Genomic DNA, 133,005 nt, shown 5'->3' with positions numbered 1-133,005 from the left:
CTTCCCTCCTGCTCCTGCAAAATCAGTCCTATCTACAGAATTTGCTTCCAGCCTGCTTTGTTTGGTTCCTGAAAGCGGCAGCCGAATGGGATTAGATGTCTCTAAGCGATAGTTCGGAGTACGCAAGGTTGAAAATGAAGCCGTATCGGTGGGATGGCGCAAGGGTCATCTTGGCCTTTTATTCTGAAGGCAATGCTTTGCAGAGGAAAATGGTTTGATCCTTTCTACCATCGGGCTGCTCATTTTAACTAACTGGCCTTTGTGTCAACGTGCGTGTGGAGGGGATGCTTGCTGGCTCTGTCACGTCTGGGAAGCTGCTTTTGTGTTTAAAGCAGAACCAAGCAGCCCTAGGCCAGGGTGAGGATCTCCCTGCTAGAGGCTGTATGTTCAACAGTGTCTGTAGCAGCGGTAGGGCTGGCGGCGTGGACCGCAGAGCATCGTAGGTCCCTGGGCAGCCTGAGCTCCTGCCTCCCTGCTCGGGCTCTTACTGGTGTGAAGAGCACACCAGTTAGAGCACAAGGCTGATGGGGAGTGGCTGAGGAACTGGGGTTGTTCAGCCTGGAGAAAAGGAGGCTGAGGGGAGACCTCATCGCTCTCTACAACTGCCTGAAAGGAGGGTGTAGAGAGGTGGGGTCGGTCTCTTCTCCCAGGTAACAAGCCATAGGACGAGAGGAAATGGCCTCAAGTTGCGCCAGGGGAGGTTTAGGTTGGATATGAGGAAATTTTACTTCCCTGAAAGGGTTATCAAGCACTGGAACAGGCTGCCCAGGGCAGTGGTGGAGTCACCGTGCCTGGGGGTATTTAACAGCCGTTTGGATGAGGTGCTTAGGGACATGGTGTAGTGGTGGAATTGGCAGTGTTAGGTTTACGGTTGGACTTGATGATCTTAAAGGTCTTTTCCAACCTATATGATTCTGTGATTCTGTGATATACATTTCTGTGAACCTGTTGCGGTGCGTGCAATGTTTCTGCACTGTACCTGGCAGGAGAGGGAAAGCCCTGGAAAGGAAGGACGACTTACACAGATGTTGTTTGGGTTGCTAACGATGAGCACGTTTAGCAGCTGTCAGTTGTTTGAAAAGCTCCTTAATACAAATAACAAACACAAATGCAAACCACTGCAGTGCTTCTCAGCACTTCAGCCATGTACTTAATTGTTTTCCCCCTTCATCTTTATCAGAAACAGTACAATCTTCTGTTATTTTTGCCCAGAAACTACTAAAACCTGTGTAAGATTATGAAAATCTGACTTTAGGACCTTGTCGTAGGAGGATCGGTTACCTCCTGCAAAGCTTTTGCTTGAAAAGAAAGTGTAATGAGGTCAGCTGGGCCTGGAGAGGTGGACCATGATGCCTGCGGAGGTGAGAGATGGCCAGCCCCGTTTCCCGCTGTGGTCCCCGAAAGGAAAGGGGTGACGGAGGGAGCAGCAGAATTGCTGAATGCCGTTCAGAGGCTGGTGTGTTAGCTGCCTCCCAAAGGAGATGAAGGAGGAGTGAGCTGCCAGGGGACTCCGGCAAGGGAGAGCATGAGGCTGCTGTGCTGCCGTGATGTGGAACGTGCCAATTCTGGATGAAAACGAAGAGTCTCCAGCAGCTGTGGTCGGTAACTCATCCCTTCGTCAGGGTCCCGCGTGCCGTGCCAGGATATGTTTGTCTGTGGAAGTGGATCTGGGACATGGGAGATGATGGGTGTAGGAACAGATGCCCTCTGAGACCCACGTCGCGTGATGGGGACTGGACCCATGAGCCAGTGTCAGCGTGGACAGGGAGTGACGCACAGGGGCCTTGAAATAGAGGGTAGCTTAGAAACCCCAAGAGGAGGAGTTGGACCTGAAGGGCAAAGCTAAGAAAGGATTTATGAAGGCCTTAAAATATCAGAGCCCCCAAAGTATTACTCTAGATACGTTGGCCCAGATTTATTGAGGGCAAAATGCTTTTGATGCCACGCTGCTGAGAAATGTCGTCTGCACCTACATCCAGCCTCTGGGAGCTGCACCAAAGCCAGGACATGCAGTGGAGGCACAGGTTACACTGCAATTTGTGTAAAAAAATTTCGGATAGTCCCAGCTGGGTCTTCTCTGGTGATTTCCAGGTCACAGGCAGCGTACAAGAGGAAGTGGAGAAGGGCAAGGATGGGGGCTGAGAGCTGCGTTTGGAGTTGGGAACGTCCCTGGATCTACCCAGCGTTCATTTATTTTTCAAGATGGTTTTTATCTGAAGTGTAGCTGCGTTAGCCAAATATATTGTGTGAGGAATGCAGAGGTGGAAAGAGACATTTTCTTGGCTTTAAGGCCTGGACTTAGAAGGGAGAGGCTAAGAGGAGCTCCAGCTGGCCAGCTAGGGTGGACCTCAGGCTGCTAGAGACCACCAGACCATGGCCATGGGTGAAGATAAGGTCAAATGCGGCTGAAGCTATTTCTTCTGTCTACCCCTAGGTATAGACACAAAAGAAAATAGCAGGCAGTTTTCAGCAGGACCTGAATAACTTTGTAATTAGGTATCCTAATTAGCACTCTCTTAGTGCATTTGTTTCCTTCCGTGAGAAGCAGCCTGCATCTACTGCAACAAGTCACTGCAGCGCTGTAAAGCAGAAAGCAGGGACTGTGCCGTGAAGAAATGGGGGGAGGGAAGGGATGGCCCGAAAGAAGGGAAGCCACATCTGGAAGCTCTGCTGTGCGAGCCGTCTGTGCCCAGAGGCAGCTGGGAGCAGAGGGTTGGTATCTCAGAGGTCTTTGTGGGACAGACCCCGGTCAAAGCCAGCAGGAAAGATGTATTTGGCCAGGAACCTCGTGTTGGCGTCAGCACGGACGTCAGACCTTGCGAGACCTCCTTGTCTTGACTCGTTTGCATCCCCTACAATTTGGGGTTGTCGTTCCTTTTTCTCGTAGCGATGGGCAATTTGAAATACGCTCAGTATTTTGAAAGCATCAGGTCTGCAGCAGCGTCTTTGCAGGTCGTGGGGACTCCGCATGTTCGGGGGGCTGTTGCAGGTGGAAAGGCTCATCTCAGCAGCACATCTCTGCATCATGGATGGTCCCTCAGCAGCGAAACCCCTGTGGCTGTAATCGGGGCACCATCAAGTTACCATGTGTTTTTCAAGTCCGAGCCACACCTCTAGGTCCCCCTTCCCCGTAACCTGGACAAGCCGAGGTAAAAGACATCAGCGCCAAAAGATTGATCTGTTACAAAACCCCTCCGCATCCCTTCGCTTCCACCCTCGTACCAGCAAACCCTCAGCTCCTCCCCGGCAAGGGCGCAGCGAATTGCATCACGTGGTGGTGATGGGGAAAAAGTGTTATTCTTGGCAATCCTTTCCAAGTTATCTCTCTTTTTTTTTTAATGTTAAACTGTTCATTTTCAGATTTTGAGTCACAATATTTCTCCAAGTGAAAGGCCACGAGTCTGGAAAAAATCCAGTTTATTCCTTCAAAATTCTTTGCCATCGCTTCAGCATAAAAAAGCCAAACCACGCTGGTACCTGCTGCTGACGTGGATGGAGGAACGGCCTTGACACCTCCGTGCCCCTGCGCCAAGGGCACTCGCACCCTTCAAAGCCTCCCGCCAGGCGCTTGGGGTGTCCCCCGAAACGTGGGGACAAGTGCAGGGTAGTGAGGATCAGAGAGCGAGTATTCAGGCCTGGAAGAGGCATTAAAGGATGTGTGAAGACAGAGCAAAATGGAAATATTTTCTTTAACTTAGCCCTAAGGTCCAGTTAGGCAAAGAGTTGAATGGAGATTTTACCCTTATTTGCCTGGTTTCTCATGGGTGGTATAAAACTGAAGATAAACCTAGGTTTGAATTTTTGGAGCCTCTCGGTTTCTTTAGCCTGAGACCCGGCAGAAAGGCCAAGCTTTGGTTTTGCCAAAGTTTCCCATTCGTCCCCCAACAGGAGGAGGTTACTGGATTTGGGAAAACCAGTTTCTCCGCACTGTTCCTCCACAGTTTGAGCCAAGTGCTTCAACAGCAATGACGCGGGGACGGAAGGATTCCCATGAGAGCTGGCAACCGCATTATCTCCTTCTAGAAATATCTTCCAACAAAACATAAAACCTCTCCGAAATAACCCATCTGAAAGAACGGGATCCAATTTCGGGCTCTCCGAAGGCTGCAGCTCAGCTCTCGGCTGCAGCACGGGCCATGGGTCACAGCTAAAGGGCAGTAATTAGAGCGGTGCCGCCTTCGGTCCCCGGGAGAGGCATCCTTCCTTGAAGCAACGCTGGCAACGAGATGAGCTTCGAGAAACCCGCTGTGTTAAAAGGGCTCTGCTGGGAGGGAGTGCAAACGAGAGCATCCTCTGCAGCACTGTCTGTAGGTGCGAGCGATGGGGGGAACAGGAAGGGAAAAATAGGAGGTTGGCAGGAAGGTGCTTGACTTTTTGTTGTGGTTGTGTCCTTGCAGAGCAGCCGTGGTTACGAGCATCTCGGTGACTCCCACCACCCCGGCCGTGGCTCCGAGCATCCTTGCGCTGGGAGGAGCTGCGGGCTGCCTGGCCTGACTGGCAGGTGGCTCACGCATCTCTCCTCGAGCGCTGTCAAAGTTTAGTCCGCTCTCTGGGACTGCAAAGTGGCTCCTGAAGTTGGTTTGTTGGGTTTTTTTTTCTTCCCAGGGAGGAAAAAAAATAAATTCACTTCCCCCTCCTCCTTCCCCGAGCGTGTTTAATCATTTGCCAGTTAGTCATACTCCTAAGAAAAGCAAACGTTGCGTGATGGTGAGTGACAGCTCCTGAAGAACTGGCACTAATTATATCTTGGCACTGAAAAAAATAACACATCAGGCTGGCGAATCTTGCTGGGAGGGAGCTGGCTCTCCTCCGAGTGCTCGTGCGAGCGGCTAGGATGCCCCAAAATCACCGACCAGCCGCTCTCCTGGCCCGCAGACGCCTTCTCCATCTCTCCGCTGTGGGTTTAGGGACGATTAACGCCGCCTTGCTTTGGGTTTCATCCCATCCATTTCCACCCTGCTTTTCCTCCAAGCCTGGTGGGAAGCGTTTAGGGAGGTCTCCCTTCAACTTGTACGTCTTTGATGGATTCAAACTGCCGCTCGCCCCCTCGGCAGCCAACGCTCCCCGAGTCGGCGCTGTCAGCTGCTGCCTTCCCCGGCGCTGCTCAAGCGGCATCACCTCTTCCTCGGGTGCCGGGAGAAGCCGGGCATTTTCTTTTTCTGCCCTCGCTGTAACGTTACTCGAGGCTCTCTCAAAAGCTGTCGGCAGTACCCCGATGAGTCAGGAGCAGTAGATGGAGGGATGAGCTGGATGGTCTGGCTGGGGGATGTCCAGCCGGCTCTTGTTGTGTATTAACTCTCTTTTATTTATCCTGCTGAGGGGGTTGCACTGCCCAGACACAGCTCTGCTCCCCTGCCAGGGTTTTGTCCCTTGCCAGAGCATCTGGGGTAGCCAAAACCCCCTGTTTTGGAGACATTTCTCCTAAGACGCTCCCTCCTGTCCCCCATGGCTGGGCAGCGGGGGCCAGGGGCCAGCACCCATCCCACTGCAGGACATTGGGAAGGTGAGGACTTGGCACCGGGACTGTGTCACACTCCATGTGCTGCTGTGGGCACCAGGGTCACGTTCGCCTTGAAAGGTTTCGAGGATGAAAATACTATAATTCGGGGGTAAAAAAATGCCCCTGGTTTTGCCTGGTCGTGTAAGTGCAGTGGCAGGGAGAAAGGTGCTCATGGGCAGCTTCACAGCTTGGGGTGCCTCTGCCGTGGCTGCCAGAGTGGCACGGGGACAGGCCCAAGCTGCCGGGCGGGTGTCCAGCCCACGAGGAACAGCTCCAAATCCGAAACAGCCCCAAAGGGCCGAGCCAGGCTGCTGCGGTGGGGCTCCTGCCGTGCCCTGGGTTCACGGGGCAGCCTTGGCCCCACCTTTCATGGGTGCTTGGCAGACAAACCCTCGCTGCCGTCTGCTTCCCCTCCTCTTCCGCACTCACTCACGGTTTTAGCTGAGGCACCAGTTAATGCCGCAGCATCCATCTAGCACCAGACTGTGCACCGAGTAGCAGCTCTGACCCTGGTCAGAGCGTTCACCTCCCTATTTCCAGTTAAACAGAGACAGGCAATCCAAAGAGTCTGTGCCTTGGGGTGAAATCCCCTATATTTCTCTAAATTTGCAGTGAGCAGGGGCTGGGGGTCCAGTCCCCAACCCCAACGCAGTGCCTGCGAGCGCAGGAGGGTGCGGGGATGCTCCCTGGAGGGCACGGGCTCCTCCCAGGGACCGGGATCGGGGCTGGGTTTATTTTTCCCAGTGTATCAGCGGTGTTTTTCCTGGATGGGATTTTGTTTTCTTAAAAAGCCAAGTGGCTAAAAATAGCCCTCTGCTCGCTCGCCCGCGGTATCCCGGCGTGAAGCCGGTGCAGGCTGTGTGCGGGGCCGACCTTCAGAGCCGCAGCTCCGGCAGCGGGAGCACAGCTGCCTCCTGCTCCCACCTCTGCAAGCTGCCTCTTGGCTTGGCTATTTAAAGAACCTGTTTTGCCTCTTGTGTGTCTCAAGAAACACCTGATGGGGAAGCGGGGGGTGGGGGTGGGGATTTTTTTTTTTTTCCTGTGCTGAAATAGCCACCTGGCCACAGATGGTCCCAAGTTCGGGGGATTTTGGATCAGATTTAACTACGCACTGGGCTTTAATGATCATTTAGTTGCCATATAGCATCTCCCCCTCCCCACAGGACAGAGGGGATGTGGGCATGGCTGTCCCCTCTGGGGTGTGGGCCTTGGGGTGCAGGGACCCAGCGAGGCAGGATTTGAGGGTCAGGGACTCACTGAGGCAGGATCTGGGGGGCGGGGACTCAACGAGGGGGGATTTGGGGGGCAGAGACTCACTGAGGCAGGATTTGGGATGCAGGGACCCAACAGGGCAGGATTTGGGGGATTCAGGCACGGAGTGAGGCAGATTTGGGGACAGACACCCATGAAGCAGACGGGGAAGTGCCTATCCCTTCCCAAAGGACAGAGTTTTGGGCTCTCCGGGGCAGTTTCAGCCGCAGCAGCCCCTGGCCCTGGGGACAGTGGGGTCTGCAGAGGAGGAGGATGGATGCAGGAGTGGCAACACACTGGGCTGAGTTAAGGGGATTCACCCGCTTCCTCCTCCCCGAGGTGTCTGAAAACATTGCGGGGGGGTTGTGTGTGGCACTAAGGTACATACAGTGCATAAAACATAAAAATGACCTTGACAATCATTTCTGCAGTTGGGACAGCAGGTAGCTGCTCTGGCACGTGGCCACCCGGCGATGCCCGGTATGGGTTTCACGAGGACAAACCCCACTGGGGCTGCTGGCACTGGGTGCTGGGTGCTGCAGGGTGCCCAGCGCTGCTGCCTGCGGCTCGGCAGCTCGCCCCTAGCCCTTGCTCTCTGCTTGCATCTCCGCAGCAATTTTCACCCGCGTAAACTGTGCCTGGAAATAAATCGTGGGCTGCAGAGCTGTGATGCCGGTTGAGCTTCTTCCTGCCTCCTTAGTACCTCCCGGTTGTCTCGGCTGGGTCAGAGGCAGCAAGTGTGGGAGGAAAGGAGTGTCTCCCCAGCAGAGGGGATGCCCCAGGTTTGCCCCTCGTACCCCCATCGCTTGGTGCGGCTGGGACGGGTGTCCCCCCATGCGGGGCGGTCATGCCCGGGCTGGGCATTGCGGGCAGGGACGGCCAGACCCAGCTTCCCGCTGAGCCCCAGAGGGAGCGGAACAGCACCCATCCCTGCTCCCAGGCGCTGGCAGCCGTATCGCACCAGCAGCATCACCGGGTCCCCGAGCCGCCGAGCCACGCGTGAGTCATGCCGCAGCTCAGCACATGCTGCCATCCCCGGCAGCCTGTTTGCAAACAAACAGAGAGGCTGAGAGCTGCCGTTTGGGAAGCGGCACAGCGGGACCCGGTGAAGGTAGGGGCCCCAGCAAGCCCCTGCAGCGGCTGCGCAGGGTTTGGGGTCTCTGCCCAAAGCCGCAGCCAGCACCACCACGGACCAACATGCCAAGGACGACAGCAAAATATGGGTGCCTGCACTGGTCCCCGTGTTGCACCGGGGGTGAGATGGGTTGGGCAGACAGGGCTGGAGTGCTCGAAGCGCAGAGCCACGTCACTGCGCCCGTGGGGCCATCGCTTTACCAAATGCATTTTTTTTCCCCATTGCATCTCCTCTGGTGACAGCCGCTGCCCCCGACATCCCTGTCCCCGGAGCTGCTCCAGGACTAGCTGTGTTAGAGGTTTTCTCGCGTGGAGAAAAGCCGTGGGACCCACAAGGCTTGTGCCAAGCAGCCGATGGAGCAGAGAGGGTGACGGCCCGGTAATTCCCCCTCCAAGGGCAAGGCATTGCCAGCATGAATAATTCCCAAAATGCTTGGGGAGCTTGCGAGTTGGGCTTGATGGGGCCATGGATACTTGGAGAGCACAGAGACGGTGGGAGAGAGCCTTCCCCAGGGCTGTTGATGCAACCGTGGCATCAGAGCACCCAAAAATGTGCTCTCCGGCAATGCCTCGAGCGCTGCCCACCAAAGAGGCGACAGGCCAGCCGGTACCCAGGAGGTTTGAGTCTCCCGCGGTGCCATCCTCCTTTTATTTTTCCCACCTTTTATTTTTCACGGTGGGATTTGTGAAGGGGAAAGGATGCTCCTGTCTGAAACCCAGCGCTGCTGGGAGCCCATTAAGGAGCTCTTCAAACCCCGCTCATGCGGGAGAGAACAAGTATGAACCTTTTTGGAGAGCACGGCTGAAGGCTGGAGGTTTCTCCCCTCTCTTCTCCCCACCATCAAGAGGCACCAAATTCTCCTGATCTGGAGGAAAAAGTGCAAGCGGGCAAGCTGCATTCCCGGCAGGAGCAGCGGAGCTAAATATAGCCCGTTTACACAAAACGAGAGCGTTGCGGTGAAACAGCATTGATGAACACTATGGTGGTAATTAGCGGTTCCCTAATGAAGAGCTGGGAAAGCAGGGGGTGTCCCGGGGGGGAGCGGCACCTCTGCCGAACATCGTGCAGATGGTGGGGGGTTTCCGACGGCAGTGGAGGTCTGCAGGAATGGACCTGGCAGGATTCACCCCCCGTGTCCCCTGTAGAAGTGGCCAGGAGCCTCCTCTGGGACCAAATCGGGGAATAAATCCCCCAGTCTGGCACAGGAGAGAAGAAGGTGAAGCAAAGAGCGAAGGGACCGAGCGGGCACCCCTGGGAGGTGCCTGACTGCGGGGCAGGGATGCCCCATGGCGATGAAACCCAGCGGGGAGAACGGCTGGCAAACACCGAGCCGGGAGGAGATGGGTCCCGGCGACCTCGGCGGCCGGCCTCGGTGACCCAGTGACCTCATTTCCAAAGGTGACAAACAGCCGCAGCCCTGCCGGCACTGCCAGCACCTCACCTTTGCCAATCAGGGCACCGGCCGCCTTGCGAAGGGATCAGCCCTAGCACTCCCAGGAGCCACAGTTTTTCCTAGGATATAGAGAAACAGCTTAAGGAGGGATGGGTATTTAAGGAACTGCTGGCGGGGAGCTTATCGGTGTCCCCTTCCGTCACCCCAAAGCCACGGCAGCCCCTGCAGCTCCCAGTTTCCCCATGGTACCCAAGCCCGACATCGAGCACCGCACTTATCCGTACCCCTCCCCGGTCCCCGCCACCTCCCAGCCCTGTGATGTCCCCAGACTCCAGCTTGTCCCACGCTCAGGGACCTGCCCAGGCATCCCTGCAGCCCCACAGCTGGGGAAAGAGCCCAGCATATCAAACTGGCAAAAAGTTACGATGAAAGGGAGTTTGGCCTGGACTTGTTTGGGGTTGTGTTTTCTCCGTCACAAGCAGTGATCAGGGTAATGAAGGGATCCTCTCCCCTCTGCTGCCATCCCTATAGCAACCAGCAGCCTCTTCCCGTTAAACAAGTGACTCATCAAACACGATTACAATGATATCAGGGAAGACGATCGTGACTTCCAGCTCTGACAAGAGAGCTGACCTTTCGGGAGAAAAAACAATTAAAAAAGTAAGGGAAATAGCTCACAACTGGATGGGAAGGTGCAGTCCCGTGTCATCCTCCCCATCCGTCCCACCACCCTCGCCCTGCTTGGCGACTCCCAGGTGGTAAATAAAGGCAGATCAGATGCAAACAGTCTGCGCTGCGAAGTGTAAATCCCCTGTGGCTCTGTGCCGGCAGTGGCAGGCAGGATCCACAGCGGGCAGCCGGCCAGCGCCAGTGCCAGGGCTCCCTGCGGCGTGTGGGACCCATGGCTCGGTCCTGGCTGAGCATGGGGTGACGCGTCCCTGGGGCCAGGCATGACCTGTGCCGTGCACCCTGCTTCTGTCCATGCCGTGCATCGTGTTTCTGTCCGTGCTGTGCATCGTTCTTCTGCACACGCCAGGGAAACTGCTGCTCTGCTCCCAGGAACTCCCACCGAGACCTCCCCAATCCCTTCAAATCTGGCAGGTTTAAAGTATTTGGAGGGTCTTTCCCCACTGCTAGTTTTCTACTTTCTCAGTCCTTCTGCCAAGTGCCTTTCTGCCATACATCTGGCCGTGGGAGTCTCAGGGGGATGATGTTTCTCAGCCAAGCGACCTCCAGCATCGCTGCGGGGGGAGGCATGGCACAGCTCTGGGGTCAAGTCCCCAGGGTAGAGGGAAATCCTTGGGCAATAGAGGACTTCCCTGGTTGGAAGCCCAGCCTGGAGGAGGGAGAAGGCAGGTTCCTGGTACATTTAGCAGCTCTCCACTCCGGCTGGGTGTTTGCGCTCCTGGAAATGTCTCTTTTACCCTGGGGAAATTCCCCCTACTGAGATGCAGCTCTGGGCAGTGGTGCTGAAGGAGAAAACCCAATGCCCAGAGGGGGAAAAATCCCTCCATACACCCAAAATCCAGGTGCGTACGGCTCAGGCTGAAGGTTAGGATGAGACCCAGGTTGCTGGCAAGCCCGGTGCCCGCAGCAGCCGTGGCCTGCAGCGATGCTGCCTGCAAACGCTGCCCCATGCCCGGGGAAAGTCAGGAAGCTTTCACCGCTCCTACTGAAATATCCATAGGCAGAAATAGCATCGCCTGCTTATTGATGGGGCGCGGAGTTCATGCCTGTGCCCTGAGCTGAGGGAGCAACCGAACCTGCCGTGTGCAGGGGGCTGAAGTCTGCCTTTTCCGTGTTGTTTCTGTTATGAAGAATTTTGGGGGCAGCTGGGCATTTTTAGCTCCTTTTGGGCCTCATCCTGCTGGGCTGGGCAGGACTCTGGCTCAGGCATGCAGGCAGCGGGAGGCAGCATCTGACGTGAGCCCATGGGGCTGCTCCTGTTGGCTCCCAGCACTTGGGTTTACCTGGTTATAACTCTCCCTAACCCAAGCTGATTTTTTTCCAAGCCAAGCGCTTGCTTTACACAAGTTATTTCACTTACCAGCAAGCAGCCGTGGCCTTTTTCTGACGAAGTCCTAGCCCACCCCACATTTCAGACCAGTGCTCTGGATCCAGGCAATGAGGTCTCCAGCCTAACTCCAGGGATTGTGCCGGTGCTCAGGAGATGCTCAGAGGGGAGCCCAGCGCCGTGACTCCACGTAGGATCCTGTTTAAATGTCAGAAGCCAGAGTTAAAATCAATAAATAGAGAGGACCGGCTGTGCTTGGGCGAGGGGGTGTCAGAGCTGCCTTTTGCTCGACTTCAAAGCTGAGAATTTGTTCCCCGGGTTTTATGAAACCCGACGTCCTTCCTGCCCAGCGGGAAAGGAACTGGGGAGGCTGGAGATCCTTTGAGCGCTGCCGCGGGGGGCTTTTCCCCGCTGGGTGGGTTGCCTAACACGGCCCCGTGCCGGCGTGTCGGGAGGGATCAGCATGGGGGTTTAGCGCTTGCAATGGAGCAACAAATCCATCCCCGCCAGCACGCGGTGGCTGCAGATTTCTTTCGACGCTGATGTATCTCCAGCTCCAGGGCAGCCGATGGCTTTTCTGCATGGACCTGGGACCTTCCTGGTCCTCAGACCCGGGTCCTTGCCGGCGCTCAGGGGTTATGGTGGTCCCAGCGCGGGCACAGCAACCGAGCTCTTCCGGAGCGGCTCGCTCCAAGCCTGGCTTTGGAAATGTCACGCTGGTGGCAGCAGGTGGCCGGGAGACCAGCAGGGAGGGAAGGCTGCCCTGCACTCAGCTGCAAAAAGACTCCAGATTTTTTTTTTTTTTTTAAGAATCTTTCTTATTTTGCCCCTTCCAAAACCACAGACAACCTTCCTTAGCTCTGTGCCACGTCAGGTAAATTAGGTGATTGTTAATTAATAATTATCACAACCATTTGCCCTAATATTTTGCCTTGCGTCCTGCACGCTCCCAGTGTTCCCTACGGCTTGATGAATTGTGGCGTAGGGGAAATACAGTCGTTCCTGATGAGGTAGCCAGCCAGAGCACCAAATACAGCCTGGCAGAAGGAGGAAAACACAGTGCAAAAGCCCTTTATTTCAGAAAAACCACCTTGCCCCAGAAGCCTGCTCGCCAGAGCTGAGCTGCCATATGGTGACACGGTGCGTGCCAGCAAAGGTGCTTCAAAACGTGTTCGTCTGGCTCAGGAAAGCGGTGGAGCTTAAGGACTTGGAGCAAAATCATTCAGGTGGGAACGATACCACTGAAGGAAGGAGGAAAAATCCTCCCCCTGGTTTGGCCCGAGTGTTCGGTGGGAAGCGGGAGGAGAAGTCAGAGCAAGCCTTCAAATCACGCAGGGCTGCTCCTTCCCTCCTGGCACAGCTTGGCTTTGCCCCCGCTCATCCGCCCTGGGGGGCTCGTCCCCGTGCACATGCCATTTGGGGCCTGTCCCCGTGCTTGCACCAGCAGGGTCCTGTCCCCACGCAGGCGTCAGTGGCACCCCGTCCCTGCGCGTGTGCCGGTTGAGACCTGTCCTTGTGCACGCACCAGTGGGGTCCTGTCCCCGGGCACATGGCAATAGGGTCCTGTCCCTGTGCAGGTGCCAGCGGGACGCAGGGGTGCAGGCTGTCCTCGAGCAGGGGTGGCCCTGGGAGCCCGGACCTGCCACCAGAGCGTGGCTGAGCCCAGCCCCAACGACGGGAACCCCAACAGCCTGCCGGGCCAAACCTGCTGACGCAGAGGTTTTGTGCGAGCCGGGGTGCAGCGCACTCCGCGTCCCTGCTGTGAATCGCCCCGTGTCCCCTTGATGCCCGCACCCCTCCGAGGCTGCCGCTAAATGAGCGAGTATTCGCAGCAGCGGGATGTCTAATTGCAACCATGCAGCGAGACACCGTGTCCCCAGTGTGGTGAGAAAGTCCGTGTTACGTCTCACCGTGAGACTCCGTGTCCCCACCGTCCACACACTGGACAACCCGGAGATATCTCCTTTTGGGGAGGGAAGGGCTCGCTCATCTCTGCAGCGCGGGGCAGGCTGGGACCTGTGTTCCTCGGTGCTGCAAAAGCCAACCATCCATCCATAGCTCTCCAAGAGGTAAAAGTAGGGTTGCAACGGTGCAGGCAGGATGGCAGAGGTCTTCTGCAAGCTGGGCCCTTGAACGGGTCCATTCCAGCTACCTGTGAGAGAGGTTTTTTCAGCCAAATCAACTGTTTTTCAACAGAGATGGATGATTTTATAAGCCGGACTCCTGCCCGCCTGCCTCCACCTCCTCCGCTGCCTGGGTTTGAGATCAGCACCTCAACCCCCAAACCCAGCACGGAGCCCTGGTACTTCGGTACCTGCCTGGTACACGGAGGCTGGAGCCCAGCAGCCGAAGCAGCGCCGGGAGAAGTCCCCGCTCTCCGGTGGCAGCAGCGGAGATTAAATGGCCTCATTTCCACCCCATAGCCGCAAAGATTATGCAAAGCCTTTGAATGTAGGACTTCACGCGCTCTCCAGCGGCGTGCGGCCCCCGACAGCCCCGTTTTGGGGAGGCTGGCAGGCACGGCGTGCTTGTTTGCCACCTTGATTAGTCAGCACCGCTAATTATAGCTGCGCTTTTCCTTCTTATAGCTCTTCAAGCACCGTTGGAGTAATAGGGAACAACAGAGGCGCTGAAATAAGGCTGCGGCCGCTCGCTGCAGAAAAGATGCCGGTATAAATACCGGGATGAATTTCCAGTGGTGCAGCTTTGCACGCCCGTCTTGGGGGGCTTCAAGGCAACGCGCTCAGGGGTTTGCTGGCTCGGCCATAGGATGCTCTGGCAGGAGCAGGAGCCAGGGTGGGAAAAGCTCATGTGATGCAGGGAAGTAACAATGTTTCCCCAAGGAAAATAAATAAAGCCGATTTTAATGCTTTTAGAGAAAAAAATGATGGAGAATTGCATTGCGGCTATTTTATCAAATGTGTCTTAGGTATGGTTTTATTACAGCCAGCGGTGGATAGCGGAGGATGCATAGACGGGCTCCCCACACGGCGGCGGAGCCGGGGCAGCGCCTGCGAAGCCTCACGGCATTACCAAGCCCTCGGCGATGGGGCAGGGCTCGCCACGTAGCCCAGGGGAACTAAACCCAGCTGCCTGCTGGCTCGGTTGCCTGTGGTTTTGAGGGCATTTCGGTTGCTGTTTGCAAAACCAACGCACAGCGGCAAAAATGCTGCCAGTCCGTCCGCTTTTGCAGATTACTGGCATCGTAGTTATTCCTCTTGGTGAGCTCTGTACCACCCGTTAGGTCTGTTAAACAGCAGCGCTTGTGGAAACTTTGGTTACTAGTGGGCTCTGCCTTGGATGGCCAGGTCATTAGTGCTTGCCACCCCGTAACCCACCCAGGCGTTCGTTAGCTCCCTCTTAGGGCCACCTAATCCCCACGAAGACCTGGCTATAGAAATAGCTGCAGTGAAGCAAGTCAGAGACAGGGAGAGAGATTCAGCGGCTCCCAAGTTCATCTCCTGCCCACCAGGCAGCCACGTTGCCAGCCACTTGGTTTTTAACCAAAAAAGCCCAGTTTCTAAGGCAGGATGAGACCCAGGTCAAGCCCTGCTGCGGGTTGGCAGCACCCCGCACCCCCACGAGGCAGTGCCGGGGGAGGACCGTGCATGGTGTTTAGCACTGAGCTTCCTCCCAAGGGCCAAAAGCCAAGGAGGAAGATGAGAAATGAAGATGGGAAATGACAAGGGAAATCCTTCTCCTTGCCGAATGGCGTTCCCGGGTGAGGCTGGTGGCCTCTCGCCGTGTAATTACAGTGTCAGGCTTTTGCTGGTATCTTTGATTAGCTTTGATTTTTACTCCTCGCTATTGAGTCTGTAATTTGAATATAGATAAAGCATACTTAATATATTGTCAAAACGTTCTTGCAGATACCCAGGGAGCCCAGAACATTATATGCAACTATAAAAGGCAGATGCTCAAATATTACAAATATGATGTGCAGTAGCGCATCCTCACAGATGCAACGCCGCTTGCACTCGGGGCAGCTTTGAGGCGGTGTGCCTTGTTTAAAAATGGGCAGGTAATGTCAGTTTTGTCACCGGTTCCTTAAGGAAACTATGACACTGCTGCCCTGGTGCAGACAATTTCCCCTTTCAGACAGATGGACAGACAGACGTGTTGGCCCCTGTGCAGCTGCCAAATCCTGGCAGCCCCTCTGCTGCCGCTCAGTACCCGGCGCAGGCACCAGCACCACCGAGAGGGTCTAGGAGCATCCTAAAATGACTCCCGGCTAATAGCGAAATAATCGGCTACCCAGTCGTGTGGCCGGCACGTCGGATGGTCCACGTCCTCCTCGGTATGGGACCAAAGGGAGAGGAGGCTGGAGATGTGTTGGCACAGCCCTGAGACCTCTTTCAGCCCGTGTTGCCACCCGGAGCAGAGACCCTTCCTGGGGACGCCGTCTCCACCGGCCAGGCCCGGGGCCGCAATACCCCGGTGTGGGGCTGCTTTGTGCAGTGGGGCAGCAGCAGCAGCAGTTTCACTTGCTGGGGTTTGGCTGGCTGCAGGATCCACGCAGAGGCCTGGCTGGGAGAAGAGGAAAAGAGGAAAGAGGAAAAGAGGGAGAAGAGGAAAAGCTTCAGGTTTCTGCCAGTGCTTCCCGGCGTGCCTCCAGCCCGGCGCACCCCCTTGCAGAGGGGGGAGCACAGCCAGGTGGTGAAACCCCAAAAGGCCTCATTGGAGATGTGGAGCCGCTCCTCCCCGGGCTGTCGCAGGAGGGCAAGCAGCCCCGATTGCTGGGCGAGAAGCCCATTGCGATGAGTGCAAGGAAAGGGGGCACCTATCGAGTGGGGGGGGATAATACCTGTGGGGTCTGGTACTCGCTGCGGGAAGTGGGGAAAGCATCCCGGGATTGTGCCAAACTTGCGGTGGGACGTTGAGGAGAGGAACGGAAGGTGGGGAAGGGAGGCAGCAGGGTGGTTTGGGACTACCAGGGCCACCGTGGGGCCTGGGGATCAACCGAAAGACCCGGGTGTTTGAGGGTGTCCCAGCGAATGAGATTGCAGGAGGGGTTGGATGCTGGAGGGAGCGGGAGGTCCAAGCCAACTGCTGGCGAGCCCATGGGGTTTGGGGTCACCTGAGACCCCTTGGGGTGTGCGTGTCTGTGCAAGAGGCAGCTGCAGATGAGAGGATCCAAGGGCCAGACTGGGGCAACTGGGTGTCTGAGGGCACTTACTGGAAGGACGCACGGCGCGGCTGCGCGTGCCCATCCCTGCTCAGCCTCACTGCCGGCTGGACCTGGGGGCCCGGAGCTGCAGCAGCCTCCCCTCTGCCGCGTAGGGGATTCGGCAGCCCCCGGTAGATCCGGTGGTGACAGCAGGGCCGTCCCTGCTCAGACCTGCGGCTGCCCGTGGCCCGTCAGCCTGGCTGGGCTGAGGCCTCCCGCACTCATCTCAGCCTGGGGACCCTGGGTGGGCCGTGTCCCTGCGGAGCGCCTCGCACGGCTGTCACATCCCCTCTGCCGCAACAGCTCAGTCCAAGCCCGTCTCCTGCACCCACCTCCTGGCAGAGGCAGCTGCCGAAGGGAGTCAATCAAAGCTCCTCACCCGCCTCCCCTTTCCCAGGCAGTGCGTAATTACTGGGAGCGGGAGCGAATTCATTCAGCTCTTCGCTCAGATTTCCTCCGCCCCTTTTCATGCTGCTCATGTCACTCGGCACACAACGGCGCTCAGTCACGCGGCTGGCGGCCCCAGGTAGATGACGATTCAAGTCCCCTGGGACAGGGCTTGGCCTCATTAAGAACCCAGATGCTCCTAACTGGGGCGATTGGGTTCAGCCCAAACCATCGATATTCACCTAAATATCTTTGCACATCAGGAGCTGGAAATCCTTCCCGGCATCGAGCTCGCTGCACTGCATAGCTACAGCCTGGAAGAGAGAGGGGGATGAAGGAGTAAAGCTGGAGTGTTATGAAACCAGTAGGAAAGGGGGGAGAAGGTGTAGCCGAAATATTGCCGATCTGGGAGCTGAGCATCCCTGCTTTGAAGATCCTGCTCCCTCTCTGAATCATGGAGCCATTTGTGGCTGGAAAAATAATCATCTTTGCGATTTGCTGCTTTCCAGGCAGATCCTTTCCCAAATAGCGGGGAAGGAAGCCTTGGGGGTGGGTGGGCGCTGCGGTGCTGGCAGGGGGACAGACCCCCCGCACCCACCGGCCTCGGGCAGGTCTCCCCGCGCAGGAGGGCGGGTGCCGGGCTGGGCAGCCCAGACGAAGCTCCCAGGTGTTGATCCTCCTCATCCCAGCTTTTACGCTGGCTGGAGGGGAGCCCGTGCGGGGTGAAGGCTCTGGGGTGCGATGTCTTCCCCGCGGGGGGGATGCATCTGCCCCAGCCTGGTTGCACGGGGCCCCCCGAGGACCCCCCGCTGCCGGCTCCTGGGGGTGCAGGAGGACCGGTGCTGCTGTCCCTGGGCGTTGGCCTTGAAGAGCGGGGCAGCCAAGCCACGCCACGCGGGATCAGCCCCCCCTCCCTTCAGATCCCCGCGTCCCTCGGCACAAGCGGTAAAAATAAACCTTGCCCGGCCGCCTTTGCGAGCCGCCGCGGCCTGGCTGGCACCCAAGCTGCATCCGCAAAACGCAGGTGCGGAGGGCCCCGACCTTGGGGAGGTGCGTCGGGGTGGCGGGATTGCTCATGAATGAACGGCGGGGCGGGTGCGTGCATGGGTGCGTGCGGGTGCGTGCGGGTGCGCGCACCCCCTCGTGCCTGCGGGTGTGGATGTGGATGTGGAGCAGGGAGCCAGCCTTGTTGTTATTCTGATCACAGCGGCTCTGATTCACAGACTTGGATCATGAATATAAGTGAAGACTTTGACGTCAGAGTTGAGATTTATCAGCAGATCCAATGGGGCAGGAATATTAAGTGCAAGTCGATGCCAGCTATCTGCCAACGTTATTAGCAATGCTCACCGAGGAATGAGGCTTAACACCAAGGACTGGAAGGACTGGGAAGGAAAAAAATAAAAACGGGGGGAAGCAAGCTGATCCTCGAGCATTAAAGCCAGGTAAAACAACAACCCCCGGCGGTCGCGGCTGCCCCCCGGGCTGGGCTGCATGCGGGAAGGGGCTGCGGCGGGCTGCGGGCAGAGCCCCCTCCGACCTTCACACCTCGGCTGCCCGGCCCGGGGGGGGATTTACCCTGCGAGGGGGCCGCGCCGAGCAGGGCAGGGTCTGGCAGCTGTTTGCAGCTGGCTGGGAGCATCTTGCAGCAGGCTTTTCCAGAGGAGGGGAAGGGGGGGAGAAAGGAGAAAGTTAACGCAGGCTGTCCCTTGCCGCTGCCTTCCCGTTTCATCAGCGGCTCCGCATACATGCGAGGGCTGGCTTATGAACAGTATTTATTTTTACTCGCTGCACGCAAAAAAGAAAGGGGTTGGGGGGACGGGGACGGGGACGGGGTCGCTTTGCGCTATAAATAGGCGGCAAAAGGTAGCCGTGCCCCGGGGAAGGGAGGAGGACGGGGCAGCCGGCACCGTGCATCCCCGGCGGCGGGTGCGCAGCGCCTGCGGGTCCTGCGCGGGTCCTGCGCGGGTCCTGCGCGGGGCCGGGCGCGGGGGGGCGGCGGCGGCGGGGCGCCTGTGGGGAGGAGCGGGAGCTGAGGGCGAGGCTTCCCCCGGGCGAGGGGTGCGTGTGGGGCGGGGGATAACGGCGTATCCCGGGCCGGGGGGCCCTTCCCGGGGAAGCTGCAGCCGGGCTGGGGGAGGAGGAGGGGATGCGCCCTGCGGCGGGCGGGGGCGGCCCGGGGCGGGGTGTCCCGGGGCTCGGTGCGGGGCTCGGTGCGGGGTGTCCCGGGGCCCGGTGCGGGGTGTCCGCGGAAGCCGGTGCGGGGCTCGGTGCGGGGTGTCCCGGGGCCCGGTGCGGGGTGTCCGCGGAAGCCGGTGCGGGGCTCGGTGCGGGGCGTCCCCGGAAGCCGGTGCGGGGCTCGGTGCGGGGCTCCAGCGGAGCCGGCGCGGGGCTCCCCGGGCTCGGCGCGGGTGGCGGCGAGGGGCTCCCCGGGGCCGGCGCGGGGCTCGGCGCCTCTCCCCGCTGCCGGTGCCCGGGTCCGGCGCCGGCGCCCCTCACCGCAGCCCTCTCCCTCTCTCCCCAGCGATGCTGCACGGCCCCGCCGCCATGGGGGAGCCGTGGCAGCCGCAGCCGCAGCAGCAGCGGCTCCCGGGGCTCGGCAACGCCTCGGAGCCCAGCGCCTGGCCCTCGGCGGCGGGCGGGCCGGGGACGGCGGCGCCGGGCGGCGGCGGCGGCGGCGGGGCCGGGCCCGGGCCCGGGGCCGGGGCCGGGGCCGGCGGGGCCGTCAGCCCCTGGGACATCGCGCTGTGCGCCACGGGGACGGCGGTGGCGGGGGAGAACGCGCTGGTGCTGGCCGTGCTGTTCTACACGCCGAGCCTGCGGGCGCCCATGTTCCTGCTGATCGGCAGCCTGGCCCTGGCCGACCTGCTGGCCGGGCTGGGGCTGGTGGCCAACTTCGCCGTGCGGTACCTGCTGCGGCCGCCCAGCGAGGCGGCGGAGCTGGGGGCGGCGGGGCTGCTGCTGGCCGCCTTCTCCGCCTCCGTCTGCAGCCTGCTGGCCATCACCGTGGACCGCTACCTGTCGCTGTACAACGCGCTCACCTACCACAGCGAGCGCACGCTGGGCTTCACCTGCGCCATGGTGCTGCTGATGTGGCTGCTGTGCCTGGGCGTGGGGCTGCTGCCCCTCCTGGGCTGGAACTGCCTGCGGGACCAGAGCGCCTGCAGCATCCTGCGGCCCGTCACCAAGGACAACGCGGCGGTGCTGGCCGTCACCTTCCTCCTCCTCTTCGCCCTCATGATGCAGCTCTACCTGCAGATCTGCAAGATCGCCTTCCGGCACGCCCAGCAGATCGCCGTCCAGCACCAGTTCATCGCCACGGCGCAGGCCACCTCCACCCGCAAAGGGCTCTCCACCCTCTCGCTCATCCTCGGCACCTTCGCCCTGTGCTGGATCCCCTTCGCCATCTACTCCCTGGTGGCCGATTCCACCTACCCCGCGGTCTACACCTACTCCCTGGCGCTGCCCGCCACCTGCAACTCCCTCATCAACCCCATCATCTACGCCTTCAGGAACCCAGACATCCAGAAGTCGCTGTGGCTGGCCTGCTGCGGCTGCGTCCCCGCCACCTTCTCCTCCAGACCAAGGACATCCAGCGATGTGTGAGGACTGGGCGCGGAGCGAGACGCGCTCCCTCGCTCTCCTCCTCCTCCTCCTCTTTTTCCCCTCCGTCCTTATTGTTTCCTACCGGGAGGAAGCCCCCGGCCAGCCCATCTCGTTCCATGGAAAGATGGCCGAAAAGAGAGAAAAAGGCAAAGGGAAAAAGAAGGGGGAAAGGAAGAGAGAGCAGAATGATAATGGTTTCCTTTAGAAATGTTATTTTCTTACACATTTTATTTTTTATTTAAAAACACAAAACACCAAAAAAAAAAAAAAGAAAAGAAAAAAAAAGCATCTCCGTACGATGGCGTTTCTCTCCTCTCGGGGTAAGGAGCCAGGGGAGCAGCGGGCTTGCCAGCCCTGGCCGGGTGGCTTCCACCCCCCGGGGGCACGTCCCACGAGTGGCAGCCGCCGGGAAGGCCACAGGAGCCGGGGGGGTGTGTCGAGTCCCCCACGGCGGGGCTGGTCCCCACGCGTGGGGCGGTTGTGCGGGGCGGGCACCCCTTGTCCCCCCCCTCCGTCCCCCCCAAATCAGGTCTTGCAATGCTATGCAATAACGGGGGGGCGGCCAGCTCCGGCGCGGCGGGGCGGGGGGCCGGAGGAGCGCAGGGAGCCGGGGGGCTGGGGCGGAGGGGACCGGGGGCGGGGAACGATGCCTGTCTGTTTCTATGTGGTTTGCGAAGCACTTTGAGAACCTGCGGGTAAAGGCACTTTAGGGAATGGCCGTCGTCTCGGGCTGTCGCAGGGATGGGGGTACCCGGGGAACCCATTCCCCACCCCCCCAAAAAAAAAAAAAGGTGACGGCGGGCAGGGTGGGGGCTCTCGGGGTGGCGAGGGCAGCCGGGGTGCCCCGCACCCCAAGGCGCTGGGAGGCCGAGGAAGGGCTCTCCTGCCCGGTGTGGGGCCGTGGGGTGATGCCCCCCCCCGGCTGCTCCCCGCCACACTGCTCGTTTACACGGGGTGGGATTTTCATCCAAAGACGGGTCCGGGCTTGCTGGGGTCCCCTAGAGGGAAGCCTCTGTAATCACACGTGTTATTCCGGATGCTACCAGTTTAACTGGCTTCATTAGAGAAGCTACGCTACCCTCATATTCCTCTACATGTGCTTTGTGGTGTTAGTGAGACCATGATGAAGTGTCCTTTATCTTGTGCTTTCTTTTGGCCGAGAGTGGAATAGTTAAAATTCGTTCACTTAAAAAAGCAAGCAAGAAACCAAGCGACCTTCAGAGAGATGGCAGGGCTTGGGGCGAAACGCCTAGGGTGGCTCGGGGTGAAACACCCAGGGTAGCTTGGGGCGAAACGCCTAGGGTGGCTCGGGGTGAAACACCCAGGGTAGCTTGGGGCGAAACGCCTAGGGTGGCTCGGGGTGAAAGAGGTGGTGGATGCTGCTGGGGCCCGGCGTGGGAACAGCTCCCTGGTTGCAGCAGGAGACCCCCCACCAGCTGAGCCTGCTGTCCCAAACACGTTGCTCTCCTTTAGAGACAAGCACTGCCATCTCCAGCATCCAAAACGCCCCTCTTCAAAGCAGGAGCTAGGTTCTGCTGCACCACGGGCAAAACGGACGCAGGTTCCTATCAACGCAATCCAACGGCACCAAACCATAGCACGTGTACACCGTAGTTTCGTGGAAAACAGAAATGTTCTTGCTGTGTGAGGCCGCAGTGGGTACGAAGCCACTTTCTGGCTGGATACAGGCACAACTGTATTTTCTCTCTGGATCTGTGCAACGAATTTCTCGCTCCTCAGAGCTAAGTGCACATGAGAAAGCTGTGAATCTCCAAAGTGTGCCTGGGGCTTGGGCTTATTGTCTCCCTTGGAAAGGTGGCCAGTGTCTCTTTGGTTTTTTTCATTTCCTTTCTCTTTTGAATACCCTGGGCAATGGGCAGTAGGCACAATTGACTCAGCATACATTTAAAAGTAAATATACATATAAGAAAAAGTTATATATATATATATATATATAAGCACTTTTCTCTGCTCATTTTATTTCTTCTGGTTCCTGTAAGTGCAGCCAGGTCCCTGCAGTTCCTCAGTGTGAAAACTCAAGACAGAGTTAGTTTAAACCATTTTTGAAATTTTGTGAACATTTTGAAATGTTTTTATACAACCCGATCTAGAAGACAGTATTTATTTCTCTGGGCAGCTCATTTTGTGTCTTTAAATGAAAGGCAGATTAACTAATCAGCTCTAGAGAAACCTTGACATGAAAAAAGTTGCATTTTCTTGGCTTTCCTGTCATTTCCCTGCTGTTGAAGATTCTGATTTTAACAATATTCTTTTTAGAGCTTAATTGTATACCTGAAGCTTGTCTCCGTTCGAGGGATCCGTTGATCAGCTTTGACAAAGGCATACAAGGGTCAATGGAAAATAATTTTCCCCTCTGGCCCTCCACAACCACAGGAGAAAGATTTGGGATGTGAGGAGCTAAAGCTGAGGATCCAGTCCCTACCAGACAGCTGAGTGAGAGGGGAGGTGGCGATGGCCTCGCCGAAATGCTTGGTACTCGCCCAAACACACTTACAGCAACTTTGTCAAAGGCAAAATCTGCTGCCTAAATTCTGGTCCTTGCACTAAGGAGACTTTTATTCTGCTGCACTAATCCAGCTCGCAGTCAGTATCAAGATGTGGCGCAAGTATATTGCATGCTCAGATTTAGTGTGAAATGCCGACCTAATTTTTTTTCCAAGTGATTGTCCAGGACCTCTCCCTTGGAGACCATTAAAGGCGGCCATGGAAGTTGTTAAAAACGCTTGATAGGCTCCAAAAAAAGTCTCAAGAAATCTCGTCTAAAGAACATTTTGATAAATTGGAATTTTTGCCGTCTTTCCACAAAATGAAATTAAATGCATTTTCTAGGTGTTTTTTCCTTTGCTGTTTTCCCTTTTCTTTCTTATAGTGGAAAGAGGGGAAAACAAGGAGAAGTGAGGAAGAAGATAAACAGGTATGAGTTCACCTGCCACGCATTGCGTTGTGGAAATCTCTGACCATTTTACCGCACCTTTGCTTTGGTGATTTTTTTTTTTTTCCTAAAGAAAATCTTTCACTGGAAGAAGTTTTCAGTGACAATGTTGGACATCAGTGATGACGTTGGATGTTGGAGCCTCCTTATGTTGGAGATCAGGAGAGCTAACTTAAAAAAACTTTAAAATACTTACCAAGTTAGTAATGCTGTGTGCAGGGGGGGAATGCCCTGGTGTCCTTCAGTGCTGGCTTTGGGGCATGTTTAGTACAGAATACAGGGCCTGGTTTTGGATGAGGTCATGTTGCCATAAACAAGGAGCAGCTCCTGTGAATGTAGTGGTATCACATGTGGATGGGGCACCAACTATAAGAGGAGCACTGGAATACAGAAAGGGTTTTCCAGCACAGTGAATCCTCTGTGGACTCAAAACATCTGGAAACATGGTGAAAAGAGCCAAGCGGCCCCTGTCTAGCTCCTGGGCATCATGAGAAGGACACAGAGCAACCAGGGCATGGCCCATCGTTCTCCATTTTCTGGTATTGAATGTATTGGTAAGCCTCCTCCAGCTGGGATTCCTATGTCACAAGTCATTAGAAAAGTTGAGGTCTATAAAAGCCCTTGATGTAATTATTGTGCTTCTCAGATGAGATACAAGGGGACAGTGGTAGTTCTGCAAAGCACAAGGTCTTTAGCTGGTGGAAATTTGCAGATGTCCGTTGATTTCCACAGAGCCTCTGTGGCCACTCCAGGTGGAAACTGGACCTGCTTGGAGAGGGCTGGTGGGCATTTAGTTGGGAAGACCTCCGTGTCCTCACCCTGGCGAACAACCCAGGTCTTGCCATTGTACCTTCGGAAACTGAGCTTTGCAAATAGCTTTTGATAAAAGATGAAGGGGCCAGACCCTGGCCCCGCTTACACTCACATCACTTCTGGACCCTACAGGAGCTGGTCTAGACTTGCAGCAGCAGAAACAAGCAGCACATCGGTCTTGAGCAATTACACGAGGTATCTAAGCTTATGGCAGAGATCAACGTAGCCAGGGAAATGAATCCGCTGCTTCTTTGGTTGATTTATTTACAGGTTTCTACTTGACTTTGGCTTTTCTACCAAGAGTTGGGAGCAAGCAGAATGGAGATATGAAATGCTTTCTGTGTTGGTGGTCGGCTGTTTTAGTTGAGGGGATGAGGAAAGGGCAAGGAGGAGAAAGAAAAACATTCCTCCGATACACTGTGAAAAGGCCAGGGACACCGTTGGATGGGACGTAACCACAGCTGCACGAACGCCCTGAGTTTCGTGGAGATGTGCTAGGGGTGGGTGTGAGCTTGTGCATTTACAACAAGCCCTTGTCCCTGTCCCAGCGTGTTTCAACTGAGAAATTAAAAAAAAAAAGCTAATAAAATGTACAGATTCTACCAACGAAGTTGCTTAGGTTTTTTTCCCTTTCCATTTTGTTCAGTTTGGGACCTTGAGCAGTGAAAACGTCTCTTTTTAGCCAACTTCCTTTCAGTAACCAGCAGTAAATATCTCAAGGATCTCGGTCCTGATGTGGCAGCCACAATTTGTTCACCTCAAACAAAGAGTTTTAATTGAACTTTGAATAAAAACCCAAGAAACCATTACTGTTCTCAGTAGGTGATGAAGTACCTCTTTCTCGTAGAAGCATCAAATTTGGGGTGGGGAGGTCTTTAAAAAGCCATGGATCTTGGTAATCACTTGTGTTGATGTGTATTGACCAGCATCGACAACTCACTTGATTGTTAACAATTAATTAACAGTTCACTTTTAATTGTCAGGAATAATTGTTCAATGCACGTGGTATTTCCTTGTAACTCCTTTCATTCACGCGCAACCTTTTCTCTCGGTGTGGCGGTCGTGCTGCCCTACAGCCGACAGCTTCGCTTGTACCGTTTGTTCCTTTTCTGTTAACAATGCAGTTACCCACTGCAAACCCCCCGAGAGCCGCCCTTCCTGCTGTCCCTGCAGCCCGGGAATTAAGCTGTCCCATTCCCATTGGAAAACTCTGCAATACAGAGCATTACAGAGATAAAATGGATTTTCAGTAGAGAAGACCCAAATCAGAACGGATGATCCAAAGCTCTTTTGTCCCTGACTTTGAGGGATGTGAATAAATTGTCTCCACCTCCAGGGGTAATAGTTGCCTTCACAAATTCTGCTCCATGTCAAGCGTAATTGTGTCTAAACCAAGGTTATTCCTTCACAATTTGAGCACGCTGCAGTGGGCAGGACGCTGGATGTCTGACAGCACATCGTATCGATAGCCACTGAAATCACAAGCACAGGTTTACGACCTTATTGCAGGATCTGGAAGTTGGAAAACATCTGGCTCGTCCCAGGAAAAGCTCTTTTCCAACTGGGCAGTATCTGGCTAAGGATGAGAGGTAGTGCTGGCCACTGCTGGCAAAGCAGGCGTCCTTCCGCGTCTCCTGCAGCCTGGCCTCTTGGGGCTGCCTTGCCTTTCCTCTACACCACGTAGAGAGTGACAAGGACTGGGCTCGTTTCTGGTGTCTCTTTGAGTAGGTCAGAATCAGGCCCCAGGCAGGATAAAGAGCGTCCTCCCTAGCGAGCGAATCCTCTAGCTCGGAGGGAGGGATGAGCTTCTGGTGGCAAAACTGAGCAAGAGACTCAGCCGGACTGGGGTGGCCCAGGGCCAGATCCTGCTCTGTGGTCACCAGCGCGGCCCTGCAGTCGCCCTCCTGAGGCTCTGAAACCCAGATCAGCGGGGCCAGGCTTCGGGCAGTGTCTGTCGGAGTCGCCTTCAGCAACGCAGAGGGACAGAGCGGGAGTCGGTTGTCCCCATTCCCAATCCTGCCTCCCGTCCTGTCTGCTTCCCCAGGATCGAGGCCATTTCACAGCAATCAGGACAGCAACTTGTTTTGATGTAAGTGTTTTCATTAGCTTTTTTAACTTGACCGGGAAAGTTTATCTCAAAAATGTACAGTTATCATTCAGTTATGGTTGAATCAAGCCCCTTCGATGAAGCACTTTATGAACGAGTGAAAACAAATCAATGCTGTTATTGCACTGTATCTCTATTGTGTATAATATTATACATTCATCTGTAAGAGTAATTTATTTTTATTACTGTAAATAAAACTGTTCAAGTGATTTGTCAAGAGGATATCAAAAAATGGGGGGGGAGGGTTAAAATTAAAACATTTGAAGATCTGGGCTCCTGTCCCAGGTATGTGCCATACTGTGCGTGTCTGTGTTTTTATTTCAGCTGAAGCGAGTCTAGTACAGGTTTCTCCTTTCCCTCACCCGGGGCCTGTGTTTCCACTTGGATCGCAATGAGCTGGTTGAGGATAAGAACTGCTCGCGACATGGATTGTACGGGTTGGGAAGGAACGGCTCCTGCTGCTCGGAGCCTCCACGCAAAAGGATGGAGACTTTTCCATCAGCAAGCCATCCTCTGCCCTCTGATTACCCAGGCGGTCAGGGATTAAATACCCATGGGAATGAATTGATCTTTGAGAGCTGATTTCTCCAAATGAAGGGTTATAGAGATATCACAGCTTTCTGCTGCTGCTTCTGTGCCCTGCCTCTAATAGAGAAGGGAGCATCACAGGGCTGATAACTCAGCAAAGGGACCCAGCGAGGGCAAGCCAACAAAAAGCCGAACCCAAATCTACTTTAACCTCTTAAAATCTTTATTTTTTTTTTTTAATTAGCACATGCATAAAGTGTCAACAGTTTGGGATTAAGATGACATTTTTTTGAACAAATGTAGTTACAAGCGGTGCTTCAGATTGTTCCAGGTTTCCTCTCTACACTGTACAGAAGAAAGCTCGTGTTGCGACCGACGTAGTCCCTACCTTTCCATCATCGTGTCACGACAGGCAGAACCCACAACACTGGGGAGAAATACACTTGTTCACATGTAGCAACTGGGTACGGTAGATAGATACAAGCAGCAACGTCTACTCACCTATTGACTAAGTGCACATGGTTAAAAGACCCCATTAGACAGTGAACATCTCCTTCTTTTTAAATGTCAACTATATAATAATGGAAATCAAATTATGGCCTGTAGCGGGTGACACTCCCATGGGAGAGATGCCCATCTCCCGCCAGCTGCTTCTATCAAACGGCAAGTTGAAGGAAATACGGGTAACGCTTCTGCCGGTATTAAAAAAAAGAGCCTTTCGCAGGAGCGTCGGGGTAGCCCCACCGACGCTGAGCACCCCAGAAAGCCAACCGCAAGGTGCCACCGGGCTGGCACCTCCCTGTCCCTGCCGTGCCACCCCTGCAGAGCTGGAGCCAACCTCCGTAAAGACCGGCCCCAGCCCTGGCTCCAGGTTGTACGTATGAACGACCGGTGCCAAAAGGGGAGAAAACTGCTTTAAAAATGCTCAGCTCAAGTTGGCCTCTCACAGATGCTCTGTTTTAAGAGTATTGGTTGCCCCAGTGCTCCGGGAGGTCTCCCTAGCTTGTAGCTGCTGAGTTTGGGTAGTGCAGAGAGGGTTTTGGGGTGTCTGAGGTGCTCCCAGCCTGGGCTAGCCTTGATCCCCGGGCTGCGGGCACAGGCAATGATCCTCACCTGCCTTCAATGCCCCCCAAAATAACGCTCCCGCAGCGCCTGGCCTCATCCAGAGGTGCTTGTGCTCCTACTCACTCTGAAGGCGACGGAAACCCAGCAGCGAGGTGGCTCCTGTCCTGCCGCAGCAGCTGGCATCGCCCCAACGGCTGGGGCTGGGGCAGGAGGAGGAGGAGGAGGAAGGCTCTCCAGCCTGAATGCTTGTCCCACAGTGGCAGCAATGCACGTACCCTGGAGCAAACCCACCAGCACGTGCACGTCCCACAGCAAAGTGGTGACAGGGTTTGTTCCCTCCCTGCGTGCCCACCACGGCCTCTCAGGGACTGTCCCCGAGCCGAAGGCGCAACGTTCGTGCATGCACCCGGAGACGTGTGGTTACCGGAGCAGGTTTTGCTTGGGTTGGCCAAGATCGGGATAAAAGCTGCTCCCAAAAGTACCCCTGCGCAGCTGCGGGGGTAACAGCCCGTGCGCAAGGAAGGAGGAATCCCAGTGGATACCTCGGGGTCTGGGCAGGTCCAGGTTTGCACCCAAGTGAGCATCAGAAATGCTTGGAAATGCTCTGCCCTTCCCCAGCTGGGCGAGCCCACCCACCCTGTGAAGCCCTGCGCTCCTCGGCAATACAACGGGGACCTCCAGAAAAGGCACTTGGGTCAGTAAGGGGCTGCCACGCTGCTCTCCTGACGGGAACACCGGCCCGGAGCCCTGTGCGGGACACAGCACAGCCGAAAGCGGAGGGGAGGAAAGCGCCAGCAATGCTTCAGCATCAACCCAAACCCACGCCGGGGATATCCTGTTTCAGATTCCCCCGGACAAGTCAAGCGGCCCCAAACCGAAGGAAGTCTATTAAGATAGGGAGCCATCAGCCCCAAAAATGCATTTCGGAGAAAAAGGTTTCTTTTTGGTGGGGATTTTCGTTCTTTTTCCTAATCTGCTTTGATCTGAGATGAAAGGCACCACAAAGAGAGGCCCCATTTGTGGAAAACCAGCCAGAACTAAAGGTAGACCTGAAACATCTCAGAATAAAAATAACTTTGGTGGTGGTGGTGGTGAGGGGGGGTGTTGATGCTCATAACAGTACAATTTTTGGAGACCTGGCAGGACTGCGCCAAAGATGCGCCTGCTGCCAGCAGGAAATCAACAGCTCCTCAACGTGCATCACAGCAACATCATCAGGCTGAAAGTCTACTTCGTTCCTAATGCAAGACTTCTATGGTTGGTTTTTTGATGGCAAGGGGTGACTTTCTATGGAGTAAGTGTTCCCGGCTGAGGCATCAGGCATACGCAAGCACTGGTAACAGGTGAAAATCAATGGGATTTGAAACACTTGAGCTGGGGTGGGGCCTTCAGGGACAAAAGCACCTCCTACAGTAGCAGGAGACCCATCTCCTAGTTGTGCTGTGGGCTGATGTGCTGCCTGTGCTTTTCAAACACTGGTTTCTCAGGAACTGATTTTTGACAGTGGTTATGGTGACAACTGCTCCAATTTTTGGTGGCTAGCTGGGTCTGACTTTCCCTCAAGGTCCAGGAGAAGGAGACAGAACAGATTTTCTTTCTGGAAATCACATGTAAGTTGTCCACCTTAATGCACCAGCACGGTTCACACACTGCAGCCTGTGGATCATGAATGGTCTGGAGGAGCAGGTTGCTGGAGCTGCTGCCTTCTAACCATTGAAATACAGCAGTAACAGCTGGGCATCCTGGTTTTCTGCAGTCAGTTCACATCCTTCCCTCTCAGGTGTTTATTCTGCAGTACATTTTATCTTTATTGTATTTGAGGGTCAATGCCAAAATTGGAAAAGGGGCAACAAAGCTAAGGGAGAACACAAGCAGGCTGCCCTGGCTGATGGGTGATGCTTTGGGGCTGTAACCTGCTGGGACAGATCTGCACATAGCGGTGCTGCAAGCCTGAAGGAAGGGATAAGGGAGAACTACAAACATGCCAAGTTGGAAGAGACACCCTGTGGGCACCTCCACCGTCCCCTGGCCCAACACAGGGTCACGGACAGTGCTCCTCTGTGGTGCTTGCCTACGGGTGTCTCAAAGCCCTCCCATGGTAGAGCCTCTGTGACCCGTTTCAGAGTTTCTCTCTCCTTACCTTGAGAAAAGCTTTCCCTGAGATCTGATTCAACTCCTTTCTGCCACAACTCAATCCCATGCCCTGCACTTTAGTCTGACACACGTGTGGAGCACAGGTTTATTCTCCCCACTGCCCTTTGCGGCTTTGCACAGGGTTTTACCTACCTGAGGTTTTTCTTGTACAGAGTGGTGGGAGCATAACCAACCTAAAACGCCAGGCTGTTTTCTTTCTATTTTGTTTCCTCCTCTCTGCACTCTTAATACTTTCTACTCTACTAAGTGCTAGAACTACCATTGGGCTGAAAGTCCCCCAGGGCCAACCTGGTCCCCTGGCATTGCCACCGTGGGAGACGTGTGGAGGGAAAGACTCAGTTCACACACACTTGGGCTCACAAGCCCCCAAACACAATGACCAACAACAGATTTAAGCCTGTTAGTAAGACTACAGAGGGACCTCTGGCTGCTGCTCTGGAAGGTGGCACCTGGGGCACCTAATATCCATTAGGAGAGATGCCCATGGGAGGGCGAAGCATCAGTGATCTACCATCATGTAGTGCTATGGAGATGTCTGTGGCCTGAGGGCCTTGTACCAACGTAAGACGGACATTAATATTGATAATGTCACAAGGTAATGAATTGCCTTCAGGGGACACCGTGGCCAAGCGTGTCCCATCCAGGTCTTGCCTGGGGATTTCCCGCAGCAAGAGCCCATCCCTTGCTGGAGGGTCTGCCTCAGCCTAGTGACAACACCAGGATGGTGTCCTCCTTTGGGAACATCCCAGTGTCCTCCTCCCACCCTGCCTGAGGGCACGGTACTGAAGGCTTTGGGGCAAACCCCTCACTGAAGTTCTTGACTGTGGGGTTTTTTTTCCTTCCCTCCCCCAGCAAAATGCAGGCACAATTCTCCCCTGGAGAAAGTGGAACTTGAGAGAGTGATCCTAGCAAGCCTGGGGTTTGTTAAGGGAAGATCAGATTCACAAAAAAACCCCCCTTTGACTCTCAAAAAGATTGAAATACTCCAAAGTCTAGGCTGGGGTATAAGTGCCTGAAGGAGGACACTTCCTTTGAGCTTAGAGGCCATCACATGAATTGCATGGGCAGCTCTACGTTGGCAGGTAGCTGCAACGGTGCACGGGGGCATGTCTCCTATCGCACGCATGGCCATCCCAGAGGAGCACAGCGGTGTGGGGACTGGGAAAGGCCCACCCCGAGGGCATGGCGACCCATTCAGAGACAAAACCAGCATGTCTTGGCACTCCCGTACTTCGCTCAGGCACTTCTGCGTGGGGATAGTGGAGGGGCAGGAGAGCCCCACCGCTGCCATCAGCGGGGGGATGTGGTCGTGGTGCTGGTTGTGGGGTCACCTAAGGAAGGGACAACAGTCCTCAAGGTGCTGCTGCCCAGTTGAGGGTAAATTCATGGGTGAGTGAGCATCTGAGGCTTCTAAAGTGCAGTGCAGGTTATATGGTCTTTGCTGTAAACTGTAAACTCCTCAGGACAGAGTCCTTACTCTTACTTTTATTTTTTTATCGGTAAAGTGACATGCCAGCCGAGAAAACCTTGCCCCTAAATAACAACTACTACTACAAGAAAACAGGAATAATGGAGAAAGGAACAGACTCTGCTCCCCTTGCCAGCATCCCATGATGGGGAGCGCTTCCCATGGTCCGTCCACAAGGGAACGGCATGGTACTCCTGCTGGCCATGCACCTCCGGAAAGCACCCTCCAAAATACCACCTCCAGTGCTACAACCTGCCTCCCTCCAAGCGAAACTGCCATTTATCGTTACAGCTGAGGTGTTAATCCAGGCTCTGTTCCCAGGGGAGTCTGCAAAGCTTCTGTTCAGCCTGTTCAGGCTGAAAGGGAGATAGAGATGGAAAAATTGCTGGGAGGAAATTTGAGGGCTCTTACGTGAAGGGAGCTCTCTGGAGAAGCTGCGTTCAAGCCTTACGTTTGTCACCAGAATAAAACCTTCCTGCAAAAGCAGGAGCTCTCATAGGATGTGATGCTCGCTTCTCCCTAGGTCTCTGCCCAGGGTGGAAAGTTAGAAGCTACCCAATCCCTTCTTCCTTCAGGACACTAATCCTCTGAGAGCCACCAGCAGCAACAGCCTGCTCCAATGGTCACTCAAAACCAAGGAGACGCTGAGGGTGCAATGCCAAGACATGAACACTGCTAGACTTCCACCAACCTTCATGAAACTTGAGCAAGACCAGACTTCACACCTGATGTAGCTTTCACAGGCAATGACTGGCGTACCATGGGCACGTTGGTCCCCATAATGTTCCTTTTCAGATAAATCAGAAGTGTCTAAGACGTTCCTGATGGACCTCAAGGACTATAGCCTTCCATTAATATCCCTAAGCAGAACCAAACTGGCTTATTTACTCTTCTGCTGACTCAAATTTGTTTGTATGCATGCAGAATATACTTTCCCCTCTTGACAGTCATATTTGTTATTTTTAATCTGTGCCCATAAATTGGCAAGTAGGAAAAATCAGATAAAATGGGAAGAGGAACTCTTGGGAGATCGGTTGGGCTCATTAAATATTTGTCGCTCTGTGATTATCTGTTGGCAATGAAATGCCGCTGCTATATTTTAACATGGAACATGATACCTTAATGTACAGGAGAATCTCCTCAGCCCACTTCTGGTACACTTGAGAGAGGAGGAATTCAATCATCTGTGACCTGGATTGTATTTTTAATGGCTGCCAAGCCAGATAAAATATTTAAATATTCACTTTTATATCAGCCCACGTGAGGATTTGAGCATTTCAGGTTGTGTAACGCAGCATGGCCTACTTTTGGAAGAGTATACGGAAATAGGCACATATGTACAAAATATTGAGTACGCAGCATATGGGTCAGCCAGCCAGTGTTAATTAGTATGGCACAACCAATTCCAGCAGAGCTAACCCAGCCCAGACCAACCAAGGAGTCGGTGTCACTCGTGGTGGATTTCATAGGTCACCTGGGCAAAAAATAGATGAATGCACCTAAAATAAAGATGGTCATCTTCAAACGTGGCTGAGTCCATCAAGCAAAGGCACTGAGGATGATGGCCTGCCAGCAGAGCTGGCCTTGCAGGAATGGCTGTATCATGAGACTGGGGCTCTCAGTGCCACCATGTGCTTGTCTGCCTCGCGGCACTGCCAGGAGAGAGTTGGGAAGAGCAAGGTGAGCCATGATCTGACTAAAGATGGGTGTCCACAGCCCACACTGACTATACAGGTTACTTCTCTACCAGCTACACAAGAAACCTGAGCAATGAGCTCCAATGTAGCTCATCGGGGAGCTGGGGGAGAGGCTACCTGTGGATCAGGCCCATCCCTGGTAGCAAGATAGCTTCAGTGGAGCTGAGGCAGTTCAGATCCCTGGAAGAGCCGGATCATGATGTCTTCAAGCAATGGGCAATGCCAGGAGGTCATGGTCCTGTTGACTTGCTTTGGAGTTGAGCATGTGAAATGGGCTTGTGATATCAGGGGCTGGGAATTTCCTTAAGCAGAATACAAACAGAGAGGACGTGCTGGGGTGTCCGAAGAGGAGAGGATGGTGTAAGAATGTAAAAACAAAAGAAAACGAGGGTGAGCCTTGCTCCCTGCACCCCTGAGGCTCCCAGCTGTGCATCTGCTCTGCAGATTTGACCTGTGCACGGGGCAGGCAAGGCTTGAATTACGTGATTGTCAAGCGCTTTGCCATGCAACGGCATTGACCCTGATAGTAGCACGGGTTGACTGACTGCTGCCAATCCCAAGCATAGCAAAGTTGCTGCGAGGTGACAGGGAAGTGGGAAGCTACAGGGACAATCCTGACCCACCACATGCCAATGGAGTCCTACCAGAATTATCACAGTTTCATGTGACACACATAATGCAACCAGTGCATGAAAAGAAGGGATCCAGTCTTTTAGGGGCACTCGGCTCCTCTCCAGTTCCCAACAGGATCAGCTCAGCTTCCCAGAACTGGGGCAGTCACAGACCCGAGGGACGAGCCAGCCCCACACGTCCCAGAGCCCCTTCCCTGCCTTCACGTGCTGGTGGGACTCCCCTGGGTCCCTGCAGCCAACTCTGCAGCCCTTTGACCACCGTAACAGGTAACGGCAGCTCCGACAGCCCTCTGCTATTCTCTCTCACAAAGGGTTGTTACTCTTTCTAAATTATCGTGACATAAACGCAATTTCTCTTCACATACAAACAGTATCACAATTGCATCTATATTAATACCACTCCACAATAAATACTAGCGGGTGACTCTTAAATGTTACTCTGAATTTTTACAAGATTTTCTTCTGAACTTGTCCCAGGTCAAGCCCCAGCTGCCTTGCCTAGGAAAGCCCATCGGGGGCATCGCAGGGGCTCTCTGCCTGGGCGGAGATGCCAAGCTTTGGCCGAAACCTTTTGCAGCCAGTTCTCTGCATCTCAGAGGGTCAACATCAGAGGTGAAAGCTCCCAGTGAACACCGAGCATCAGGAATTTCCTGGAGGACACCATGCCTCCCCGCCTCCTTCGGTCAATCCTGTTTCCTTGGGTTTTGCAAATGAGCTATTCCGTGCGTCCTATTGCTCTGCTGCTTCTTGCCTGCCCTGCCTGCTCTGCCCTGCCTGCCCACAGCAGGAGCTCGGTAAAACGGGAGGCACGAAGCCTCCCTGCCAGCCTCCCGGGAGGCTGACGTGGGAACTGGGATCGATCCGTGCAGCTCATCCCATACTGCCGGGTCTTCCTCGCGCTGGGACAGGCTGCCCCTCCGCAGGCGGAGCGGGACGAGTGCCCAAGCAGCTTAAACGGCATCAGCGTTGCCGAGATGGGGAATTCTGGGGTTAAATCCAAGGATTTTATTTGCAGTTCCTGCTTCGACAATTAGCCCTCCTGAAGTCAAGGGGAGTTTCCCTAAGGAAAGGGGGGCCAAACCCGGGGATGTGGCCCACGGCAGGGCACCAGCCCCTAAACCCTTCCCCACATCCACGCTGCTCCTCCATTCGAGCCCCCCACTCAGCACCACAGCTCGCAGCCCGGGTGCGGAGATGCGGGAGATGTCACATCCAAGGGACGAGAGATCATTTTGTGTCAGTCAAGAGAAGGGAGGGCTCCTGGGGATATTTCTCAGCAGCTGGGCAAGGGGTTCATCGCATCTCGCCATGAAGGGTTTCTCACCAGGAGGAAAACGAGCAGATACTCGGGGCATCATTCAACATCAGCATTTCTCAGGGTGAGTTTAAGCATCAGCCTTTGAGCCTTTTGGATCCCAGCCATATCCTCCCACCAACTTTACAGGTCTCGTCACTCCTAGATAGTCAAAATACTACTTTTGTAGCCATCATATACATGGCTACTGGGAGAGCTGGGGAGGTGGGCTCGGAGCCCAGCTTCTCCCCAGAAGAGATGCAACGTGGGGGCTCAGTCTTCCCCCATTCCGGGGCTTGTGGTATATGGGAACACAAGAGAGGACCTCGGGACACCGTATCGGGCAAATCCATGGCTGGTCCTGGCCAATTTTCTGCTGGTGGGGAACCTCTCCCAGTTCTCTGCAGGCTCTTACTCCTGACTGTGATATTTTCAGTATTCCCCACCCCTTCGCTCTGCCTTCCCGTGCCTCCTCCCTTCATAGCTGCGTGAAAAGCCTTTGATGAATCACACGCTATTTTGACGAGCAAACTGGTGTCTTCAGCGCTGTGGCGGGGGCCCAGCTCTCCGGGCTCCCCCGTCAGTGCCCGCCTGTGGGGTAAGGGAAGGGGCAGGATCAGGCCGGGGGGATTAGTGCCTGGGTCCGAGTTGATCTCAATTGTACAGGTGCAGTTTGTGGGGCTGCAAAGTGCAAGTTGAGAGTTTACCTAAAAGCAGCATTTTGTGTAATTACTGGTTTTTTTTTTCAAATAACACTGAAATGGCGTAGCGCTAAGGCCAAGGAGAGTTGGGCTTGGGGAAGCTGCTTGGACACCTCTGCTCCCTTACTGGCAGCCCCTTTCCCCCCGAGGACAGCACACATAGCACCTTTTAAAGCCCGGACAAGCGTTGTGTCTCCCTGCCAGCTGCACAACCCTTGCCTTCACACTTTTCTCCCAGAAAACTGGTCCTAAGGATGGAAACGGGCTCAGGTCACCAATGCCTTGGTCTTCTCCAAGGAGCGACAGCATGATGGTGACCGTCCCTACGCAACTGCCGCAAAACAGAGTGCATCGCTCTATGGGGAAGGAGGCTCCGGCCCACACGCAGCCTTTGGAGCTGCCCAATCCTACAAATGCAGGCAGCAGAGCATCCCCAAACCCAGTGCACCGTCATCCCTGTGTGCCCATGGTGACACCAGCTGTGCAATCAGGCTTCTTCTCCAGGAGCTTCTCGTTAACACACTTAACGTCTAGCTGGAAAAGCACTGCTGCCTCTGGCTTTCCCTTCTCTAGCAAAGCACACTCAGGGCCAGTCTCTGGTCTTGCTCCAGGTGTAAATCTGGAGTAATCCTATTAACCTGCCTTCAGAGAATTTTTGAAGTCATTAAATGTGAAGGTGCTGCTAATTTCTGCCTTCAAGGTGTATCCTACCAGTGCTGCTGCTGCCTGAAGGGTTTTCAACATGGTGTAAAAGCAAAGCTCCTGAATGAGTGGGGCTGCCCGCGTTTGTTGGTATCGACGTTGGGGAAGGCGCCTATACACACCTGGTACGGAGCCGGGGAGCTCCGTGCCAGCCCAGCCCCGGGGCCCCTCAGTCCGACCACTCGTTATCGTCCAGCTCGGAGTCGTCGTCGGACTCGCTGTACTCCACCGCGATCCGGCGGGACAGGATCGTCGCCACGTCGTTGCCCACAGGCTCTTTTTTGGCCTCTTGTTCCCATTGCTCCTGGACTTTCCGGAGTTGGATTCCTGTGGTAGGACGGCAGGGGAGGCTTTAGGGGCAACCTGCCCAGCACCCATGGGTGCACTCAATGTGCAGCACCCCACCCCAGTTAAAAGTATTGGCTGAAACGGGGTGGCTGCAGCCCCCTTGCAGGAGGATGCACACAATTATAAAGCTATATGAGATAATAATGCGATGCATGCGATTATAAAGCTATATAATAGAATAAAGCTCCTCCTCTGCTTCCACTCGACCTGAAGAGGTTGAACCTTCTTGAAGGTTCTTCAAATCTACCATTCGACCTGAAGATTCGCAGGAAGGGGAAATGGGAGAAGCCTTGGAGCACATCATCAGCTACAGCCTGGAAGGAGGCTACGCGCACAAGAGCTGCCGGTCATCCCTGTGGGGCTCCATCCCACCTCTGGCCATGGGTTTCCCCCACCTCCCTCCAACCTCCTGCATTGCACTTCTTTCCCTCCCCAGGTCCCACCCGGGTGCCACCATCTTCACCCATCACCTGGGGCTTGTCTTGCACTCAACAAAGCCAACGCCACCCAACTCTACGCCAAGAGGTATTTTGCCACCATGGTGGCAGCGCTGGGGACCTGTCCCCCACCTTCCCGCTCCCACCACACCCGCCGCTCACCCCTGCGGATGGCTGCCAGCAGGTCGCTCCGGGCATCGCTCATGGGCATCAGTGGGATCTGCGGCTTCCGGGGCTCCACAGCAGGGGCCGGCGGTGATGCCGAGTGCGCTGGCGAGGCGGCTATGGCGGGGGGCCCCGGCGGCGGCGGTGGCGGTGCCACCGGGGGTCCCATGGGGCCGGCCTGTGGCGGGGAAGCGGAGTAGGGGCCGGGGGGTGCGGGCGGCGGCGAGGGCGCGTAGGAGGGTGGGGCGGCCGAGCCAGGGGCCAGCGCGGGGGGAGCTGAGATGGGGCTGTCGAAGGCGGTCTGTGCGGAGGGGATGACGGGCGGTGGGGGCGGCGGGGCGGGCGGCACGAAGTACTCTGCCATTGGCACTGGCTGCGGGCTGCAACGGGAGGGCAAAGCCGCGTCAGCAGCATGAGGAAGGACGGCACCCACCACCCATCCCGGGCACCCACCACCCATCGCAGGCACCGACCGGCTGATCTGTGGCTTGGTTTGCTCTGGGCCCCCGCGTAAGCTCTGTCCCCAGGGAGGTGGGGGGGGTCTGCCAGCGGGATGGGCTATGGGGCATGCAGTGGTGGGAAGGCAGCCAACATCCAGGGGAAAACGGTCCCCTCCATCCACCTTGTCCCCTTGTCTGGGATGAGGTTACCCCAAAAGTGCTCCTGACTGATTCAGCCTCGGGTCTCACCAGCAGTTTTGGACCCCTGCGGCTGCAGGGGAGGGCTCTCCCCGCTACCACAGCACCACCGTCAGCCCAGAAATGGGCCCCTGGCTCAGGCAAGCCCCCCACCAAGCCCCCCTCCCCCTGGGCATCTCTCCACCGGGAGAGAAGAGGCAGGCTGAAGCCCTACCTGTAATCCTTGACTAAGTGAGGTCTCGGCCCGTTGAGGATAGCCTCGGGGGGCTGCGGCACATGGGGCTGCTGGAGGCGGTTGAGGCTGTTCTGCCGGCTGCCCGGCGCCGGCGCCGGGCGGTAGACATGCTCCTGGGGGGGTGCGGCCGCCAGCACCCCCTCCTTGTGCTCCGCCGGGGCCAGGTGGGACGCCGGGGCCAGCAGCTGTGCAGGGTGGTTGGGGCTTGCCGGGTACGAGTGGTCGGCCACGTCTGACGCGTAAGATCTACGGCACAGGAAAACCCAACGGTCGCACTCCTGGGAGGGGGGTCGGCTGGGCAGGGGAGTCAGGGGGACGTGGGTTTGGGGGTATTTTGGGGTTGAGACAACAAACCAAGAAATGGCCACAAAAATACAGATGTGCAAGAAAGCAGAGGGATAGCGGAGGGGAGGTGGACGCCAACAGAGCTGAGCCAGTCTCTTCCCTTAGCTGCTAAATGGAAAGTGCTCTGACTTTATCCCAACACCAAGGCTGCTCCTGAGGTCCAGGATGCGACCGCAGGGCCACCAGCTGTCCATGAAGCTACCATGGGTTTACTGCTCATCACCCCGACCCTGCTGCGGGCAGCACATCCCCCAAAGACAGAGAAGAAAAGAAAAGCAGAGGAGAGCCAGCGAGCTAAACACGTAGTAGGTGAAACCTGCCTATTATCTGGGGACAGTGATCCTTCCGATGACGCCATGTGATAGGGGGATGGTGAGAACCTGTTATCCGGTCGGAACTCTTTATCATACGCCATCATGTTCCACTCCAGGCGCCGATTGCGGGCCTTCCTCACTTTCTTCACCTCCCGGGTGGAGTCCTCCACCAGCCGCTGCTCCTGAGGGCACACACAAGCTGCGGCTCCATCTCCAGCCCGGCTCCTCCGGACTGTGAGCGGTACCCAGGGAGCATTGAGATGCACCCACAAAGGTGGGGGGGGCACATGGGATGCACCGGGAAGGCGACCATCCCCCAGGTCCCGGGCAGCCCCAGCTCCAGCCCCCACAGTGTCCCGCGCCTGCCCGTTACCTTCTGCCGGCGCTTCTCCTTTCTCTTATCTTCTGTCGCCTGCAACATTTTCTCCTTCCATAAGTTGAAGAAGTAGGAGGGGTCGGTGTAGAACTTGAGGCCGTCCTTTTTGTCATCCCTGGAAGGTTGGGGAAGGAGGAGAGGGGGTTATCAGTCACAGGAGAGGACCCCGCTTCCCCTGAGCAGAGGGGTTCGGTATGATCACGGTCATAAGCTGTTACCCCACCATGAACAAGTCCAACACAGTGGTCACTGCCTGCAGTACCACTGCGTGGGGGCACTCGTCCCAAGCGCCCTATGCAATGGGGATGGTGGCACAGCAACTGGAGAGAAGAGCCTCTCAGCCCTCGCCAAGCAGCAAACGGGGTGCACTCCCCGATGCCTCTCCTAGAAAGGGCCCCCCAGGACCCCCTTGGTCCCCCCAAGGAGCAATGCACCACCCGCCCTACCTGTAGGGCGTGAGGATGTTGAGCGGCGGGGGCTTGTCGCAGCGCTGGTACATCTCCATCACCGGGTTGGGGATGGAGTTGCGAGACACAACCTGCTGGTTCTGCACCGTGGAGCTCTTGAAGGCTTTCCGCATGTTGATGTCCTGCAGCGAAACTGGGGGCACGGAAAGGAGAGGGGATGCAGGGGGGGCCTCAGACCCCCAGACCGGGCATGGCGGGTGGTCCGGCCCCGAGCACACGTCCCTCCTGCTCGCGCCCGGCCGTCACCCTGAAACAGCCCCAGCCCCTCACCTTCCTCCACGGTGGAGTCCAGCTGCGTCACCTTGATGACCAGCAGGTCCACCCTCTCCTGCAGCGAGTTCATCCGCATGTAGAAACTGTTGGCTTCGTTGAACAGCTCGCCGAAGATGTCCTCCGCGTGCCTGCCTGGCAGGGGCAACAGGCGCCCGTCACGGGCAATGGCGGCAGGCAGGCAGCCCTCTCCCAGCCCATCCCCTGGACTGCATGCCTCCCCGCCGGCTCCATGGGGGTCTCTCCCCAGCCTTGTTTTTTTGGGAGCTCCTCTCCCAGTCCTGGCAAAGCACTGCACGGAGGGAGGGGAGCACAAGCCACCTGCCCTTCGCCGCACACGAGCATCCTTTTCAGCAAGAGCGGTACCCGTGGGAGGCACCAAACCATGGCGGTGCTCATCCTAAAAAGCCTTTGGATCTACCAGGGCAGACGCAGCCAAAAAATTGCCATCACCCCCGGCCATGCAGCATCACCTGCAGAAACCCAGCCCCAAAGGTGGAAAACTGAGAGCAGGGCAGCAGGGAGAGTGCTACCGCAGGGAGAAGCCGTGAATTTTTTCACTTTAGTAGTTATTTTCCTGCAGCACTCAGTGCATCGCTACGATAGCTCTTTATTAGGGCTGTTATTATCAGAGGTCTGAGCAGGGTGCCTGGCAGAGCATTGCTGACACCTGCAGGCTACAGCACCCACCCCAGCCCAGCACCCACCCCAGCCCAGCACCCACCTCCTCGGGGTTTCCTCCAAAACCACATACCAAATGCCTCCTGAGATCAAGGCGCTTTTGATATCTGCTCAGCCTGTCACCCGACTCGGCCATTTGTATTTGATTTCCTTTTCCCCTGGACAAGGTAGCCGTGGCTTGAGCACCCACGGGTGCTGCTCATGCGAGCCACCGCACTGCCAGCAGCTCCCTAAATACAGGGTTTATTTTTCTGGGAGTATTTTAGAGAAGAATCTAGTTCTGGAGGGTGGAAAAAGAGGGAGAGCCCTGAAGAGCCTGTGCTTCTCTTCTCTATTTTAAGTCGATATTCAGCAGTGAAATAGGTTGCCCCTATTAAACCTTCACACTGGCATGTGCGTGCTCTCATCCTCCCCTTTTCTGCTGAAATCAGTCCCAGGGCAGGAAGACAGCCGAGGATTTAGACCTTTTATATAGACCTCTCTTTCACATAAAGCTCTAAGATTAAAAAGAACAGGTTGGGTTTTTTAAATCTTCGCCTGACCTTCCTATTTCTGCCCAAGCCGAGAAGCAAGGGGCTCACGAAGGCTTTCTCTCCCCCACTGCACAGACAGGCTATGGGAGGAAAACAGGTCTTAAAAATGTCACCAAGTCCCCACTTTGGGCTTGACCCTGAGCATCCTCCTTTTTTTAATTAGCTGGATAATTCCCCCTGAATCAGGAGTGGCTGCAGCCTGCCTGGCTCTCACATAGCCCTCGTTTCTCTGTGACTGGAACCGGAGCAAGTGACCACGGCGTCCCACCAGCATCCCACCAGCATCCCACCAGCATCCCACCATCATCCCACCAGCATCCCACCAGCATCCCACCAGCATCCCGCCACCCCATCCCCGTCCCACGCCAGGGTCGCTGTGCCGTGACTTACTGAGGCTGCCCAGCTGCTTGATGATGGCAGCCAGCGTGCTGTTGGTGACACACTCCAGCTCACTCGTCACCCCCTCGGGAAGAGCCCCCCGGCACAGGTGCCGCGGCTCGATATTCCTCTTCACCAGCGGCATGCTGCCGGCGAGCCCTCACGCCTCTCCTGGGCAAAGGAGAAAGAAAAAAAAAAGAAAATACACAGCTTTTGCCATTTGCCTGTTTTTTCCCCCCATTCCCTCTGCTCTCTGCCCAGGGCACTCATCCTGCCCACGCCGGGACACGGCGGGTGCGGCTCGCACGGCAACAGCAGGGCTTTTCCAAGCAGGGGATGCTCCGTGGGTGCGAAACTCCGGATGCCGGCGAGCGCGTGGATGCCAGGATGGAGCCGAGGACCACACCAGGCCCTGTCCCCACCCCTGTGCTTCGCTGACAAGCCACCGCACCAAGGGAGACTCTCCCACTTACCTGCCCGGAGCTGCGCTCAAACCAGGAGCAAACCCCCAGGTGCTGCGGCCCTTCAGCCAGCCCCGAAAAGCCTCACCCGACCCAAAGAGCAGCCAGAAGCATGCAAGCGCTTGTAATGCCATTATTTCCAGCTCGGTGCAAAGCTCTCCGGGGTTTTATTTGTGCACGCGCTACACCGAGGCAAGCTGCCGCAGCCAGCTCGCCCCTGCTCTCCGCAGCATCCCTGCGTGGTCCCCGCTCTGCCGCCGTCCCCAACCTGAACCAGGGATGGTTCATTTTCTACGGGGCTCAAGGAGATGTAGGGAGATGGCTGCACCCAACGGCCTCATCTCCAGTGAGCTGGCGAGGAAGGAGGAAGGACGGGCACAGTGGGGTGAAACAGGCTGAGAAAGGAGAAAAAAAGGAGCATTTATTAACCACGGTGGTGTCTCCTGGGGTGCTGCAGCTTGGGACTGGGACACGGACAGGCACAAAGCAGGTGGTGACTCCGCAGGATTGCCCAAGGGGGTCTTACGTGACACGAGTGCATTGGGCCTCAGCTCCACTCCCAATGCCAAGGCAAACTGACAGCTTTAGCATTGAAATCACTGCAAATTGGATCCCGGGCTGATAAGGACCGGAGAGAACAAACAGCCTTCCCAGATCCCAAATGCAGTGAGCTGAACCCCCCCGTTTCACATCCTGGGCACCCCTCATCCACCCCATCTTTCACAAAACCCCGCTCTGCTTTGGCAGCGAAGGAAAACCAGCTTCCGAGCAGAGCCATTAATAGCTGGGAGCGGAGCAGCCGGGCACCGACAACGGAGCCAGCAATTCTGACCATGAACGGAGCCAGAAATCTGCAGAGTCCACATTTTTTGGCCCCGGCAGCGTTAGACAGAACAGTTTCCTATTGATAGCACCCGGCCAGTGCTCCCGTACCCCCGCCAGCTCCTCCGGAGTTTTCAAATGCAAATGCAAGCTCCCTCCATGAAAGAGTCCCAAAATTGTTTCTAAATCATTAATATTGAGCTTCCCAAAGGGCTGATTGTGCTCCCAGATCTGTACGTATGGGGGGTGAACGGCTGGGCTCCGCTCTGCCCCGGGGCAATCGGGGCACCGTGGGAAGGACCCCAGCCCCGAACCCTCCTTAGGGTCATGCGATGCTTCGCGTGTCCTCCGGCACTTCCCAAATTCACTGCACACGGATGGCGAGGCTGGTACCGTCCTTGGCTCCCAAACCAAGAGGCTTCTGCCAGCTCGTTATTTTTCGGCTGAGGAAACTGTGACGGAGTTTGCAGGGGAGGCTCTGGATACCTGCTGATGGACGTCTGCTCTGGCCACGTACAACCTCCCTTTCTGGGCACCCCCTGACCCCCCCCCAGGCTGCGTAAAGAGATGAGCAACACTGGCAGCTTCACCCCAAGCTGACTTTGAGCCAGTTTTATGTGTCACCCCAAAATCTGCACACAGAGGCTGAGCCCCGGCACGTCCCCGCAGGGGGTTTCTCCCTGAGCGGCGGCTGCAGGGACGGGAGGGCACGGGCAGAGCGGCTAACGGGCAGAGCGGCTAACGAGCTGCTTGGGCCCAGCAATTAGAAACAGGGAACAAAGAGCCATTCTCAGCACCCGCCTGGGACGCGGCCACCGGCACCCGGGGCTTTTTGTCCCCACGCAGGGGGGGCCCAGGAGGAATCAGGGCCACCCGCACCTCCATCCCCCGTGGGGACCCCAGAGGGGGATGAAGGAAAAAAAGGATTCAAGGTCTGAAACTTCCCAGCAGGGATGGACTTGAAGAGGGGCAGAAGGTGGGTATGTGGTCTGATAACAGCATTTGAGACCCTGCCATGGGAGAGCATGCCCGGAGAAGAAAGATCCCTTTAATCTCCCCCCAAAAAGCCCTAACAAGACTCAGAGCTTGCAGCAGAAGAAACCAAGGAGGAGTTAGGCACACATTTTTAGGCCATGGTAGCCAGGACAGGCAACTTTGGCCGAGCCACAGGAGAAGCTGCTTTTTAACCTCTCCAATTAATGGCTGCTAACAGGAACACAGGGATTAGAAACCCCTGCCATCCCCTCCCGCGACAAGTGCCATCAACCTGCTGTAACAGCATCCCTCATGCACCAGCGGCACCAAACCTCTGGCTTCGGGGTTGAAAACCCAACTTCTGCCCTAAAACCCGCGATCTGGAGGCCTGTCCTGACTCAGGGGACCGAAACGCTTTGGGTGGGGATGGGCTATATGCGACACCAACTTAATTTCTGTCCTTGCAGGCGTGTCCTGCTCACACCCACAAGAGGCTGGGCACAAATCCTGAGTGCTGGCGGCTTGGCCCGAGCCCCAGCGAAGGGATGCTCAGTTATGCCCAGCGCTGCTCGGGCTGATATTTCGGGTAATTTCCAAGCCTTCGAGGGGCTGATTTTGGTGGCAGGTCCTCAGACCTTCAGGAAAGGGCTCCCAGGAGCAGGGATCCGCCGGGCGTGGAGGTGACTCCCTGGTGCAAGGGAGAGGAGCCTGAACATGGACAGAGTTAGGCCAAGAACAATTCATGATTTCTTCCACACATATGGCCATAGTGGACCCCACCTCAGTGCTCAGCACCACGGGCCATCGCCAACGCACAGCGTGCACCAGGCTCAGCAGCGACCGCTGTGACACCCCCAGTACAGCCCAGCTGGGCATTGCGTGCAACCAGTGAAGCCACATCTGGGCAGCTGCAGGGCCAAACTGCCACCTTCCCATGGGCACTACTAGCTCTTGATGGCTCTGAGCAGCCTCACCTGGGACCCACACCCCCACCCATGGGCCCAGGAGGTTATTTAAGCTCAGCTGGGGGTGCTAGTCCTGCCCTGAAGGATGCTGCTGGTCCTCAGCCCTGCTCCTGGCCATGCCCTGCTGGACCTCACCCCTGCAAGCAGCTCCTGCCCCAGGTGGGTCCCTCGGGTGGGTGCTGGCACCCAGGGCAAGCCATGGGTTTGGCATGGTCTTCAGGGAGGGCATTGGACCTGTGTCACGGCCTTGTCTTTGTCCCTGTCCCCTTTGGCTCCTGCCTCCTGGTCACTTGATTCTGCGTGCATCTGGGGTTGTCAGCAGACCCTGCTGCCTGCTCTGCCTGCTGTTTGCTGGCCCTGGGGGGTGTGATGGAGAGCTCCTGTGCTAGGGTCATCCTGGGCTCCCACTTGCCTTCCCCCCATGGCCACTGGCCCCGCTGTGCCCTGGCAAGGGCAGAGGCGGTGAGGCTGGGGCAGTGCCTTGCTCGCAGCGCTCGCTTAATGTGTGCTGCCGTGACCTTGTCCTTGGGCTGCAGGAGCACAGCCGGGGGTTACATCAGTGCTGCTGGGGGGTGAGACTTGATCCAGGGCAGGCGGGATGTCTGGCCTCGGTGTCCATGCTTGGGTTGGACATTGGGAAGGGTTTTCTACCTTGCCAGGCTGCACCAGGCTTGGTGCAAGGTGTCTGGTCCTGCCCAGGCAGTCCTGGGCTGGGGTCTGCTGCGAAATGCCTGCTCTGGCGTGGAGGGGGTGAAAAGGAATTCCTGAAGCCCTCCCTGGGGATGCATGTGTCTATCCTCGCTGGCGATGGATGCTTGTAGGCGGGGATGAGCTCTTCCCCTCCTGCCCTGCTCCTGCCCTCCTCTCCGACTGCAGCTCAGGAAACGTGCCAGCCCTTGGGGGTTCGGGTCTTTCTCTCCTCTCTAGCTGAGAGTGCATTGGGAGACGCAGCTGATGGCTCTGAGGCCACGGGGAGACCCCAGCCACGGCCCCTCCGATCCCACCCTTCAGCTGCTTTGGGGTAACGGTGCAAGCCCCGGTGATGCTTCATCTTCAAAGCCCCACTCGGGTTTAGGTGGTTATATGGGCTTTTCCAACCACCCTCAGCAAGGTTTTGCTTCTCTTATTTATTTCTTATGCGATGGTCCCAGTTTCTTTAGGCGCTGGCTGCTCCCTGCGTGCGGGTACTCAAAGGCACAACCTCAACCAGCCAAACCTTCTTGCGATGACCTGAGCCTTCACGTTTCTCTGCACATTTACGGGGCGTGTTTGTAGGGTGAGCATCTCTTCTGCTGGGTCCGGGAACATTGGTATCGCTTACATGGACTAAAATGCACGAGGTTTTATTGTCTCCTGAGTGGAAGCAAGGAGCCATCAGTGGGATAATGCCAGTGCCAGGCTGCAGGAGGAGGAAAACGGGAGCCACAAACTCAGCAGGAATTCCCTGGAGGTGGAAGGCAGGAGGAGTGGGACCGGCAGGGGCTTCCTGGGAGCCACTGCCATGGTACAGGCACACTGGGGGGGCTCTTCCATCACTCCCCTTCTCTCCCGACTGCTGAAAGAGTAGATAACTCTATATCTTGCTGTATTGGGAAATGCCACAGGTGAAAGGCAGCGGTGACAGCTCAGCTGATGGTAACTCGCTGATGGTAACCGGAAAGCGCACGCTTCTCCACCATGCGTAGCTGCTTCCTGGGGCAGCACATTGCACTTTCCATAACAGACCTGTCAAACCTCCTCGGCATCTCGCCAGGGCAGCGGCACTGACCTCCCCGAGCTGCCTGTGCTCTGGGAGATGCATCGGGCTGCTCAGCCTCGCTGCCCGCTGCCGCTCTGTCTAACAGGGGGCAGCTCACGGCAGCCAGCGCACGGGACCACGGGCCGGCGCGCAGCCTTCTCCAGCTTGCAATGAGCCTCGGTGTCCCCCACGGCCGCAAATCCACCCCAGCGTCTGCTGTATCCTACCCAAGCTGGGCATCAGCTTGCAGAGGTGCAGCCTCCCACCTGCTTTCCAAACCAAGCAAAGGAGCTTGGAAGGGAAGAGCATCCAGCTCACCACTGCCCGAGCAAAGATCAGCTGAGATGTCCAGGCAGAGGTGATGAGACCAGAAACGAGCTTTATCTTCTGCCCTAAGGAGCTGATTTCTCCCAAGGAACAATCAGCAAATTGACTGCAGCATCCCAAACTCCGGAGCTGCTGGTGCTGCTGAAGAGCAGGCCCTGCTTTCCCAGACCACGCAGGAGAAGAGCGCAGGAGGGCTGGAGAATAAGCGCTGCCCCAGACCATGACTGCCAGTCCCCCGTCCCTGCAGACCAGCCGGGCACTGCGATTTGCAGATGCTGGCTCACAGATGAAACCTTCCAGATGTCATCCTTCATCTCAGCAGCCATCACATCTGGCAGCTTAAGTCCTTGGGGTCAGAAAGCAGCTCTCGTTTTGTAAAAGTGTCCAAAAAAAAATGGAGTTTCATGTCCAGCCATTGCTCCTTATATTCTTTGCAATAGCTTTTCACGAATGTAACTCTCTCCTGACCTCCACTGTGCTCCCAAACCCACTTTCCCTCTCCCACTGGGCAGGGGATTGAGCTGTGACTTGCAAAGCCAAGCTGGCTTCCTGCGGTGGGGTCCAAAGTGGCCTGAAGGATCGTGCATGGTCTGGATGGCCCTGCAAGCAGGGACAGGTTGGGTGACAACATGTTTCTCAGGTGCTGGCTGTTCCTCAAGACAGATGTTTGGTTTGATAAGTGCCTGATACTTGCAGTCTCAGCCCCGGTGCCCTGCTTTGTATTGCATGAGAGAGGAGAGGGAAGTCCCCCTGCTGTCACCCTCCTTCACTGGGCCAAGGTGGGCCAGAAGGCAATTTTGGGGTTTGCTTTCCATGGCTGGGTGCTCCCTGCTGGAGAAAGCTGGATTGGGAGTGGAGCCATGGCAGAGACAAGCAGAGCTGGGCTGGGAAGGATGTCCATGTTGCACACCGCTGGCTTGCAAAACCAAATTGGCCATCAGGGGATCTTCAATACCTTGTGTGACGGTATTGAAGCACGGCACCCAACTGGCTGGATGGCATGTGACCCAGCAGCTGAGCTTGTACAAGGCGGCCAAGGGAAACCTAATTCACTGTGTGTCAGACGGCCAAGCCCTGAGCTTGGATTTGGGGAGAACGTGGGTAAGTGTGCAGTGAGCACAGCCACGCCAAACCCCTAAAGACTGGGAGTTTGGGTCAGCCCCACAGCTAAACTCAGTTCTGGGCCAAGTTTTGGGGGCAGTCCATTTGCTTTGCCCTTGCAATCACAGCTCTTACCCGAATTGGGCTCCCCAGGGTGCTGCTGAGCCCTGAGGACCAGACGCTGCCAGGAACTGGAGGCTTTTGCAAGGAAGCAAAAGCTTTGGTCGGATGCCAGGAGCCAGAGTAGTGCAAAAAACCAAAGTGGTATATTGAAAATCTATTATCCTTGAACAAAAGTTACAAAAAAGTTCACAAATGAATATCAAAAGAACAAGAATCTCGCAATGCCTGCTCAGGACCCGTGTTTTAGTGCAGGTACCCTGGGAAGGGCGAGGTGGGGAAAGGCTGTGGGGGCAGGAGGGAGAAGGAGACACAAGGCAGTCCTGAAATATTGCAAGGAGCACAAAAAAAAAAGCTGACTCTGGAGTCGGGAAAAGGACAAGAGGCAGAGGTAACACTCAGCTGGGCTTGTAGGTGCCTGAAGGAACTTGTCCTGTGGTGTTTGGCAGGACAGACTGTGTGCAGGAGAGGGCTGGGAAGGATCCCCGGGGTGTGCTATGTTTCTGAGCAGACAGAAATAAGTGGTAGCTGCAAAAGCAGCAGGCTTTCGAGCTGTTGATTTGTGGAGCTCTGCCACAGGGTGTGCTGGGCATCGGTGCAGAAGGGTTCAAGGAGCAACAGGACAAATCTGCAGAGCACAGACAGGGCCACCAGCAGCTACCTAATGGCTGAGGGACAACCTCTGGCTCAGGTGGCCCTAAACTCCTGCTGCTCAACCTCAGATGTTTGGCTGATGTAGGCCATGAACAAGCCTCGGGAGGGAGAGCAGAGCCTATAGCCTACAGGGGCTGAAGCTTTGGTGTCTCAGAAAAAAAAAATCAACCAGCAAAAACTGTGCGGGCGACTCTTTGCAATGCGGAGAAACCTGCTCGCTAGAGCTGGACCAGATCTGCTGATGTACTTCACACAAAATGGAGTGTGATCCGCACCGTGAGGACGCGTTGCTCTAATTTACAAAATGCATCTGCAACCACTTTTTAATTTGTTGCTAGCCCAAATGTCTATGAACACTACCGGTACAACAAATGTCATTGCTTTGTGTGAAGCTGATAATCACTCCAGAGCTATTGTCCAAAGGTTAATTAAATATATTAAAACCAGCTGGATCTCAAGCATTCCCCTTGCTTAAAATAAACCAGAGGGCAGATCTTCAGTGAGACTGAATTCTCATGATCGCACTGAGGCTGATGGGCGTGGGAGAAGCAATGCCTGCCCCTTCCTCGAGACCTGCATCCAGAAGGAGTCTGGCTTTACAAATGTCTGCTGACGGTCTGGGGCCACGGAAAGCATCCCAGCCCCATCCCGAGCAAGAAGGGGTAGCACATCTCGTGGCAAAGCATCGGGTAGCAAAACGCCTTGGGGACTGAAAAGCCCCAGGATGTGGGATGCTGTTTCTGGTCCCCCATCTGCAGGCTATCGGCACGGGGGAGGCTGGAAGCCAGAGCTGTGGACCCGCTGCTCCTGCAGCACATGTGAAATGAGTTGAGAGGTCTCAGCCCCGATCCTGAGTGGCATGGAGGAATATTTGCTGTTGGCGAAGAACGGATTGGGGCTGAGCTGCAACTACAGGGAAAGGGTCAGGCCTTCCAGCCAAAGGGAGGAGGGAGCTGGAGGTCTGGCTGCCCCTGGGGCAGAGCCGCATTGCTCCCTGGCTCGGGGCTGAATCGGTGACCTGTGCCCCGGCGGGAAGGCACATCGCCCGCCCCAGCTGGGACCGCTGCCCGCACCTCTCCTCCGGTCCATCTGCAGCTCTCCTCCTCTGCTAACTCAGCCAAAGGCAGCTCTACCACAGCTAACAACTGCCAGGAGGCTTCAGCAAATGAGCACTTCACAGCAAAGTGCAACATAACGTTAAATCACAGCTAAAAATATTCCTCAAGAGTTTTATTAGTAAATGCCACACTATTTCCACCCCCCCCCTCCCTTCTACTGCAAAATGTTTCAGCTCTAGGAACAGCACTTGACTAAATTGCCTCTAAATCACAAACGCCTCTGAAGGCTGGGCTCCGCAACACCAACCTTCGCCAAAAAGCCTGCTTAGGAGGATGCCATAAACGCAACAGCCTCGCTACCCTGGGGTTAGTATAAAAAGCTCGTCCTGCTGTGCGTCTGGTTTAAAACAAACAGGCTCCTTAATGCTTTTATCTAAATGATGTTTCTTTACAGGTATGCAACTAGCAAACACTGTAAATTGGCAAGTGGGTTTTCAGGCAGTTGTTTGCCTTGGGTTTTAGGTGATGTGGGTTTTGGGTTCTGTCGTTTGATTTGTCAGAAATGGGGAGCCCTCATTGCCCCCTGGTGCTGGTCACGGAGCTGAGGGCCACTTCATCGCGTCCTTCCCATTCCACAAAGGCTGCTGCCAGCCCCCGGACAGACCCGGCACCGCCACCACCTTTGGGCTTCATCTCTGCTTCAGATACGGACTAAATCCGTGCAAACACAACACCCTGATACTCTAATGCTGAAGGGAGAAAGGGGTGTAAGAAAGGTGCAGATGGAACTACGTGTGATCCTCCTCTGTCATCCTTCGGCTGCTCCGTGCGTAGCTCCTGTGCTAGGACCACCTGGAGCAGCGATGCCAGCCTTGGTCTTCAGAGGAGTCAGGGGATGAGGCTGTGGGAACAGCAGCACAGATCCCGGCTCTGTTTTGGCTGGAAAAGATCCCCGCTGGCCCAGGAATCATGTGTTGTTTTTAATGACTCTTATCACCAAAGGAAAATCTTCAATGACGTTTTTTTCCCCTTTTGTGCTCAGCTCATTAACAGAAGGATCTCTCTCGCTCGCTGGCGGTTTGTGCGAGCAGGACGCTGCTGAACAAACCAGCCTTATTCTCGCCGATATAGAAGGCGCTTTGATAAACCCAGGCAACCCTCGGCGAACAGCAAGGGCCCTTCTGGAAACCCGGCGCTCGCTGCCTTTGGGAACGGCAGCAGGACCGACATCTCCAGCCACAGAGCACTCCCAGCCAGCTCAAACGCCTTTCCCCGCCGGGGCTGTGCCGTGTGCCCGGGCTGACAGCGCTGCTTCGCCCGCCGGTGCCGTACCTGCAGCCCCGCAAAAATCCCAGTGGGATCTGGGGGAGCGGGGACGGCTCCGGCCGCGGAGCCGGTTGCATCCCCTCCGCTCAGAGACGTGCGGAATGCTGCGCCTCTTGTCCATGGGGTGCAGCTCAGAGGGTGGCTTTTTGGATGAGCAGCTCTGCAAAAAACGTTCTTGCTGCTTTTTTTTTTTTTAATTTTAACACTTTTGGCTTGAGGGCTGTTGTTCGTAACTTGTCAAGATCTTGGCATCCACAGCTGATTTGTCATCCACCATAAAATGGAGGATGAGCATCTTTGGTTCAGAACTGGGCCAAGGGAGATGACAGCTCAAAGCAAAATATGCTTCATCTCGAGTTTTTCGAGGCTTCAGCTCCTCGGGAAAGGAGCAGACATTTGGGGTCTAAGTTGCATCACAGGCATGATGTGTAAGAGCCCTTAGCCTGCTCTCCGTTCCCAACAGAAAAGCACGGTGCACGTTAACCTTCTAGCTGCCAGATGAAGTTTTGCTGGACCGATGCTGTCTTCAACCGCCCCTAATCACCGAGCTGTTCAACCTGTCATAGGGGATGCTGCTGAGATACAGAGATGCCAGCAAAATACCTTTTTTTTTTTTTAAAAAAAATAAAATAAAAGAAACTAGCAACCTCTCTAAAATCCAGGCAAGGAGATGCAGCAAATGAGGGGTGTGCCTTGGCACGCTGAAGTTTTGAAGATGAATTATTTATTCTGCCATTGCCAATCTGCCCATACATCCAGGTCCTACGCTCCCTTCCTCTGGCTTGTATCCGGCAGCTGGCTGCTGCGTGCCCGGCAGCCGCAGACAAAGCGGCCACAAACTACACTAAAAAGCATCTTAATCCATAGGTATTTTATCACGCTGACACCACGACGAGGCAGCAAGAGCTCGAGTTTGAAGCGATAAAATTAAAGCTCCCTGCAAGTAGCTGAATCACCGAGCATGGAGGCCCAGGCTCTGCACCCTTGAGGGGGTGCAGCCTACCGGCGGGGGTGCCCTGGGCTGGGGGGTGGCCGGGGGGGCTCCAAACTCCGGGGAGGGCCCTGGCTTGGGTGGGGGGGCCACGCGTGGCAGGTACCACCAGGCTTCTGCCCTGCTTGGCCCTGTCCCCTCTGCTTCCCCAGCCTCACACCAGGCTGCAGCACGCCAGCCCCCCCATACCCCCCCACGTTGCCCAGTCGGGGGGTGATGAGCCCTGCCCTACGCTGGCTATAGGTGCCTCTCCCTGCACAGGCGGCCGCGGGCCCAGCTTATCCTCCACAATGATGTAAAAATGAAAAGCAGTGGTGGACCCTCCCCCCGCAAGATGCAAGGATGTAAAGTGATGGCCCCCCTCCCCAATGCAAGGGTGCAAAGCAGCCAGGTACCCCCCCTCTCCATGCAGGAACGCAAAGTGACAGCACCCCCCTTGCCGTGCAAGGGTGCAAAGAGGCCTGACCCCCCCCTCCTCCCTTGCAAGGCTGTAAAGCTGCTATACGATTCCCTCATACAAGATGCAAAGCAACGCCCCCCAACCCCCATGCAAGGATGCAAAGGGACCCAGAGCACCGTGATGCAAAGGGGCTCAGTGGTTTGGGGTTCCCTCCCCCCCCATGAAAAGGTGCAAAGCGGCCTGACTCCCTCCCCTCCATGCAAAGGTGTAAAACGGTGCAGGACCCCCCCCCCCGTGATGAATAGGTGCAAAGGGATGAGGGACCCCCCTCCCCAGGGATGCGAAGCAGCTCGGACAACCCCCTCCCAATGCAAGGATGCAAAGTGACAGGCACCCCCCGGGGATGCAAAGCTATGGGGGACACCCCTGCAACACAGGGGTGCAAAGCGGCCCGGCCCCCCCATGCAAGGATGCAAAGCGGTGGAGACACCCCCCCATGCAAGGATGCAAAGCGACCCCCCAAGGATGCAGAGCGGTGGGGGATCCCCTCCATGCGAGGATGCCCCCCAAAGGATGCAAAGCCGGGGGACCCCAATCAAAAGGCTGCAAAGCGCCTCCCCGATGCCCCCCAGCTCACACATGGGTGGGGGGGACCCCCCACCTTCCCGTGCCGCCTCAACCCCGCACCCCCCCGCTCACCTCCGCCGGTTTTTTTGGGGGGGGGGTGTCTCTCCGCGGCGGCCCCGCGGGGCTGTGCAGGGCTGCGGCGGCCGCCGCGGTCCCCGCTCCGCGCCGCTCCGCGCCTCTCCGCGCCGCTCCGCAGTGCGCGCACGGCGCATGTGCCCCCTCCGCCACCGCCTCCGCCCCGCTCCGCCCCGCTCCGCCCGGCCGTGCGGACCCCAGCTCCCTCCCTGATAACTTTGGGGGGCTTTTGTGATAAATACCTAATTTTCCAAGCTGCACTTGCCATACGCTGAGGGTTTCGACCTTCCAGGTGGAAACCCTTCAGCTGGCAAGATTGAGGATGCTCAATCTGAAAAGGATGCTCCGGTACGAAGCATCTGAAAGCTGAATCTGAAAACTGAAAGGGTGCTCCGGTACGAGGGGGAGCAGTTTGTGCCTCGTCTTCTCCGGTTTGGGCATGGCCACCGTCCCCCTGCTTCTTCTGCGCCCTGCGATGTCCTCGGGCCTCCCCGCGGAGCCGCCCGGCTCGCAGGCAGGACCACGCAAGGGTGAGGACCTGGCCGGTAGCTGAGCCCAAGAACCGAAGCAAGCAAACCCTCGTCCTCCCCAGTTCCCCACCGTTACCAACTGCTGCTGCCCGAGGATTTTCGGTCCTCTCCTTGGTCATGCCCCACAGCCGGCGCTGGGCCATGCCGAGACGCCGTTTGGTGCGAACGCTTGCAAGGGCTTCATCTCATCGTTTGGGGGTGTCTGGCAGTGGGGCTGGAGGTCTGATGCCGCTACCTCCAAAAGAGCCCCCCCTCTTTCCATGCCCCATGGGTGCTGCTTGGTCTCAGACCAGGTCAAAGCCTTCAGCTGGAGCTAACAGAACCCAAGCCTGGGCATCCAGAAATGACCCCACCTCAGGGCTCTGCCCTTCTCGGGCCACTCCAGCCCGTGCAAACCCCTTGCCCGGGCTCTGTCCACGCTCCAGCCCCGGTGATCGGCAGGGATTTTCCAGGTTGGCCAAGGAAGGACACGAATGACTCGCTCGGGGGCTGGGACTGCGGGAAAACCATACAGCTCTGCCCATGCTGGCTGCGCGTCCGTGCCAGGGATGCCGGCGGAGCAGGGCAGGCTCTGGTGACCCCCTAGCCCCCTCCTCAAACCCCTGGCCATGCCCCTGCCCAGCCGGGGCAGCCAAGGGGCAGCTCTGGGCTGGAGGCTGGCGGTGCAGGGAGCAAAGCACCGCACAGAAATAGCACATTGCTGTAAATCCAGCCGCTACTAGAGGGCAGAGTGAGCCAGGCGAGCCAGGTTTTTTAGCTGTGTGAGGAGCTGGCATGTGGGAAACTGTTTGCTTTCCCTTTCCCCTTCCACTGAGGCATGTGGGGGAAGAGGGAGAACTTCAGCAGAGCCAGGGTTGATCTGTGACATGGTTTGAGGTTTGGAGTGGGATGACTCACACTTTGATTTTTTTTTTTTACGGAGCGCTCCAGGGCTGGATTAAGCTGTGTTTGTAAGGAAGGCACCGCAGCGAGCACCGTGGAGGCAGCGGGGCTAAGCTCCCTGTTCCCCAGCATATCGGGCTGCTGCACCCCCAGCCCTGGGCACTGCTGCAACCGCTCCCGGTCCTCCTCAAGAAGAGAACAAGAACGGTTGCGTGGCAAGTGCATCCCAAAAGGGATGGCTGCTATCTCCTCCTAAATCGCTAAGCTGGACCTAGGGGTCTGGCATGAGGCTACGTCCCGTCCCAGCGCCCATCTCTTTTGCAGGCAGTGGCATAAGGGCAGCTTTGACGGTCCCGGGGTGCTCGGGCAGCCCCGGCTGCTGCGCCCTCGCACCAACCCCACCTGCACATGTCCCCAGGGTCCTTCCTCGAGCGGCTGGGGCAGCTTGGCCACTCAGGCCGGCTGCCTTGGATTCAGTCTGGACCTCCTTGGCCGGCTGTGCTGTCCCTGTGCTGCTGCATGAGCTGGTGCTGCCGGAGGTGTTTTCATCTCAAAAAATGAAATAAAGGTTTTACATGACCCTAACACAGCCAGAAGTGCAGCCGGTCAGGGTGAGACAGGTTGATGCTCCTCCCAGGACCGGCACAGCCTGCGTCGGCACCACCTCATCGCAGGGACAGGGATTCGGAGGACTCACCTTCAGGCAGGAGGTGTGAGCAGCCCCTCTGCCATGGCCCGTTCTGTCCGAGCTGAGAGCTGCCCGACCCTGCCTGGAGCTGTTGATCACATCCAGCCCTTGCTTGGAGCAGCTCCGGGGCTCTTTGTGCTGCCAGGGCTGGCAGGAGCAGGTCAGGACGTCGTGAACCCGCAAACCGCCAGGAGCAAATCCAATGGGTGTCACAACCACCTCGGGCCTCAGCCCCAGGGCGAGCATGCTCGCAGCCCCTGCGCACGCCTGAGCTTGGAGAGCGCAGGCAGCGAGCAGGCAGCGTGCCCGGGGTGCCCCATGCAGCTTGGCCATCTGGTCCGTGCTGCAGGGACGGGCAGAGAAAGGCAGCACGCTGCTCCTGTCGCGGATAGATGGAGAGCCAGGGAGCATCAGCTCCGCTCCTGCGCGCGGGGGACCTTTGCTGTCTCACCGCAGCCTCAGGTGGTGGCCAGGCCACACGCTAGGGGACATCTTGGCAGACGGTCTGTCGACAGGAGGTCCTTGCAGATCTTCTGTGCCTCTTTATCAGCTCTACAGATTAGGAACTTCTCTTTCTGTGCCCACCCTGGAGCTGTGGGAGGGGATGCTTTGTGCCCGGTGTCTCTGCCGGTGCCGGGGGTGCTGCCACACCGTTCGGGCAGGGTGCAGGCAGGCAGCAGCACCTGCGGAGCTGAGCAGCACCCTCAGCCCAGGGCCAGCCTCTGCCCAAGCTCTTCCCAGCCCTGTGCGCAGCAGGCGTGGGGTTTTCACCCAAGATTTTTTTCTGTCCCACTTGCAGGCTGGGTCTTAGACCAGCGGTGCCCTCCTGCTCAAGCTCAGCTGCATGAATGAGCTGCACTGATGCTCCTCTCCTCCCAGAGCGGCTCGCCCTGGAGATGTTTGCGCTGGCTTTGCTCTGGGCCATGGGGAAGAAGCAGGCAGCCTTCCTGGCCACGCAGCTCGTGGAGATGCTTCGGGCTCGCCACAAACAGCGTGGGACCAACCTCGTGCCATGGTGGAGCTGGGTGTGCCCCCCAGCCTCCAAACCGAGGAGCTGATGGGGAATTCACTCTGTCCCCAGATAAACCATGCAATTATCAGTTACAACCATTAATTAACGAATCATGGGAACAACTTATCCTGGGGCACATCCACAAACTTCTCTGCTAGCAATGCCCTGAACACCTACTTGGAGTCAACAATGGCTCCCACATCAGTGGCACTGGGGACAAACAGGCACGCGCTGGCACAGCGGTGCCGGGGTAAGCACCCAGCCAAAAACCCCACGACTCCAACCCTCCGTCACACTCAACTCAGCAAGCCAAGCGCCGTGCATCCGGAGTCAGATGCCAGGAGGCTGCCAAAACCCGGCTGCTCTTCGATTTGGGTCGCAGACCCCCAGCCGGCGCAGGAGGAGGTGCCGGGTGCCGTGCCGCCGCACGCGCTCGCCTCCCGCGCAGGCTGCTGCAAGGGGTGAGGTAATCCTGGGTAATTCCTGACTTCCATGGAAATGCCTCCAGGCCGCGATGATTATCGCTGTAATTAGCTTCTCTGATTTTTCTTGGTGTTCTATAAAATATTAATTTACAGCTGGATCCTTGCCTCCTTTGTGCGCCGGCTTGAGCTGTTCCCGTCAGCAGAGCATCTCTGGCACCTCTCGCCGAGGTCCTGCGGGGTTACGTGGCAGAGCCGGGGCAACCGCTGGCAGCTGGACGGTGGTTGGGGTTGGTGGCTCTGGCCAGGAGCTTCCACTTCCCCGCAGGAACATGCCCTTGTAGCTCCTATTTCAAAGGAAAGACACAAAACCAGGGAAGCACTCGCAGAAAGCACCCTTCACACCTCTTCACCTGGATGGTGAAGGCGAGCGGGCAGCGAAACCGCTCCAGAAGCCCTTTAATACGACACAGAGCCATCCCGTTGCTCTGTTTGGGCCAGAAATAGCGGTTTTGCTCAACTGCATGGTAAATCAGACAGGACAGCGGCTGTGGCTGAGCCAGACCATGTTCCCCACCCAGCCTGCAGCCGCTGGAGCGAACACGGTGCTGCGATTTCCACCACCAAAACGAAGCCAAACGCGGAGCTCGATGGCACATCATGCCCCAAAAACCCACGGCTCGCACCAGCACTTTTAAGTTGCCTCATTTTTCAGCCATACGAAGTCAGATCAACTTTAATCTCGCTAACGAGGCAGAAAATGCCACCTCTAATATTTTGATCCTGAACATTGGGAAGGTCAGGCAGAGAAAGAATGCTAGGGCGTGTGTTTTGCCTTGGCTGGGTATAACAGGCGGCAGCCCCGCAGTGCTGCCTGCGGCCCGGCTGCCTGCCGTCGGGATTGCTTTCCTCTGAAGGCAGCACCGGCAGCGTTGCGAGCCCTGGTATTCTCGCTGCCTTCTCACCATGACAAGCCTTGGGCACCAGACCCTGTGTCCCAGCATCCCTGCCAGTGGGTGACTGCTGCCACGTCCCTTCAGGGTGCCCCCGAGTTGTTTATTCCTCTGGGATAATGTATTTGCTGTCTTTGTCAGGCCAGATGTAACGGCTGTCTTAACTATGGCTGAAATCTAAAGAGAAAAGCATCGCTAATGACGAGCGTGTGGGGAAGGGGTCGTGCCCAGCATACGAATGTCTCTGCTGGGAGCTGCTCACTGCCGGACCTGTTTTCCCGGCGCTTTCGGCCAAGCACCAGACACTGTCAGCGATGTTTTGCCCTCAAGGCTTGCTCAGGACAGCCCTACGTGTCCCCGCGCCAGGCCGTGCCACCGTGCAATGCCGGCCGAAACAAAGCCAGGTTGCAAAGCCACCAGGAATTTGTATTCTCCTCTGAGGCCACATCCCGCCACAACACTTCCGAGGTGTTTGTATGAGATACTTCCATTCGGTCCCTCTTCCCCCGCTGCAAAACCAAACATACACATTTTGTAGCTGCCAATTCCTTTGGCAGAGGCTCTGGCACCACGATTCGGAGACAAGCAACAAACTGCTGACAGCAACACTTTGCCCGGGCAACCAGAGGCCCGTCGGCCGCGACACGAGGCACTGCCTGCCAGCTCTCCGGGGACATCGGATGCGGGTCTCGGAGGGCCCGGCTTGGCTGCAGCCCTCCAGCACATCCCTTCCCAAGCCAGCAGCCTGGGGGCTTTGAGGAAAGCCGTGCCACGGACACAGAAGGGCATTTTATCATCGAGCGCAAGCAGGGAAGAGCAGCTTTATCTTTGGTTTTTCTCTCGGTGTTTCACTCAGCTTGTGGTTACAGAGCTGCAAACACTGGGTGTGATGCTCCAACCTAAATAATGGGGTTGGATGCACCAGCGAGCAGAGCCATCTCTGCCCAACACTGCCAGAACTTTCCAGGCCGCAGCTCCCTCCTGGTTGAAGCCTCCGCCAGCGGAACCAGCCCAGCCCTTTAACCCTCCCTTCATTCAACCTCCCCAGGCGATTTCATCCCCGGCTCCCCAGCGTCGTCCAGCCCAGCCCAGAAAGCTGCAGCGATGCCTGGCACAGCTGGCACCAGAAAATGCTCCGTCGAGGCGCGTGTAGCCAACATCCAGGAGAGATGCTGCTCCGTGGGGTTTGTGTCTGGCTCAAGGTCCACAGTAATATTAACCCCCCCGCTTTCCACTCTGCAAGAGCCTTCTGCAGCTCCGGAGGGGAGAAGTCTCCGTGAGATGGTGCGTGCTACGGCAAAAGGCTCTCCCACCTCTCTCTCCGCTGTTTTTAATCCAGCCCCAGCTTTGCTGCTGCGGGGAATTAGCATTTTTGGGGGCAGCTCCCCTGCGCACAACCCGGGATGCCCCAAACCCCTTCCCTCTCAGATTGCTGGGGTTTAACAAAATAAAATCAGCAGGCCAGCAACCTCAGCCAGCCTTATGGCGAAATGGTTATTAAAATTCAGCGTGGCGGCTCCTCGTGTCGGCAGAGGGCAGTGGAAGATGCTCCCAAACCTCCCAAGCTTCCCCTGGCCGCGCTGCGGAGATGGGGATCCGGGGAGGAGACTCCACCAGAGAGGAAGAGAAATAAAAATGCAGTTCCTCCAGCAGCGAGGCTGACCTGAGCGCAGCGTTACCACCGAGCCCTCCGCCGGGTCGGGGGGATTTGGGCTCGTCGATCGGCGCGGCTGCGAAGCGGGAAGGCGAGGGGAGGAGGCCGCGTCTCCCACCGTCGCGGCCCTCCGGCTCGGGTCTCGCCAACGCACACGCAGGCTGCTGGGAGCCAGGGAGAACCACCGCTCGTCCCTTGGGTGGGAGGAAGCGGATGGCGATGGAGTAGTCCCAGAGCTGGCAGCGATTTGCAGTCAGGAGCAGGCAGGCAGGCAGGCCGAGGAGAGGTTGTCCTGGCTGTAGCAATGTCCCAGAGGGTCTTCGCAAAGCCCAGCAAGCCGCAGCACGTAGGCAAACGTGTTCCCACCCCGCAGCCCGCCTGCCCGCGGCTGGGTGCTGCTCTCCGGCAGCGGGAGAAGCGGGGAGACGGTGCTGGCAGTGCGGCCCTGCCTGCCGCCTCCCTGCCGGCTCCGCACCCTGCCCGCCTGCCTCGCCAGGCGTTTGTAATTAATACCCCTGGAGGTAAAGAAAGAGCAGCGTGAGGTTGGGATGTATTATTTTACTCTGATAGGAATCTGACACTGACACAGCCATTAGGGTAAAGAAAGAATAATAACTTAGACTTGGCATATATTGAAGTGTAAATACCTTCAGCGTGTGAAAAGACAGGCTTTAATATATCGGTGGGTTTGTAATTATTTATTGAAAGAAGAGAAAAGGCAGAGCTTATTGCAAGACAAGACAGAGGCGAGAGAGCAGCTCCCCGCCGGGTTTGTATCGCCACCCTCCCGTCCCGCTTGGCGAACCCCAGTGCCGAGGCGCCGTGGGGTGACCCTGGGGAACATCCCGCTGCGGGGCCTAAGTCGCGGGCTCCTCGCCCCGCAGCTTGCGTGGCTCTGGCTTGGCGCTGCGAAAGCGCTCTCAGAACCCTTCGGGGCGGGGGATGCCGGCGAGCCCAGCATCCCGCCGGCGAGCCCAGCATCCCGCCGGCGAGCCCGGCATGACATGAAATAAATCCCCTCGCCGGGGCTGCGTTGGCCGCCCGCTCGGCCTGCGCCCGGTGCTTCGATTACCTCGGCCGGGGCGGAGAGCGGAGCAGCAGCAGCAGCAGCCCGCCGCGGCCATCCAGAGCCCCCCCGTCGCTCCCCCCGGCGCAGCCTCCCCCCGCGGGATGCTCCCGCGGCCGGGGCCCGCGGCGCGGGGCCGGGATCCTCCCGGGCCCGGGGGCAGCGGCGGCTCCCGCGCCCCGGCCGGGCCCCGCGGGGGCGGTGCTGGCGGCGGCCCGCCCCGGGGCTGCGCCCGCCGCAGGATGCGGCGGCGGCGGGGGCGGCGCGGCGGGCGACGCGGGGCCGCGGCCGGGCCCGGGGCCGCCTCTGAGCCCGGCGGGCAGGCGACGAGCGCGGCCGACGGCGGGGAAGCGGCGCCCGGGGCCGGCCGGGCCCAGGCGGGGGGCGCGGCGGCGGCGGCGGCGGCGGCGGCGGCGGCGGGGGCGGGCGCCCCCCGCCGCAGGTAGGGAGCCGGGGAGCGAGCGGCGCGATGGAGGAGGAGGAGGAGGATGGAGGCGGCGGAGGGGAGGCGGGGAGTGAGGCTGCGGCAGGAGGGGGCGGGCGGGGGGGCCGGCCGGGGGGGGCGGCGGGCATGTGGGACCGGCTGCGGGGCAGTCGGGCGGCGGGCGGCGGCCGGAGCGCGGCCGCGATGGCGCAGCGCGGCGAGAAGGGGCCGGCGGCGGGCGAGGGCGAGGGCGAGGGCGAGCCGCGGGCCGGGAGCGGGGCCGGGGCCGGGGCCGAGGCCGAGCGGGGGCCGAGCGGGACCGCCGCGCCCTTCCAGCCCCCCGAGGGCGGCTTCGGCTGGGTGGTGGTCTTCGCCGCCGCCTGGTGCAACGGCTCCATCTTCGGCATCCACAACTCCTTCGGGATCCTCTACATGATGCTGCAGAGCGACCTGGGCGAGGGGGAGAAGGACCCCGCGCTGGAGTTCAAAACAGGTACGGGCTCCCCGGCCCCTTTTCCCGGGCCGCCGCTCGGGGCTCGCAGGGGCGGAGCTGTCAGCCCCGCGGAGCCGCCCGGGCCGGGGGAGCGGCGGGGCGGCGGGGCCGGAGCGGCGGCTCGGCCGGCGCTGCCTCCCGGAGCGCGGCGAGGAGGTGGCGGGGCTGGGAGCTCCTTCTCGGATGCGTTGAACCGCGGTTGCTCCCTGCCCCCTCCGTCCTCGCAGTCGTGGCTATATTTATCTCCAACGGCATCGTGTGTTCTAAGCTCCTATGTACTCAATTAAAAGTAATTAATCTGAAAAGCATGCCCTTAGCTTGTCCTGCCTGGTGTGTTTTGGAGTAAGGAGAGCAACGCTGGTGAATCAGCTGGTGTGTGCCAGCCACCCCCTCTATTTTTTATTACTCTCGTTGTTTTGTTACGGGTATTTCAAGCTGTATGTCTGTCTGCCTTATCTGCCGGATCGCGCTCAGGGCTGGCTGCGGGAGAGCATCTGCCTCGCCGACACGCTTCCTCCAAGTTGTATCCATCCAGCGGGAAAGCCTGCGTAGGGCAGGTCTGGCAGCGCCCGCACGGTCGCACCGAGGGCGGTGCGGGGTCTTGAGTAGTTAACATCTTTAGTGGCAAGACCCACAAACCGCACCCGGTTGTGTGTTTTGGTAGGACCTACAGGCTCAGCCAGGATCGAGGCCGCGTTGTGTTAACACGGAGAAGGGACGTTGCTTGCTGCAAAGACCCCGCTGTTTAAGTAGACTTGGCGAGGGACGCCGGCTTGCCAGGCTGGCGGTCCCAGCAGGTCTGTGACAGACACCAGCGTCGGGAGGCCCAGCCTTGTCCCAGGTCTCGGTATCCTCCCCGAGAAGGTCCTACCCATCCCCACGATGGACGCCCATGGCCCACCTTGCTTTTATCTGGCGGGTAGAGACAAGCACTTGGCATTGAGGGAAGCTGCTTGTGGTGGTGTCCTGACTCTGGGTGGGACGTGGGCAGCGGTCAGAGACCGAAGTGGGGGTGTGCTGCGGAGAGAGGCAGTGCTGGGGGGCGCGTGAGGACCCGAAAGTCTTATTTTGGGGACCAGCGTTGCCCGCATTCCCTCCACTCAGCTGACGCATGACTGGTGATCGTGGCAATGAGCGCGCCAGGATGAAATCCATTACGAGATACGCTGCATCTACAGACCACGAATTAACTCCGCGATACTGTTACCGGAGAAACGATGCGATCGTGTAATTATGGGCAGTAACAGAGTGCCGCAGAGAGCTGTAGACGTGTGGCCGGTTGTAATTAGGGTGATTGATGGGCTCTGGGAGCGAGCGTGTGTGCGTGTGTGATCCCCAGGAAGCTCATCGCGTAGCTCTCTGTTTCCTGCTCCCTGTGATCATATCTAGAAAGCCTAAGGCAGAGCTCTAAAGGTAGAAGCGGTAACAAAAGAAATTAAATGCTGCGAGTTCTGGTGGTTTAAAGGCTCCATGCCCAAGACGGAGGTTATAGGAGTCAGCATCTGCCTCTTGCTCCTGAGATCTATTTATTTACGGCTATGACCGCACGGAGGCCTCCAAAAAGAAAGGCGAGTGTGTGTGCGAGGTGAACCCCGGCTCGGTAATTAAATTGGGTGACGGATATATGCATTGTGGTCTGGGTGATTAACGAAGAGGCCATTAACGACCCCTGCGCTGTGCGACGTGCCGGCTGAGTGCCGCCTCTGCGCTCAGAGGTTGCGGAGCAGGGGCTCCGGCGGCGGCGGGGAGAGGTGGCAGCGATGGAGCCCGTCTGCCGCGGGGGAGCGCGGTACCTCGGGGGCTGCAGCTGCACTGTCTGGGGCCGAGGGCAGTGGGGTGCAGCGTGGGGCCCCCCTCCAGCCCTTCCTCCCTCGCTCCCACCCCTCCCCGCTCAGGGTTGCATAATTTCCCCACGGCGCTCGTTTGCGTGCAAACATAATCAGGAAAATATTGTAGCTCCTTTCCAAGCGCTAAGTGATATGGCTTTCCTGAAAAGACCAGTGCTGTCTGTTTGTCCTCTGACGTCGGTCTGCTCCTGCCGGCTGCAAGCAACACCCGGACCCCAGGGTCCCCCTCGTCCCCCGCCAACCGGGAGCAGCTTGGGGGGACGAGGACCTGCTCCCCCCTCCAACACCGGTGTTCGGCACGGCCGTGGGCACATCGCTTAGCCTTTTGGCTCTGCTCTTAAATCTCCTCTCTGTTCTCGGGCAGGTGGGTTTGTATCAAAGAGGGGGTTTGGAGGCAAAATGAGGAGTAATGTTGTAAGCTGGTCAGGCATCCCTTTAAAAATAGGGTTATGTTTATGCTAAAGCGGGTACTAGTCTGCACTAAACAATAGCTGCCCTAGCACACGGCTATAATTATCAAGGTTTATTTCTTGTTTGCATTGGTCACGTTTTCTCGCGTTTGATCTTGAGAAACGCAGGATCCGCGGAGTTCAGATTTGGGGTCAGGCTTTGAAAACAAACCCTCTCGCAACAATGCATTGAATGCATAGGCTCCTTTGTTTAAAGAAATATACTGCGCCGTGTATGTCAACAAGCAGCAGCCGGGCTGAGGCAGGCTGGCTGCCGGGACCACCGCGTGCCCCTTCGCGGCGGGAAGCCAGAGCCGGGACTTTTGCAAGGCACACTCTGTGCTTTTGGGTTTGTTTTCTTTCGGGGGGAGCGGAGGGCCGGGGGGGATCGCTGAGACTGGAATAAAAAAAAAATAATATACTTGTGAGCACTCAGCCAGGGGAAAAAATATCGCTCTCCTCTGCTGGAGAGGTGTTGAGTGATGCTTGAAAGCATTTGCTGGGAGATGAATGGTGGCGTTTCCCTCTGGTCGTACAACACTTGCTCCGGTGCCGAGGGATCCGCGGGGCACGGCCGCTCCGGTGCCAGCCCCGCCAGGCGTGGGCTGCTGCTGAGCCGAGGGACAGATGAGCCATCCTGGCGTGCTCGTCTTTGCCAGCTCCAAAAGCCAATTTGAGTGGCAGAGCAGTCCTGGTAAGTATTAACTGAGTGTTGACCCTCTTAAATCGATGTCTGCTCTGCCGCTGCTTGGATGACCTCCCAACCTCGGGAGAGGTGAGCGCAAGGGGAGCCTGTCCCCGGCCAGGGCTCTGCCCTCAGCCGAAGAGGTCCCGCTTGCCCCCAGGCCACCCGAGGGTCCTGGCGGGGTGCTCCGGCTACCTGGGGAGAGCCGGGAGGGTGGCACTTCTCGGTGCATCTTGTCCCTCCAAACACATCCTTGGAGGAGGCTGCCGGAGCGCCCCGTGCCTGGGGAAACCGGGCGGGTGCACGGACCGTAGCCCTGGGCTTATCCTATCTCCTTGTGCCCGTGAGGCCAAGGCATAGCTGATGTCAGCCAGGGCATAGCTGATGTCATCTTTATACCTGAATTCCCATCTGTTTTGGTGGGGAATTTCTTTGTGAGCACTGATTTCACAGCCGTAGGACAGGTGAGCTTAGCTGGAAAAGGCAATTTCCTCCAACATCGTAATGGAGGCTTGGTAAGAAAGAGTGAGTTTGTTTCTTGGAGAAAATAAAGCGTTTCAGTGCTAACAGTCATAGTGAAAGAGCGGGAGGAGAAGCCATGGACACCTCTGTGGGCTGAAGAAGAGTCCCAGGGTGGGTGAGCGTGGCTGGAGCACTGGGAGCTGGGAAGGGAAACCCCAAGGAGAGCGTAAATCGCAAGAGGTAATTCTTGGAAATGGTCCCAACTAAATTTCAGCAATACTCCATGGCCTGGCCGAGACCGAATAGGGGCGGCTGCCACGAAACTGTGTTTTATTTAGCGCGCTGCAATGAGAGACGTCTACCCCAGGTGTTAGGTTTGGGCTTTGGGAAGGCTGAGGGCACTCTTACCGACACTCTTAAATACAAATTACCAACCGGTAATACATCTGAGACCTGTGATGGGTGTCCTTGACCACTGCTGGCACCCGGGAGGCTTCTGTCTCCTGAAGGTGACACTGTGGTTGTCACCTTCTTACCCAAATCTGCAGGATTTGGTGCTTTTATTAATTGCCAGGGAGCTGCACTGGCCCCATTTCACAGATGCTTTGGCTGAGGGCGCTCTGGACCTCGGTGTTCCTGGGGGCTTCCCCACGGCCATCCGGGTTTCCAGCATTTCCTAACCCCACAGAGGCATGCACTGTCATGAACAATATTTCCATAGCCTGGATGGGGATGTAAATCCAGCAAAAAAAGGCAAAAAAAGCGCCTTTTATCACCCAGCCCTTCTAGCTGGGGAGTGCAAAAGTCACCACGGAGCTTTCCCAGCTTTACTGGGGACTTCTCGCGGCAGGATGCCAGCGTGCCAGCACCGGGCTCTGCCCCGGCTCAGCTCCCACCATTTTGGGAGACGGAGCTTGTGATTGCAGGGAAACAGGGGCGAATTTTGGAGGAACTGGCTTTTCATCTCTTGAGCTGAGTGCAAGGTGCCGCGTGAGATAAAGCAGCCTGAAAAGCAAACAAAACGCAGTCATGTCATTAAACCTGGTTCTTGAGGCCGTCAGTAGTGATTAAGGTTATTAGGAGGCTGGAGCGCTGTTTCTAAGGGAGATTCTTCTTTTTAAAGACTGCAGGGGCCTTCTCAGCCATCATGCTTGCCATTTTAGTGGTTTTTAATTGATTTCCTTTTGGGGGGAAATCCAGGAGGTTGACAAGTCACCCTTTAATCCCCTTAAAAACCCTCAGTAGCTGGAAGCCGACCATCAGCCGGGGCGGTTGATGTCCAGCACCTTAAAATAGACCTAACCCATCAGGTTGGGCGAAACCCCGTAGCCAGAAGGCGCCGCTGACCTCGGCGCTGGCAGTGCCTGTTGGGTCGGCTGCGCATAGCTCGCGCAGGCGTTGTCATGCGCCTCCCGCCTCGTGTCCCCGGGGCAGCTCCTCTGCCTCCCTCCCTGCTTATCCCACGTGTTTATGGATGCGTCCATCCATGGGGCTCATGCCGCTTGTCGGGCAGCACCCATGGGTGCCCTGTCCCACCATGCAGGTGGTGGGAGGAGCCGTCTTCCCAAAAATCAGACGGCGGGATGGAGACCACCGGACCGGGTGGACGTGGACCCGGACGCATCCCCCGTGGCCACGGTGCTATATTCTAAATTCTTAGCCAGCAGGAAAGAATCAAGATTCTCAGACTTGCTTTTTGATGCATAATATTTAGATAAATATGTATTATTTAGAATAGGAACAAAATTTTGTATATCCCAGCTCTGACAATGTCTTTACCTGCTACATAACTGTCTAAACAATTTATTTCAGATCATATTGTTCAACAGGATGATAGAGGGAAACTTAAACAAGAATGTCCTATAGCTAAATCCCTGAAGCCAAAATTACAGTCACTTTTCTGCATGGTAGCAGCAGTCAACTTTCAAGTAAGAAAATATTTGGGGAAGGAGGAATAACCTGGGTTTCCACCATCCCAAGGCTGCGAGCTCACTGGCACCGGCAGGGCCGAGCGCTGTGGGGTTGGCAGTGCCCTGGTTGCTTCGGAAAGTCCCTGGAGGGATGTCCGCAGCCTGGTTCTGTATCCTGCAGTGCGCAGGGGGAAATGCCTGCTGGAGGCATGGGTGACAGTAAACAAGCCCTGCTCCCGCCGCGCTAACAGGGAGCTAATCCCGTTGGGACGGTGGCACCGGTACCCGCTGTGCCCAGGGGGATTTGGATCACTCGGCAGCATCTTGATATAGGGCCCGGGTAACCTTTTGCTTTTTTATCCCGGTGACTCCTTGGGACCTCTGCCAAAGCAGCGCGGCGTGCGTGCCAGCAGCGGAGTGACAGTGCGGCTGGGCGAAGCGATGGGCGGGCTGACGGGGACCTCAGCGGCATTTGGGCCAGTGCCACGTGTGCTTGCTGTCGCCCACCGCCCGCCACGTGGGCTCCCAAAGCAGTCTCCCCTTGCCGGGAACAGCTGAGGCTTCACTCCAGCTCCGTAATTGGGGTTTTGCCCACTTTTGGCTGGCGTCCAGGTGCCGTAGGGAATTTTCTGGCACGTCACCAAATACCTCCGTCTCTCCCACTCACTTTTTTTGGGACGATGACCCCTCAGGGGTTTCCTATGAGCTGGGCAGGGCATGGAGGAGGATGCCAGCATTTCCCGACCGGGACAGTGGCCGTGCACCCACCTCTTGCAGCCAGCGGTTTCCCTGGGGAATCACTTTTCCCTGGCTTTCTGCAACCGCGAGCCTGCGTGTCCATGGCGTAACCATACTTTCTCTGGCAATGGGGGGGGGCAAGAGGACTGGGCGCAGTGAAACACGCGTGAAAAACTGCTGCACCCATTACGGCGGGGATTTGTTGGGGTTTCTCTTCCTCGAAGGACTGATTATTCCCTAGTGCAAGGGAAGGAGATGCTGCCTGTTGGCATTCATCCTTGGGGGAAAAAGGCTTGGTGGAGGGGCATGTGCCGGGCTGGGCACGGCCCCGGGGGCCCTGCCCGGTTCTCGCGCTGGGGCATTGCCCGTGCTGGCCGTGGGAGCTCGGTTCACTCCGGGCTCTTTCCGTTCTTCCACCCCGAGACAGTTGGGGCGGTTGCAAAACCCACATGACGTGTGCTGGGAATTGCTGCAACACGCTCGCAGGTGCGAGCCATTCCGATCTCTCCCAGGCACCTCGTACAACAGGTCCTGCCAGCTGCCGGGGCAGGTGGGACGCGGGGCTGCCCACAGCACCCTGCCTGCACCGCCGCCTGCCCGCGGCACCGACTGCAGGCAGCAAAGCTCCTGCCGCCGCTTCATCCTCCGTCAAGCACGCCCTGCGGGGCAGGGGTGCAGCCGGGGAGGGTGGCACAACCCCAGGTTCAATTAGCACATTTTCAGGGTTTTTTTTTCCCCCCCTTGCTCTTTTATTTGCAGATCCCTAAAAAATTACCTGATGCAAGAGCTCCCCCCCACCCCCAGCACATCCCTCAAGAGCCGGAGCGGGATGAAGCACGGGGGAAAGCCCTCTGGAACGGCTGCCAGCTCACAGCCCTGTGCCCATGGCGGGTTGCTTTGCTGCGGCTCGTCTCGGGCATGCCTAGCAGCCGTGTCGTGCCGTGTCGTGCCGTGTCGTGCCGTGCCGTGTCGTGCCATGCCGTGCTGCCTGCTGCCCTCCATGCGAGGAGCAGCTCGGGGTGCTCCGAGCAACCTCTTGAGCTCGCGTGGGACCAGCAAGAGGATGACGGTGGGGTGCTGGCAGCTCGGCCCCATCGCCCCTTTGCACCTTTGCTTTGCACACCCCAGGGGAGCTCCAGCCTGGAGATACCCCGTCCCTGCATCCCTGCATCCCGCAGGGCGCAGACAGAAGGGCATTGCCCCACACCGCTGTCATATAAGCTCCTGGCACTGTGTCCCGGTGCAGGCACCTCAGCGCGAGATGGAGACAGGATTTTGGGGTCGGTGCTGCTGGCAGCGTGGCTCTGAGAGCATCTGGTCTCCAGAACCCTACGGTGGAGGAGGCAAGCTCACCGGACCCTGTTTCTCCCCATCTCTGGGGGGTTTTTTTGGCTATGGGTTTGGATTTAGCAGCTCAGTGATGGCTTTTAGCTTGCTTTCCCTGATGCAGAGCAGAGAGCAGGGCCGCAGCCAGCCTTCCCGGGGCTGACTTGCTGGGGTTCACCCCAGGCGAGTGCCGGGGCCCTTCTCGGGGAGGAGAAATAACCCTCCCACAGCGCCTGCAGTGAAGGAACCTGCTTTGAGCACCCACGCATCGCCCCGTCCCCGGGGAGCAGCTGGGATGGGGACCCCCAGGGCACGCAGCCCCCACCGCCCTGCCCGGCGGCATCCCCGAAAGCCCCTTTCTTGGCCCTCTCGCGTCAGGCACCAAAACAAGACTTTTGTTTCAAGCTCTTGGCCTTAATCTGTCCACCCGCAGATCCTGTGCGTAAAAGGGAGATGAAATCCTTCCCTCTCGGGGGGATGTTGCGCGAGCGGGTGTGTTGGTGCTTGCCAAGGAGTCAGGCGTTTCAGCCGGAGGGTTTGTACAAACCCCGCGCGAAGCAGCGGGAGCTCGCTTAATAAAGCTGGAGCTTGCCGAGGTGGAAATCAAATCTAATGGCGGCTCCTTAACGTGAGGGTTGTGCCTCCTGTGCACCGTCTGAATCGGGTCCGATGGAAAAAAAAATCATCTGTGATTAAAGATTGACGGTAATTACATAATGGGTATGCACCAGATGATGCCCAGACAAGCTCCTTCCTGGGATTTCCCAACTTTTGGAGTGTTTAACTTTGCAATCATCCTAAAGTGCTTCTACCATGGGGGGGGGGGGTAATTATTGATATTACGGCAGCACCCAGCGTGATTGCACGAGGCTCAGCAGCGGCACCGTGGCCGCTGGAGCCGGGCTTGTGGGCGAGCCTGCCTCCTCTAATAGCCGGGGCAGCTCTGCGGCACGGTCGGGCACTAGAGGTGGATCTTCCCTTTCCATACCCAGCATTGCGACGGCAAAAAAGAATTAAAAAATACAAGAGAAAAGCTGCTTTTTGGGTCTGTTGGCAAAGCGAGCGGGGCGGCCGGGGCCGCACGCTTGCTCCGTGGCCGGCCAGTGGCAAAGAGGCAACATCAAGATGTTCTTGATAGTGGGCCAGCTATTAATCCATGTATTTTAGCAAAACCCAGTTTATTTCTTAAGGTTTGTATAAGCAATGGAAGCGGGGAGCACTGGGGGTGAGGGGAGCTTGTCTGGGATTAAACTCGCCTGAAAGCCAAGCACGCCAAGCTCGCGAGCCCGGGGAGAGCTTAATTAAAGTCAAAGGAGAAGCGTTTCCAAGAAAATAATACGGGGTATTTAAACGGGATATTTTTGTTCTAGGCCCAGAATGTCTCCTTTCCCTCTTCGGTGTCAGCTTTAATAAAACAAAATGAGATCTCCAAGAAAAACAAATTGGAGCTCTTAAAAGGCGCTGCGGAGATAAAAATCAGTAACACTGTTGCTGGTAACACCTTGGGTTATTAAAACGGAAAGAATGCTAACGATGTGATTTGCATCGGCCTTTCTTGTGGCTTCGCCCGGGCGGGAGCCCCCTCGCCCTGGGAGGGGGGCGCGGGCACGGCACAGCCCTGGTGCCCCTCACCCTGGCCTCTGGGCTGGGACGGGGGTGCGGGGAGCAGGTGGCTTCGCTGGCCAGGCGGATTGGGGCGTATTTGGGAAACGGTCACGCGGGCGGGATTTTGGAGGGCTTTATTTTTCTTTCCTAAGGCCGGTGAATACCGCTCTGCTGAAAGCTGGCGGGGTCAGGAGCGGCGCTGGGGTCAAATACTTAAGGCTTAAAAAAATGGCAAGAATCAGGATTCAGGGGACGCCAGACTTAAAAAACCAAATTAAATCAGGGCTGATCTTGTTGGAAAGGATGCCGTAGCCCACCAGAGCTCGTTCAGAGGTGACAAATGTGTGGATGAAAATCCCAAACTGGATTTTTTATGGCCTGAGAGCTGCTGGGTGTGGCTTTGCTCAGCACGCTGAGATGCTGGGCTGGGGAACTGGGGTCGCCTCCTCTAAAACCAGTGCCCCGATCCGGCTGGTACGGCTGAGCGTGCCGAATCCCGTACTGAAGGGCTGCTCTCAGAGTGCCCCGGCCACTGGCAGGCTCTCCCGGCTGCGTGGCCGTGGGTAGCTCCCCGGGATGCTGAAGCAGGGATGCGGGTAGGGCCGGGGAGCAGCTGGCGATGTGGTTTTGCGCTTTGGTCCCTCGACCATCGGCTTCTACCTTCCCGCAGGAAGAGTGGATTAAAAGCTGCCCCTTTTTTTTGCCACGTGCTTCCATCCTGGCCGGAGCTGACCGTCGCCTGGTCGGAAGCTGGTGGAGACCACCAGTGCCTTCCCTGGGTACCACCTCGGGTCTGTGGGGATGGAAGCGGGGTGCTGACCCAGGTTCGGGGCGAGGAAGCCCAGCGCTGCCGCAGGGTCCTGTCTGCCCATCTGTCTGCCAAGCAGGAGGATGCTTCTGGACAGGGTGACTTTCAAATGACCGATGTGATGCCGTCCACCCCGTCAACCCAAGCCGCCCCTGCCTGCCAGTGGGACCGGGGTGCAGAGGCTAGCTCCTGCCTCGCTGCCGTGCCCGGCTCCATCTGATAAGGCAATTATAGCTTTATCACTTAATTGCAGAGTACAATAATAGCAGAGCGTTATTGAGATAGGATGTTGCCAAGGGGTGAATATCGGCAGTGTTGGGTTTTGGGGGCTTTTTTTCTTTTTTCAAAATAAACTTGGTGGGGCCTCCGTGCTGCTGGAGGTGTGAAGTCTTCACGGGGCTCCTCCTGCCCGTACCCCACCACATCCCCTGCCCACGGGGAAATTCAGCCTCAAATAAAAGCCGTGCCAACCGCCCCGATGCCAGGGAAGCTCACCTGCAGTCGGTGAGAAACCAGCCTGGAAGGGGAAAGGGTGAGGACCTACAGGGATGTTGTCGACCACTTTCTGGACGGCTTTTCCCTTGCACCTTGGGAATGTGGTTTCCATCCTTTGCAGGTTTTTCCCGTCCTGCTTGGCAGGTTGCGGAGTGCGTGCTCGCCGCGGCACGTGGGCATCGGGCTAATGCTGGGTAGCCAGATGCCCTCGGGAGGGAGAGCTGGGTGTGCGTCCTAAAGCCCTTGCACGAGGCTTTTCCGCCCTCGGTGTCGCGTGTGAAATGCTCGACCGGTGTCCCTGCACTGAGACGAACGAAAGAAAATTTCATATTTGGCAACTCTTTCCCAGCCTGCTGGGGCTGGTGTGCAAGAGCTGAGTGGGGCATCAAGGCTGATACCCGGAGCTCTGCTTGTCTCTGACCCACGGGGGCCCGGTTTTCCACTGTCCCCATGGAACCCTGCGGCTGTCTAGGTGGCTGTGCGCTCCCGGCATTGGGATTTGGGGCATTTCCCTGCCCAGACTGTCCTGGCTGGGGATTTTCTGCCTTGCAAATGGGGATTTTCGAGACCCATATTGGTGCAGGGTGGGTTTCTCACCAAGAACCGAAGTTTTGCCTTGCTTGTCCTGATGTCTGCAGGGCAAGGTGATAAAAACTCGGGACGTCTGGGGACAAGGGATGGTGTCTCAGGCTTTTAGCTGGGAGAACCTGGCCCTCGGGATCTGCCTTTTGGGAGAGGGCCTTTATTAAGGGAGATTCATATAAAATCAAATGTATTGCCCAAAGCTAAGAAAGCATGGCAGATTTTTTTTTTAAGCTCTTAAACTCTGCCCTGCTTCAGTTCATCAACCAAAGCGTGAACCACAGAGCCCGGGAGTGGAGGTACTTCAGGTCCTGATTTGACCTCTGTGGCTGGCTGTTAACCCTTGCGGGCCCATCCTAAGCTACACCCAGAGATAAGATTAGCCCCAGTCTGGGTTTCGGAGCTTGTTTCCCTCCCTTGGGACAACATCCCCCCACCCCATCTGCAGCCTCCCCCCCCCAGTTTGTGCCCCACTGGCCTCATAAAACAAAACACGCCGCAGAAAAAAGCAGAAAGTGGTTTTTACAGCAGGGGGGTGGAGAGTTTTTCTGCTCCATGAGGGTGGTTGCTTAGATTTTTATTGCGGAATGAAGAGGGAAGGAGGTAAAAAAAACAATCCAAAAGCCGTTGGGAAGATGATGCCAGGCGGAGCAGCACAGAAAGCAGCATCTTTGGGGGTTTTAATGCTTCCTCTGCTTCCGAAGCGGGAATTAGCTATTGCCAAATGTCAGGCATTGCCAGGTGATGCTGGCCACACGCTGGCACTTTTTGCAGCAGATAGCCCTTTCTTTTCTCAGTCGGGCCACCCGGCTACACCGGGGCAAAGCTCAGGCTTCATCTGAGCATTTGAATTTGGGGAGATGATGAGGAGCCGACAGAGCGGAATGCCAGGGCCGGTGTGCAAGCAGCAGGTTGTTGGCTGGTTTCCCCATTAGTCAGGGCTGGTGACGAGTCAATCTCCTTTTCCATTTTCTTATGAATGAATCAGTTTTGGCTCAGCCCGATGGTCAGACTGGTTAAGCGAGAAGCAGCTGGTATTAGGCTCATTAGCAATGGAGACAGAAGCGAGCCTCTCCCCAGCTTGCAAACGCCGCATGATCCCCAGCCGGCCTGCAGCCGCCGTCTTGGTCCCTGGTGGGACTGGCAGCAGCACGGGAGCCCCCCGAGCCCGGGCTGGGGGAGGCGGTTGGCTTCTCCATCACCCCATTCCCTTAAACCTCCGTGCCCCTCCCGGCTCCTCGACACACCGAAGCTTCGTGGCCCGGTCAAACCAAGTGGTGGATGCAAACGGGGATCTGCATCCCGTTCTTTCTGCTGTCCTAGCGCATCTGTCCTCGGTCAGTGCCGCAGCACAGATTTTTTTTGGGGGGGTGGGAAATTTCAGCTTCAAGTTGCCTGCGGTTGCTGCTCAGCTGCGCCCAGGGAGCATGGCTCGGCCGCGTTTGCTGCTCCAGTCCTCGGGTGGCCCCAGTTCAGAGTTGCTCCTTGGCCAGAAGAAAGGGCTTGGCATTTTGCTGCGACTTCGGCCGTAGCAGTTGGGATTTGCGAGCCCTTCCTGCCCAGGGCAGGGACCCGGGGAAAGGGTACGCAGGCAGCAGCGAGCTGCGGGTCCGCCCCGTGGCTGCAGACCCCGTGGTGCAGATTGACCCTGGTCTCGCCCGTCTTTCCTTCGTTGCTGGCACGCAGCACGCACGCTTGGCCCCGCGGTGGCATTCGGCACCCCTGCCCCGCTCTGCCCATCCGTAATACCACCGCCATGCGTGTGCACCAGCTCGCCACGGCCGGGCAGAGCTTGGGAAGGGAGAGCCCCGTGTCGGGGTCATCGCAGAGGCTGAGCCTCTGAGCAATCTGAGGGTGCTTCAGTAGCCAGACGGTCCCCAGCGCTGGCACAGAGAGCTGGTGGGCTGGTGTCCTCCAGCCGATCTCCACAGTCCGGTGCTGGGGCGAGTGGCGGCGTTAGATCCACCCCATGCTCGGGGCTTTGCGACCCGGGGCTGCCCGTGGCCCCTCGCATCCCTCCTTACCCCAAAATCCCAGGGGGCTTCAGCTCTACACCGCTGAAGCCGCGTGGCCCCTGCTCTTGCCTTTGCCCCTGGGCGTGGGTGGGCTTCGTGGGAGAAACTGGAGCTCAGCCGCTTGAAAACAAGCCCAGGGACTGCGGCGTGTGTTACCTACAGCAATCCCACGCCTGGCACCTGCGGGAACACGGTGATTTTGATTCCTGCCCCTACCCCAACATGCAGTATTTCCATGGGGAGGAAGAGGAGGCTCCCTAGCCACGGAGGTAGGATGTATGGCTTTTAAACCTGATCGCAGCAGGACCAAAACTTACCCAGTAACTGATAGAAACCTTCATTAACCTGCCCTGTTATTTATTCCGATTTCAAAGCCCTTGATGCAGCAAAAAGCGAAGGCATTTCTCCGGGGAAGCGCATTAATGTTTCACCGGGCTTCGAAGCACTTTGCTGCCGAGGCACTTTGAAGGGTACGGGCTGTCCCCAGCTCCCCTCGGTCTTGTTAAACATTGCGCGGCTCCGAGGAAGCCACGGTGTCGTGGCCGCAGCCGTCGTGTGGGCTAAAGCCCTCGGGGGGTTGCTTTTTTAATATATATGTATATGTGTGTGGGTATATGCATAGGTGCAGGCAGGCATATGTATGCACATATACGTATATGTGTGTATATGTATTAGGGATCCCCATTCAAGGTGCAGCGGCAGGAGCTGGAGGGCTCGGGGCTGGGTTCCCAAGGTGCTAATGGGAAACACGGGGCTGGGTACTGACCCACGTAGGAAACCCCGACACCGCGGCCGTGGCTTTTCTCCACCCGCCCGGAGCATCAAAGGGCAGGGCTGGCCCTTCCCCACACCGTGGGCAGCTGCCGAAGCCACCCGGCGTCTGAAAAACTTTCAAATGAGAGCAGGTCAGCCAAAAGTAACAGCCCATTGGCAAAGGGGTATAACCTGTTTCTTGTTGGGGAAAAAAAAAATTACAAAAAATACCGCCGTTCTTCAGTTTCCTTTAGCTATCGGATTTGCTTAATTACAGCATGGTCTATTTTTCTGAGATATCCAGGTGTTCTCAAATTGTGCTTTAATGTAAGGAAACTCCAAGAGATTAAAATCACGTGGGTATTTTACCCCTCTTTTGGCCTCCGGGTGTTTGGTTTAATGATAATACACAAGTCTTGTGGCGTTCGGGGATTTTTTTCCCCATCAGTAGGCTTCAGGAGCACTATCCAGAGGCGTTAGTGTCTCTGTGCTGGAGACCCAGGGGAAACTCTCCGCCACCAGAGGAGGAAATAAATTCCTGATGGCCATCAGGAGAAGAGCCCAGATCTTCCACCACGGAGCCGTTTTGCCGCACGGACACGGCTGGGGCAGCCCGGGATGCTGCCCTGGCTGCGTGCCCGCTCGAGGGCTCTGCTCAACCTGCTTACAAACGGCTTTTCTTCATTTAGTTTGATTTCTAAAGGTATTCGCTCCATGGAGGAGACTCCCCAGTGGATCCCCCGCTGCGGTCAGTCGTCACCTTGCCCCGTCCCTTGTGCCGCAGGAGGGTTTGGGCTGGGGCTGAGCACCGGGACCAGCCTGGGGAGCTGCCGGCGTGGTGGGAGAGCCCAGATGGAAGAGGCCATTGCGGGGAGGTGTTCTCTCCTTTGTGAACCAAGCTCGGGGGCAAAACAACTTAAAAGCGGACTGCTGCAGCCTGGAGAGGGGCCTCCCTTCGGAAAGCACCCACAGCAGCCGCTGCTGCCGCCTAGATTTTCCCTTTCATATTTCTAGCCCTGTGTATAGTCTGGTATTGGGCAAACTTTGTCTTCGGGGAAATTGGGGCCGTGTTGGGCGTAAGCAAATAAGTAACATAACTGAAATATTTTGGTAATATTTGGGCGGGCGGCTCTGCTCGGGTGCCGTGGGGGAGGCATCGCTGCCGCCCCAGCGCTCTCTGTTTTGGGGCACTTGCCCCAGGGGGGCTCAGGCTGAGGTTGCCGCAGGATTTTTTTCCCCCGGAGCTTGGGGGGGTCCGTGGGGTGGATACGGGCTGGGGGTGAGGATGCCGCACCGCAGCGGGGCAGAGCCAGCAGCGCCGGCAGTGTGTGTGGGTGCCGCTGGGAGGAACGCAGGGGATGCTTTCTTCCAGCCTCCCTCGTCCTCGGGGTGCCCCAGCCTTGGCTGATGGGCCCTTGGGAGACTTGGCTCTTCCCATGCCATCCGCGTCCCCATCCCATCGGAGGAAGGCTGCCGGCAGCTCCCTGCCCCGCTCCCCACAGCGCAGGTGCCCAGCTACGCTCCCCAGTGCTCTCCAAAGCATCACACAGCCTTTGGGGTTCAAAAAAGACAGCAGGCAGCTGCGGGCCGTGGCCGGGGTCCCCCGACACGGGGCGGAGGGTGACGCAGGTGTCGGGGGTGGCAGGAGCTGTCCCTCCCTGCGGGGCTACCATGGGGTGGGTTTTTTGGGGAGGTGCCTTCACGGACTGTCAGGGTGCAACGTGACCGGAGCCAGGCACTGCATTGCACGGGAGGGAAGGCGCAAGGGACAATTAATTATTAATCGGTCCCCAGGAGGGACATGGGAAGGTGTCTCCGCTGAGCACCACACACCGGGAAAGGGTTGGGTCAACCGGGAGACGTGGAGGAGACAAGGGGGAACTATGTGCAGGGCTGAAGGCCAGGCTGGGGTTGTTCCTGCTAGAGGAGGGAAGGTGCATCACTGCCTTCAGCTCTCTAAAAAGTTGCTTAAAAGGTAATAAGCTGGTGTCTCTGTCCGGTGAGGGACAGGTTGCAAAGTGATGCTTTGAAATTTTGCAGCAAGGAAGGTGTTGGTTGGGAGAAATACTTGGAGTGCAAGAAGCCCGGCCCTTGTCTAGGTGAAGGTTGGAGATTCCCACCACCGGAGCGTTCGGAGAAGAGGCTGGGCAGAAGTCTGCCAGGGCTGGGAGGAGAGCGTAGATGTCCTGCAACGGCACCTCTTTGTCTGAAAAATGGTGGTTTAAGTGTCTGGGCTGGGTGGAGGAGCTGTGGCCAGGGCTCCTGGGTTTGGTCTCAAGTGCGCTGTGACTCTCCCCTTAATGGTCAGGGCTGGCAAAGGGCTGGAGGTATTTTTCTTTCTGGGTATCCCTTAATTAACTGAAAGGAAAGGCTGTCAAGTACCCGACGGGGAAGGGAAAAAGATCTTCAAGAGCCTGTGACCAGCCCAGCATTTCACCTCCCTTTATTTTCCCCAGCCTCTTTGTTTTCCCTTTGAAAAAAAGGGTGTTTTTCTCTTCCCCTCCATTTAACTGCTATTTATTTGCTGGTAAGTGGAAGGAATTCAGCTGGGATCAGCCTGGCTCCTGCCAGCAACTGGAGTTGAAAAGTTTCCGTGGGGAAGATGTAAGAGCAGAGCAGGGGGGTTGTTTTCCACCCGCCGCCGATCCTCGCTCTGCGGGCCCTGCGTCACGGCCAGCCAGGTTGGGTGGGTTTAATTCTCCTTTTTGACCGGGATGTTGACAAGCACCCGTGGGAGTTGCAGTGGGAGGAGTGCGGACCCGGGCTGGAGGGTTTCTTCTCCCGGTTAATGGGAAACAGAAGACGGCTCGGGAGAAATTTGGCAAAGAGGGAAACTTTTCTGTCTCTTCCAGCTTGGAAAGAAGCATCCTTTCTCACCCCAGCCTCCCCGCAGAAGGCGGAGGGTTCCCAAACGCAGCCCCGGCAGGGTTTGCTGGCGTGGTGGGGGGACAGGAGACAGAAAGTGCCCGTGATTTCGCAAGGGATGGAGCAGTCTTGGGCCACCGGCCGCGTTTCGGGAGGGGTACCCAACCTGCCTCCCGCTGGGGGCTGGGAGCCCTCCTGTCTTCTCCCCAAGGCATCAAGGGGTTGGGAAGCTTTCACCCCAGAGCAACATCGGGGATTTTTGGGGTCCTGTAGCTGTGCCTCGGGTATAATATAACCATGTAGATGGAGATGTGATGCCAGCTGCGGTGGTGGGTTTGCGCTGGGCGTAGGCACCCGGAGGGACGCACACGGATGCTGTGCCTGGCCGGGAGATGAACTGCTGACCTCGATGTAGAGGGCCCTGTCGGCATTGCCCCCTCGGCCCGGCCCGTGAGCTGCGGCACCGCTTTGCCGTCTGCTCTGGTGTGCGTTGGCCGGGAGCCACGACCTCTGCGTCCCGGCAGCGTATCACAAAGCCAGCCGAGCCGCTCCGAGCCGGGGAAATGCCGTACCGGTCACATGCGTGGGAAGGCTGGCAGGGTGCTGGGGTGCAGGTGAGCGTGGGGCAGGGGGCGAGGTGCCCCCGGAGTCACCTTCCTGCCCTTTTGGGGTTTCGGGTGTCCCCCGAAAAGTGGCAGCGCTCATCTGGGTCCCAGGCTGGGAAGCGGTGGCCGGCACTGGCCAGGCGTATGCCCAGCTCTGCTGGCCCTGTCCTGGTGCCAGTGCCGGTGCCAGGCTGGGATGGGCTGTCCCTCACGCGGCTCGTGCCCTCGCAGGTGCCCACCCCCTTGCGTCCTCCCTGCCCTGTTTGCAAACGTGGTGTTTTTGCCTTGGATGGACGATCACGTCTTGCAGAGCGGTCTCTTGGTGCCGGTGGTCTCCAAAGGGAGATAAAGCGGTGGGGCGAATTCCTGAAGCTCCTTCACGCCCGTCCCCCAGCTGCACTGTCCTCCCAGTTGTCTGTGTGCTGCAGGAACTGGTTACCAGTACAAGCCTGCCAGTTACAAGAAGCGGCCACGGTGGGAGTTCAGAAGAGATGACACGTTTTGGGGCTGGGGAAAGAGGAAGGGTGTCACCAGCGCCCTGCCAGCGACGGGAGGATGGCCGTGGCAGGGCGTGAGTGCTGAGCTGTTCCCAAGCAAGCACTTTGTGCGCTTGTACAAGCGACTGGAGGAGGTTAATCGTAGTCAAAGCCCAGTGAAGTTTGGTCAGGTCACGGCTTTTCCAAAGGCTTAAAATTTCGGACGTGCAGCAGCCGGTGTCCGGGGCCACGGCTGACCCACACCATCCCGCTGGAGTTAATCATTGCTGTCGGCTCCGAGATCTGCCTGGCTCCGGCAATGGGAACCGTTTCCCCAAAAACACAGGGTGAGGAGCCAGCACATGGGGCCTGGATGAAACCCCAACCTGCCAGGGCGCGTTGGGCTGGGGAAGAGCTGGACCCCCTAACCCTGACCCTGATCCTAACCCAAACCCTAACCCTGACCCTGATCCTAACCCAAATCCTAACCCTAACCCAAACCCTAACCCTGGCCCTAACCCTCACCCTAACCCTCACCCTGACCATAACCCTGACCATAACCCTGACCCTAACCCTAACCCTGGCCCAGACCCTGACCCTAATCTTGACCTTGACCCTGACCCTAACCCTAACCCTAACCCTGGCCCTAACACTGACCCTAACTCAAATCCTAATCCTTACCCTGACCCTAACCCAAACCCTAGCTCTGACCCTGACCCTAATCTTGACCCTGACCCAAACCCAAACCCTAACCCTGGCCCTAACCCTGACCCTGACCCTACCCCTGACCCTAACCCTGACCCTAACACTGACCCTAACTCAAATCCTGATTCTAACCCTGACTCTAACCCAAATCCTAATCCTGACCCTGACCCTGACCCTAACCCAAACCCAAACCCTGGCCCTAACCCAAACCCTGGCCCTGGCCCTGACCCTAATCCTGACCCTGACCCTGACCCTGACCCTGACCCTGACCCTGACCCTGACCCTGACCCTGACCCTGACCCTAACCCTGACCCTGACCCTGGCCCTGACCCTTCACTCTCCCTTTCATTGTATGAGGTAGATACCGTGTTCGTTGCCCTGTGGAAGCAGTGTGGCCACCCAGAGCGGGGCAACCTGGGGCAGCCACTGGTGGCCACTCAGGAGCCCCCCGCTCTCCCCACTTGCCCCAATGGGCCCCGTGCTGCCGTCTGCGCTTGGGGCCGGATGGGGGAAGGACCTGGTCTGCTCCAGCCACCCAGTCCCATCTGGGAGATCCGTGGGGGCTGCTAGTCCAGCCCCGAGCTGCTACGCGAGATGTGGCCACTGCGTGCCAGGAGCGTGTAAATCCCAAATTGCTCCAAATTAAGCCCAGGAATCATGAAATTTGGGGTCTGGCCCCCATCTGCTTGCCTCGCTGAGAGTTAGTTCTCCCAAATGGGGCTGGGGGCTAGTGGTGGTCTCCCCTCCGTGCTTTCCCATTGCAGAGCTGCCAAATAGATACAGGGGCTCCTGTCCTTCAGGCGAGTGCCTGCATTGCCGGGGGACATCCGAGGGGCATCACAGCTGGGGAGAAAAATTATATTAAAAAAAAGGAAAGATGGAAAAAATCGGGAGGAAAGCCTCCTGGGTTTGGCACCGTGTGTTTGGGTGAGCGCCGGGAGCTGTGGGGGCAGCTGGACCCTGGGCCGGTGCCTGCAGTGCTGCGCTCGTTGCTGGTGTTCCTGACGTTGGAAGGGGTTTTTTTATATATATATATATATAAAAAAATACTTTCTTCTCCCTGTGGGTGTGTTTTGAAAAGGGGCTTGGGAACAATGAGGATTAACAAGCAGATAGAGAATTAAATGCAGGGTTTGAGTCTTCAAATGTGTGCACATTTCAGAGCGCCTGTTTGTGCCAAGATAAACTCCGTCAGGAATAAACATCGTTTTACATGAAAGGCTAATTACAGATTGGCGCTCTGCGGGCGGGAGGAGGGAATTTTCACCAATTAAAATGGAACTTTTCTGTTTTTCATAAAATCGCTGCATTAAAATGCAGCCGGGGGCTGGTAAGGTGGTTGACAGCGCAGTTGAAGGAGGGGATGCTCACCCCCGGGATGTCCCCCCAGTACTAAAGAGGCTCTGCCAGTTCATTGGGGCCGGAGCTGCGTTAGGGCACTGGTTTTGCCCAAGAGCGGTTGAACCCCAAGAGCTGCCCTCCACGCGTGCAGCCCTGGGATCTCACCGGGGGAGATGGGATGTGGGCAAACTCGGTCCAACTTGGAGTCACCCAACATCAGGAGAGGTTGGAGTAACAAGATCTCCAGCCTCCTCGAGGGTGTGGGTCATGGAGAGACGTCTGGATGGGGCATGGTGGATGGGAGCCCATGTTGAGGTGATGTTGTTGCGACCGTAGCTCCTGTTTGTTGGGTAACTTTAGTGTGTGGTAGGTGAATCATTGCTCAAAAATTGTCAGCCAGAAGACGACGTGGAGAAGAAAAACCTTCATGGCCTGCCGAGAGGAGTGCTGGGGAGAAAAATCCAGCCTGGGCACATGGGGGGTTTCAGCTACAAAGCACGTGCTGCCTTGTTGCTTTTGGATGGATTTCACAAGAATTTGCATTTCTAGACTGGCTCTGGAGCCGCAGAGGCCAAACGGGAGCTGGGATGGGGACGGGGAGGACGTGATGCAGCTCAGACACGAGCTCGAACGCCATTTTGCTCTAACCGGGGTCGAATTTTATGGTTTTGGAATGAAACGATGCAAAATGTGGCTGGGGCTGAGTTTCTCCAAGATGTTCAGCGCACGAACCTCAGGCAAACACTCCGCGCCTGCTGCTTGCCAAGCAAAACCACAGATTCATCTCCATCTCTACTTAACGTGGCCACAGGGTAGCTAATATTGGGACTTTTCTCTCACGTAAGCTGATATTTGTCACTTAGTGGTTACAGGAGGTGGCCCGGTCATCGTCTCTTAAAAGTCCCCTGCGTCCTTGAGAGCGAGGGAAGGCAGAGAGGCCCAATCAGGAGAGATGTGGTGGTTTTTTTGAAGCAAAGTACATTCCCAGCCTGCTCTGCTCCGGTGCCCCGTGCTCCTGAACCAGTTAAAAACGGATTTTTTAAAAGTCTCCTATGGCAAAGACTGGATGGACGCTTGCTGGGTGTGGTCTTTGAGAAGCTGTTGTGTTATCCATGGTCATGGGACCATGCTGCAATGACGGTAGCTGCCACTTCTCCTATGACATTCACGTTGTTCCGTACTCTGTCCTAATACCGCCACGAATGGTACACTGAAAGGGTCTTTATTCAGACCTGGCCTTGAATAATTCCTCTGCGTAATTCCATTTATTCCAATTTTCAGGCTGTTTTGGAATTGTTTTCGAAAGAAGGGAGGGGGGGGAGAAGTCAGCCAAACCTGATAAAGGAGGACTTTGTTCTGAAGCTTTAGGGTATGGTACCAAGCAGGGCTTGCTATACAATTAATGAGTTTATCTGGCTTTTAGCTGCATGTGATACACGGTGGCTGCCACCGCACCCCCACCTCCTGTCCAGAGGAGCCTGGCTGCTCCTCAGCTTCGGTTTGCTGCTCCTCAGCTTCGGTTTGCTGCTCTTTAGCTTAGTTTCCCTTCCTGCTGTGCATCGCGGTGGCCTCCTCAGATGTGACTTTGCGTCTGCCTTTATTTAAGCCTTGACCAACCCTCCCTGGGATGTGCTCCCTCCGCGGGGGGTGTTGAGCACATGGGGCCGAGCCATTGGGAGCGCTTCAGGCATTACTTTGAGTGAGCAAGAAGATGACGCAAATGGCTTTTTAAGGGCGCAAGATAAAACAGCTGCTTAATTTTCACTGCAGATGTGCTCCGGGCGGCACGCATTAGCTCCACGGAGGGGGGGTTACAGCCATCCGCTTCCCCACAGTGTCTGTGTGGGCAGGGCCACCAGGTTGCTTGGGCTCCCAGGCCACCCGAAAAAGAAGCCAGGTAGGGCTGGGAAGGGCTTTGAGGATGTGTGGTGAGGTTTCTCATGTCAGCAGAGCTTCTCTGTCCCCAGAAAGCACAAGTCAAGAAATTACTTATTTCTTGGAGGAGCGGTACAGACGGGGAGATGGAGGCGAATTACCCTTGGCTGCCCCATCCCTCCTCCAAGAAATGCCAAGTGCCTGGGGAAGGTGACCCTCTGCAGCATGTCCCCGTCCCCTCCAGCGGCCGCCCTGTCCCGGCCGCGCGGCGCGAGCGGGAGAAGCTGCGGGAAGCGAGGGAAGACACTTCCTCCGGTGACGGATCTGAGGTCACCTCCTGGTCCTTGATCCCTCCAGCCTGGGGTATTCGGGTCAGCGGGGAAGCACGGCTGAGAGCGACGTCCCTTCCTTCTGTCTCCCTGGGGATTCGTTTTTAAAGGAACAAATAGGCTCAGCCACAAATACCATGCAGTACAATTTTTTAATGATGTTTTTTGGAACAACGAGCTAAATACCGGGGGCGGGGGGTTGGATCCGCGTCTCAGAGCCGTGACATTTTCCCCGTTGTTTCTTACCTTCCTGCGCACACCTTGCTCTGCTCCGTGGTGCTCAGAAGCCTTTTTCTGCTCAGGAAAATACCGGCAAGGAAGGAGCGTTTCATCTTTTTGGGATGGCCTTGCTGGAAAGAAAGCTGATCTGGTGTCTGGGGCGTGGGACCCACCTGGACCGACCCCGGGGTCCCTGCCCACCTCTTGCTGCCATGAACACACAGACGTGGTGCTCACAGCCCTCCCTGGCCCCTCGGCATTGCCAGCCCCATCGCCGGTCCTGACCCGCACGTGCCAGCCGTCCTCTGCCACAGGGTCCCCAGCAGTGGTGTCACCCACTGCCAGGAGGACGTGGTGGCCGAGGCACACCTGGTCCCAGAGCTCCTCCATCATGGGCACAGCTTGGTGGTGCAGGGCTGGTGGGCAAATGGGTCACCTCCCTGGTTTTTACTCCGTCTTGAGTGAATGGTGAACGGTGAACGGTGCGAACTCCCCAGAGTGAAGGGTGCTGGGGAGGATGGCTCAGCCTGGCCATGTTATCCACATCTCCTACACCACTGCATCACTGTTCCCCTTGGAGATCTTCAGCTGCTGTCTTCCCCTGCCCGTGTTGAAGGCCACGTTGCTTTGGGCATGCCACGGGCCAACAGTTTGGCTGTCTTTGTTAGGTCAAGGTGGGAAGGAGCAATCTGGGGAGCTTTACCCCCTGTGCTGCTGGAGTAGGAGAGCTGCTGGTGGGATGCTCTCCTTGGTCAACCTTTCTGCTCCAGCAAAACTGGGCTCTTTTGCTCTTCTGCTGGGCTCTTACCATACCCCAAAGCATCCTCAGGACTACCAGGAAGGTCCCATCAGCTCTGGAGGAATCTGGGGCTGCAGGTGGCCTGGGCTTGGGTGGCAGCTTGGGCTGCTGCCGTCCCCCATCCTGCTGCCGTCCCTGCCGCAGCAAGCAGCGAGGAGTGGGTGCATGCACCTGGGGGGTCACGGCTTCCCAGCTGCTGTTTTATTGCCTTCAGGAGCGGCTGCGGGTGGGAGCAGGGTGGCACGGACATGGCTGGTCTCGGGGTAGCTTGCAGTGCCAAGCAGGGTCAGTGGAGAGGTGGCTGTCGGGGAGGGACAGCACGCGTTGAGCCACCTCTGATACTGCCAGAAGTCATCTTCACAAAAGGAGAGTGCTTTATATGCTTTTTTGTAACTAAAAAGGCGGTTTCTGAAGACCTTGGTGTTTCTGTAAAGGCACTCCTTGGAGAAGGGGTTGCTCGGCCGTCACCAGCTGGGTCCCACCATGGCAGCTCCAAAACCAGCTCCTTCAGCTGGCACTTCCAGAAGGTGGTTGGACTTATGGCACCTCAAGACTCGATCAAGTCTTAACCCGACTCCTGTCCAAATTCTGCACAGCTCCTGAGCTCCTTCCAGCTCCGTCCTCATCTGGATTCAGTCCATCGTTTCTTTCAGGATCTGCTTGATCGCGCTGCGCGGCTGATAAGGCTTTGTGCCTCTTGTGGTGGCTTGTCTTTGTGTGTTTCAATATCTCACCCAGATTATCAGCCACAGAGGGTTGCGAGGTGTGGCTGGGCTAGGAATTAACCATCTCATCCAAACCCCGTGGAAATCAGAAGCAAAGATTCCCTTTTTTTTTTCCCTGTGGGCTTTAAATCAAGTCGTAACTTCTCCAGCATCTGAGGAGCTGCTGAAGGGAAACCCTGACTCAGGCTGATTAAGCCCCATCTGGTTTCCACCAGAGGAATGGCTGCCTCTGCCCTTCGTGTCCAGGAAAGTCCAGGAGAAATTTCAATACCACGTTACACAGATTGCCAAAAATAAACCCTTCATCCCCTGGAGCGGATCCAGGGACCCCAGCTCCGTGTCTGGAGGGCAGGTTTGGGGCTACACTTCACCTGAACCCCATTTTTTTCCCCAGCCCATGGTTTTCTGCCACGGCTTTCCTCCAGCCTTGCCCTGACGCAGGTGAAAGGAGATCACCGTCATCGCGCTGGGGCTAAAACAGGGGGGAAAATTGTGCAACCTGCTCTCCGGGAGCTGTTTCGGTGTGAATCACGCCGGGACCAGAGCCGGGGCCGAGGCAGCTTTCTCCTGCCCCCAGATTTTGCCGAGGTTTCCTTCCAGCGCTGGAGCTCGCCCAGGCTTCCCGGGGCTTCGCTGGGAAGTGCTGGGAAGACAAAACCCCGCTCTGGAAGTGAGGCTATTGTTCTTACTAATTTTAACTTGATGTTCTTCCCCAAGCCTATTTTTATTCATTGCTTGTGGTAAGCCCTTTCTCTAAGGTAGAGCAATTTGCCACGAGACTCTTTTTTTTGTGTTTACCAATTTTAATTGAGTGATATCTCCTTTTTACAAACCCAAAGCTGGAGGAGCTTTTAAGCGCCCGTTGCTGAGCCTCTCGCCCCGGGTTTGCTTTGATCTCCGCAGGTGAGTGTGCATTTTTGGGCCCAGAGATTGATATTGCTTATTTGCATGTAAATCTCCGGGTTATTAAGATCAGAATCTGGCCCTTTAAATTTAATACTTTGCTTTATGCTTTGATTTCCGCGTTTCTTAAAGTAATTTCCAAAAATAACAAACTTCAAACATGACGGGGCCATCTAACGTTTTACTGCCTTGGCTGGAGTAGAAGGAACATTTCTGGAAGTATATTATCCAATTTAACGAGCCTTTCCCATCTTGGCTTTGCTCCCACCCCTCACCCCCTCTTGGAGTTGTTTTGGACGGCTCGTTGGAGCCATGCCACCTAATCCTATTAGAAGGACTTTCATTACACTGTGCCTTGTGTTTATAACCAAGAAAATCAGCTGGAGACGGGGGGTCCTCTCCCTCGCCCTTTTGCATTTTGCCTGGTGTCGAGACAAGAGCCCGGCGAGTCCCACGAGGTTCCCGCGCAGCCCTTGCTTTTCTTTAAACTGCTCCGCTCTGCATTTATTAAGGAATACTTTAGAGTAAATTGAGTCCTTGTGAACTTGTAATTAATTTGGAAGGGTCAGTTCTTCCCAGGCTAGCGAGGGCTTCTTTGTGTGGTCCTTTTTGGAAGGCGGAGGTGGGAGAGGCTGTTATATAGCTGGGATTTGCTTTTAATAGGGACCTGGCTATTTTCTGAAAATCTCACGGCTCGTGAAGGATGGGTTGTTATTGTGCGGGGCTGTGCTAAAAGGGTTTGCAGAGCGCTCGGTTTGGGTGCAAAAAAACCCAACCCCAAAAAAGGAATAAGGAAAGCAAGGAGCACATGTCCCGGGGTCTGTGCGGGGCAGATCACGCTTGGCAGCCCAGAGCCAGCACCTGAAGCTGGGAGATCCAGGGGACCTCCTCCAGGAGGTCCCCAGCTTGGGTGCTGGGTAGGGCTGGGGGCCCCTTGTCCATCTGTCCGTCCTGCCCTGTCCTGAGCCCCGCTGGGGGGACTTCTTGCTTCTCCTCAGAGCTGGTAGACTGAGATTTTTTTTCCTTACCGCATTGCTTTTCTTGAAAGCCTGCCTTTCCTCCCCAAAATAGCCACAGAAACCATTAAAGAGAGAAGGTGGAGGGCAGGGAGAAGACGATGGGCTGAAGTAATCTGCGCATAATAAAAGTTTCTGAAAAAAGACAGCCATCCAGACAGTGGTTTTCTCCAGAGGGGGGTCGGAAGGAGACATGAGATCACAGTCCCGGCTGGGCATCGCCTGGCAGGGCCAGGGATGTAATCTAACCTGCGTGTCTCCCAACAGCTCCGCTGCGACGAGAAATCCCCGCTGAACGTGGGGCGAGGGGGAGGTGAGGCAGTCCTGGCTCTGGGGAGTGGAGAGCAGTGATGGATGAGTGTGGTACCTGGAAACGCAGAGCTATAACTCAAGATATGAAACTCTTCGTAGCCAAAGCCAGGGAGCGGAGGGCTCGGAGGAGCTCGGGGGGCTTTTGGCCGTGGAGATGTCCCCTGTGGAAGTGGCGTCAGTGGAGGCATCATTACACGCACAGCAAGGGCCATTAGAAAAAAGCACTGAAAGCTCGGTGCCTTCCCTAGGACACGTATGAACCCAACGGAGGGGAATAAAAGGAAAACCTGGCCGTGCCTCTGTCGCATGGGCAAACAGTGAGACACTGCAGATTGCGCCCCGGCCATGAAGCCGGCAGGCAGCACGGGCAGTAACCGTGTTATTTATGAGCTGCACTGTTAATTAACGGTGTGATGGGGCTGCCTCTCTGCTGACACCACCTTCAAAGCTGGAGTCGGTCCCTGGTTGTTCTCGTGCTGGCATCTGTTTGATGTCCCACCCTGACCATTGCCTTTCTTCTCTCTCTCCCTAGCATGGGTCGGCTCCTTGGCCATGGGCATGATTTTTTTCTGCTCCCCCATCGTCAGCATCTTCACCGACCGGATCGGCTGCAGGACCACGGCAGCCTCGGGAGCTGCCATCGCCTTCATCGGACTCCTCTCCAGCTCCTTCACCAAGTAAGGCTGCAGAGGGGCCATCCAGCTTTTCAGCGAGCTCCTCTTCCTCACTGTTCCCTCCAACCCCCCTGCCTACACATTGCTGCTGCCTTTTGGGGCAAAGCAGGTGGTTTCCATCCAGATGAGAGGTCTCCTGGCATCCCTACAGCCCACCGCAGCCCACGTGCGCACAGCCTGTTTCTCTCCAAATTGCACCAAGTTGCTCTTTTGTCCTCATATAACAAGAGAGTGAATTTTACCTGAGCAAGGGACTTTATTTTATGGGATTTCAGCCCCCAGGTCCTTCATTTGATCTTTAAAACAGGCAGCGAGAAGTTGGCGCGCCTCTTGCGGGCAGCTCCAAAGAGACACTCATAGACAGAACTGTTCTCCTTTGCAACCAGTTTCACATTTGGTACTGAAAGTAAATTAATGCTTAAAATAATATTTGATGGGTTATACCTGGCAAGAGGGAGTTTCCACGCAGGGCAGACAGGGAAGGGGACGCAGATGGGGTTTGGAGCAGTTTGTGCTGTTCCTGTGCTGGCTCGGGCATTTGCGGCAGCACAGGGCGATTGCTGCTCCTCGTTTTCCACGGCTGATCCCGTGCCATGAATTTCTGCTGGCAGGCGCTTGCCGATGTGCATTTGGATGGTATAACCGATTTGATGTGAGAATCTTTCCAACCCAAGACATTTGCATCTTTGTGGGAGCAAAAAGAGGTCACCTCTGGGGTCCTTTATGCGGCACTTGTTAAATGGAGTCTCAAAGGCACCGTGGAGACACCTTCCAAAGCATCATTTGCCCCTGTTTTTCTGAGTAAAAACATTGCTTTGGGTTGGATTTCAGTTAAAATCAATATTGTTTTAATTAAAATGCTTTAAGAAGGGGTTGGTTTTTTTTTTAAAGCAAATACACACTCGTTTCCCGGAGGGTGACTTGCCTGCGCTGTGCTCCTCCCTGCCCACCCTGCCTGCGCAGGGCAGAGGGACACCAGCTCCCTTCTACCCTGGTCAGTGAGACCCTCGTGCTCGCCCCAGCCCTGGTTCCCTGTGGATATGTGCCGTGCGATGGGTCCTCGAGTCCCCGGCTGTGGGAGACCCCATCACGCTGGGAGGGGGGAGGCAGCTTCTGAGCCTCCTGGCAAAGCCCCAGGGGCTGGGGCCGATTGCAGCCAGGGGATTTGGGATGCTGGAACCATCTCGGTCAGCAACACGGGCAGCGGCGTGGAAGGAACCACCCTCTGCGACTTCCTCCGCAGATGCCACCCCTTTGTATTTCAAAACATAATAGTAATCGGAGAAAGTGCAGCTGGTCCTGAAGGAAGGTATGCCCAGGCTCCTGGCAGTACAGATCACAGGCGCTTCCCATGTAATCTTGCTTTCTTTCTAATCAACGAAGCTTGGACTTCCCCCCCACATTGTAAAATGTTCGTGCAAAGAAAAAGAGCTCTTGGGACCACATCGCTGCCAGTGGCTTGTTGTGTTGGGCTTCAAAAAAAAATAAAATCAAACAGTACAGGCAGAGAGGAATATTATTTCCAGGAGAGCTCCAGAGCTGAAATCCCCGTTTCCTGCCTTCTCGCTCTTGGTTCACATTCCTTTGGCTGCCTTTTAAGGGAGGAAGGAGCCCCTTTGCAGCTGGACCATGGCCAGGGAAGCTGCCTTCTGCACAGCCGAGTCGGAGCTGGAGGAAGAGCAGCGGGGCTGCAGGATTTGGCGGCTCTCCATCTGGACGGCGAAGGCCGGTCCCAAAATTCGGAGCTAGCGGCTCCTGCTCACCCAGAACAATGGAGAAGTTTTTATTTTGTCCCCCTTGCCAGCTCCCCCAGCCGCAGCTGGAGATGACCCCCCCGGTGCCAGCTGGGCTATAGGCACCCGTGCAAAGGGAGCTGCTGTTGGGGAGCTGCTGCTGTAAAGGGAGAGGCAGCCTGGGGTTGGGGGGCTCGGGCAGGGCTGGAGCAAGGCTAAGCGACCCTTTGTCTCCTGGGTTCTCTAAAATGGGTTTGCTTTGTCCAAACAGAGGAGCAGCGGTTCCCAGCACTGCACCGAGCTGATCCAAAAACCCACTCAGCCTGCACAGCGGGAGCCCAGCACCCAGCCCATGCTCGGTGCCTCCTACTCTCAAAATATTGGGACTTTTGTATGAAAACCACTAAATAAACAAAATATGCTGAAAAGCAGAGCTCTGGGGAAGGCTGAAGTTTTCTGGATGGGGTCGAGGCAAGGGTTTTCCTCACTTTGCTGCCTTGCACCGGGGTGTCTCCTGCACCCATAAGCAGCTTGAGCCACCGCAGATCTTATGCGTCCTCAAGAAGTGAGAAATCCCAGTTGTGTTGAGACTTCAGGATTAAGGGGGATGTTTTAGCGTGAGGAACGGGAGATGGTGGCCAGTTCAGCAGGGCTGCCTTCATATGCCCCCTAATGCCTTCTCAGCCCTCCTCTTCTGCACCGTCAAGTGTTCTGTGGTGGGGTTTGAGTCCCTTTTCATCTGCCTCTCCTTCCCTTCCGCAATTTCTGCCCAGTTTCTCCTGCAGAGAGAAGTCCCCCAAACCTCTGCCAGCGGGGCTGAACCAGGGCCGTTCCCGCTGTGAGCTGTGAGAGGCGGCCGTTGGAGGGAGACCTCCTTGTCCCAGGAGATGTCGTTATCCATGGGAGACCTCGTTATCCGAGGGAGACGATGCTGTCCTTCCCACCGGAGAGCAGCTGGGCGGGAAATCCTGGCTAAGAAGCGTGGCTGAAAGGAGCCCCTGCTCATGCAGGGGTGTCTTAGCGTCAATGGGGAGCAGATGGGAACCGTGGCATTTGTCTCCACTTATCCAACTCGTCAGCTTAGCTGCAGTACCAAAGCTGGTGTGACCCAGCTGAGATGGCCAGGGCTGGTGCGTGGGAGGTCGGAGACAGCCTGCATAGCCCAGCTGCTTGCCTGGCTTCTGCGGAGGGGGTTTCTGATGTGGCTTCGTTCTGGAGTAGCTGGAAATTGCCTTTCGTGACAGTCATTTGTCTTTGAGCCGTTGGGTACAGCAAGCACGTTCTGCTTTCTGCTTGGCTAGCTAAAGAGATGAGAGTGTAATGGAAGAAATTATGTGCTTGTACATGTTTTCTCAACTTCAAACAGCTCCGTTAGATCTGGGCTGCTGTCTTCTCGCTTGCTTCGTGAGCAGCGCTCAGTATTCACATGAGTCGGTCTGAGTCTTGGAGAAAAGACCCCGTTTGTGCAGACCGCTTGCCCGGTGAGCTGCCCGAACCTTTCCCTGCGCTCTCCTCCCGTGCAGTATTTCGTGGCAGGCTTTTGCAGCCGAATGTATTGCATGGGAATGAAGAAAAAAAAATCCTTCATCTGGAGAGAAACACAAGGGGTTATTTGCACCGCCTCACTTTAGGCTCCTTTCTCAGCTGCGTCTGTTGGGAAAACCAGGCTGGCAATTGGGAAACGGCTCCTTCCAAGGGCTCTCAGGACTTTCCGCCCGTTCTGTAGAGCAGCCACTTCGCTCCCTCCTCAAGTGCAGCCACCAATGTAAGGTACAAATGAGATCTATAAACTGTCTAATTGAAGGTCCCAGAGGAGCTTAAAGAAGAAGAACTTAATTAACCAGCCTGGAGCCTGGGCAGAAATGCAGTGTTCCCTTCCTAAGTGCCTAATAACCAGCAGGGTTGGTGCCTTCTGCTTTCAAGCACTGGGTGCAGAATGTTTTCAATTAGTCCTTCCAGTGGAAAAAAAAAAAGATTTCTAGCTAAAAATAACCCACCCTGCCTACCTTAGAAAATCTTGCTTTCTGTAATTTAAAAACCATTCAAGTTAGGTCAGCTTCCCAAGGAGGGCGGGTTGGCTGCTGCCTTCTCCTCTTTGCAGAAAGGACTCACCAGCTAGACTTCATTTTCCTGAAGATTTAACGTGCCAGCTGTGAAATGAGGATAATCCTTGCTTTGGCTAGGGAATAAGCTCCTCAAGGTCAGAGTGTCTGTGTAGCACCTGCAATATGTGAGACCTGGGTCTTGACTCCAGGTTTTCCAGGACCACGGTGGAGAAGGCTTCCTTACCTCTGCGTAACGTAACCACCTCGATGTGATTTTTCCCCACTAGGTCTCTGGAAGTTCGTTATTTCACGTATGGGATCCTCTTCGGCTGCGGCAGCTCCTTCGCCTTCCAGCCCTCGCTGGTCATTCTTGGTCACTACTTCAAGCGCCGCCTTGGCTTGGCCAACGGGGTTGTGGCCGGCGGCAGCTGCCTCATCTCCGTGCCGCTCCCCTTCTTCCTGAAGATGGTCGGGAAGGCCATTGGGCTGGCGCATACTTTCCAAGTACTCAGTGCCTTAATGCTCATCCAGATATTCCTGTCCCTCACCTATCGGCCCATCTTGCCGCCTTCTTGTGACTCTCAGCACGATGGGCAGGACAAGCTGGGCAGCCGGAGCATGCGGCAGCAGTGCTGGTCCCAGACGCGCAAGTATTTCAACTTGAGGGTTTTCCGGAGAAAGACCTATCGGATTTGGGCCTTTGGGATCGCTACTGCTGTCCTGGGATATCTTGTACCTTACATGAACCTGGTAAGAGCCTTGGCCGGGACCGGAAGGGCAGGGAGGTCCCTTTGCTCCTTCGTGAAAGGGCTCCTCTGTGCAAGCGAGGAGGAGGTGGGAAGGTGGAGATGGGCAGTAGGGACAGGGCCACCAAAAGCCTCAAAGCTAAGAAACTGCTGCAGGCATGTCCTGTAAACAGGAATAGTGATGGGAGAAGACAGCTTTTTAACGTTCCTATGTGTCCTCTGCGCCAGGGTGGGCAGAGCGGTCGCTTCCCGCAGCTCCCAAGGACAAGCACCGGTAGCAGGAGAGGAGGGGGCTGTTGGGTTTGGGGTGGGCGGAGGTGGTGCGTGCAGGTCAGTGTGGTGCGGACACGAGGGTCACACAACCACCCCCAAAGCCATGAGCCCTCTGCGGGAAGTCTCGTCCCTTTCGGGGATATGAGAGGGATTAACTTACTGAGGATTCATGTCCTTCCCTCCATCCTAGGTGAAATACGTGGAGAAGCGATTTCAAGAAACCAAAAAGGACTGGATCCTCCCGGTTTGCCTCGGAGCCATGTCAGGGCTGGGGCGCTTGGTTTCAGGCCGCATTGGCGACTGCATTCCCGGGCTGAAGAAGATTTACCTGCAGGTACGTTGTGTCCAACCCTGCACGCAGCTGCTGGCTAACCCCTGCGGGTCAGGGGATAGCATCTCGACATCAGTATCGACACTCTGCTTAACAACTGTCAACCGCAGATCGCAAATCCTTTACCGACCCTTACCTAACACCCTCGTCTGCTGTTAGGGAAGAAAATTTATTATAGAAAGGTGTACAGAGGAGTTACACGCTTGACCTGAGGTCTCGGTGTCTGTTCAGCAATCCAACTCTGTGGTCCTCTTTAGCAATCAAACTCTTCCCAAACTGCTGGACACCCTCTCACCTTCTTGTGATTTTTGAAAAACAAACTGCTGAAATCTAGCAGCTAATCCAGAAGATAATCCTTCCTAAAGCTTCTTAAAAGGTTATTCTTAAGGGCCTCTCTGAGACGAGAGCAGAAGATAGATGGCATTTCTGGGTCCAGAGGAGGGGGCAATGTCGTTGACCTGTTCAGTGTCATCTTCGTGACGCTTCCTGCTGCCCACCCCCACTCATCCCGCACCCCAATGACATGCCCACTTTTGTCTCCCCAGGTTGCGTCCTTCGTGCTGTTTGGCATCCTGTGCATGATGATCCCCCAGTGCCAAGGGTTCGAGGGCGTCATTGTCATCTGCCTCTTTCTTGGCCTTTGCGATGGCTTCTTCACCACCATCATGGCCCCCATCGCCTTCGAGCTGGTGGGGCCCATGCAGGCGTCCCAGGCCATAGGGTACCTCATGGGGCTGATGGCTGTGCCCATGACTGCGGGTACGCCGATAGCAGGTTGGTAGCACCGCGGTGCCGGACCTGGACCCAGCTGTTGGGAGGGAGCAGATGCCTGTAGCGGCTTTCACCCACGGTGATATTTTGGTGGGAGACCAGCCATACGGTTTTGAATTTTCTGGTTTATCGTGTCGCATGGGGGTTGAAGTACGGGTGTCGCATCACTCCATGCTCTGTCCTGTAGCATCTCAGGGCCTTTCTCCAGCCTGATGAAAGGTAACCAGCGGGGGAACAGTGAGAGCAACCCAAGATCACATTAACTGATTTCTGTTTGAAGCTGAGCTAAAAATTGGCAGATATTAGTTTTCTTTAAGTCCTTTTAGATATCTGGGGACTGATTGCTAATCGGTAAGTTCAGCCCCTGGATTGCTGAATCAAAGGTAGAGATGGAGACACCCAAGCCTCTGTCTGCCCAAGGCTTGGGTATGTGTTTAAGCATAGTAATAACCACAACGTCCTTAACAGCGAGCACTTTGCCAAAGCTGGCCCTTGAACAGCAGAACGTCTGTCTGCATCAGCAATCGCTAAGCTAAAGCTGTATAAGCACCTCTGATCTTCCTGCTTCTGGCAGCAAAATTCAGTTTAACCGCGCCCTGGTGAAGGGAGGTGGGGGTTGCAGACATCTCGCTGTTAGGGTGCTGCTGCGGGACCCCCTGCGTCGGGCTCGCGGGGCACAGGGCTGGGTGAAGGGGCTCATTTCATGGGCGTAATCCCCAGGCAAGTGTCTACGCAGGAGAAAACTCAGAGGGATTTTTCCAGTGCCGATACAAGGCAATGCGTTGTTCTCCAAGGATGCCTGGCTGTGTCAGAACTTGCTGAACTAACAAGTGCAGAGCCTCATTGGTTTTTAAGGGGTCGGTTATTGTCTGTAACTGGCAGCGTGCATTTTTCAGCTGCCATCCCCATGTAGATAAAAATATCCGTAAGCAAAGCAGGGCTTCTAGATCGAGGCAATCTGCAGAGGAACAGCCCCTGCCCACTTTTCCTATTGCCTCCTGGCCGGCAAGGTGTGAGGAAGACCCACCTGAAATGTTTGGTTGTTTAACACCGTCTCAGCTTGCATTTGGGATTGTTCGGGATGTGTCTGATTGTGTCCTGTTCTGGTGAAATAGGAAGGATGGCTGAGGCTTTCCTTCTTGGCTTCCTTGCTACGCAAAGTTGGCTGCGCACATCCTTTAATCCAGGGCATAAAAACTCCAAGGAATGCAATAGAAAAAAAAAGATTCTTTTAAACATCCCAATCTCCCCAAATCTGGTGGTTGAAGCAAACTGCAGCTCTCACTCGAGGGAGGAGACAAGTCGGTCATTAGACTGAGGTGGCTATAACCGCCGCTGTTGTTCTCTTTCAGGATACCTCAATGATTATTTTGAGAATTACGACGCAGCCTTTTATTTTGCCGGAGTCCCTCCCATCATCGGTGGCTTGGTGCTCTCCATCGTCCCGCTGGTCCATCAGAGGATGCTGAAGAAGCAGCGCCTGGATTCCGGCAAAGACAAGATGCTGGTCTCGGAGACGGTGGTGAACGGGGAGCTGCTGCCGGGCTGTCCTGCCTCCGAAGCACACATGTAACGCCTCCGCTCTGCGGCACTCAGCCGCACCAGCAGCCTCTCCATAGCCCAAGCACAGGCCCTTTTCTAGACGGACCATAATTCTCAATGATTGCAGATGCACTATGTTTGTAAAGGAAAAAAAAAAAACACACAAAAAGTTCTTCTAGTTAATGGCTTTTAACTAGCAGAAACGCTCATTTTTGGGACAGTTTTGATTTCAAGGCCGCCTTTTTTTTTTTTTTTTTTTCCTCTAACCATTTTTCTAAGGAGAACTCTCACCAGGATTCAAACTTGATCTATCTCCCGCTCCTCTCCCTGGTTTTCTGTACGTCACAACAGAGGTTTACAGCTAATAAATGCCTTTTTAAAGCAGGCCACAGATGGAGCTTGATGAACCTTGCAGCTATCCATCCTTCTCCTCTGGTGCCACGTCCAGGCGAGACAGCCCCGTCCCCGTCCAGCGCCACAGGCTGTTTTGGAGCCAGCAGATCTGAAGGAGGAAACACTGCTTTAGTCCAATGCACAAACCAAATAAATGGTCGGCGAGTCCCGCTTTAATCTTCTTCTCTCCTCCTTTTCCGCTGCTCTCCCATGCACGCAGGGAGCTGCAGCTGGGACGATGGGGAGCTCGGCCGGCTCCGGTCCTGCCGCCCTCATCGAACGGAGCCACACAGGAGCAACACCTTCCTGCAAAATATGCCTTAAAAACGCATGGACAAGACCATCAGGTCCCTTGGCCACTTTCCATCTCTGTTTTCTCGCCCAGCGACTAATGATTGGGTTTTTGAGGTGCAAAAGAGAGGGGCAGCTCCCAGCGCAGCCCACGGCGGCTGGCTCTGCCAAGGCGAAAACCGCGGGCAAGCCGCCAAGACGGGCATTTCGGAGGCGTCGAGGCATGCAGGGTCGGGACAGAGCCCCGTGTGTCATGGGTCCGCTCCGTGCCGGGAGGCGGCTTCCCTGCGCTCAGGGATGCGGGGATGCAGCCGGCTTGGGGCACAGTGTCCCACTGCTCTGTTTTGGGGCCGGTTGTGTATTATGCAGCAATAACCACGAGTCAGTATTGCCAGGGGAAGCCCGGTGTTTCCAAAGGGTTTAAAAGCCCTGGCAGTGTTTAACTCGTAACCCGTGCATTGCCGTGCGGAGCCAGTGCAGGGTCAGTGCCGTCCCCGGGGGGGGAGAGGGAGAGAGCTCCAGAAAATAGCACAGCCCACCACAGAGCAAAGGCTCAGCCTTGTGTAGAAATTCGTCATCTCCAGGCATCGCTAATGAGCGTGGCACGGTGCAAGGGAAGTCCTCCTGCCCCGGTGGGTCCCCGTGCGAATGAGGTGCCGGCTGGGCCCGGGGTACCTTTTCCTGGGAATAATAACCCAGGAGCGAGCAAGAAACAGAGCTTGCATTTATCCTGGCTGCAAACCCATCCTTCATTGGATTTTCGTTTTATTCACCTGCCATTAAAAAATGAGAAGCCGAAAGAGGGACGTGTGCCGTGGGACTCATCCCCCAGTCCCTGGGCAAGCGTGGGGGTTTGTAACACCAAGACAAATCTTTGCTGTGGAAACTCGGTTTCAGTGGAGGCCCCCTCCCGCGGGCAGCGACGGGACCTTTGTATATAGGCTCAGGATCCTGCATGCCCCTCTGGCCCTGTTTTTAATCCGTGTTGGCTAATGCATTATAAGGTCTTGTGGTCTTGTGGCCCTTCTGTCCCCGTACGAGCTGGAAAATTAACTGGTGTGTTGTGACGTGTCTGTTTATGACTATAAAACGAGATGTCCGTTTGTCTCTTTCTTCGATACACTTTTCCGTGACTGTTATTACCCTTGCCCGTATCGCATCATCTGCGACGGCTCTGCTGAGCCATCGCTTGGTTTAGGAAGCCGCGGGAGGCAGCAGGAGCCGCATCGGAAGGCAGGGCTTGCATACACCCGTGCACCGGGGAGAGCCGAACCACGGTGCCCTAGCTCTGGCGCTGGTGGGCTCTACCAGGCTTCGCCTAGGGCAAGGCATTAAAGCGACACTTTCCAGGTGGGAGCGTTGGCAGTGGGGCATCTTCAAAGCCGTCTCACAGCAGAAGGAAAGAAATACATTGCATTGTAACTCCTCTTGTGAGTTTTGGGGCTTTTATTCACATCGGAGTTTGAAGAAGTTCTTTAAATCGTATTTTTGACCTTGATGCCCCCTGAAGAAGAGCTTATGAGGGATTTAAATTCAAGAAGTAGCTTCTTCAGACCAAGAAGAGGACGAGCAGAGCTGCCTCAAAGCCCCGTCTGGCCTGAGCGAGCGGCCGCACGGCAGAGCACACTGCTGGCTGCACCCAGCTTTGCACGAGGCTTCGCGGCAGTAAAACGTCTCTGGCTCATAAGGCAATTTATGGTTCAAATCCCAAATTTCTACAGATTTCCACTTTCCTTAAATGGTCCGCCTGCCTGCAAAGGTCTTTGCCCCGGGAGGAGCCTGCACTCGGTGCAATGGGTGCTTAACGCTGCAGCGGCATCTGACCAGCTCTGTGTCAGCTGGGAGCCAGCTTTTTTCCCAGGAGGGATGGTGGTACCCACGGTCATCCCCCCTAAATTTTGGTCTTTGCCCACGGCTCTTATTATCTACCCTCTAGGAGATTTCGAGTGATGAGGCACATTCACAGGCCACCCGAGTTTGGCTGAAAGAATCCATCCCTCATCCTACCCCGGACCCGTGTCTGGTACCAACCCCCTAAACCCCCCCTCGGCATCTTTGTCGGCTCGAGATCCTGCCTTTGGTCAAGACGAGGCAAATTCTGCAGCGGGGAAGGCACGTTTGAGCAACAGCAATGAAAGGTCCGCCTCGTCTGCAAACACAGATGGGAACGGGAAGGGCAAAGGTTGGAGTAGTCTGTCAACATAAAGGGGAGTATTTTGGGGCTTGTTTGTCAGCTGAATGCTGCTGCTGTGCGTCTAGTTTGTCCCCCGAGTATCGGGCAGCTTGCAAGAATTTTTGCAGACTTGTGGCATGTGAGAGGTGGGATTGTAGCTATCTGAGCATATACAGGGAAAAATATAAACAGGGAAAAATTGCATTGGTCTCCAAAACATCCCTTTAGCCTGTTCTAGTCCGGTGCTGTGACGCCAAATAGGTCCCTACCTGTTGCAAAAAGCTTCATCCTAAAACCTCTCCTGTTTCTTCCCTTCAGGATCTTCTCGTCCTGGCCCGGCGCACCCGTGGCCTCCTCCGGGCGGGCGAGAGCTGAACGGGAGGCAGCGTTCATGGCGAAAACTACCTTTTACTCAGTTTTCTAATTAAAAAAAAACCAACCCAAACTTCTCCCTCCCCTGCGAGTGCCGGGCTGTGATTCCTGCCCCGCTCCCTTGCTCCGGGAGGGAAAGGTGGAGCCCAAGACTCCGGGCTTGGCTGTTTTCGGGAGCCAGCGAGGGCACGGGAGCTGGTCGAGTCCCTCGGGGATGGGAAGGGGGTGGAAGGGAGCGGGGAGGGAGCAGCTTCGCTCCGTGCCCGGGGTGTTTGGAGAGCTGCACAGCCTTATGTAAGTGTACAACAAGCACGGGACATGTCCCAGCAGCGCCCTGCTCGGGGCTTGGCTGGGGCCGCCTTTCTAAATCTTTAGCTTGAGGGTGTTCAAAAGCAAGTTATTGTCTTTTCTTCTTTTTTTCTTTTTTCTTTTTTTTTTTTTTGCTGCTACAGAGCGAGGCACCGGGTTTAACTCCTCTCACTCTGGCTGAGGGATGGAGCGGGACAGCCGAGCTGGAAGGGTTCAGGGGGTGGTTGTGTTTTCAGCCTTTCAGGGCTGTCCCGGCCATGGGAAGGCTGGCAGGGCAGCGGCTGCGGGAGCTGCCCGGGAAGTGCCATGATTCATGGCTTAGAGCTTTTTCGAGCTGTGAAAGGAAACTGGAACCATCTGCAGGAGCTGCTCCATTGCAGCATGCCCTGCCCTGAGGTGCTGTGGCCAGGGAAAGACGCATTTCTAAGTCACACAGCTTAAATTTAACGAATTCTGGCTACGCATTGGCTGGGGTTGAGGTTTCCTAACATTTCCCTACTGTGAGAGCTGCGGGAAGGCCACATCCTAATTGCCATCAAAGCTTGAGGGCTTTTGCAGGTCTGCTGCGGTACCGTGGGGTTTGGGGACCCCCAGTTTCAAGACGTTTTGGCTCTGCCTCCCACCGTCATGGTGGTTTGGGGCTGCCACTTCGGCCACGCCGGCGGTTGAGGGGGTTCGTAGCCCTCCGGGCTGAGCTGCCTGGTCTGGAGGAGCTGGGCGAGGGAGGTGGCCTGCAGCTGGGCACGGGCATTCCTGCCCTTCGTGCGTGACAGTGCCACAGGAGGGTTTTTGCAGGGGGCTTTTGCGCGAGGGTCTCGTCTGGCGTTGGTTCGTCGGTGCTAAGAGCGATGTGCTCTGGGCAGTCTGATTTTGGTGCTGAGGATCTCATCTACGCTTGCTCGGATCGCTCCGGTTCAGCATCTGGGGAGGCTTAGGGTGGATTTTTAACCCTGGCTGACATCTGCATCTATATGTGGCCATACAGTCCTCAGAGTAACAACCTGCATAAAGGGGAACTTGGACCAAATCCTCTGGACGCAGAGGGGGACAGATCCAGCTGAGACCCTTGCTGTGCCTCCATCCTTCACTGCAAACCGTTACCTGGCTTTCACATGCCTCTGTACCCAAAAGAGCTTTGTTTGGGGGTTACCTTGGTTATTTTAGCTTCAATAATTTTCTTGCTGGCAGAATTTGCCTCTCCTTATCCAGCTGGAAGCAGAAAACTGGAATGACTTTGAAAGCCCCGGCTCCTTTGCCAAGGCAAGCGGGGCAGCCCCTTCCTGCCGCTGGAGCCGCTGCCTTTCTGCCACAAAAACCCGCACTCGGGCAGCCCTTTCAGGCGCTTTTGTTTAAATCTCAGCCGCCCTTGTAACCTTCGGGGAGAATGATGTGATTAACAAATGCTCCTTAAATACTCCACCAACGTCCTCTGCGTAACACCGGGCTGGCACCGTAGAGGGGCTCCACGGGCAAGGAATGAACCGAAATGAAGCTGTTTCCCTTCTTTTTGAGAGCCCTTGGAAGGAAAGCCGACGTGGGGATGGATGGAGCTGCCATCCCCGGTCAGCTCTGAGCGGGCTTTGCGGCTGAGCCCCGGGACCGGCTGCAGTGGTGACCCTCCCCATGGCCGGGGGGTGAGCGTGGCTCTGGGCTCTTTATCAGCTTGGCACGGCGAGGTTATCTCTGGGCTTTGGCGGGCTCATCCTGTTTTGTTGTTTTATTTTTGCAAATGTTGCAATGCCCTTCGTGCTCCCACCAAGGACGGACGCCGCGAGTGCCGTCGCGTCTCCTCTTCCCACTGCAGCCGTGCCACCACGGCGGCAAAACGCTGGCACCGCCGATCGCGGGCGCAGGGCTTGGGTCCCCGCTCCTGGCAGAGGCAAGGCCGGAGAGGAAAGACACAGAGTCCTTCCCATTTTCTGCAAAACACGGCTTTGGAAGGAGGTTTTGTACCTCCAAAGTTTCTCCTCTTTTTGTAACATACTTCCCAACGCTCACCCTACGTCCACCTCTGACCGTCTAGGCAAGCGTAGCGCTTAACCGTAGCGTTAGAGGCAAGACTTAGTGTCTATTTTACTAAGGAATGAAGCTTTTTTTTTTTTGTACATTTTTAATCGTGGCGTGTAAGACGAGTTGTTTACTGGAGCAGGTTTTTGCGTAGCGTTGATGCTCCGCTTCTGGTCAGTGACGGCCAGATTGCCTGAATGCAGTTGGGTTTTTGGCTGCCGAGTGCATTCAACCCAATCGTTTCGGAAAAGGACACGACTTCTCGAGGCCTGAACTTTCCCAGCATATCCTGTTTCAGCCATTTGAACCCGTTACAGCAGGAGACAGAATGTTTTTGGGGAGGCTGAGGGCAATTAGGAAATTACCCTGCTCTCCCTCCCCTGCCCTGAAATCCAGCAGGACGAAACCAAATATTTGCTTTCGGATGGGTGGATTTTGGAGCCGACTCCACATAAGAGCACCGGGGCGGAGGCTTGAATTTTGGCCATGTCGGGTAGCTCATGAGACAGCTTGTTTTTAAAGCAGGACCTCCGAGCCTGCTGCCATCACCCGCCGTTAGCGGATCCCGATGCCGTGCCTTTCTCCAGCCCCGCTGCTGGCCGGGGCCGTCGCGGTCGGCGTTAGCTCCATCGCTGATGGAAAAAAAAATCCTGCCCACAGGTTTTCGGGGAGGGATGCATTGCTTTGCCCTGCTGATGTCCTGGTAACGCTCACCCTCGTGGTGTCTGTACCCACTAGAAAGGCTCAGTAAAAGGCCACAAGCACCGTTGGTAGCTTCGCAACCCCTTTTTTTTTTTCCGAACCGGGTCCTGCGAGGTGCCTGGGGCTGCTGGGCGCCCTGGGCAGCCCTGCAGAGCCGGCGGCCTGAAAGCAGCCGCTCAATTCGATGCAGAAGTCAGACCCTGAAGTCTAAAATTATTCCTTTTTTTTTTTTTTTGACATCTGCTCCTTGTAAACAATTTATATTCCCTTAAAATTTTGTATCTGGAAGTAAAGTATTTGAATGTGTGTCTTAAAAGTATGACTATCGTTTCAAAATGTGAATTTCTGATTGTTGGTATACAGAAAAAAAAACAACCTACCCCATATTAGCACATTTTTGTAATTAATGTTTTATGAATGTTGTTTAAAAAATTGTGTAGAATAAAACCAGTTTAAAAAGAAAAGGGGTCCGTGCCTGTGTCTCGCCAGGTTTCCTCTCCCCGTGGCCCGTCGCGGGCACGGGTCCCCCGGCAGCTTTCCTGGCTGCTGCCGACCCTCCGCCCGGTGCCTGCCCCAAATGTCAAAAGAAAAGGGGCTGGAGAGTTGGCAGCTTAACACGGGAATTATTTTTACCAAGTCTTTCATACACCTTGAGGAGAGGCTGTGCCGAGGTCCTGGTACCTGACGGGGGAGAAGAGGTTCCTGATGCGAGGCAGAAGGGTGAAAGCTGGAGGTGGTGTCGGTGGGTGGAGGATGGTCCTTGTCCCACCCGAGGCATCAAAACCTAAAAATAACAAAGAAAGAAATCCCTGAGAGCATCTCGGTGCCCAGACTGGTGTCAGCGCTCGGGGTGAGCCCCCAGCGACCCGGACGGGTTCCCCCCATTCCCACGGGCACAGCTTTGGGTCGGGCTTTTACCAACCAGCATCTTGGCTCGCCGGCGGCTTTGCTCCGTGGCCGCTCTCACACAGGGTCAGCACCAGGGCTTTTTAAAAAATTATTAGTAGTACTATTTCTTCCTTTTGGCAGCGGTTTGGGGGCATGGTGAGGCCTTCTGCATGTTAGCGCTGGTCACGGGAGAGCTCATGTTTTTTTGTCAATAAGAGCAGTCATGGGAGGGTTGAGGGCGGGAAAGACCAGGGGTGATTATTCATAAGTGAGGTTACAGCGGCTGTGAGATACTGAAAACAAGGCTTTTATCAAGGGCTTTCTATTAATGATTTGTTTATGCTAGGTGCTTTAATTGACATTAGATGAAAGCTGACATACGCATTCGTTTTCTATAGCTCAGGTGTTGTTTTTTTTTTTACTGTGCATTTCAACCCTTTTTCAAGTTTAAATAGTAGTTAAAAAAAAAACCAAAAAAACCAACAAACCACAAGGAGATAAGAGATGGTAGAGATTCAAAGGGAATGAGACTATGGCAACGAGCTCCTCTGGAGGACTTCGTGCGGTGCGTGCAGGGACAGAGCAAGGAGAGGTAACGCTGCAGCCCGCTCCCGGGAGCGGAAAGCACCGTGCGAACACGCGGAGCTGCATTTCATTTACAGGTAGCAAAACAAGCGATGCTAGCCTAATATTACAACGATCTTCTTGCGATGGCCGCAAATTTGAGGGGGGGACTTGAGAAGGTGCTGGGGGGGGGTGTGATAAAAGCGGGCTGCACACCCATGGGGCCACCCAGAGAGGCAATGAGGGGGCCCTGCCCAGCTGCTCCCAGCCCCCCCGGGAGCATCAGCTCATCACAGCCCGACTCCACAAGCTCCAGCTAAATAAATATATACATACTTATATATCTCTCTCCATAGGTGTGTTTGTGCACGTGCCCACTGGGAATCCCCGCTCAGCCTCGCTGCTGGCTGAGCCCAGGGCACGGAGCAGCAGCAGCCGCCTCCCCCTGCTCTGCCAGGCTGCAGGATCTGGCCCGAATACATGGAAAGTTGAAAAAGTGGGGAAAAAAAGGTATTTTGGATCAGAGCAAAACCCTGAGTTTTTCAGTAGAAGGGCTGCAAACTAGAAAAGAGCAAACCAAACAACAACAAAAGGATGTTTTCATTACTATAACACAATAGTTAAGTCTTTATGTATCTATTCCTACATTAAAATTGAAATATCATGGATTAAACCAAGCTGATTATATACAATAGTTCACATTTGTACTTACAAAATGCAAAATTTACATGTATGTTTTATATATTAAGTATGAACCGCATGTCGATGTTTTATACTAGTTTAATAGTCATGAATTACATACATGTTTTAGATATAGATATGTGAATGGCATATATGATATCTATAGTTACATTTAGTTGGGTTTTTTTAATTTATACATATATATACACATACTATAGTGTATATTTTTATATATATATGTGGTGTGCGTACACGCTGCCATTGGGCGAGGCTGGCCGTCTGCAAGTGGTTAATGGGCATTCGGAGGCCGTGGGCGCGTGCTGTGCCCAGCCGCTCCTCTGCTCCTCTCCCCGCGGGCTCTGGGCTGGGCTTGTTTTCTTTCATTGTCTTCTTCTCCATCTGTTTTCTTTTTGCAGGACTTAAATAGTATAATCCTTCAAAAAAAAAAAAAAAAAGCACCAAAGGAAAAATACCCCATCTGCAAGTGCCTTTGAAGGACGTGAAGGATGCACCGATGAGTGGCAGAAGCTTTTTTGTTTTTTTTCATCATCTCTGCCTCTAAATGCAAATCTTTCCTAGAGCCGTTGCTTTGCTGTCATTATTTAAAGCAATAATTTGGAAAAGATCTCTTCCCAGGGCTGCTGGGGCTGTTGCTCAGGCAGCTGCGGAGGGCATCGAGCCGGGGCGGCCGCAGGACCCTCAGCCCCGAGAGCGGGGTGCCCAGCACCCATGCCCGGGTACCGGGATGCGTCACTGAAGGGGAGAGGAGAACATGCTGGGGGGGGGTGAGTGATGGGGTGAGCTCAGGACACGCTCGCTTTCCTTCAGGTTGGGTTTTAGGGGCTTTTTAAAATGCAATACGGGAAACCGCTTAATACTGGCAGCAGGGCAAAGCAAGGGAGGAAAATATATATGTGCTTAGATCGAAGGCAAACACAGCACATGGGAGCGGGGGGGAAAGAAGGAGGAGAGGGGAAAAAGAGGGCAAGAAGGTGTGTGCGGCTGGGAGGGAGGGGAGAGGCCAGGCTCCCCGGGGTCCCGGTGGCGGGGATCCACCGACACCACAGCTGATGCTGAACGCGCAGCAGCCCCGCAGCGGGCGGCAGCCCGAGCCCACCCCGCCGGAGCGGGAACAGAGGAGCACGTTGGGCTGCAAGAAGCACCGATTGCTTTTGGACCCGTTCACTCGTGCATGCTTTATCCTGGCCGAGGCTTCGGGGTATGCTTTTTGTATCTTTTTTTTTTTTTTGGGCACAAGAACCGCACTAAACAAAGTCTCTCCCCGTCACCCACAGCCCTGCTCAATCCCACGTTGGAAACACGAGCAGCTTTCGGGGGCTTTTTCGGCGGGGTTGTGTAAACAGCCCCTCCCGCGGCTGCGGGGCGGGGGGCAAGCGGGGCCCCGTGTGCGTCCCCCCGCCGCCCTCGCAGGCTCCGGCTATTGTTCTGGCACGCACCTCTCCCACCCAGGATCGGGATTTTATGGTTATAAATCTGTTGTCGTCACATCTGGAGCATTGTTCAGGCCGGGCCAGCCCCAGCATATGTGGCCAATGCCGCATCGCCCCCAGCACCGCCTTGCCACCCTCCCGCTTGTCCCCAGAGGGTCCCGGACCACGGCCTGCAGGTCTCTCCTTCTGGACCTGCTCTGTGTCCTCACAGCCAGACCCCGAGGATCCCCGTGGTTTTGCTCCCGCCCGTATTCTTCTTCCACCTGTGTTGATGTTTTTACCAGTCCCACTCAGACAAGCACGGTTCAAACGCCTTTTCTTTTTTTCACCCTTCCTTAGTTTTCCTTCAGTTTAATTCACCTCCTCTTTCCCTTCCCCTCCTCGGTCCTTCATCCCTTCATCCCTTTCCATCATTTCTGCCCCCCCCTTCCCTCCTGGCCATGCCACACGTGCAGGGAAGATGGATGAGCAGCGCTGCCCGGACGCCAGCCACCAGCAATCAGCTTCCAGGGCATTTCCCAGCCTCCCCCACTCCCACAAGTATTTCAGTTTATTTAGATCCATCTTTAGAAATTAAAGCAAGATCACCCCAAAGGTGCTAGCAGCAAAGGCCGAGTCATTTCCAAGTTTATTTAGGATTTATTTAGTTTATTTAGAAGTCAGCAGTACCTACAGAGATTAAACTATTTCTTCCACTCTCTATTTTCCTGCCTTTCACCAGCCTGGCGCTGCCTTCCTCTCGGCCGGCAGCGAGCGATGCTCACGGCGGGCACGCAGCGGTCCCACCTCTGTTCATATCTGGGCATAGATCCCTGCTGTGGGGTCAGGAGATGAACCCTGTGGGCTCCTGAAATAGCTTCTCAAGAGCTTTCACACCCAGAACACCCTCCAGCATCAGCAAAACCGCCAGCCAGCCTGCGGGCAAGGGCTGGCTTTGCAGACGCAGGGCAAAACGTGGGGCTTCGGTCTGGGGCGGTGTCGTCAGGGCCATTTCACTGCGGTGAAAGGAAAGCCTAGAGCAGGTATTAAAGCCCAGAAACCAAGCCAGGCACTTTTTGCTTCATGGCGTTTTGTCCAGGACCCATCACGACGAGCAAAGCCGCTGCTCCAGAGCAAAAAACCACCGGCCTCAAACTTTCAGCCTGGAGAAATCACTTTCTGCAAATCCATCCTGAGAAATCAAACCAGTGCAAAAAAATCATCTCGGCTGGCTCCCCTCCTAGCGCTGCGCAAGGCATCGCTCTGCCGGCTGCCGGAGCCGTGCGGAACCTGCCGCAGCCCCCGTCCAGCTCCCGCGGCCCGAATCCCACAATACTATCACAAGGGTGCTGCCTCATAAGCTTTTTCCTTGAAAACCCAGGACCCTGATGGCGTAGGGAGCCAAAACTCAAGAAACCCTCAGCAAATATGGGTTGACTCCTATTTTATGAAGTAATCATTGTTGAGGGGACTTGACGCCTGGATTTTCACATGCTCGGCTTAACAGGGGATTTATTCAGGGGAACAGTTGGAGCATGCAGCATCAGCATCTCATTAGCATCAGAGACAATGCCCCTCCAGTTTAAGACTAAAAAGTGGGTTTAGTTTACCCTATATAACTTTATTGTAAGGGTTTAGGGAGTCACAACAGAGCTGAGTTTATATTAAAAGCCCTGAAACAGGTTCAGTCACACTTGAAACAGCTGGGAAGGGCAAGCGAGCAGCAGACAGCCTTTGCTTCTCTCCCCGCCTCTATTTCCAAACACTCGATCCCACCGAGGAGCGCTCAGAAGAGCCCTTTTGGAGGTGAGAAGCCCCCGAACCCATGGTTATGCCTGCACCCCCGTTGCCCTGGGGCGGACAGGCTCGCCAAACACAACCTTTCTCCTCCCACCCAGCAGCAGGACCAGCAAAGCGGCCAAACACATTCCCCTGTGAAGGTCTGGATCTGCCACGGAAATATACCCTGAAGGGAGGAGTAGGACAACGTAAAAGGTTACAGGGTTTAAGCACCGAGAGGGAGGAACGAGGTTATATAAAGTTTTACAGGCCGGAACAAAGACCTCGAATATATTAAAGAAAACAAACATAGGGATGAAGTCAGCCACACACGTGCTCCAAGGCTGGTTTGGACTCTTTAAGCAATTTGGGGGGGGATCGGCAGTTTTTAAGGAACAAACACAGGGCTACCCAAACCGAGGGACTTCCTACAGGGTGGGGGGCTGGAGTCGGTGACCTGGCAAAGAGCTCCTGGTACAGAAAGTGTGGGAACCACTTCATGAATGAAGTCACCAAAATAACAGTTAACGCCTATGTTAAAGACAATTTCAGATTGAACTGCACACTTGCAGAGCAAGACAGACCACGGAGCTCAAGACGAAGCATGTGGGAATGGGGAAAAAAACCCCACCCTTACCCAAGAGCTCTCCCCATGGAGAGTGAAGCTGGAGCAGAATCCAGCTCAACACATCCCTGGAGAAGCCCACGCCTTTTCTCCTTTCCGAACAAGAGCATCACTCACAGTGCTGTCGAGCATCGGCCCAGCTGTGATACTGCTACCCACTCCCGCGGCACCCAACACACTGGGCGCTGCGTGTTTTCAAGCTGTACATCACCTTTGTAGCCCTTCTTTTGTTTCGATGTCAGCACACCCCTCTCGAGGAGCGGCTCCCACTTCCTACTCGAGGAGCGGAGTTGAGGTGAGGGAAGCGCTGATAATAAAGATAGCTTCCCACGCCCTAAAAAATGTCCTTTCCACTCAAGTAAGCATTTGCACGTACTTCAGCTACTAATTTTAGGACGAAGCTTTTAGCCGTATGTGAGAATTTCTCATGAAAGCCGCTCAACGCTGCCGAGTGTGTTTCTAGGGAGGCTCAGCCCCAACAGCCCCGACCAGCGGGCCCTGGTACTGACGGGCACCCGTAAAAGTCACAGCTACTACTTGAAAGACAACTTGCAGACACTGCTTGGGTATCCCACATTATCCACTGACAGATTTACAGCACTCTGGGACACGGTGAGATTTATTGCTTCAGTTTTATGTACTAAGGAGCAATAAATTCTTCTGAGAAGTTAACTCTATACCATTCCGGCTCTTTCCTTTCTGCCCAGCCTCAAGGGAAAAGGCGTACGGAGGAAATAAATTCCTACCACATCCACCATGATTTACTCCAGCGCATTCCCACCGTAAGAAGAATAAACCCAAGGAGTGATGATCAAGCACAAAATGAACACTTCATGCATTTTATTGAGTCTATTTAAATTTGCATTATGACATCTTACATAGGGAACAAACTCCTCCTAAATGTTAGCTATCAAATCTGGTCAAACTGTTGTCCAATGACCTCAGAGTACCATTTTGTATTAAACAAGTCCAGTATAAACAGATGTAAAGCACTGTACAAAAAAAAAAAAAAAAAAGAAAAAAAAAAGAAAACTTTTACATTCTCAGTTGAATTCAGGGCTTCCCAACCAACAGCCTTACTAGCAGAGAGTGAAATTCAGGAAGGGGTCTCGGGTATTTTAGCTCAGGAACAAAACCAGATAGAAAAATCAAAACAAATTCAATGGTATGTTTCCCCATAAGAAGAAAAAAAAAAAAAAAAGATACACCTCATCTCAAAAAGAGGTTGGGAAGCCCTGGTATAACAGACGCAAACTTTTCTTTTTTAATACAACACAACTCGTATGTACTTTGGGTATCTGGGTAAGTTACCATTGATTCTGTCTCTTCGCCCTCCTTCTTCCCTCCCTAGTCAAGGATAAACAAACACAAAGCCTAGCGTACATGAAGGTTGGAAATATTTCTGGATTTGTTACAAATTCCCTTAACGTGGCTCCAAGCCAAGCCTCATCCAAAGCCCCTCCTCGTGGGAGAAGGCAGAGGAGCAGGCAGACATTTCCGTAACGGCTGTGCGCCTCATCAGCTCCGCGCTTGCTTACGTACCCTTACTCAAGCAACGCGAGCCCCCGCGGCAGGAGCAAGGATGACCGTTGAGAAAACCGAGCCATCAGACAGTTACATGAATGTACACATCAATGAAAAGGATCCCAAACTAAAGATAAGGCTGCGGCTAAGCCCACAGGATGACGCTTTGTATTGCAGCGTGACGGCGAAGATGACGCTCGGAGATTCAGAAAAGCCCTCATTGCACTGCTCAAAGTCAGAGGCCGATGGTCAGCCTTAACTGTATTCCTTTTCTCGTCTTCACGTTAGACTCCCATTACTGTGAGACCACTGGGAACCTCCTCTTTGTGTAGGCAACCATTTCGAGATAAACACCGACTGCAGATATAGCAGGGCAACAGGCCTTTGGACTCTCCGCATTTGCATAATCCGGACAAGTGACAGGAAACTGGAATGCAAGTCATTATGGTCCATTGTGCCAACTTTGGTGGGAAATCCATTCGTTTGCAAGTTGACACAATGGACAATTACGGCTCCTTCAAAACTGGTACGGTATCGGTATCGTGTCAGTGCAGCTGCTGTGCCTGCACATCAATACTTCTTACAAAACTTTTCTTGAGTAGTTTCTATGCATGCAGTACCTACACTAATCAAACCAATTTTAAAACAAGTCAATTAACTGCCTACAAGTTCTTTGCAAAAAACCCAACTTGTTCGAAGAAATAAAAAAGTGCATGTGAAAGGGAAATCTAACAAACCCCAGGAATAACTCTTCGCAGTCTTTTAACGGATAAAGCCCCAATTAGAAAAGAGTAAACACCCACAACTCTCTATCGGTTCACAATCCGAGTTAAACTATCAATCAAACGCGCTCTTAAATAAAAAAATACTGTGCGTTCTTCTAGGTTTTGGCCTTGTGACTGCTTTAATTGCTGCGTACGGAGGTCCTGTGGATACAGGTCTGTCCTGCCAGAAAGGAATTAAGCTCACGCACCAGATACAATACTCACAGCAGGAGCCTGGGTGCTTTGCAGTTTGAAAAAACCACCACGATAACTACTGAGGCAGGCAACGAGAGGGAACCTCCTTCCAAAAGAAAATAAAGCAACAGCCTTCAGTGCGAAGGAGACCATGCTGCTCCAAGCGAGGAGACAGCGTTCCCCTGGCCTCGAAGGAAGGCGGAGAGAGGCTCCCACACGGTGGCACTGTGAACCAGGCAGCTGATGCAGCGAGGCTGCCTCTGCCTCTTCAGACTCCTCATTTCTGTACAATCAGGCCTTTAAAAATGACAAAACTAGTCCTTTTAACCCTTCGCATGGCTACCAGCATGAGTTAAGTGGCTGTACCCCTCCTGCAATACCACGAAAGCGTAAACTGCGGGAAGCAGCAAGTACAAAATGATTCATAAACTGTAAATTCGGCTATTGTGAACCTTGCTAGAGCGTCTTTCATGTCTTGTTAGCAACTAAAGTGTTAATATTGGCTTTTCCTAACTCCAGTCCAACTTTAAAAGAATAGAAATTGCATTACCACAGAGACTGACAGATGACTCAGCTACATAAAGAGGTCTTTGCTGTATCAGCAATTTAATTTCTGCCAACTCCTCCAGACGTCAGGCAACGAACCCCCAGCACCTTTAGCACGCTCAGCGTTGGAAAAGGCATATAAAACATTGAGAACATTCAAGGCCTCCTGAACTGAGGTTAAATTATTTGTTCTTGGTACCATTTGGGAAACCTCCAACATTTTATTAGTTGCTATTGTTACAGAAAGGTAAAATGTTAAGGCATGCCACTATTAAGCAATAACAAAACTGTAAAGTTGATTCTACCAACGTGAACAGTTACTGGAAACTCAGAACATTAAAAAGAAAGCTATGTTGAATGACACGTATCGCAGCCGTGCTTCACATTAATTGGCACTAGCGGGCTCCTTTCTTTCTGGTCACCAGCCCTCGTCCTCAGAGCTGTACATCAGACGTTCAGAAGCTAACATGGTATTCACATAGAGAGGGGTTTTTTCCTTCTAATTCTACGCTCCAGTAAGTCAGTAAAGCTACTGGAAACTGCAACTGATAGCATGTATTTGCTATGTGAATGCTACTGGAAGAAATTCAGAAGTGTTATTTTGTTGAGGAAATTTTGGCATAGAGAGTCCAGCACCTGGAATTAATAGCTAACTTCCACTTTTACAGTGATGCATGTCAGAGGGACAAATTTCAAAACATGAACTCATTTATTCTTCTGTTCCAAAAGGATACAAGCATCCCCTCTGCCAGGATGGTGCAGCCCACCAGGAGGAAAGCGAGCTCAACAGCCAGTCAGGGCTTCCCACTGAACCAAACACCACAAAACGCACACGTAGAAAAAAACTGGAATTTTGGGACATTGTGGAATCCTTAACTAGCTGATGACACGTTAAAATGGCTTCGAGCAGAGACTACAGTTTATGCAACCACCACTATAAAACACCAAAAATGTGTTTTAATTAGGAAAAAGAGATAGGCTAGCTTTGGTTTTGTCATCTGAGGAACAAGCAACATTTCCCATATAGCCAGCAAGAGCAGTTCATATCCCTTCATAACTACTGCCCTGGACTTGAAATAAATATTGCTTTCCCTGTTGCACATGTAAGCTAGGAAAAAAAAAATCATTAGAGAACAAAACAAAGAACTGGTCATTGAGGGGGAGGGATGTTTTCCCCCAACACTGATGAGAGTTGAGGTACATTCTCCAATTCTCCACTTCAATATGCCACGCACATAATTTTAAAAGTAAATTCAACTCATTTTAATCTGTCCAATAGGAATATAAAGAGTCTGTTGGGTTTTTTAATGTTGTTAGAATTGGCTACACATTTAAGTGTACTCCCATAATCAATTATCATTTTCAAATTTAATCTAACACTCTAATAATCTGTTTTCCAGCTAATACTTCAGTTATTTTTCTGTGGCACTTGAATCACAGGCTACCAAGACTAGATATATCAGCATGTTCACTCAACAGATCCAGAGGTTACTAATAAAGTTGAAGCTGGGGGGGGAAGAAAAAAAGACCTGTCAGTACTTGTCTGCTGAATAGTTACCCAGAGTTGCCTCAAAAACTGAAAGTTGATAGAAAACTTGGGCATAAACCTCACTGAATGAACTGGTACATACTGGTTTGTATTATTACATATTAGCAACCATACCAAGAAACAACCAGCCATTAGAACAGTTTCTAATTCTTATAATCTTTTTTTGTGGCATTACTGAGCCAAAACACTGCAATTATAACATTTAATTTCTGGGGTTTTTAATGCAATTAAGATGTCTAATTCAACTGTTTTTATATTACAGTAGCTGTTCACATAAATAGTACAGATATGCACTGCTCTTGACAGGTACACAGTTACAAAAGCAGCTCTCTTGTATTTAGTTTGCTCTCTGTGTGGTGGGTTTTGTATGAAAAGCATTCTTGATTTCTAAGCATGGTACAATTTTAATTCTTAATGCGTTAGTACAACAGTGCATTGGAAAAGTACTGAGCTTCTACAAAAAAGCTTTACAATTTTAAAACAGATTTTTTTTTATTTAAACAAGCATAGGCAATTCTTATATTTCCACAACAAGATAAATATCCCAATTAAGCTAACAGCTCATCCTACAGCGTGCCATAGTGATGGGGAAAGGGCTAACATTAGTGTTATTTACACAGACATGTCCAATATTAACCCAGTATGAAAATTAAAAGTATGTTCAAGTGTGCAATTAAGTTCATATTGTTTTTTCAGATAGTTGGATTTCTTGCAAAAATTCCTCTACGACTCATGTACACTTAGCCGGGATGACTTCTCAAAGAACTCCTCCTAAGCACAATCTTGAAGACAAAATGTTTATTGGACTGGGATGGCAGGGGCTGGGTGGGAGAAAGAACTTAATACTCTTCACAAAGAAAAAAATATTTTTAAGTGGGTAGATGTCTTTGGACAAGTGAAATTTAACACCCAAACTGACTAGATCTTGAAAACCCTAATTAAAGAAATTTTCCAATTCTAAAAGCTTGAATCCAGAGAAAAAGCTTTCATGAGGGAAGATTCACTCCAAGTCATTACTATACACTGAGGTACCACTCAAAAAGTGGCCATAAAGGAAGTGACTTCTTTGCCCATCACTATCACACTAGCTGCTTGGCCATAAATTCAGATCTCATTTAGACAACACTCTCTCTGTTACCAGAAGCTAAGACTGCTCTGCGACAAATGGGACAAGTGGAATTTTCTGATAACCAGCGATCAATGCAGTGGACATGATACTCGTGCGAACAAGGCAATTTACGGAGCTTGTTGCCTTCCGTGTACTCTGTAATACACACACTACAGGTTTTCAGAGCATCGCTCTCACCAAAATTCCTCATCGCTAGGTTGTCAATTTGTTCTTTGGTGAGTCCTCTTGGTTGGTCATCGTCATCTTCGTTTAGCAGGAAAAATTGTGCTAGGCTAAGGAATGGTAGAGAACCGCTTTCTTCAAATGTGACCGATCCCCTCGTATTCCGACCTTCCCGTCTGGCACCAGATGTTGAACCACCTTCATTACCACCTTCATACACCTCCCCTGAGCTAACATCTGTACTTTCATTGCTTGAAGTACCACCACCTCCATTCTGTGGCTCAGAAGCATCCACGTTCTGATTTGGAGTTGGGCCACTAGGATCTGCATCACTATCACTATACATAAAGTAACTCAGCTCTCCGAAGCCTGTCATTATCTGCCTTAGCATAGTCTGAATAGCAACTGATGTAGTCTCACTCAAGCCTGTGTTTAAGATTCTACGGATAGGAATCCTAATGGTACTGACGTAAGTTCTCACTCCAGCCCGTTCTGAACGTGAAAATGTGCGCCTAAACCCTCCCCGTTCACTTTCATAAGTGACTGTGTTGTTAGGTGTCTGGGACCTGGACCGAGTTCTGTTGGCTATGCTGTCTCTTTGCCGATATTCTCCTGGACGAACTCTTCTCACCTGAAGATCAAGTACTATGGTAGGAGGCCTCTGCCCAGGAGTGGTGGACTCACTGGTGCCGTTAGTTTCTGAAGAACCTGCTGCTTGAGGAACAGGTCTTGTTTCAGGGGCTGAAAACAGAACTGCATTTTCACTTGGCATCTCAGTCCCCACTGTATGCTGCCTTAATGTCACATGCTGCCTAGTTCTAGAGCTTCCCTCAGCTTCATTCACCGAGGAGTGGTCAAGTGTTTGAGATGATGTATTGTGATGAGACCTGCGAGGAGTCTCACTCACTGGATTAATAGGTGACCTACTTCTATCAGTCCTAGCCCGCGTTCTCCGCTGCTCTGGACTCCTACTTCTCGCTCTCCTCTGCCCTCTAGGAGGGGAGGCTTCCTCAGTTGTTAGCTCCTCTGAAGTGCTCCTTTCTGATCCAGGCTGCCTTACAGATGGCGATTCAGACCTTGGAATTTCAGAGTCACTTTGGCTGTTTTCCAAATCCTCCCCACTGGAAGGCTCTACAGATGGCTCATTCTCAGTTTCTGGATTTGTGTTCCCATTATTACGGTTGACATTTATTTCCAAACTGAATCTGAAGTCACCACTATTTGGGTTAGTCCGGCTCACTGCTCTCCAAGACTGGTTTCCTCGTTGCCCACTTCGTGTTGTATTTCCAGTCTGTCGGACTGAATTAAGCCAGTCTATTATAGAATCTCCATTTGAAACATCTTCTGCGGACTCTGCACCTGCGAAAAAGACAGGGAACTACCAAATTAGACTACTGAGCTAATTTTGGAGTGATCTTTTCCAAGAACATAATTGCTTCGTTTAACAAGTGACAATTTAGAAGTGCTTAATCCTACCACAAGTGTTATTGTGGTTTCACATGTAGCATCACAATTCTTATCTACCAGAGAGCTCTTTTAAGGGAGCAGGAGTGGACATTTTTCTAATATGTACAGATAGGCCGCAGCCATCATATAGCAAACAAGTCATCAAAATAACACATATTATTTATTGTAAGTAAACGGAAAGTCACATTTCAGGTGTCATAACACATCAATATTCTGTGTTTTCCTTTCCAAACAATTAAATGATCTATCAACCGCTAAATAGAGAACTAAGTTTGTCCTGACCCTTCACTTGAGTAGCTTTATAGCAAATCTATCTCACTAAAGAATGAACCCCAGTGGTAAGCTCCAAGTGTCCTCCACCAATCTCTATAGAAGGGTGATAATGAAAGCAATACAGCCTCTTTGGAAGGGAAGAATGGTGAATAAAAGAAGAGGGATTGCCAAAAAGCATCCCAGAAGGGAGCAGATAGGAAGGCAATCTTAAAAAAAAAAACCAAAAAACCCTCCAAACCTAAATGAATCTTTATCTTGATGCAAGTAACAGATGCATTATGAGTGACATCTGTCCCAAACTGACCTCTGCAGCAGGTATTAGACATAACGTTCACTTAGTTTTGAAACAAGCTCACCTTGCACCTGCCTAGGCTTAACTTGTTCCACTCCTGCACTCAAGTTAAGGTCCGTATGGGGTGCTAAAGTTAAGAGTTTTCACAAATACTGTATATACCTCTATTCTCATCACTGTTTTGCTGTGGCGGACCTTCTTTAACTTGGTGTAGCCTTCTCAGCAACTCTTCTTCAGTAATTTCACCTTAGAAAATAAGCAAAATTTTCCAAAAATATTTCCAACTCATATGTATGGCAAGCATTATCAAAAGCTTCTAAAGAAGGTACAAGCCATTGCTTGTCTTTTTTTCTAATTAAATCCTGCCATAATGAGACTGCCAAACAGGTTGCTAAGGGGAAGTTCAGACAATTCAGCACCATTGTCCCAAGTAAGTTTTGCTGAAGCTGAAAGATCCAACAGTTTCAACCTATTCAAGACATAATGTGCTTTCTGGTTCTGTAACCTCTACAACTTATCAGCAATTTTCATCATCCTATACCCATTAAATGGCTGTCCAGAGTAAAATATTTAAGATAACACCTTCACAAGCATGAAAAAAGGTTTAAATTAGTTGAAGTCATGTTTTAAATTAGAACTGGTTTGAATTAGGTATCATCCTATAAAGAGTCAATTTAAAGTAATAAGTCGATTGAAAACTGACATAAAAATCCCCATGCACAATCTCGCACCAGACTACTTATCCTAGTTACAAACTCTTAACCTCACCAGCACAAAATTTTCACACAGATGCTCAAGGGAGATTACTTTTCAATCAAAAACGTCTAAGGGTCCATAACTGGAACTGGGTCAACTCTGGGTGTTCCTGCCAAGTCGTGTGAACACTAGACTTTTGTATCTGATGAATCCGCATCATCCTAACTACCTCTCCACTAGTCAGGGGACCGCTCAAATTTGAGCATGCGCAAATTAGGAAGAAGCTACTTCGTACCATGGAACACAACTGCAGCACACAAACTAAATGGGAGAAACAGTTTCAGGAGAACAGAAAATGACACAAATCGCCTACAAGCAATTCTAGTAAGATGTACATACACAGCATTACCTACCTGGTGTTCCTAGCAAATTGTTATCTCTCATAAGCCTGTAGTCCTCTTCACTCAGGTTGTTTACAAACTGATAGAAAGCTTCTTCTCGATCTAACCGATCTAGCTGACTCTGACGTTGTGCTTCTGATTGATCAATATTTCCTTTATCACTAGAATCTGAGCTTTCCATCTTGATGAGTGGAAGAGTACCTAAAAAGGAGAAAATAAATCCTTCATCCAGCGTACTGAAATATAGCATGAAATTTAAGTATGTTTAACCTGTACTACATCCTTCATTGTTATCCTTAAATTGGGGGGGAGGGGGGGGGCATTGGTTTGCTAATGAAGCTTCAGTTAAGATAAGCTGCATAACCACAGGAATCATAAATGAAATAATTCTCAAAGCATGAACCTCTTCAAGAAGTACAAAGAAAGTCTATGCCCATCATTATCAAATACTCAACAAAGCAGCAAGTACGAACACATGGAATAATATCAGCCATAAGCCTTAGTCCGTCTTTACATAGTTGACTACGTGTCCACGACTCTGCTTTTCAGCATAAAATATTCCTAATACTGCAACTGCCTCACAAATCACAAACCATGCCTTACAGTGCCATACAACAGTGTAGTACAAGGCATAACCAAGCCATCCTTGATCTAAACGAGCATGGGATTAAGTGTCCAATCACTTCTTCCTGCCCTGCACTATGGTGAGGAAAGCAGGAATCAATCTGACTTACTGCCTGCTATGAGAAACACCCTCTTCAACATCCAAGTGAATTTTAGCAGAATGAAGGAGTTATGGAGAATTCAAATATAGAAGACAGAAGATGCAATGGAACACCATGTGTGCAAAAAAAAAAAAACAAACCACCACCACAAACCAACCCAACCCAGACTATTAGTTTCCTGAAAAAAGGAAAAGGGTTTGTAAAATCAACTTTGCAGTTTTACATCAAGAGAAGAATTTGCTTGCAAGTTTCAGCATTTATTGAATTACTGATGTTGATGACTAGAATTTCCAGGACAAAGCCCCACAGTGTATACCAGGTACAACCTCTGCTATAAAGAGCTGTCTTCTATATGGTGTATTTTTTAATATAACCTTCTCCTCATATTGTTTTTCATTTGGATGAGATCCTTGACAATGTGTCTCAAAAAGAAAAATTATCAATGAATGCCATGTCTGTATTTGACAAATATTATAACAAAATACATGCAAATGCAGGAGACATTCTGGCACTACTTGCGCCATGCAAATATATCAAATGAAGTTAAAATAATAACTAGTTTCCTTAATCACTACGTCTCGCTGTTCACAACATCAAGAATTTTCCTGTACAACTGGTAAAATCTAGTTACTCAGAGAGGTGATTAGCAAGCTAATCTTCTGCATGCTAAAAAGCTCTGCAATAACATTCCCCATCAGAAAACATTCCTTTCATTTAAACCATACTTCATGTGACATGAAAATACTGGAAGAATAAAGCTTTTCTGCTTCTCACTGGAAAATTTCCAATACTTAGACATCTGTCTAGTGCAAAAAGTATCTTTTTTTGGTTTGTCAGCACAGCTGTCAAGTCAAGACTGCCCACAGTTTACATTAGTGCTTCTCCACAGAAGAGCAGCACTGCATGATCTCTGGGGGGAGTTTATTTCAGCTGTTATTGTGAAAATTCAGGTGCACTGACAACCTCAGTGTGTGACAGCAGAAAATTCCACAGGATAGGACATCCCATTATTGCAGACTTGCAGATCATAAGATAGCTACTCCAACCCTCTTTGTCTTGAATTCTGACGCAGTAGAACTTGTTTTTAAGTTAGTCATATTAAGGCACAAATGACTTGTTGCCACTCAGTAATACAGTATGCAAGGCTACTGGTATTATTTGGTTCTGTGAATTTCTGCCATTTTACCAAAGAAATTAGGATTAATTTTTACCTTTTTATCAGTAAGCAGCAGCAATCACTAGGGTTACTACCGTTTCAAATGGAAGCCTATCAGCCTTCTCTGCATTGCTAAGTCTCTGGCACAATCTAAAGACTGCATGGTCTGTCTGAAGACTTGCATGTGATGTGCTGTCAAATATACCGATAAATGAACCCATTCACAGTGAAAGTTGTGCAATGGTTTCAGCAGGTATGTTCAACTTGGACTAGGCTCAGTTATGAAATCCGTATGCCCTTCAAATCTCAGACACATATTTCTAATGAGAACATAGCTTGCTTGAAACTCAAACAACTTTTTACAAGCTTTCTGTAGCAGAATTATGACTCCAAGTAATTTCACTTAAAAGACATTCATTCTAGAGAAGATACCAGAAATACAGACACAGCTGCTTTTAAAAGAAACATGTGAATAAAGCCTCAAGTAGAACGAGAGAATTGCATCCAAAATAAAACCTTGAAAGATGCATTAGTTCTCTGGGTATACACATCAAAACTCTAACCGGCATTCCCTTTTTTAGGACAACTATGAAACAAAGTTGACAGTACGATTAAGAAAATAAGGAAATGTAATAAGATGCTAAGGGACAGGAGCAGCATAAAGTTTTGTAAAACATTTTCCCCAAAATGACTGCCACCTTGGTATTTACTGACTTTAAAACACATAGAATGTCTTCCTAAAGATGGCAATATTAACATATTTGTAAGCATTAGACTAATTCTACCACAGCTTTTAAAACAAGAAAACCGCACTATGCATACAGAGCATGACATTTGTTTCCTGCTTATGCTTTGAAATTTTCCTTTTAACTGCAATTCCAGTGCTTGCAGGCACCTTAGCTATATAATGCTTATTTGATCCAAAGACATTTGCTCATTGCATTTCAGAAGATGAAGGGATACCATTCTTGGTCAGGGGAAAAAGGGAGAGTCAAAACAAGTGAAGTAGGAGGGAAAAAAATAATCTCCTCTTTACCAACAGACTGATGTACACTTCGATAGATGATCCTTTAGGAAATGCTCAGAATAAGTGAAAGTCAGTCTTACTTATTTCCAGGTTTCCTCCTCTCTTCTCCTCAATCATCTTATATCTTCCCTCCTAAACCATAAAAGTCACCTATTGGTCAAGACTGAAAAGATGCTATTGCTAAGAAAAAAGCCTCAGAGGTGGGATCTTGAATTAAGAATTTAATTTACATTAGGACTCTTTCTACTAGTGACAAGCTTGTTGCATCTTCCTTTTGCAAGCTACTGTAACAGATTACACTGGCCCACTGTACCCCAGTTTCATGCTGTTTAGCTTCAATGTCCTAGAAATGCTATGAATCTATATGGGATGTTTACACTGCTGGAAATAGAGATGGCAAAGAAATGCATAATGCACATCAACACATTCTCCCTACCTTACTGTTGACAGCAAATGGGACTATACTCTTCAAAGTAGAGGTCTGATATTATAGCCAGTAAATGGAAAATAGGATTTCTACCCCAAGGCTTCTGCTACTTTCTATCTCTTCACTGTCCTCTCAGCTCATTGTCCACATTGTCCATTTTAAGCTTCACCTCCCACACCACTGTGGAGCATGACATTACCAGACTGAACTTACTGGAATATTTAGACTACTACTGCCTCAGCATGACTCCATAGGTCCCATCTGGCTGTACAACAGGATTTCCACAGTGGCAGTTACTACATCACCTCACTGGTATTTCAGCATGGTAGAGCGTTGCAGAAATGACTTGAAAATCTGTCCCTCATTCAGGATTCTGCTCTCAGCTCATCCACTGCAGAAAATTAAAAGCAGCTTAAGGAAACTGACTACAGTAACACAGGGAAATCTGATGAGGGAAAACCGACAGATACACTATTAAGTTACAAGAAAATAACCAACATTTTATTATTTAATAAGCAGGTGCACTTCCACTCTGTTTCTCTTTCTTCCAGTGGTTTAGTTCAACTCAAAGTAAGACTTCGTTCTTATCCAACTTAAAAGATTCAGAATTTCCTTCTTTAGTGTCCTCCCTTGTCAACACTGAGTTGACAAAGGGTGGGGAAGGTCACATCTATGAGCAGGAAGTTCATAGGAAGTTCTGCTGATCACTGCCAACTTCAGCCGAGATATCCAGCAATGAAAATCCCTCTTTATGGGAAAATGGGGAGCGGGGGGGGGGGGGGGCGGGGAATCACCTAAAGGTTGCACAAAACAAGAGAATCATAGCTAGAATAAACCATTTTCTTCTTTTTTTAAAAAAAAAAGAAATGAAGGGAAATACTCTTCAGCAGCTGAATATCCAGACGCATTAACTACAGTGAATTCTTAATTGGTGTTCCCATCCTTCCACAAGTCAGCAAAGTACCTTCCCTGCAGTTATGCTTCAACAATCTCAGAGATTTCAGAGCACAAATGACTAGCTGTCTCTCCATTGCTGCTAGAGACTGCAGGAGCAAAAACAGTAAGCCCACAAAAGGTATTGTTACATTCTTTTATTCAAGAGGAAGTAATATTATGCTCTTTTGGACAGGAACAATTTAAGAGTACTAGATATTCCTTCAGTAATGCAAAGTTATCGTTCTTATAGTACAAGAAATATTTGACATTTTCCCTTATGCCAAGTCGTGTGTAAACTAAATCCAATCAGTCAGGAATTTACTACTGCTTAAAAACAATCTAGTGGGACAGCAAGCAGTGATAAAATACTTGTGTTGTCCATTTACCTTCAACAATAACACTATATCTCCATACTGCTTAGCACCTATGGACTACAGAATTCTTCCCAGAAAAAGTTCGCTAGCTCTTCCTCCTTCAAAAACGTGTAATATCTCCTGACACTAGTTATCTGTATTGAATACCAAGACACTACCTTAGCCTGCATTCCTGATTTTTTAAATTTTAAAAAAATTTACACGAAACATTAGAACTCTCACTAAACTAGCTAGGTAAAACTGAGAAGATTTGACAAACTCAGAAATCACTCATTTGCAGGGTTAAAAGAAAAAGCAATACCTTAAAGTTACAATCCTCATTAGATTTATGGGGCAAGTCTCCAATTTTAATGAGAGAAAGGCACCGAATTAGTTAAACTGCAGAAACAAGTCAGATGCCCATGAGCTAGTCGTGCAACAAAAACTTCCTCTAAAATTTCCCCCATCTAGGTGCTACTGGTATGTCAACATTACATGAGAATTTGTAGTGCCCTGTATGTTAGGAACATTTCCTGAATTACCTCACATCCCAGCAACATAATTAATACCTTTGTGTAAACAAAAAAGATGATGGCAATATGAATAAGTGTTTCATAGATGTGCTCAGCAGAAGACTAATTTCTCATTTATGATTCATAACCTCATCTTAATTAGGTACTTCAACCAGTAGAGCACCTTGCTTACTTCCAGTCTGCAGAAATTATCAAACCCTTTGACCAAAAGAAGTGACTCAATAGTGGAAGCCAGAAATACTTATTTTCTGTGTTGGGTTGTTACAGATTAACCATTTTTGCCTCCCCTGCTTTCACTGAACATATCTCAAAGACATTTTAGCTCTACAGCAGAAGTACAACACAGCTGTCTGTTCAAAGCGCTTTCCATGAACTCTTGACTTCAGCAGCTCTAACATACCGTCCTGTTTGGCAGGACCAGCCCCAGCCAGCAGTCTCTCCAATTCCATTTCTCAAATGACACAGGAATAGCAGCTAGAACAGGCAGTTCTGTTACCCTGGGTTCTTTAAGCACAAACAGAACCAACTTCATGTGCAGTATTCATCTGACCCACCTCCCAACTACTAGATTTTCCTAGAAGAGTTAAAAGTTGAAAAATAGTTTCCATGCCAGTCACTATCCAATTTCTCAATACTCAAAACTAGCAGAAAGTAAGACACAACAGAAACGACATTTTCATCTTAAATATTTCATCATTCAAGTCTGCAAGCTCAAAAGCAGAAGCAAAACCTGTCAGTGAATCCTATCATTAAAGGAAAAAGATACCATAAAACAATAAAATGAAAGAGCTATCTATTTGCATTATAAAGCATAATGAAGCATGGAGCTTCATTATGTCAAGTTTGGTTTATTTTTTCTTTTTGTGCAGGTGCACGAGTTTTTTTGTGATCACACCAAGGGCTTTGATAGCATAGGTAAAATTCACTCATCTACATCTTAGAAACAGCAAGAAGGAACAAACTTTTCTAGTTTTCAAAGTTGCATCATGAATTTTGGATATGCTCTTTTTTTTTCCTGCTATTCTCGCTTTCTATTGACACTCTGGTGAACAACAGATCTACAACTCTTACCAGATTTCTACTAAACCTACCACAAATTTTAAACACTCAAGAACTCCCTATGTCCTCTTTGCCTCAAAAAATATCATGGAACATGTACCACTTTTGGAAAGCTGTAAGAAAATTTTGTCTTCTATGAAGTGTTCTGTGTAAACTGCTATAAAATTTAAATGCCAGCTTAACAAGGAGTGTTAAAACATCAATTCAGCTATTTCACTACCCCAGTACATTTCAAAGCAAAGGCTGTAAAACAAGAATTCATTCTGAACATACATTTTAAACAATAGAAAGCAGATGAATACTTTTGCAGAACAGTTGCAGAAAATTCCACAGAATTAAAAAAAAAAAAAAGAGGAAAACATTTCAACAGAACCAACTGCTGAGATGATGAAGAGAAACACTCTTAGATATACTATCAACTCCTGCGAAGTCAGAAAGAAGCGAAGAAATCAGGGTACACAATCCCAGCAGTCTCCAACAGCCCTACAGTATCTCAGGCAGAGTAGCCATCTTACAGTATAAATTCCCAACTCAAAGAGCTCTAGTTAAAAAAAAGAAACAAAACTCATTACAGTTTTCCAATGTTATCTTCCATACGGAAGGGTAGAGTTTAGCAATTCCAAAATACTGAGAACATGTGGAACAAAGATGGAGCTCTGAAAATAAAATGCAGTAAGAACTGCCAAAATCCAGGGCTTCACATTTTATCATCTGCACTTACTAAAACAACACTTTTCACATACAAGTTGAAAATAAAATTAAGATAGTACTGCCTTTTGCCCTCAAATTCAGATGATATCACAGAAGAGAAAGCTTAGCGTAGACAAGGTGTGACAAGCTTCCAGCACTGGACTCTCATGAAATGATGCTCTTTTCCCCCAGAAGTGAGCTTCCCACTAGGTCAGCAAGCAGAAGGCCCAGTCTGAAGCTCAAAGGAAGAAGTAGTGCCGCACACAAGTAACCAGCGTTGACACTGAAAGACAGCAGTATAAACAGGATTGACACCCAAGGAAGCTGCACCCACAGAACTACATGACGACCATCATGCAGTGTTTTGATTTCTGAAGAAACAGAACTTCTGGTTCGTGAAAGCACTAAGCCAATCATAACTCACTGAATTTCAATTAAAAAAGAAAAGCCCATCTTTAAATTTACTACCGAATCTGTCTCCACAAAACTGCTGCTAATAGAGCTACTACTGAAAGTAAAAGGCCAATAAAACAATGACAATCACTACAACCACAACCCACACAGGAATTCCGATACGTGGGTTTTTGTTGTTGTTGATGTCTAGTGCCTAACAAATACAGAAGTAGAAAACAAAATTAAGTAAAATTTATTTGAATTTAAATAGATATCTGTAAGACTAGAATGCCATTTCTGATGATACACCAAGGCCGGCAAGCTCAAGCATTTTAACAAGACTAGGTGCACATCCATCTTGCATACTGAAATTAAGAGTGCTCTAAGCAAAATGTTTTTAAGTTACTAAATTAAGAGAAAACGTCTGCTGACTTTTCCTCCATATTCCATTGCCGTTAGATGGTTTTATGAGACTGTACAACTCTGCAGACCTCCCTGAGTAACAAGCTGAGATTCAACACTGCACATCAGCAAAGAGTTATTAACAGGTACCTCGTTAACATAAACCTAACAGTTTGAAGGAGACACAGGCGTGTGTATTTCGTATGATCTTAACTGCAGCCAGGAACCTGTGCAAAAGCAAAATGGAGTCTCTGTGATGCTTCTGGCTATCCCTACTCACCATACAAAGGTCCTGACTCTAAGTTAGTACACTGCTACACCGTTTAGAAGTATTGTCTTTGAGATGCCATAAAAATATCTTCAAGACGGAGATGTTCACATTTGGTTTTACCCCTTCAAGATTAATTTTTGCAAGCTCAAGAGTTGGTAAGTTTTCATCAAGACTGAGATTAAGCCACAAAAACTTGGATAAATACCCAATAATCTTGTTTGGATTCAATGTTTTAATAAATGGAAACTGAATTCTCTACAAAAAAATTTAGAACAGCCTAGTAACATGTTAAGCTATATTAAATTGGCCTTAAATGCAATCTTTAGACTCCAGTATATGAAGTCATAACATTAAGTTATGTCTGTAAAAAAACCAACCAAACAAACTACAACACCTCCACTGCAACTAGAAGCCTTCTACTAAGATCAAGGAATTTATTTTGATACATTCCCATAGGGAAGCGGAATAAAGGAACAAGCTAGGCAGGTATATTAATATATAGATATATAGGTGTTTTGAAAATATTTCCATTTAAGAATCACACTATTGATTCCCCTAAAAATACCAGTACAAAAAAAAAAAAGACACACGTAGTGGAGACCAGACACTCATAACACTGTTTTCCAGTACAACCTGGCACGTCTGTGAACTCAGTAATATGGAAAATAAATATGATACATATGACAACCACTACACACTTGAAAAATGCTGGTGTGGTTATTTCAGTGAGAAACATTTATGTAGTCAGAATTGCTGATGAAGAGAACAGTGTAGTTGTTATGCTTTAGTGGTCTAACATAACAAGAAGCCCTTAATTTTATAATGTGTGGTGTGTTTTCCCTTGTCATGAGCAGGCAAGACATAATTCCAAGCTATAATTCTTTTAATTCCAAAATGGTAAACCTGTAGAGAGAATACAGTCAGTTTAAGTGCTAGTTGACCACTACAGCAAAACTAAGCATCTCAATTAAGATAATTAACTGCACAAGAAGCAGCCAACTGTTTATTTTTTTAATAAACAGGGACAAATTAGTGTCAGAGCTTCTGTAGTATTTTGACAACGATTTACAACTTGAAATTAACCAGTACTGCCAATATGGACAGGGAAAATAAATCAGATGTGTGATGGTACTGTTGGGTACAATTGAGTTTGAATTCTTGTTTACAAGCTGCTCTGTATAAAGACTCTATCTTCCTGAAAAACGATGAAACAAACAAAACTATTATAAAAAAAACCAAATCTGTATTTTTTGCTGTGAAACCTTTTGACAGGCTCCTTCTACTACACACTAAAATCAAGACACGTAACAAGCCTCAATAACTACATTATATATATACACTATTATATACAACCTGATATTGCTCCTCCATTAAAGCAGATCACTGAAGATAAAGTAATAGATACATCTAGCTGGAATTGACAATGGTTTTGAAACACAGTAAACAGAAACAAACAGTATTAAAAAGGGAAGGAAGAACTTACACAGGAAACTAAGGTGACAGAGCAAAGATGACGTGACTAACTGGAGAGAAACTAATAGGATAGGAATGGCAAACAATCACAGGTTTATAACAGGTCACAAGCTGATCAAGACCCTTACAACAGACACAAGGAGACACGAAGAGTTCCTCTTGCCTGTCTCCCACAACAGGGCTTCTTGTCTAAACTCTCGGGAACAGACTGAAAACACGGTCTTGAAGAGCTGCTATTCCTTAAGTAGGCACTAAATGGTATGGCTAGGCCGAAAATAGTGGCTATAATTTCCCCCCGCACTCCACCCCTCCAAAAAGGGGCTAGTTTCAACTCCTCCTCCAGCCCAACCGGATACCTAGAGAGTGAGGGGCCCAGCAGCCCTCCCCGAGGGGGGAGCGCAAACCTTCCTCCAGCTTCCAAATGGAGGAACAGGTTCGCCCCGCTTCGACGGGAGGCCCTGCCACACGCCCCGGGAGAAAGGGGAAAAGTCCCCAGGGTGACAGAGCCCGGCCCATCCGGGGGAGAAGGGGGCCGAGGATCCTCGCAGTGCCCCGGGCACACCCGCGCGCAGACCGCCATCACCGCCCCCAGCTCCATCACGGCACCCCGCTCCGCCTCTGCCGCGGGGCGGTTTCGGCCTCCCGAGCCCCGCGGAGCCAGGAGCCGCCCTGCACTGCCGGGGCCCCGCAGTCCGCACGGCGGGGGCCCAGAGCAGGGGCAGAGGGGCCCCGCGAGCCCCGGCCGCCCCCGGCTCCGGGCGGGGGCCGCAGCCGCCGCCGCCTCCCCTGGGCCTGGGCCTCTCCCTTCTCCAGGCCATTTTGAGAGTCCGCCTCCGGCCTCGATACTCACCGCCCGCCGCCGCCGCCCGCCGCCGCCTCCCCAGCTCTCGGTCCGCTGCTCTCCCCGCTCCTCAGCGGGCTCGGTCCTGGCTCGCCCCGCTCCGTCTGTCCCCAAACAGCCGCAGCGTCGCCCTCCCTCCCCTCTCAGGCGGCCATTTTCTGCTCCATTGTTACCAAGGAACGGGGGCCCGGAAGCGGCCGCCGACAAACGGAAGTGAAGGCGCACGCGCCTCTGCGCAGGCGCCACCACCCCCTCTGGGGTAGCGGGGGGAGCGCGGCCCAACGAGAGGAGCGTGGAGGACCGCGCGGGTAGAGCGGCCCCGGCGCCGAGGGGGCGCCGCCATTTTGAAGAGGGGCAAAGGCCGGGGGCTGCGGCCGGTGTCATGGAGGCGGGGTCGTTCTCGGGGGTCTTCACGGCCACCCCTCGGCCTGCAGCCTCCTGCCGCCCCGCGGGGATGCGGAGGGTCCCGGGGCTCAGCAGTGCCTGCCTGTGGTGCCGTTAGGGCGCAGCAGCGGTAAGGGCCCGTGTCCCCACAGGAGCCAGGCCTGTCAGTGCGGGGGCCATTTCATGTCACCTCACGGTGTGCGCCGGGCAGAGGTGCCAGCGCTCGAGGCTGACAATGGCCAACATTTCCAAAGGCTGAGGCAAACATTGTCAGCGAGAAGTGGTGTCTGTCAGTGCAGACATTCACTCTCTTCACCCTCGAACTGTGGCAGCATTTCCCCTCTCCTCACGCTGTGTTTTCTCTGCTGCCTAACCTGGCGTTGTGTATTAAAGACAACTGTCACGCTGTCTAAAACCGAAGATACTTCTGTTTTCCAATATGAGCCTTAATTAACTGAACACCAGACTTCCCATGGTCTCTAAGTCCTGTTCTTAGGTTGAATTTTTCTGCAGTTCTTCCCCTCACATTGAAACTATAAATGGCAGCTGTGTTACCTCCAGGGTCAGCCCGTCTCCCTCGTGGCATTCTGGCAGAGGAGTGAAATCAGGAATCGATAAGACATAGTGGGAAGAAAACTGTGGCTGAAAAGAAATAGTTAGGAGAGGACCAGGAGAGAAAAAAAACTTGTCTCAGTTTTGAACCCAAGGGGGCTTGTGCTGTACTGGGTATCGGTGCTAGTTTAAGGAGAGGGAAAGGGTAAGGCTCTGCAGAGTTGTCTCCCGTAGAGAACGGAAGGGATTCCCTCAGAGTTTGGAGCGATCCCACTGTACTGCCTGAAAAGTCGCTCTTGAAAAGGACTTTAAGGAAAACAGAGATTGCTTCCTTGGAAGTCATCTTCATTTTCAAGCACTATCCTGTACACAGAGAAAAAACATATTTCTGAGGATTTATGTGGTTTCAGGAAACCCACAAGACACCTTTGTTTCTCCTTTTGGCAGTTTATTATAATAGAAGTGAGATTACCTTCATGTTTAGGGGTAGGTTGCATTTGAAGTTTGTTTAACCATAAATGCATAGAAAGATGCAAGCCCAATTTTTAATGTAAATTAAGTGTTTTTAAATAGTCACAGGTTAAATTTCCCCCTTCAGACTTGAGAAAAGGCAGCTACAACGTTCGTGCTAGAGAGAATGGAGGGGTCAGGTACAGGGCATATTTCTCATCAGTTTTACTTGGTACAGCATGGGACCAGGAAAGAAAGTGGGTTAGAAACTCGCTGAACTGAAGGCTGCGATACCAAAATCGTTAGTAACGGAGAGCTGAAGCAATCCCAGTTTCATCTGAAGCAGATGTAGGTTCCCAACTATATTTTTGTTGAATTAAACAGAACATAAAGCACAGAAGTTTATTCCAGCTGCAGAAGGACAGATGATACTTAATACAGCATATAGTTGGAGTGATGGAGAGGTGATACCTAATCCAGCATAAAACTTGCTTGCAGAAGGTTAACCTGTCACGTTTTTAAAACAAAATTGGAGTTTGGAGAGTGACTTTAGGTCAGATCAGTCCTTTGCATCGTTGCTGCCATATAGATCCTCCATTACAGTTGGATTTACTGTAGGGTCAATCCATGACCTAACAGATCAGGGTTGACTGCTCAATGTGAGTAAAATTTAAAAAAAAAGAAAAAAAATTGGGAAGGGTAAATTTAATGTCACAAAGGGCTTTTGCAATTTTAACGAACCAAAATATTTGTCATTGGGAAAAGTTGCCTTGTTCCTGACCCACTTGTATAAAAAGATACAAACGGATCTTTTTATGTAGACAGTGCTCCTACCTCCGACAGGTTCCTGTGGATGGAGAAACTATATCCCCCGAAGAGAGAGACCCTGTGCCTACTTGTGTATGTACACTTTCATTTTTGGCAGACATCTTTGAAGCAGGCAAAAAATTAATTCCACTCTCAAACATCGATAATTCAGGGGGCAGATGATCGGCACACAATTGATCCACTTTATCATGGAAAGCCTTGTGCCAACAATTGATAAGACAGCCACCAAGTGTGAGTATTGGCAATTAGTAAATCAGCAGGACGTCCATCAGAGTGCTCCAATGGCAGACCTCAAAGAACTGAAGAAACAGGAGGCGATGTGACTGTGACAGAGTGATTTATGCATGAAAGTGAATCCTGTATTTTCTCCCTACCTTTTCTGAATACCAGGCAAGGTCAGAGCAGGATAAAAGTGGCTTTGTTATACACCACTAACCTAAGCAGCAAAATGTTAGGGATTATTGAGCAAATGGGAGATGGAGCATATTCTACTATTTGAACGGAGGGATAAGATGATGGTTTATGCTCTGGAACAGCCTCTCGGTATTTTATGACATCTGACAAGTAATTTTGTTTGGTTGTCTCTTTCTTTTCCCCTCAATAAAATACTTTTAATTGATTCATCTTACTAAAAGTCTTGAAGATCATCAGATGGCAAGCAACGGAGGAATAAAACAAGTTATTCTTTACCTCTGTGGGTGAGTTCACACTCTTCAGACGGATATTTGCCAGTCCTTTGGGAGATGAACACCCAGCGATGCGTAGAGATGGCAGCTGGGTTCTGCTGATTCACACCTTACTTCAGTGGTAGAAACTTGTAGCTGAGGTCCAGGGCAGGCAGCTAAGGAAAAGTACCGCCCTCGGTGTGATTTGGTGGAGTTTATTTGCAAATGCCTTCACAGGGTCGATCAGGTGGAGAATAAGCTCTGATTTTTCAAAACCACTTAGTGGCTTTCAGTATCCAGTTGACATTAATAACAATTAATGGCCTGTGCACACTTATCTCCTTAACAGCTTTGAAAAAATTAGCATCGGTGTAGCAGTGTATATCAAAAAGCTTGTAGGGGAAATAGATTTGCACAGAGAACTTTGCAGTATAGGGAATAAATCCAAAATCTATAGCAAAAGCATGGTGTAATTCATACTTAAGTGTTTTCAATTTGCTAATGTATGTATAGCGAAGGAGAATTACAACACTTTTCCATGGTAAGTTTAATGTCGTTTCCTTCAATGAGGGTAAATAAATTTGCTTTAAATCCCCCAGGGTCTTAAAAACTGGTTATTTGGTATGCAGTGATAGATGAGAAAAATGTTGGTGGGTTTTTTTCTAAAAAGATATTAAAATAATTTATTCACAATATAGATAAGTAATAATCCAAATGCAGTGAGGTGAGAAAAATCTGAATCTCTTGGGAGCTTCTAAACCTGAAGCAAAAAAAAAAAACAAAACCCCAACAAACTCAAATCCTTATATACTCAATGTATTACCAGGTACTGAGCAGGCAAATGAAGCCAATTTACGCTAATGTACCAGCCCGGAACAAACTTGAGAGGAAACCTAAGGATTTAACAATTCCTAACAGTCTAACTTTGCTCTTTTCTCCATCTCGGTACTCTGCCTATGTTGCGGTACCGTGCTGGCGACCGGCCCTCTCCTTCGGTAGGCAGGTGGATGGAGGGTCCCTTCTCTTCCGGTGGGGAGAGAAGCCCATATTTATGTCTTATACAACAAAGTATTTTCCATTCAAACAATATCTCAGGAGGTTATTCCAGATGGTTGTTTTTAAATCAGCAGGTCCGGCATGCTAGAATTTTAAAGAGCTGGAGGAGAATTTTGCACCTTAAAGAGGCATTTTTCATAGTATTCAGTAATTTGCTAAATTCTGATCTAGGTCTTGTTTGTCTGGCAATGCTGTGCTCTCCGGAGAACTTACATACTCAGGTACCGTCCCTTCACATCCGAGCTTGTAAATTCCCAGCCTGTTTGGGGAGCAGGCGGAATCACAGAATCACAGAATCGTATAGGTTGGAAAAGACCTTTAAGATCATCAAGTCCAACCGTAAACCTAACACTGCCAATTCCACCACTACACCATGTCCCTTAGCACCGCATCTACACGGCTTTTAAATACCTCCAGGGATGGTGACTCCACCACTGCCCTGGGCAGCCTGTTCCAATGCTGGACAACCCTTCGGTGAAGAGATTTTTCCTAATATCCAACCTAAACCTCCCCTGGCGCAACTTGAGGCCATTTCCTCTCGTCCTATGGCTTGTTACCTGGGAGAAGAGACCGACCCCACCTCTCTACACCCTCCTTTCAGGCAGCTGTAGAGAGCGATGAGGTCTCCCCTCAGCCTCCTTTTCTCCAGGCTGAACAACCCCAGTTCCTCAGCCGCTCCTCATCAGCCTTGTGCTCCAGACCCTTCCCCAGCTCCGTTGCCCTTCTCTGGACACGCTCCAGCCCCTCAATCCTCTTGATCTAAACCTGCATTTCTAATGTAAACCTCGTGGTGGACCTTAAGCTGTGTTTGATGAAAGATGGCAGTAGAATTAATCACCTCATTCCTGGCAAAACGTGTTCTGGGGGGGGATCTTGAGAGGGAGATGGCAGCTAAACACAGTAGGAAATGTGTAGGAATTGAGCACCCACAGAGGTGCTGTTTGTGCCTTTTAAAACCCTAAATTCCTTGTGTGTAAAACCAGGAAGATGATTTGGTGACTTTCTGTTTCATTCTGTCAACTGACGTGTATTTTTAAGATAGGAGTATCGGAGCTGTGTCTGAAGCCGTGTGGATTTACAGGAGTTTCTGCGCAGGTTCTTGTATCCTTTCTGGATCTGGTTCTGTTTACAGCCATGTCGTTCTTTCAGTGTCGTTTCTCTGCCCAGCAGCAGCAGCAGCAGCAGCAGAGCTGCCTACAAGATCTGCAGGCAGCATCCCTGCCTGCTGTCGAGCTGCAGCACTGTTCATTAGGTAGTATAGAAAATCAATTTTTGTCTTCTAATTATTATTAAAACAGATGTCTTTATGATAACGCAGCTATCCACCTCAGATTTAGAAGCAGCTTTAAAGGTTTCCAAGTAACTTGCTCTTAGTAACTTGTAATTAGTTACGGCTGATTTTTCCCCGTCCTTAAAAGCAGCTCGGCCTCACTCGGTTATGACAAACTCTTGTCCGGGTAGAAACAATAAATAGTTCGATAGCTTCAGAACCACTTCAGATCAATATTCACGCGTCAGATGTTTGAAAGCTTCGGAATGAAACATGAAACAAACGCAAAAGTTTTGTGTAAGAAGGAGGCAGAACAAACTGGGAAAACCACGTGTCTGAGCGGCTGAACAAGCTGCGTTTTGTTCTCTTCTGCTTACTTAAAGGAGATATCCTTACGCTACGCCTGGCATTCGTACCCTTTCTGCTGCCTTCCAGTGCCACGGAATAGTCGGGCAGGCTCCTCTGCATCCCGTGATTAAAGCTGAGTGCAGAAAGCTGCAGTGCGAGGTGGGTGTCCAGGAACAGAGCGTCAGCGTGGCGTTTGCTGAAGACATTATGCGTCTGTGTTCTTCAAGGCAGCACGTAAATGAACAGGCAGATCCCTGTGGGGAAACTTAGGGCTTCTCAAAATCCTGATGCTGAGATCCTTTTGCTCGGTGCATTATTGCAGCTGATGCCACAAACATAATTGCAGATGGCCTACGAAGGAGAATACGGCTTTTCCAATTAGTATTTTCGGCCTTTAAAAAGGCTGTTAACTAGAGATCCGGGCAGCGTAAAAGCAGTAATTTTGACTGCACCCCCTGCTACCCGTGCTTTTAAAG

At 53.4% G+C, this 133,005-nt stretch overlaps 4 protein-coding genes across 4 annotated transcripts; 2 read left to right on the top strand and 2 right to left on the bottom strand.

Moving 5' to 3' along the window:
* The first annotated feature begins 19,373 nt into the window (after window positions 1-19,373).
* On the top strand, window positions 19,374-20,453 carry LOC140658607 (G-protein coupled receptor 12-like). The gene has a single exon (XM_072877244.1). The coding sequence runs from the start codon at window positions 19,374-19,376 to the stop codon at window positions 20,451-20,453; it is 1,080 nt and encodes a 359-aa protein (XP_072733345.1).
* Window positions 20,454-27,137: 6,684 nt separating this feature from the next.
* LOC140658657 (actin-binding protein WASF3-like) lies at window positions 27,138-53,494 on the bottom strand. Its single transcript, XM_072877333.1, has 9 exons — window positions 53,392-53,494; window positions 41,767-41,925; window positions 40,163-40,297; window positions 39,872-40,025; window positions 39,423-39,540; window positions 39,056-39,231; window positions 38,370-38,636; window positions 37,515-37,897; window positions 27,138-36,894 (listed from the first exon to the last, which is right to left on the bottom strand). The coding sequence occupies exons 2-9, from the start codon at window positions 41,897-41,899 to the stop codon at window positions 36,737-36,739; spliced, it is 1,524 nt and encodes a 507-aa protein (XP_072733434.1). The 5' UTR covers window positions 41,900-41,925; window positions 53,392-53,494; the 3' UTR covers window positions 27,138-36,736.
* A 7,678-nt stretch (window positions 53,495-61,172) lies between these two features.
* SLC16A2 (solute carrier family 16 member 2) lies at window positions 61,173-97,280 on the top strand. Its single transcript, XM_072876884.1, has 6 exons — window positions 61,173-61,518; window positions 87,896-88,040; window positions 92,103-92,565; window positions 93,025-93,168; window positions 93,711-93,939; window positions 95,289-97,280. The coding sequence occupies exons 1-6, from the start codon at window positions 61,173-61,175 to the stop codon at window positions 95,507-95,509; spliced, it is 1,548 nt and encodes a 515-aa protein (XP_072732985.1). The 3' UTR covers window positions 95,510-97,280.
* Window positions 97,281-108,512: 11,232 nt separating this feature from the next.
* RLIM (ring finger protein, LIM domain interacting) lies at window positions 108,513-127,154 on the bottom strand. Its single transcript, XM_072876883.1, has 4 exons — window positions 126,986-127,154; window positions 116,703-116,891; window positions 115,756-115,839; window positions 108,513-114,920 (listed from the first exon to the last, which is right to left on the bottom strand). The coding sequence occupies exons 2-4, from the start codon at window positions 116,869-116,871 to the stop codon at window positions 113,386-113,388; spliced, it is 1,788 nt and encodes a 595-aa protein (XP_072732984.1). The 5' UTR covers window positions 116,872-116,891; window positions 126,986-127,154; the 3' UTR covers window positions 108,513-113,385.
* Window positions 127,155-133,005: the final 5,851 nt, after the last annotated feature.

Source organism: Ciconia boyciana, chromosome 12 (genome assembly GCF_034638445.1).
Source record: "Ciconia boyciana chromosome 12, ASM3463844v1, whole genome shotgun sequence".
Taxonomy (NCBI): domain Eukaryota; kingdom Metazoa; phylum Chordata; class Aves; order Ciconiiformes; family Ciconiidae; genus Ciconia; species Ciconia boyciana.
This window is presented reverse-complemented; position numbering and strand designations above follow the sequence as displayed.

Coding starts and splice junctions, on each gene's coding strand:
- LOC140658607 (XM_072877244.1), top strand. CDS start 19,374: ATGCTGCACGGCCCCGCCGCCATGGGGGAGCCGTGGCAGCCGCAGCCG.
- LOC140658657 (XM_072877333.1), bottom strand. CDS start 41,899: ATGCCGCTGGTGAAGAGGAATATCGAGCCGCGGCACCTGTGCCGGGGG. Junction 38,637..39,055: donor TCACTGTCCCCAGATAATAG/GCAGGTTTCACC, acceptor CCTGTGCCGTAG/ATCTTACGCGTCAGACGTGG. Junction 36,895..37,514: donor GCTGGCAGCCATCCGCAGGG/GTGAGCGGCGGG, acceptor GTCCTACCACAG/GAATCCAACTCCGGAAAGTC.
- SLC16A2 (XM_072876884.1), top strand. CDS start 61,173: ATGTGGGACCGGCTGCGGGGCAGTCGGGCGGCGGGCGGCGGCCGGAGC. Junction 61,519..87,895: donor CGCGCTGGAGTTCAAAACAG/GTACGGGCTCCC, acceptor CTCTCTCCCTAG/CATGGGTCGGCTCCTTGGCC. Junction 93,169..93,710: donor TGAAGAAGATTTACCTGCAG/GTACGTTGTGTC, acceptor TTGTCTCCCCAG/GTTGCGTCCTTCGTGCTGTT.
- RLIM (XM_072876883.1), bottom strand. CDS start 116,871: ATGGAAAGCTCAGATTCTAGTGATAAAGGAAATATTGATCAATCAGAA. Junction 115,840..116,702: donor CAATTTGCTAGGAACACCAG/GTAGGTAATGCT, acceptor TTATTTTCTAAG/GTGAAATTACTGAAGAAGAG. Junction 114,921..115,755: donor AAACAGTGATGAGAATAGAG/GTATATACAGTA, acceptor TCTTTTTCGCAG/GTGCAGAGTCCGCAGAAGAT.